Consider the following 144,179-nt stretch of genomic DNA (forward strand, 5'->3'; position numbering starts at 1 on the left):
AGCCAAAATTAGCGACTCTATTTTCTGTGCTGTATGATGGTGTATCTGCATGTGTCACGTTTTGTGTAACCATTTGGTCATTCTCTGAATCTTGAAAAGGTTTGCCAATTGGATGTGCACTGTTGGCCACTACACCGGAATCAAATAAATACATTGTTCACTTTCGTTAGAAACATTTGTCTGTTCACTGTGTAGATTTTGCAAATCAGGTGTGTCAAACTGGGCGGCGTTCATTGTAACGGACGTGCCGCGTCATCACTTGTCGTTAAATTTACAGTGGACACAACTGAATTTGTGTGAGATTTCTCCGTTGATTTAGACTTTGGAAGTCATGTCTGTTAGGGTTTGTTGGATGCGTAGTCTTGTTTTACGGTCGAGATTGCTTTCTTCGAGCATATTAAAAAGAGATCGTCGGTCCTCTGAGTCGTAGGCTTTCCTGAAGTCGACGACTGTACGGTTGTTTGGGAGATTTCCTATGACTCGTATTTCCAGTGTGGATTTCAGGCTGGAAATTTGTTCCATGCCAAAACTGTGTGGTCTGCATCATGCTTGGTATTCACAAATTAAGGGTTCGACTTGTTACTGTGCGCGTTGTAAGAGGAACGCGAAGGTGATTTTATAAGGGACAGAAAGGAGGGAACTTCCTCTGATGTTAATCACATCAGACTTGTCTCCTTTTTGCGGAGGGGGTGGACCAGTGCACATTACCAGGCGTCTGAGAGTTTTTCACTTCGTGAGATTTCTTGAATGATCCGTGCGATTATCTGTAGTGATCGTGGACCCAGATTTTTCAGTAGTTCCGCGATGATTCTAGGCACTACAGTCTGGAGCCGCTACGGTCGCAGGTTCGAATCCTGCCTCGGGCATGAGTGTGTGTGATGTCTTTAGGTTACTTAGGTTTAAGTAGTTCTAAGTCCTAGGGGACTGATGACCTCAGATGTTAAGTCCCATAGTGCTCAGAGCCATTTGAACCATTTTGCGATGATTCTGTCTCATCCTGACGACTTTCCGTTCTTGATTTTTTTGACGTGTTGCTGGATTTTTTCTTGTGTCGGTCGATCGGCATCGAGTTTTGTGTATCTTGGGGACGTGTGTGGGAATCTTTCGGGTGGTTCGGGGCAGTTAAGGAGACCGGAGAAGTGATATGCCAATACTGCACAGTTTTTTTTTTTCGTTGATGAGGGTGAGTTTCCCATTTTGTTTCTTGAAGATCAAATTTTATGGCGAGTAACCTTTAATTATGTTTGCTAAAGTTCTGTAGAAATTTCTACTGTTGTTTCTGAAGTAGTCCTCAGATGATTTCGGCTGTTCGGCGATATAGTTGCGTTTAGTTTTTCTGATGGTTCTGTTTGTCTGTTTGCGGATGTCGAGGAAGTGTTTTAAGGTTCCTGTCGATTTGTTGTTGTAGTATATTTGGAAGGCGAGTTGGCGATTGATGGTGGCTTGATCTCAGTTGGAATCCCACCATGGGTGTTTTGCCCTTTTTTAAGTGGGATTAATTCTTTGGCGTTTCTGATAATTTTATTAGAGAAGTCAGTCCATTTGTTCGTCGGTTCTTTTTCCCATTCTTCTGTGATGTTAGGTTCTTGAATTTTCAATCTGTCGAATTTTTGGATGCAGAGATTTTTGAGGTGAACTCTCTTCAGAGAGAATTTGACATTAACTCGTTTGAGGTAGTGGTCTGATTGCACCTCGTCGGACTTGGATATCGTGGTTGATTCTGTAGTGGGCGTAGGAGATGGCAGCGCGGTCGATCTGGTATTGACCACGATGCTGGATAGGGGATCGCCATGTTTTCTGTTTTTCTGGTTTTTTTCCTTAAGTGGAAAGATATCATTTTGAGGCTGAATTGTTGGCAAATGTCAGTCTGATCTGTGGCTTAGGTGTTAATGTTTTGGTGTGCTGAATTATTACAGATGATTTTTCTATAGATTTTTTCTATCCAAAATTGAGCGTTGAAGTCATCAATCAAAATTTTCGCGCCATCTTGGTGAACTTTGCTCATGGTTTTTTCGAATGTGTCCCACAATTTTTCGACGTTTTGGGGTTTTCATTACTTTCGATTTTGGTGGGGACATGTCCATTAATGATCTATATTTTTTATTGGCGCTCTGAATGCGCATAGTCATAAGTTGATTGTTGATGGGTGCGATTTGTTTGACAGAGATCAAGATGCATCTGTGTACTAAAAAAGCCGTGCCGATGACAGATGCGCCTTTCGCTACCTTTCGTTGTATTCTGCTCTTGAAGATGCGATAGTTGCCGTTATGAAAGGATGAGAATTTTTTGTCCGTCGGCCGGCCGGAGTGGCCGTGCGGTTCTGGGCGCTACAGTCTGGAGCCGAGCGACCGCTACGGTCACAGCTTCGAATCCTGCCTCGGGCATGGATATGTGTGATGTCCTTAGGTTAGTTAGGTTTAATTAGTTCTAAGTTCTAGGCGACTGATGACCTCAAAAGTTAAGTCGCATAGTGCTCAGAGCCATTTGAAACATTTTTTTTTGTCGGTCGATTTCTTATGCGAGATTATGTAGTTTTCCTGTTTGGATCAATGTATTGAAATTTGCTGCTCCAATGCATGTTTTCTGCTTGTAGGCAAGTTTACCAGAGATCCCCGATATTCGCTGCTGTGCTAGTCTGTACTCACCAGATCCGAAAATCCGGTTGCCATCTGTCGATGATCGGGTTGTGTACCACCTGGGGTAAAGTTGAGTTTACTTGCACAATTCATGTTTACTTGTGTTTCATTGGTTTGGCCCGGATGAAACCAAGACGGGATAGGACTAGAGACTGTTGAAGCCTTTGGATCCAAATATTTCAGCCGAGCTCATTGAGCAAACAGACGCTGACCAGAGTAACGGAGATTTTCATGCAGACATGTCTGGCTTTTGGGTTCAACAGGTTGAAGATTGTGTTAGTGTTTGGTCCACACCAAGTATTTGTTTTCCTCGGTACCACCCACATCTGGAAGTCTTTCCCCTCTTCGCCACATGGGGAGGCGCCCGCGCCATATGGGGAGGCGCCCAATGGAAGATCTAACAGCCTCATACAGGAGTTTTATTATCATTATCAATATTACTTTTATTATATCATCAGCAAATACGATATGGTGTATCTTCCCACCATTGAAATAGGAGTTGTAAGAGGTCCATGACAAAGGAATTTATTGCTATCGGACTCGAGCAGATGTAATTTCGATGGATTGCTCATGCGCTTCCTGCGATATATAAGCTACAAGTGAATCTCAGACCAGAGAGCAGTGTTCGCTGCAGTAAGAGCAGTAGCAGTAGTAGTAAGTAGTAGCTAGCAGTCGCAATAAAAAATGTGACTCATATATAACCTTCCAATAATTAACTGACTGTGAATCTAAACTGGTAAATTTGGACGTCAGCACAGCTGCGTCATGGGCCTGAAAGATCATACTGAATAAACTGAAAATTCTTACCTCAATAAGGTCGCCGTATAACATGTATTTATCTGTTCCTATAAGAAATTTTTCTGGCACAGCCCAGTGTAATGCTGGCCGATAGATTTGCCATATATAAAAAGAAACAACTGATTTTTCTTTATAATAATCGGAATGACCATGGATTGGAGAAATTGATAAATTCTTTAAATTGAGATGAATGATAGTCAAAAGTTAATTTTTATAAGGAAGATTATTATTAAAAGATTTTTAAAACATTTACATGGGACTTGATATAACAATAATACATATGCGCGAGGCTGCTTTTACCTTATACTACATTGCTCAGGCACCGTCATCGCTCACCATGACAGGCCCAGCCAACTCGATATACCAGACTGCTAGCTACTACTTACTCCTACTGCCACACTGCTCTTACTGCAGTCAACATTGCTCTCTGATCTGAGATTCTCTTACACCTTACATATCGGAGGCAGCGCGGGAGCAATCCATCGAAATTACATCTGCTCGAGTGCGCTAGCAATAAATTCGTTAGTCATGGTCCTCTTACATAACCCTCCACAGGGGGGCAAAAATTTGGCAGCGTTGGTGAGTCAATTGGACTTGCCATGAGCAACAAATTTTTCTATAAGCTACTTAGTTTACTAAGTATACAGTCACAGAGTATATACATATATATAATATTATTAGTAAGTGAAGAACATATTAAGAAATGAAATAGAGTGCACACGCACTGTAGAAGTCTTTAACATTATTACATGAACTGATCACATTAAGAGATGAAATACGGTGCACATGTACTGTATAAATCTTTAGCATATTTAGGAGAACTGATTATATTAAGAAATGAAATGAAATGCACACGCAATGTATAAGTGTTTAGCATTTTCTTACAAGAACTGAATACATTAAGAAATGAAATAAAGTGCACACGCACTGTAAAAGTCTTTAGCATTTTACAAGAATAAGGAAAGGAATGGGAAGGATAGCATCATGGTTGTAGCACAGTGGGTTGCACGTAGCTGCACTGAAAGTCCATATCTTTCTACAGAAGCACAACACCAAGTGAGACAAACTGAAGTTCACTTTCCTGAAGTATTTATCATTGTAGCCAAGACACTGAAATGTTGTATTAATATTGTATGTTATCATTGTGGTAGTAAATTAGGTACCCCAAACAGTAGGACCATAATGACATCTCGTTCAAGGTGGTGGACAGCTTGATATGTCAACACCACATTCTTGTAGAATCCATACTCTTACATCAACGTATAATTAGTGCAAAAACCAAATATAGTGCTCCATTATCATGAGGATGGACAGGACATACGGATATTGCAGTAATTGCTGGTAATTAGGTCAGAAGGTGAAATATATTAAGTCTTATGCTAGTCATCATTCAGAATTACACTAGTGTATCGACCGATTTGAATAATTATTGGCACTCATAGGCTAATTACGAGACATTTATGTAGTATGTATGGAGTATTACAGAACATTATTCATAAGTCATCTCATTACAGTAATTGTTGGCATTCATTGGCCAGTTACTAAACATTTATGTAGTATGTATGGAGTATTACAGAACATTATTCATAAGTTATCTCATTACAGTAATCATTGGCTCTCATTGGCCAGTAACAAGGCATTTATTGTGGATTATTCATAAGTAATCATTCAAAAAAGGAGTTATTGCGTGTAGCAACAAGCTGCTGGTGTTTATATATGATATCATGCAAGTGACATAAGACATATTTAAAATGTAACTAGTATTAAAATGGAACTAGTATTCAAGGTGTTTAGTCCAATAATACATAGACATAATGGAATCAATACATCAGAAAAATTTGCATTATTTTTAGGACTGGAAATATATCTTAAACTGGTAGCATTATTTGGTTGTATAGTGGTAATAGCTGGGACTGGTAATAAAAAATTTGTTTTGTGCTAGCAGTGCATTGCATTTGCATCGATAGTCAATTTCTGGGGCATGGAAATATTTGATTTTAACTTATTGCTGGAAATAAGGATTATTAACGTCGTGAGCCAGCTGTAGCAAGGTTAAGAAACAAGTAGAGCATATGTGATCACATTTATAAATGATAGACACAACTGGGTAAAAAAAAATGCAAGTACTAGAACAGGTTTAATAACTAACTGTTTATAGCATATAAATATCATGAAAAGCTTTTGCTGCAAAAAATATAAAGTGGATTATTGAGCTGAAAGAAAAAATGGATATTATGCTGAAAAGTAGTAAACTTCAAATTAACAGGTAATGAAACGTCTACTTAATATGTATGTACTCTAGCTGCCTTTCCAAAACATCAGTCATTATACTACGTGACATAAGACATACAGTCAAAAGGCACAGCAGTAAATACTTAAATAACTACATAGCATCTCTTATCTAACAGAAAATATATAAACTTCACCATTATCGTCATCTGCAAAGAAAAACTTCATTATTCATATTACCATAACTTCATCAATATCATTATCTGCAAATACAAACTTCATTATTCATAATACCATATTCTTCATATAACTATTCATCAGCATTTATTAATATCTGCAGAAAATAGACACTTCAGTATTCATTACTCACATTACCAATTACTTCATACAACTATTCATTATCATTCATTATTTCATATAAGATAGAGTTTCTTACTTCTAGCATATTTCATCACTAAAACTAACATGTGTAGTTCTGTATGACAGCCTGCATTAAAATCGCCACGTATTCTGAAAGAAAAATAATTAGTTAAGAATGCTATTTTACAATGTGTATAGTATATCCTTGTTAAATGCTTGTTAATTCTGATCCAGTTACTCCTCATGACAACGTATTGCATTTTCTTTCGTTCATTCTGGTGGTAAAATTTCCATATCATAGTAAACCACAGTGGTTGTACAATTCATTTCTTTTACATGGTATTGCTTACTGAAAATGATGAATAAGGATTAAAATCTTGCATTTAAATCATATACCCATAAAATAAAAACTTGTTTCTAGTAATATAACTAAGCATACAGCATAGCATGACAGAAAATTTATTATGTCAAAAACATAGACAGTTTTCAAGTTCGAAAATGTACATACAATATCATAATGTAGTAGCAAAAATAAGTAGAACAGTCAAGATACTCGGAAATCATAAGGCAAAAATGTTAAAGTCAACTGGTGTTTGTTATATCTTAAAGATTTCATGGTGCATACAGACAAAGTTATACTTTCGATAGGAAAACAATCATATTACATAAAAATGAATAATGTGCACGGTCTGATATATAACGACAAGAAAAGCGACCAGCTAACCTTACCTTGCCAGGGACTTGCCAAGAAAATAAATATAATCATCATAAGTAAGTGGTCATTTAAATATCTAGAAATGGCATTCCTGTGTAATAAATCATAAAGTATGTTCATTCAATAAAGGGTTTAATATTGGAAATATGGTGATTGCCCTTGCTTTTTCTGGTTCTCAAAGTTTCGACGTGTACTACGTTGGGGTGAGGAATGTTGCGAATTCTATATGGACCAGCGTATAGAAGCTTAAATTTACTGCGTCTACTCTTTCCTCTGTTGGATAAATTGTGTGTGCGTACTAATATCTTCTGTCCTATGTGAAATTCACGGCGTGTACAAACCTGTTTTTGCTGTCTTCTCCACCGTTCTGCGTCACGTCTGATGTTGCTGAGCGCAATGTCAATTATTTCATGGTGGCGTAGTCGATGAGATGTAGGAAAAGATACTAATTGTTTAATTTTGTTAGGTGGTTCAACATTTTTCAATATAACAGTTGGAGATAGCATAGTAGATTCATTTGGTATGGAGTTAATTACATCCTGGCATGAGAGTAAGTGCGTGTCCCAATCAATACGTCTTTTATGGCAGTATATACTACATAGCTTACCAATTTCTTTCATCAGTCGTTCCGAAGGGTTCGAAGAAGCGTGATACCTGGATATATAGATGGGAAAAATGTTTCTAGCTCGTAACATGCGTGTCCATATTAGTCATCGAAATTGTGGTCCATTGTCGGAAATAACTTTCAGTACATGCCCTACATGAATTAAAAAATGTTTTACAAATGCATTCGAAATAGATCTAGCAGTAGCTTTGCGTAACGGAGTGAAGGGAACAAATTTCGAAGTGAGTTCAACAGCGACAAATATATAACCTGCAGCTTGTTGTAAAAGAATAGTGCGTAATTGAGTACGTTCGTCGTCTGTATTTGCGTTGCTCTGTTTTACTTTAACAGAAATCATTTGCATAACGCCACAGTCAGTTTCTTCTGGTGTATTGTAGTTGCGTATGTACGTATCTGTGAACAATGTGGGATGTCAGGTAGTGTTACGCCATGTAGAAATGACCTCTGTTCGATTAATTGCTTGTTCTTCTGCAGATAAGTGTGCTGAAATTCTAATGTCAATTGTACTTTTTCATCCTTTAACATTAAGTAGGAATTCTGAAAGTCAATAATTGCGTCGTGATGTACCAAAAAATTCGTACCTAAAATAACGTATGTTGTCAATAAGGGAACAATCCTAAATTTGAGTGGAACGTATGACCTGCAATACAAAATGATAAGTGTGTCTGTAATTTTACATCTACTCCTTTACCAGACACTGCTCCTTTTACTTTAGTTTTTCCTAATGGTAACGTAGGATAAGAGTTCTCTTTGTTACATTCGTTGAAAGCTTCTTCATTTATAATAATAAATGAAAAGCACCAGTTTGCTTTTGTTCTACAATATTATTTTTATTGCTAACCGGTTTTCGGCTTACAAGGCCATCTTCAGGCATTTACTGAGTATTATCACCAAAGAAGTTAAATGTTAGCAGACAACATTGGAAGAGAAGTAACACATCTAGAGTGAAGTAGAAACATACAGTGAGTAACATCTTTGCAATAAAATAGTAAAAACGGAACAGTACATAAATAACAATGGAGTTGACAGGAAAATCTTTAGCACAAAATAATTATAATTGACATAGGTGATCCAGAATCGATTACTGCTGAAAATGTGGATGATCCACTCTTTACTTCAATAACAAGGTGGGAAATGGTTTTTCGTATAACTGGTTTTTCATGTAAAAGTATGTCTCGGATGTCGTCAAAAGTAATAACATTTTCGTGAACAAGATTCTGTGTGTCAAAAGTATTGCTTTCGTTGCTGAAAGATGCAACCTGTACCGTATCTAGTCAAATTCTTTTTGACGTGCTGTTATTTGCAGGAAGATGCTGTGGCTATTGCACTGTTCTGTTATTTCCTCCTGACGTATTTTATTGAGGATGATACCAACTGTCTGGTTCATTCACAATAATCTGTTGTTGTGGATGACTCTCCTGCTGGTAAGACCGATTGTTAAATGTACGCTGAAAATTGTGCTCATTACTTTTACGTCTGTCATGATAGTCATTGCTATACGGCGCATTGCGATAGGAGTTGAAATGATGTGTTTTCTGCACGTAGTGATTTCCTTGATGCTGTGCGTTACTATTTGGTGGGGTCGACACTATGCGTGTAGGCGCCGAAACATTGAAGCTTGGTTGACCTTGCACATTATATTTATGGTTAGGTATATCAACTGGCTTGTTTTGTTACTGCTGTGGTGAAAACCCTCTATTGTTACCAAAATGTGTTTGCGATTGCTGAAAATTTTGTACATACTCATGATTAAAATTTTGTCTGTTATTAATTTCTTGTCATTTCGGGAGTGTCTAACGAAAACTGTCACTTTCGGTAAAACTTGTAATATCAGGTTTTCTTTACTCATTCTTAATCATAGATAGATCGATAGTTGAAGAGTTGTTTTGATAGATATAAAGGATAGTAAAAGAGTAGGCAGCAGTGCAGAAAACTAAAGAAGAAATAGCACTACTACGGCTCGGTGGCCTGTGCACGCTACGACACATATTCATCGAAGAGTAATGAATCCCCTGAGGTCACTTAAGCGCTGAAAATAAATTTTACTTTCTGCATTACAGGCAATGCCGGTGAAAACTCAAGAGTAAATCGTTGTATCCAATACAAAGGGTGTATTTGTGTTCTGCCACTTTTAAATACCTTAAATTTTCTAACTGATAGAAAGTGCTTATAATCAAAATTATCGCCTCTGAATGTCTGAGCAGATTCATGATTGCATGAGAATCAATTTGTCTGTGACTGTTCGGAATCTAAGTTTTAAAGGCTGAAACATTTTTCATTTCTGTCACTTCTTGCTATAAATATGACAATGTTTTACGCAATGTATTGTTAGACGAACCTCTCTCACTGATTGTCTGCTGTAAATTTTGAAATTCGGGTGTTTGATTGAACGAAACTGATAACGTATCGTCTGATTCAGTGTCATTGTTATTTTCCATAACCTCAATACGACTGGCCGATTCATCAAATTTTTCAATCAGTGCTTTTCCCTGATCGTTATTTTTAGTTTCACAAACATTAATTTGTTTTTGGAGTTTACGTGTGGTTTTGTTCAATTTCTTAACGTCTGCTTTAATGGCATCGGTATCCTGTATTAATTCCAATTGTTCAAATCTGCTGGTTACTGTCTGAAAGTCTATTGTGTGTGTCTGTTTTTGTTTTAAGATCAGAGATTTCATCACGCAATTCGGTGTTCAACTGTTTGATTTCGTCTGATACTGTAGCAATGTTGTTGTCTACGTATGTTTTTGCTTTCGTAAACAACTTACGCTTATCCTCCTGTCTCGGTGCAGTAATAGTTTCCATGACTTGTTTCTTTACTTTGTTCTGATACTGTATGAATTTGCGGTAACGCGTTTCACTGTTTTGTAGGTTGTCATTAAAACGTTCGTCAATTTGGCTGTTTTCTTGTTCAAATTTCTTGTCGACTTTCGCATCCAGTGTGCGTGAAAGCTCTGCTGACATTAATTTAAACTCGTCGCGTAACTGTGCATCGTTTTCAGAACATTATTTAGTGACTGCACTAATTTCATCTCTAAGTAATTTCGTTGTGGCTGCTTGTGTATTACTTAATTCATGTGCAACACGTCTAATTTCTTCACTACTGTTCCTAGCACAAGACTTAATTTCCACACGTAACTGTTCTTTAGTATCATGACATTGCACGGCAACGGCTGTAATCTGTTCACTAAGTTGTTTGTTCTGTTCATTAAGGTTGCCGTGTTTTTCATTCAACTGTTTGAGATTTCCATTAAGTTGTTTATAAATGTTGTCTTGTTTTTAGTTAAGTTGTATGAAACTGTTGTCTTGTTTTTCATTAAGTTGTTTGTTCGATTCATTAACTTGTTTGTTCGATTCATTAAGTGGTTTGAAATTGTTGTCGTATTTTTCGTTGAGTTGTAGTAATAATTGAATAATTTGACCCAAGCCAAAATTAGCGACTCTATTTTCTGTGCTGTATGATGGTGTATCTGCATGTGTCACGTATTGTGTAACCATTTGGTCATTCTCTGAATCTTGAAAAGGTTTGCCAATTGGATGTGCACTGTTGGCCACTACACCGGAATCAAATAAATACATTGTTCACTTTCGTTAGAAACACTTGTCTGTTCACTGTGTAGATTTTGCAAATCAGGTGTGTCAAACTGGGCGGCGTTCATTGTAACGGACGTGCCGCGTCATCACTTGTCGTTAAATTTACAGTGGACACAACTGAATTTTTTTGCTCATCATTTAGATTAGAATCATTACTGGTGGTCGGTACGCACTGATTATCTGTAATTAGAGGAATATCATTATGAAACTGAGAGACGTTACTATTATCTGTCAAATTATTGAAGTTCTCTTTTTCACTCACTGCGCATCGCGATGTACTGTTAGCAGTTTTTCGCGGCATTTTCACAAGTGAAAGTAGGCACAAAATTAAACAAAGACAAAGCAAAATTGAACAAATACAATAACAACAAAGAGTAATAAATTGCCGATGATCTGTGAAAGAAAAGTAAGAAATTAGTAAATGTGTTGCTCGAGATGCAAACTACTTTTAACATTTGGTAGATAGGAGCAGATGTATAACTGACTACTTCTCAGAAATTCACAAAAATACTATCCTGGCCGGTTGTCAACAAGTGTAACCTCCCAACAGATAAAAATATATTAATAGCATTCACGTTTAGTGTAACCTACCAACAGATAAATAATAAAATGTGACTAACCTCCTAATTAAAAAATCTGATTCATATACAACCTTTCAATAATTGACTGTGAATTTAAACTGGTAAATTTTGGACGTCAGCAGTGCGGCGTCATGGCCCTGAAAGATCATACTGAATAAATTGAAAATTCTTACCTCAATGAAGTCGCCGGATAACGCGTATATACCTGTTCCTATAAGAAATTTTTCTGGCACAGCCCAGTTCAATGGTGGCCGATAGATTTGTCATGTATAAAAAGAAACAACTGATTTTTCTTTACAATAATCGGGATGACCATGGATTGGAGAAATTGGTAAATTCTTTAAATTGAGATGAAGGATCGTCAAAAGATAATTTTTATAAGGAAGATTATTATTAAGAGATTTTTTAAAACATTTACATGGGACTTGATATAACAATAATACATATGCGCGAGGCTGCTTTTACCTTATACTACATCGCTCAGGCGCCGCCATCGCTCCCCACGACAGGCCCAGCCAACTCGATATACCAGACTGCTAGCTACTACTTACTCCTACTGCCACACTGCTCTTACTGCAGTCAACATTGCTCTCTGGTCTGAGATTCTCTTATACCTTACATATCGGAGGCAGCGCGTGAGCAATCCATTGAAATTATATCAGCTCGAGTGCGCTGGCAATACATTACTTAGTCGTGGACGTCTTACAATGCTTATTGTTCGATTCAAATTTTGCATCACATAAATATAGGGTATAATTACGTTACATTGCTGCTAGTAGACATATTCCTCACCTTAGACAGTTGCTACCTGTCACTCCATCAAAGCCGGCCGGAGTTGCCGTGCGGTTCTAGGCGCTATAGTCTGGAGCCGGGCTGCCGCTACGTTCGCAGGTTCCAATCCTGCCTCGGGCATGGATGTGTGTGATGTCCTTAGGTTAGTTAGGTTTAATTAATTCTAAGTTCTAGGTGACTGATGGCCTCAGAAGTTAAGTCGCATACTACTCAGAGCCATTTCAACCATTTGAACTACTCCATCAAAGGAATTTGTGTGTGCAGCACTGTTGCTATGCAGGCGTTGAAATTATCCGATTTCTGTAATTTCAGTTCGATTCCAGATCGTTGTAATCGGATTCAGTCAGTCAGCCTTAATGTGTATTTCGGACTACGACTCTCATCATATGATAGACTCAGTAAACCACATTTTTTAATCGGAATGTTGAAAATAGATCACTTATCTATGACAGGGCCTGAGTTCTTAAACACTATAGAAAATACTAATAGAATGTGCTTATTACAAAAACGCTTTAAACATATGAAGTAACGAGATAACAATTTATTTACAGCACCACAATCTCATCCATCAGAGCAGAGCAGAGCAAGATTGTTTCAGAGCGAAGAGAGGATAAAGCTGTTGCCATTTGTTCCACGATCAGCGGACCTTAATCAGATAGAGAATATGTAGTCAGAGGTAACGATGTCATTGCCATATGGACCTACAAACGCAAGCCACCTTTGGACGAATATGGAAAACGTATGGTGGGAAGTTAACCATCACGCTATACTATCGAGGACCATATTCGGAATCAATGCCCCGACGTTTTCGAGAAATCATCCGTTAAGATGGTGGTTGGGTTGGTTACTAAAATTATACTCATCCATAAAACCTATGTGGAAAAAAACATCTGACAATCGGTAAAGCTTTGATTTGTCACAGCTCTTTAGCATACAAGTCCAATTACATTCTATCTCCTCGTCACAATTCATGCAACACAAGGTAACTGAAAAATCTCATCCACTCGATGCCAACTGAGGAATTGATTGGCGCATGTGTTGTTCAACAGGTGGCAGTCGACACTCTCAGTGGAACCAGTAATTGTGTGTGTGTGTGTGTGTGTGTGTTTTCGTGTTCACCCACAATCTGAATCAATACTATTAACATTAGAAAGACAAGCAACAATAAATACTGCATAAAGTATAATTGTAAAATATTTTAATGCAATGGCTAGTTGCTACAAATTGAATTTTTACCCAACTCACATCCTGCATATTCCCTTAAGTAAGGAAAAATGTATTAACTCTATAATATCGTTAAAAGAGACGCTGCACTCTGGTTGTCGTGTCTCACGACAAGTGCAGCGATTAGCAGTGCCCAGTGCCGCCGCGATTTGTTTATGTTGGCTGAGCGTGAACACTGCAACAGACGCTTCGCCATATCATCATCATCATCATCATCATCATCATCATCATCGTTTAAGACTGATTATGCCTTTCAGCGTTCAGTCTGGAGCATAGCCCCCCTTATACAGTTCCTCCATGATCCCCTATTCAGTGCTTACATTGGTGCCTCTTCTGATGTTAAACCTAATACTTCAAAATCATTCTTAACCGAATCCAGGTACCTTCTCCTCGGTCTGCCCCGACTCCTCCTACCCTCTACTGCTGAATCCATGAGTCTCTTGGGTAACCTTGCTTCTCCCATGCGTGTAACATGACCCCACCATCTAAGCCTGTTCGCCCTGACTGCTACATCTATTGAGTTCATTCCCAGTTTTTCTTTGATTTCCTCATTGTGGACACACTCCTGCCATTGTTCCCATCTACTAGTACCTGCAATCATCCTAGCTACTTTCATATCCGTAACCTCAACCTTGTTGATAAGGTAACCTGAATCCACCCAGCTTTCACTCCCATACAACAAAGTTGGTCGAAACATTCAACGGTGCACAGATAACTTAGTCTTGGTACTGACTTCCTTCTTGCAGAAGAGAGTAGATCGTAACTGAGCGCTCACTGCATTAGCTTTGCTACACCTCGCTTCCAGTTCTTTCACTAAGTTGCCATCCTGTGAGAATATGCATCCTAAGTACTTGAAACCGTCCACCTGTTCTAACTTTGTTCCTCCTATTTGGCGCTCAATCCGTTTATATTTCTTTCCCACTGACATTACTTTCGTTTTGGAGATGCTAATCTTCATACCATAGTCCTTACATTTCTGATCTAGCTCTGAAATATTGCTTTGCAAACTTTCAATCGAATCTGCCATCACAACTAAGTCATCCGCATATGCAAGACTGCTTTTTTGTGTTCACATATCTTAATCTCACCCAGCCAGTCTATTGTTTTCAACATATGATCCATAAATAATATGAACAACAGTGGAGACAGGTTGCAGCCTTGTCTTACCCCTGAAACTACTTTGAACCATGAACTCAATTTAACGTCAACTCTAACTGCTGCCTGACTATCCATGTAAAGACCTTTAATTGCTTGCAAAAGTTTGCCTCCTATTCCATAATCTTGTAGAACAGACAATAACTTCCTCCTAGGGACCCGGTCATATGCCTTTTCTAGATCTATAAAGCTTCGCCATACACATAAAGAAATCACTGCAGTGAGCGGACATTACTGCCTGGATGTTCTTATAGTAACCAATGTGAGACTCTACTCACAGGTGCCATGGAGCAATTGAAATGGGTATCATGTCATTAGTCATCAGAAAATTAACCAGTGATTAAATGTCCACTCTATTGGATTCCCAAGAAAATAGGAACGTTCACACAAAATAACGAGAGGTGATATCTAATGGTTCAAATGGCTCTGAGCACTAATGGACTGAACATCTGAGGTCATCAGTCCCCTAGAACTACTTAAACCTAACTAACCCAAGGACATCACACACATCCATGCCCGAGGCAGGATTCGAACCTGCGAACGTAGCGGTTGCGCGGTTCCAGAATGAAGCGCGTAGAACTGCTCGAAGTGATAACAAAATTTATCCAACACTGCAGAGCTTTCATGCACGCAGTAGTAGCACACATGGAAATGTTATGTTTTGGAAGCGTATACCTCAATTCCTCCTCTCATATCAACGCCCTTGTTTTAAGATGAAGTGAGAAAATAAACAGTTTACGGTTCTGAAACACAATATGAAACCAGATTTTTATCGTAGGCCCATCGGAAACTAAAAAAGAAGGGAGCTCTCATTTCTTCTGTCCAACAGTCTGTTTCCTTCCATGCATTACTACCGCTCGCAGATTCTTATTTTAGCTCTTGCGGGCATCACGTTCTTCAGCAGAATGTGCTAATTACGTGTGACGGTAGGTCACATAAATATTGACATTTTTATCGCAGTTAACGTATTTTAGGAGTATAATTAGTATGAAAGATACAGTTAATGTTCTTGAAACAACTGATATGCAGCGATAATTTAAGAGTAGCATCTTTATTTAAAACATGTCTATGAAAATAAAAAACGATCGTAAAGAGACGCGATTTTACGGCCGAGGAGGAAGGACGTACTTTAAGGTACTCACACTGTTTTGTTTCGCGACACGGATAGCAGGCACTGAGCGGCTACACATATTTTATGTAAGTTATTCGGTATTCTGCTAAAATAAACTAATTATTGTTATCACAAAATTCATTTCTTTGTAATAATTGTCACCTCAAATGGTCGCAGTGGCTAATTATTTTTAATAAGCATTTTTGTTGTAATTTTCGCTGCGGGAAGCTCATCTTCCGATGCAGCCTCTGGTCGGCCATTACGAGACGAAGTATTAATTTATTTTTCAAAGTGTTAACAGTAACTGTAAATGCGAGAGATTTCGTTGTAAGAACCTTTCTAAATTGCCACAAATATTTAATTTACGTTGAAGTTCATTTTTTAAATTATACAGATTCCATGAGTTCAGTAAGTTTTATCTCTCGAGCCTTACTTTTCTATCAACAAAATTACATTCAATTCAGTTAACGGCAACTATATTTTAGTCATCACGTTCAAAATCTAAAGTTGGTACATGCATAACAGCGGCCCTTCAAGAACCCGTTTCATATTTACTTATGCACGTAACTAAAAGTGATAAGAAAATATAATATCCCTGAGAGATAGAATCATGCTCTAATAAAAGAAAAATTCATCCTGATAAGTTACATATATATATAATTTTTATATATATAACGTAACAAATGGCAACGTAACATACAGTATGGCAAAAATGCAACAAAGACGAGTCCCGTTGAGCAGTGAAAGTCTTTTTGCACGTGGCTGTAATCAGCAATGACTGCCAACTGCCACAACGCTTTACAGAATTCAGGCGGCAGACAACACCACTGTAAGTGCACTTCAGACTTCATTCAGTAATTCGTCAGGATACGTCAAATTATCGTCGCTTTCCAAGTCATATTCAATCCCAAATGACGTGTTATTAAGGTAGTTGAGTGTTCTAGCAATTACACTTCGATAATTCCCGCATGAGTATTCCGATAGCCAGGAGAACCTGTCAGTGTGAAATCATCCGAAACTATAATAATGTCAAACTGCAAGACCTCGAGACAATAGTTGGACTCTTCCGTTCGCTGGGTAACATCTTACTGTTATTTAGGATTCTCTCTGTCCTAAACGTAATGCCAATGCAACTTCACATTCATGAGGCGCTTTCCGCTATTCTTGACAAACATCAGCAACTTGTCACTGCGAGTAACACCTGTTTGATGATAATGGTACGATGTGAAACCTGAGTTTTTCCTGGCGTATACAATTTTCAAACAACTTACGGGCATTCAGCCAGGTAATATTTTCAGCGACCACCGATATTTCGGAGGGAGTACACTCCGCCATTTTCAAGGCAAACTGCAACGGACAAGCGATGTGCAGGCAAACTTAAAATCTCGGTTCTCGGACTGATGCAGGAAAGATAACGCACGGTGAAGGCTAGTGCCACCAAAGATGACCAAAGTCAGAGTCTATAGTGAGGCTACGAACTAGCAGGTGAGGTAACATTGACTCTATCCCTCTGTTTTCTGACAAGCGAGAGCGCAGGACTAGAAACAGAGTTTAAACAAAAACATCCACCCCGGTTTACAAGGTTGCTCGCTAATTTAATCTCAAATGCCTCCTTAATAACACTGTCCCAACAGCTGTACGTGCCTGCCAATATTTAGGTGTTGTTATATAGCATGGGTTGACCAGTATCAAAGCAATGTACAGCAATATCACATCTAATTGGCCGCTAATGTAGATTCAGATGCCCTGTCTTAGCGTTGTCAGGAGCCGTCGGTTTTATTGGCCACCTTAAGTGAACGACTCGGACTTATCCTTTGTGGCTGCCGGCCGGCGGTGAGTTTTTATGTCTAAGACTGTACGTATGTTTACTTGAGACTTAATGAATGGCTTATATAGGAACATCAGAAAAGTAATTTTCTAATGCTCTACGATCGGTAGTCACTTAACGACGATGTGAAAAATGAAAATAAGGGCAAATATTGCTTTTCTGTCTCTGTCAAGCCAACTCCAAGGAATTAGCTCTTCGATCGCATTTTCATTAACGGTATTGAACCAACGAACACGTACCATACGGGCTACGAAGCGATGAAAATGTTAGTAGACGTGTAGTCTGGGTTGTGAAGGAGAAGGGTTCGCTATGTATAAAGCGATTGTTAAAATTAAATCTGATTAAATTCGAGTGTATTGTGGAATAACATTTATGTGTAACTACTATCTCTATTATGGTGGTACATTTGCGCTCAGAATACGTCAGACTAGAACAAGTACATGTTGTTTTAGTAGATTTTCCAAAATAAAATTAACTGGAGCGAAGTTTTTTGCCGTTTATCTTTGTGTATGATGCATAGACAGTTTCCTTGAAGGATAAGTATAATGTGTGAAAACAGCTTTAGAAAGGCAGTGAGGCCACTCCTAATGGTGAGTCAAATATGCGGCCTTGCTCCCATGACCAGCGACGACCACAGTTTTCTAACTCGCAGTTTCAACGAGCATTACAACAAAATCATCAGTCAAGGCATTACTTCTTTCTGGCTTTTCGTCGTTGTCGCAATTGGTCTCTGTTACATCGCCAGCCCATGGAACACTGAACAATTCTCTGATGTAGGGCTGCTAAATCGAGTGACGTACATACTGGTATCTTCGTTCACCTGGTTAGAAGGGGTTTTCATACTCAGTACATGCTTGTCGACTCGTAAACGGAATATACAGGAAACGACTGATCTGTTGGAACTTGTGGACGCTTTGATTGCTCAACGCGAAAATTCATATGGTAGTACAATATACGTCAAAACGCGAGTAATGACTAAAGTGCTACTATGTGCTCTGGTAGTCCTCGTGTGCTGTCCAGTCGCTTGCACTGTTGGCGACTTCCTCGACGCTTACCCAGGATCAGACGCTGTCTTTCTCATACTAGCTTTCTGCAATTTCTGGCACGTGCAGTTCATCGGTCTGTTACTGACGTTACGTCACCGCCTTGGCATTGTAAACGGGCAGCTGCTGAGGAGCGTGCGTCCGCCAGTGTCCAGCGAGGCGGACCTGGAGCACGTGGTGCCGTGGGCTGGACTCCCGGGGGCCCCTGTGGCGCTGGAGGGTGAGCTGCGGCGGTTGCAGCGCGCCCGGCTGGCTCTTCACCGCTGCGCCCGACTCTGCGGGCGTCACTTCGGCCCTGCGCTGCTGGTGAACGTGCTGGGTGCCTTCGCGACCCTGGTCAACCTTTCGTTTTCCATAGCGCTGACATCGCGCCACAGTGAAGCTCCCGTATCACTTATATATGTCATAAGACTGGCACTATCCTTGTGGATATTCGTCATCCTGGCGCGACTGCTGACGTTCTGCTGGGCCTGCTCGTCGACTGCAGAGCGAGCCCTGCATTCAGAGCTGCTGTTGGCCAGAGTTCAGGCTTTACTGCCCCCGTGGGAGACGGTGCATGCCCTACGTCTGCCTATGGATGCCTTGCAGTTCTCCGCCTGTGGCTGCTTCAATATAAGTATGCCCCTCTTTGGCTCATTTGTGGGTGGTGCTGTAGCATACTTCGTGCTACTTCTACAATTTTCTGAATACACTTTCGATTAGGTTTCTGTGTATAGAGTTTTAAGGGAACCTGAGTCAGAATTTTTCTTTGCGTGTTGGTTGACATTTTTCACACTTATCTTACAATTATATTATCTAAGTAAGTCTGCAGGCTTTCGTGGCGGTTGAAATTTCTAAGAATGCATCAGACTTCAATAGAGAGGACGGCTACAGGCTTCCGGCATCGTGGCTCCCCGCCATCAAGGAAATAAATACGCGGCCGCGGTGTGGTAGCGTTATAAACAACGTGCTGCAAGTCACCTCGGCGGACAATAATATTTTGGGTAAACATTCCCCCTCTCTTGCTCTGTCCGTTTCGAATCTAGCCACTGATGACGACCAACCAATAGCGGTAGCAGGCATTTCAAACTATAACCCTTCTCCAGCATAGTGTGGAATAGTGCCTTTCTATCCAATGACGATGACCGCCAATGGTATCCACAGGAGATACGCTACCAACGCCCCTTCTTCTGTATTAGAAGATTAACCAATACTATCACTTCTCCAGCACGAACGCCAGAAAATTTCTCCTTTATAAGTGGACGCGACACTCGTCTCTCACAGTGTTCTAGCAGTAGTGGACACCAAAAGGTTCTGAGGAAGGTCCCAGCAGAGGGGTCGAAACGTCGAACATTTTAGAAGAAACATGACGCGGCCTAATAACCCAGAAGGTTTTAACTATATTATCTATGTTACATCACCTGCGTAGATTTCATATGCCTGAAGCTTTATGCTCTTACGTTTTAGTAACTTGTGTACTAAATGCTGATAGAAAATATTATGTATTTGAATTCAGTGAAGCAAAAGGCGGAGACATTTGAAGGAGAATAAGAGTGGGGAAATGGTGTTGTTTTACCGACAGTGTGTGTGAATTTCTTGTGAAAGATTATTTGCAAGTATATGAAATGAATTAACATATTCTGAATGCGTGGAGCAGAGGTTATAAGGTACATATTCAGGTGGCAGTTGTGATACCTCCGCTGGGGGCCACATATACCGGCTCACGGCGACAGTCACCCAGGAAGAAGTCGCAACCGCTGCTGCGACCGCCGAAACGTCGACATTGGAGCTATTCTGCAAACACGCAGGGATTAGCCAGATGGGAGCCTTCGCCTCTTTCAAGAATGAACATATTGCGAAGAGCGTGCGGAGGATCAGAAGAGTGCTGACAATTGATGGATCCCTGCAGTCACTAAAATGTAGTGTCACGAATGCGCACATGAAGGCATATGAGTTCTTCTGAGTTGCAGCACCCGTTTTTACTTTCCTTAAAATGCAAGAACTTGTCGAAAATTCCAACTCCACATTGGGCAGGAGAGTATACAAAGCACCAAAAATTCGCACAGTGAGGAGTGTGAAACTAAAGCATTGCGAAAGAACTCAGCCAGTTTAAAAAGATGTTTTCTGGACAGCAAGTACGTTATTTATAAATTACTATTGCTAGCAAATTCTGAGTCGAGGCACAAACATGGAACTCTCCAAGTCTCACAGAGAGAGAGCCATTCCAAAGAAGTGTTGTGGCAGTTTTCGCAGCAGCTTATGGATGTAGAAGCAAATAGTATATCACTTTGCGACCAACGCTGGGCACAGCCTTGACAGTGAAATCGTGAGAAAGACGCCAACTCCTGAGTCACACAAAAACCCACGAAAGACAGAGAATTTCCACCGAGCACTGGGAGGCTGTGGTCATGAAGAGGCTATCAGAAAACGGGGACATTGCAAATTTAGTCCGCCAATGATACCTTCGAGAGGGGGAATATTTCGAGGAATCGTTGAGCTTAGAAAAGAATTGGTGATACAGCGTCGATGTAAGAGGAATTGGGGATACTTCCATCCATCGCCAGCATCCATTTCCCGACACCCTGATGACGCAGCTTCGGCTACGGCGATACACGTCGACCTGTCAACGCGGACGCTGCTCCGAACCCTCGCTGCACAGCCGCAGAACACCAGGCAGAGCGGACGACTCACACCGCGCAGCTCCGAGGCGACGCGCCGTGCCGACGCAGTGCCTGCAGCCAACGACACTACACTACGAATGATCGCGAATAATGGTGAGATGACACATTCCCCCCTCCTTCTCTTTAATAACTGAATCGTGTCCAAGCCCGGTCAAATCTGGCCCTGAGATTTGTAACTTCTTGTGGGACAAGTACAGTGATAAATGCTAATCTATCATGTTTTAAACATCTAAACAGTTACATACGTTTTCAATCCGTTAAGCTAATGATCGATTGCTTTTCGGTTTCACTTAATTATTGATGAAACTTAATTGCTGGCTCCCAATATGAGACAATATACACTACTGGCCATTACAATTGCTACACCAAGAAGAAATGCAGATGATAAACGGGTATTCTTCGACAAATATATTATACTACAACTGGCATGTGATTACATTTTCACGCAGTTTGGGTGCATAGATCCTGAGGAATCAGTACCCAGAACAACCACCGCTGGCCCTAATAACGGCCTTGATACGCCTTGGCATTGAGTCAAACAGAGCTTGGATAGCGTGTACAGATACAGCTGCCCATGCAGCTTCAACACGATACCACAGTTCATCAAGAGTAGTGACTGGCGTATTGTGACGAGCCAGTTGCTCGGCCACCATTGACCAGACGTTTTCAATTGGTGAGAGATCTGGAGAATGTGCTGGCCAGGGCAGCAGTCGAACATTTTCTGTATCCAGAAAGGCCAGTACAGGACCTGCAATATGCGGTCGTGCATTATCCTGCTGAAATGTAGGGTTTCGCAGGTATAGAATGAAGGGTAGAGCCACGGGTCGTAACACATCTGAAACGTAACTTACATTCTTCAAAGTGCCGTCAATGCGAACAAGAAGTGACCGAGACGTGTAATCAATGGCACCCCAACCATCACGCCGGGTGATATACCAGTATGGCGATGACGAATACACGCTTCCAATGTGCGTTCACCGCGATGTCGCCAAACACGGATGCGACCGTAATGATGCTATAAACAGGATTCATCCCAAAAAATGATGTTTTGCCATTCGTGCACGCAAGATTGGTCGTTGAGTACACCATCGCAGGCGCTCCTGTCTGTGATGCAGCGTCAAGGGTAACCGCAGCCATGGTCACCGAGCTGATAGTCCATGCTGCTGCAAACGACGTCGAACTGTTCGTGCAGATGGTTGTTGTCTTGCAAACGACCCCATCTGTTGCCTCAGGGATCGAGACGTGGCTGCACGATCCGTTACAGCCATGCGAATAAGATTCCTGTCATCCCGTCTGCTATTGATGCGAGGCCGTTGGGATCCAGCACGGCGTTCCGTGTTACCCTCGTGAACCCACCGATTCCATATTCTGCTAACTGTCGTTGGATCTCGACCAACGCGAGCAGCAATGTCGCGATACGATAAACCGCAATCGCGATAGGCTACAATCCGACCTTTCTCAAAGTCGGAAACGTGATGGTAGGCATTCCTCCTCCTCACAACAACGTTTCACCAGGCAACGCCGGTCGGCTGCTGTTTGTGTATGTGAAATCGGTTGGAAACCTTCCTAATGTCAGCACGTTGTAGGTGTCGCCACCGGCGCCAACCTTGTGTGAATGCTCTGAAAAGCTTATCATTTGCATATCAGAGCAATTTCTTCCTGTCGGTTAAATTTCGCGTCTGTAGCACGTCATCTTCGTGGTGTAGCAATTTTAGTGGCCAGTAGTGTAGTTAGTAATCTGCCTGTCATTTTATGAAAAAGATCAAAGAACTTTTTTTGATTCACAACATTTTTGCGCCAAGTGTCGGACGATCTCGTTATTGATCTACACGTCATTTCATGTCAAAGAAAATAATTCCTTCTTCTGTACATATTATATAGTTCAAAATTCCACAGACAACCTGAAGGACATCTCGTGCTCAGTGGAAGTGGTAATGGGGGTACTTAAAAATATTCCTGGCTGCACGAGATATTTGTATCTGAGGACATCAAAATATAATCATCTGTATAAAATGTACGAGAAGAGAGCGGAAACTGCCACGGATTTCGCAATAATATTGAAAAGGGTACTTATTGAATTGATTTTACGGGAATTATGGACATAATATTAAATACGTTTAGTACAGCTACTATGGGCGTTTCCTCATGTAGGCAGTGTTGCACGAGGGAGAATAACAAACAGTGGCTTTTGGAAGGTGACGGGGTCTGCCTCTACATCCATACCAACCACTATAAAGTGCGTACTTTCGTATAAACTAATTAATTATGAATGCTTTCTTCCTACTCGGTTAGGGTTTGTAGCTATGGAATAGGGGAAGTATTATTGCTTAATACCCTTCTGTGGGCACTATAATTTGTATAATCTTTGTGATCCCTATCAATGCGATACGCAGCACATGCAGCACACTGCTAGATTCTGCACTTAAAGCTGATTCTTGAAGCTCTGTAAGCAGGCTTTCACTCTTCGGTTTATTTCTCTCTCTCTACAAGCGTCTGCCAACTCAGTTATTGCAGCACCCCAGTAACTTATATTCTAGGAATGACCTAAGAGATTTTCGTTAGCACTCTCCCTGATAGACCCAGTACCCAAAGAAAAAAACCGAATCTTTCTACCTCCTTCATTTACTACGGAGCCTATATGGTAGTCTGAGTGACCAACTCCAGTTCTGACTAATTGGTACTGAGTAAAAGGATACGAAGTTTGCCTTCATTGAGCTACAGTTCAACAAACGATCGCATTTCAGCGAAAATAAATAAAACAAGGTGCCATTCGTCGTATTTTGAAAACTTCTGTTTGACTTAAAATTTCATTTAAATCCCGTCAGAACATGGCATCTCGGGTTTCCTATAACTGGCTGAGCGGTTCTAGGCGCTTCAGTCCGGAACCACGCAGCTGCTACGGCAGCAGGTTCGAATCATGCCTCGGGCATGGATGTGTGTGATGTCCTTAGGTTGGTTCTAACTGATGACCTCAGATGTTAAGCCCCTTAGTGCTTAGAGCCATTTGAGACATTTGAGCTTCCTATAAGTACGGGTTTATTAAAAAGCTGTGAATTTTCCATCATCTCAGCCAACCAAAGTTACTACCACAGCTTTACAAATTCAAAACGAAGCATTGCCATACTGGACGTATTTCAAGTTCACATACGGAACCTATTTATTTTGTTGCATTCGCATGAAGTTATGAGAATATTTGCCAAAGGGGCCCTGCAAACGATTCCGGGCCGGGTATGAGATTTTCTTCGCTCGGGAATTGGGTGCTTGTGATGTCCTCATCATTTCATCCCATCTTCATGGACGCGCTAATTGTCAAAGTGGCGTAAGTGGAAACATAAGTGGAAAGACTTTCCCCCAGCGGCCGAACAAGGTCTCCTCGCCAATGATACCACACAAAAATTTCATTTTAAGGTCTCTGCTGTTGATCAAATAAGCTGACAAATTTCGTTTATTAGTTGAGAAGTTGTTGGTGAGTTTGTCGTGTTCGAGAAAAATTGGGACTGACGACCAGTTTCTCGAAGAACTTCGACTGTTTATATATGTGTTTGTTCAACAAAATCCAGTTGGTTATAAGACTTCTGAATGTCAGACTATACGCACGTAAATTTCCGTCGCGCATTTTGAAGGAAAACGAGTTTGTGTTTTTCATTTCGTTATATCGAGAGTCCACACAGTTGTGGGAATTTCTCAAAATTGTTGATAATCATTGAGCAACAGGAATAGTTTTTCAGATAAATGTACTCCCTTTTACAGTATAAGAGCGAAGTAACTCTAATGAGTATTTAACCTTAGCACCACTAAGTTCGGATCTGTCACAGGAATGTCTAAGGAATGGCCAGAATTGCCCTCACCTTCTTTTCACTTTTTAACATTTTTTTATTTGTTTGTTCATTTTGTTTTGATTATTTAATGAACTACGAATTTGTTTACTAGGTTCCAACACACTTTTCATTGTTAGCAGGAACACTATAACATATAGAAATACAATAAGTAAACTAATGAATATGAGAAATATTATTTTATTTTTATCATGAAACTAATACTTTCATAGACATCAGACTTATACTAAGAAATCATAAAAGGACGTACAATAGCAAACTACAAATAAGAAAACAGAAAATCAAAGTCAGAAATTACAATTGAGTTTTTCCTTCCTACCCACTTTTACTTTACATTTCACAACCTTTACATATGACTGTTTTTGCAGAATGACTGGAACACACGTACTTGGAACACCTGCAACAAACTGTATATACTTTTGTCATCTTCTCTTCCTTCTTTTTAGAGTTTTTACTCTTCACACAGATGTGAAATCTTCCTCTTCAATACTATTCAACAGATTGAACAGTTGCAGTAATGCTGGGCAGCGTTTTCCGTAGAACACTTTCCATTGCGGAGATGACAGGCTTTTGTAAACCCGTGATATTCTTTGCTCTCTCTTCCACAGATCACCTAACGAGATGTTGACCTAATTCGAGCAGATACAGCCTTCTTACATAATGCTACTTCTTACTCCAATTTGGGTTGTTTATCATGAAAATTGTTCCAGCATTGAGACAGGCAATACCTATCAAGGTGAAAAAGAGAGATAATGGCCACCTTCTCGCCTCTTGTTTTACTGAATGATGTCACGTCATTTGATCAGTGCTATGTCCCCTTTGGTTTCATTGTAATAGACATTGATGTTAGTTTTTTTTCTCTGCAGACTCATCCACCTTGTTATCATTGTGTTGTGTGGAAAGAACTAGGAAATTCTTGGCTTCAGTTTAGAAATGTATGGAACCAAGGTAACTGGTGCGTTGCCTCTTTTCGGATTTGTGAATAACAACTTTGAGGAATGTAGCTCTCGATCCTGCGTCTTCTTTAGCTGTTTTGGTATGTGTTTTCTATTACTCTTCAATGTTCCCACCAAAGTTAACTTGTCATCATCGTAAATCTCCTCGGCTAGATCTATGGACGTATAATAACAATCTGTTGTTATATTTCTTCCACTTCCTGCCAGCGGATTCACTAGGCGTCTAATAACTGCCTTCGCACTCCGTTCCTAGATAGATAATTCATCGTCGTTAGGTCTCCAAATGGTTTGTAGTATTTCACCAACATTTCGTCAGTTTTGTCAAAAAGTTCATGAAGGTGGCGAAACATATCCTGTTGTCGTCTTTCGGTTCTTGTTTCTCTATCATCAAATATAATGAAGTTCAGATGTTCTCCACATCGAATACGACTAATTGTAGCTATGTAGATATTCTTTCCCAGTACTTTAGCCGGTCGAAGTGGCCGAGCGATTCTAGGTGCTTCAGTCTAAAACCGCGTGACCGCTACGGTCGCAGGTTCGAATCCTGCCTCGGGCATGGATGTGTGTGTCGTCCTTAGGTTAGTTAGGTTTAAGTAGTTCTAAGTTCTAGGGGACTGATGATCTCAGATGTGAAGTCCCATAGTGCTCAGAGCCATTTGAACCAGTACATTACCCCACAATTTCTCAAGAGGCAGTCTAGTGTCATTATTTGTGCCCATGAGTATCCAAATACCAATGAAGGCGAACATTTCTTCTATGGTTGTAAGATTTAAGTTCTTATTACGAGATTCTTGGTTTGTATAGTCCACGATAATCTTCATTATTTCGGGAGTTATAAACGTTTTGAAAAATTCCGACACACTAGAGGTCAGGTCTTCATTAGTCAAACCTTCACGAAAATTCACTATATCTTGTACTGATCTGCGTACTTGACTTGGAGGCACAGTAATATATTTCCTACCGGTTTTTGCTGCAACAATCACCAAAACGGCCTTGCTGTGCTGGTACTGCGAACGGCTGAAAGCAAGGGGAAACTACGGCCGTAATTTTTCCCGAGGGCATGCAGCTTTACTGTATGATTAAATGATGATGGCGTCCTCTTGGGTAAAATATTCCGGAGGTAAAATAGTCCCCCATTCGGATCTCCGGGCGGGGACTACTCAAGAGGATGTCGTTATCAGGAGAAAGAAAACTGGCGTTCTACGGATCGGAGCGTGGAATGTCAGATCCCTTAATCGGGCAGGTAGGTTAGAAAATTTAAAAAGGGAAATGGATAGGTTAAAGTTAGATATAGTGGGAATTAGTGAAGTTCGGTGGCAGGAGGAACAAGACTTCTGGTCAGGTGACTACAGGGTTATAAACACAAAGTCAAATAGGGGTAATGCAGGAGTAGGTTTAATAATGAGTAGGAAAATAGGAATGCGGGTAAGCTACTACAAACAGCATGGTGAACGCATTATTGTGGCCAAGATAGATACGAAGCCCACACCTACTACAGTAGTACAAGTTTATATGCCAACTAGCTCTGCAGATGAAGAAGAAATTGAAGAAATGTATGATGAAATAAAAGAAATTATTCAGATAGTGAAGGGAGACGAAAATTTAATAGTCATGGGTGACTGGAATTCGAGTGTAGGAAAAGGGAGAGAAGGAAACGTAGTAGGTGAATATGGATTGGGGGGAAGGAATGAAAGAGGAAGCCGCCTTGTAGAATTTTGCACAGAGCATAACTTAATCATAGCCAACACTTGGTTCAAGAATCATAAAAGAAGGTTGTATACCTGGAAGAATCCTGGAGATACTAAAAGGTATCAGATAGATTATATAATGGTAAGACAGAGATTTAGGAACCAGGTTTTAAATTGTAAGACATTTCCAGGGGCAGATGTGGACTCTGACCACAATCTATTGGTTATGACCTGTAGATTAAAACTGAAGAAACTGCAAAAAGGTGGGAATTTAAGTAGATGGGACCTGGATAAACTGAAAGAACCAGAGGTCATACAGACTTTCAGGGAGAGCATAAGGGAACAATTGACAGGAATGGGGGAAAGAAATACAGTAGAAGAAGAATGGGTAGCTTTGAGGGATGAAGTAGTGAAGGCAGCAGAGGATCAAGTAGGTAAAAAGACGAAGGCTAGTAGAAATCCTTGGGTAACAGAAGAAATATTGAATTTAATTGATGAAAGGAGAAAATATAAAAATGCAATAAATGAAGCAGGCAAAAAGGAATACAAACGTCTCAAAAATGAGAACGACAGGAAGTGAAAAATGGCTAGGCAGGGATGGCTAGAGGACAAATGTAAGGATGTAGAGGCTTATCTCACTAGGGGTAAGATAGATACTGCCTACAGGAAAATTAAAGAGACCTTTGGAGATAAGAGAACCACTTGTATGAATATCAAGAGCTCAGATGGAAACCCAGTCCTAAACAAAGAAGGCAAAGCAGAAAGGTGGAAGGAGTATATAGAGGGTCTATACAAGGGCGATGTACTTGAGCACAATATTATGGAAATGGAAGAGGATGTAGATGAAGACGAAATGGGAGATACGATACTGCGTGAAGAGTTTGACAGAGCACTGAAAGACCTGAGCCGAAACAAGGCCCCCGGAGTAGACAACATTCCATTAGAACTACTGACGGCCTTGGGAGAGCCAGTCCTGACAAAACTCTACCATCTGGTGAACAAGATGTATGAGACAGGTGAAATACCCTCAGACTTCAAGAAGAATATAATAATTCCAATCCCAAAGAAAGCAGGTGTTGACAGATGTGAAAATTACCGAACAATCAGTTTAATAAGCCACAGCTGCAAAACACTAACACGTATTCTTTACAGACGAATGGAAAAACTAGTAGAAGCCGACCTCGGGGAAGATCAGTTTGGATTCCGTAGAAATACTGGAACACGTGAGGCAATACTGACCTTACGACTTATCTTAGAAGAAAGATTAAGAAAAGGCAAACCTACGTTTCTAGCATTTGTAGACTTAGAGAAAGCTTTTGACAATGTTGACTGGAATACTCTCTTTCAAATTCTAAAGGTGGCAGGGGTAAAATATAGGGAGCGAAAGGCTATTTACAATTTGTACAGAAACCAGATGGCAGTTATAAGAGTTGAGGGGCATGAAAGGGAAGCAGTGGTTGGGAAGGGAGTAAGACAGGGTTGTAGCCTCTCCCCGATGTTATTCAATCTGTATATTGAGCAAGCAGTAAAGGAAACAAAAGAAAAATTCGGAGTAGGTATTAAAATCCATGGAGAAGAAATAAAAACTTTGAGATTCGCTGATGACATTGTAATTCTGTCAGAGACAGCAAAGGACTTGGAAGAGCAGTTGAATGGAATGGATAGTGTCTTGAAAGGAAGATATAAGATGAACATCAACAAAAGCAAAACGAGGATAATGGAATGTAGTCGAATTAAGTCGGGTGATGCTGAGGGAATTAGATTAGGAAATGAGACACTTAAAGTAGTAAAGGAGTTTTGCTATTTGGGGAGCAAAATAACTGATGATGGTCGAAGTAGAGAGGATATAAAATGTAGACTGGCAATGGCAAGGAAAGCGTTTCTGAAGAAGAGAAATTTGTTAACATCGAGTATGGATTTAAGTGTCAGGAAGTCATTTCTGAAAGTATTTGTATGGAGTGTAGCCATGTATGGAAGTGAAACATGGACGGTAAACAGTTTGGACAAGAAGAGAATAGAAGCTTTCGAAATGTGGTGCTACAGAAGAATGCTGAAGATTAGATGGGTAGATCACATAACTAATGAGGAAGTATTGAATAGGATTGGGGAGAAGAGAAGTTTGTGGCACAACTTGACCAGAAGAAGGGATCGGCTGGTAGGACATGTTCTGAGGCATCAAGGGATCACCAATTTAGTATTGGAGGGCAGCGTGGAGGGTAAAAATCGTAGGGGGAGACCAAGAGATGAATACACTAAGCAGATTCAGAAGGAAGTAGGTTGCAGTAGGTACTGGGAGATGAAGAAGCTTGCACAGGATAGAGTAGCATGGAGAGCTGCATCAAACCAGTCTCAGGACTGAAGACCACAACAAACAACAACAATCATGCTGGAAACAGCTGCATGCTGTTCATCAGGGAATGAACTCCGTGAACTTGACTCATTTGCAATTTTTTGTGTCACTATCATATGTCACAACTGTATCATCTTCTTCTGGATCACTTTCATCACCTTCACTTAGTTCATTTATTATATGTGACACCTCTTCATCTGTGAAGAACCTCTGATACTTACGAAATATTTTATTAGAACTGCGAGTAATGTACAGCTGCTCGAACAACAAAGGAGGTTTATTTCAAAACAACAATGGCAACACAATACAGCGGTACCAACAGTCATAAACTGCATTTCATTCTGCCATATTCAGAAACTTCTTAATATGAAAAGTTGTCTCGCCGATGTCTAACCGGGAGCAAAAACTGTCCACACTCAAATTAAATATAATAGACAGATTTAAATAATTCATAAAAAATTATAAAACCATGACAGCACATACTCTAGATATATCTCAGCAACTACCTGAATTGTTGCTTCTTCACTCCAACAAATAGATATATTACACAAATGAAACAAATACTGAGAGGAATTTTTACCCCCTCCCCCCTTTGTGATTCTAGGATTAAAAATTGTACGTTCTCAGAAAGTTACTGTAATCATTTCATTTAGAGTTTAATATTTCCTTCGGCACATTTTCATATATCTATTCCCAGGACTAGCATCTTATTTTATTTTCCTTTGCACATAATTTTGAAGTCAGTGTAAGAAATTCATTGTCTCTTGGGTAGTCATTAGAACGCATGTCAAAGCAAGCAGTAACTACACGACATTACAACTGCTCCAAACATGATGTTAGGATTCGTAAACTAGATTCGTAAGTCTGCATTGTTGTTTCAAAAACTCGTGGAACGCAGAGAGTGAACCTGACAAACAAGTTTGATCGCTTACAGAACGTCGCAGCTAGCAGTTGGTTCACAATTAAGTGTAGTAACAAGCAGTTAGCTCATTATTGGGAGGACAGTAACAGAGAAAAAAAACCTCTAATAAACCAAAAAACACTTTGCAAGAAAATGTTGCTTGTATAACAACTTTTCTGGTAGTAAAAGTACTCTCCTGGTATGATCTGTCAGAGTAACTGAAACAACTGGTTGAATGTTTGTGAGTTGATGATCTAAACATTTGGTCCCACTGGGGGCGTTTGGCAGCAAGCAGTTGTCAAAATGAAGAGTGAGTCGAATGTCACTGGGACAGGTCCGGATATTGCTAACATACTGCCCAGCGACGTATCGAAATAAGTGTCCAAGGAATAGAAAAGCAACTGGAATCACTTAACAGAGGAAAGTCCACTGGATCTGACGGGATACCAATTCGATTCTACACAGAGTACGCGAAAGAACTTGCCCCCCTTCTAACAGCCGTGTACCGCAAGTCTCTAGAGGAACGGAAGGTTCCAAATGATTGGAAAACAGCACAGGTAGTCCCAGTCTTCAACAAGGGTCGTCGAGCAGATGCGCAAAACTATAGACCTATATCTCTGACGTCGATCTGTTGTAGGATTTTAGAACATGTTTTTTGCTCGAGTATCATGTCGTTTTTTGAAACCCAGAATCTACTATGTAGGAATCAACATGGATTCCGGAAACAGCGATCGTGTGAGACCCAACTCGCTTTATTTGTTCATGAGACCCAGAAAATATCAGATACAGGCTCCCAGGTAGATTATATTTTTCTTGACTTCCGGAAGGCGTTCGATACAGTTCCGCACTGTCGCCTGATAAACAAAGTAAGAGCCTACGGAATATCAGACCAGCTGTGTGACTGGATTGAAGAGTTTTTAGCAAACAGAACACAGCATGTTGTTATCAATGGAGAGACGTCTACAGACGTTAAAGTAACCTCTGGCGTGCCACAGGGGAGTGTTATGGGACCATTGCTTTTCACAATATATATAAATGACCTAGTCGTTAGTGTCGGAAGTTCCATGCGGCTTTTCGCGGATGATGCTGTAGTATACAGAGAAGTTGCAGCATTAGAAAATTGTAGCGAAGTGCAGCAAGATCTGCAGCGGATAGGCACTTGGTGCAGGGAGTGGCAACTGACCCTTAACATAGACAAATGTAATGTATTGCGAATACATAGAAAGAAGGATCCTTTATTGTATGATTATATGATAGCGGAACAAACACTGGTAGCAGTTACTTCTGTAAAATATCTGGGAGTATGCGTGCGGAACGATATGAAGTGGAATGATCATATAAAATTAATTGTTGGTAAGGCGGGTACCAGGCTGAGATTCATTGGGAGAGTCCTTAGAAAATGTAGTCCATCAACAAAGGAGGTGGCTTACAAAACACTCGTTCGACCTATACTTGAGTATTGCTCATCAGTGTGGGATCCATACCAGATCGGGTTGATGGAGGAGATAGAGAAGATCCAAAGACGAGCGGCGCGTTTTGTCACAGGGTTACTTGGTAACCGTGATAGCGTTACGGAGATGTTTAACAAACTCAAGTGGCAGACTCTGCAAGAGAGGCGCTCTGCATCGCGGTGTAGTTTGCTCGCCAGGTTTCGAGAGGGTGCGTTTCTGGATGAGGTATCGAATATATTGCTTCCGCCTACTTATACCTCCCGAGCAGATCACGAATGTAAAATTAGAGAGATTAGAGCGCGCACGGAGGCTTTCAGACAGTCGTTCTTCCCGCGAACCATACGCGACTGGAACAGGAAAGGGAGGTAATGACAGTGGCACGTAAAGTGCCCTCCGCCACACACCGTTGGGTGGCTTGCGGAGTATAAATGTAGATGTAAATGTAGATGTAGATGTAGACGCCCGAGAACACGTGGAAGGTTTATCCTTTTCAGGTACTACATCATTTTCTTTGTTACTCACTAGGACAGACATGATAAATGACGAATGTTTTTTGCAGTAAAGTCTTTTCTATAGCTAGGTTTAGGGATACAACCAACTGATTTCGTCGAAATAAATATTCTCGTACGTATTTGAAAGTTTTTTACGTAACTGCTACATTACTTAAGTCTCCTATACACTAAAGGGTCAAAGAAACTGGTATAGGCATGCGTATTCAAATACAGAGGTATATAAACATGCAGAATACGGCACCGCGGTCGGAAACGCCTACATAAGACAACAAGTGTCTGGCGCAGTTGTCAGATCGGTTACTGCTGCTACAATGGCAGGTTATGAAGATTTAAGTGAGTTTGAACGTGGTATTATAGTCTGCCCACGAGCGATGGGACACAGCATCTCCGTGGTAGCGATGAAGTGGGCACTTACCCGTGAATATCAGAAATCCGGTAAAACATCAAATCTCCGACATCGCTGCGGCCGGGAAAAGATCCTGCAAGAACAGGATCAACGTCGAGAATCTTTAAACGTGACAGAAGTGCAAACCTTCCACAAATTGCTGCAGATAACAATGCTAGGCCATCAACAACCGTCAGCGTACGAACCACTCAACGCAATATCACCGATATGGGATTTGGAAGCCGAAGGCCCACTCTTGTACCCTTGATGACTGTAAAAAACAAAGCTTTTCACCTCGCCTGGGCCCGTTAACAACGACATTGGACTGTTGATGACCGGTCTGGTGGGACAAGCCTCGTTTTAAATTGTATCGAGCGGATGGATGTGTATAGGGAAAGGAGAAAATCTTATGAAGCCACGGACCCTGCAAGTCAGCAGGGGACTGTTCAAGCTCGTGGAGGCTTTGTAATGGTGCGGGGCGTGATTAGTTGGATTGGTATGGGACCCCTGATACGCCTAGATACGACTCGATAGGTGACACATACGTAAGCGTCTTGTCTGATCACCTGCGTCGATTCATGTCAATTGTGCAGTCCTACTTATTTGGGCAATTCTCGAGGGACAACGCGACACCCCACACGTCCAGAATTGCTACAGAGTGGCTCCAGGAAGATTCTTCTGAGTTTAAGCACTTCCGCTGACCACCAGACTCCTCAGACGTGAACGGTATTGAGCATATCTGGTATGCCTTGCAAAGTGCTATTCAGAAGAGATCTCCACCCATTCGTACTCTTATGGATTTATGAATAATCCTGCAGGATTCATGGCGTCAACTGCCTACTTCAGACGTTAGTCGAGTCCATGCCACGTATTCGTTCGGCATTTCCGCGTGCTCGCGGTGACCCTACACGATATTAGGCAGGTGTACCAGTTTCTTTGGCTGTTCAGTGTATAACATATTAAGACACCTATTGTTTTTGAGTTTGATGCTTGTTTGGGAAATTAGTCAATGTCATAACAAGAGCGTACAATGCAGATTGCAGATGTAGTTTTTATTCTACACATGAAGAAGTTAAAATAATTAAAAGTGAAATATAGTAATAAATAAAATAAAACCTCGAGAAACCTATTTTGGTTGCAAAACAACTATTGGTATACTTATATGGTTTCCTTTTTTATAGCAGTGATGGACAAATGCATTGAATATACCTGGAAACTTGACATAAATGTGTTTTCACAAGACGGTAACCTACCGTCAATATTCCTGTGTCAGTTTGATCATGCGTAGAAGGTTGAAAATGGGAGATTTTTCCCAATTATTTGCAAAAATGTGCAGGGGAAAGGTAAAAAACAGTAGACATTGTATCAGAATACGGAATCGGTGGGTTCTGGAGGGTAATAGGGAACGCCGTGCTGGATCCCAAAGGCCTCGTATCTAGCAGTCGAGATGACAGGCATCTTATCTGCATGGCTGTAACGGATCGTGCAGCCACGTCTCGACCCCTGAGTCAATAGATGGGGAAGTTTGCAAGACAACAACCATCTGCACGAACAGTTCGACGACGTTTGCAGCAGCATGGACTGTCAGCTCGGTGACCATGGCTGCGGTTACCCTTGACGCTGCATCACAGACAGGAGCTCCTGCGATGGTGTACTCAACGACGAACCTGGGTGCACGAATGGCAAAACGTTTTTCGTATGAATCCAGGTTCTGTTTACAGCATCATGATAGTCGCATCCGTGTTTGGCGACATCACGGTGAACACAAATTGGGAGAGTGTATTCGTCACCGCCATACTGGCGTATCACCCGGCGCGATGGTATGGGGTGCCATTGGTTACACGTCTCGGTCACGTCTTGTTCGCATTGACGGTACTTTGAACAGTGGACGTTACATATCAGATGTGTAACGACCCGTGGCTCTACCCTTCATTCGATCCCTGCGAAACCCTACATTTCAGCAGGATAATGCACGGCCGCATGTCGCAGGTCCTGTACGGGCATTTATGGATACAAAAAATGTTCGACTGCTGTCCTGGCTCGCCCATTTTCCAGATCTCTCGCCAATTGAAAACGTCTGGTCAGTGGTAGCCGAATAACTGGCTCGTCACAATACGCCAGTCACTACTCGTGATGAGCTATGGTATCGTGTTGAAACTGCATGGGCATCTGTACCTGTACACGCCATCCACGCTCTGTTTGACTAAATGCCCAGGCGAATCAAGGCCATTATTACGGCCAGAAGTGGTTGTTGTGGGTAATGATTTCTTAGGATCTATGCACCCAAATTGCGTGAAAATGTAATCACATGTCAGTTCTAGTATAATATATTTGTCCAATGAATATCCGTTTATCATCTGCATTTCTTCTTGGTGTAGCAGTTTTAATGGCCAGTAGTGTATAAACAGAGTGATTCCGTGATGATGTTACAGTCGCTGGACGACGAATCCGGACTTTGGTTCTTATTCAAAAATTTATACACTCCATCCCGTCTGAACGCTCCAGAAGGTTGTACGGATATTTTTCGAACACAATATATTCGGTATCAGTGAGCTAACTTACGGATGGAGAGTAATAATTATCTTCTTCTTCATACCTTATTCTCAACTGTTACAAGTGCAGTTCTTGCGTGTAGTGCTAACAGTGCGAGGCCGAAAGGGTGTCGTCTGTACACAGCTGCTGAGGGAGAGTGCGGTCGCCGCCGCGCAAGACGGCGCAGCTGGGGGAGGCGGTGGTCTCCGGTGGGCAGTGGGGGTGGCGGAGGGTGAGCTGCGGCGGCTGCAGCGGGCCAGGCTATCGATGCACCGCGTCGTCCGCCTCTGCGGGCAGCACTTTGGGCTCGCACTGTTGCTGTCGGCATATACGTGACCTCCGTGAAGCTGGTGGTTGTAGCAGGCAGCCTGCTGGCCGTGTGCTGGGCTGTTCCTCCGCGGCGGACCGTGCTGCCACAGCGGGAAGACCGATGAACGGAATTCTGGCTGTACCACAGCTATCCTTGGCGTCAGGTGTTCTCCACCTGTCAATGGGGGAGCGCGTGTTTTCTGCCGCCATCGGATCGCCACATTGTGTATCGTGATTCGTCACTCCACACATCGTTTTCCCACTGTTCAGTCGTCCAATGATTAAACTTCTTACACCAAGCGAAGCATCGTTTGGCATTTACCGGCGTGATGCGTGGCTTATGAGCAGCCGCTCGGCCATGAAATCCAAGTTTTCTTGCCTCCCGCCTAACTGTCGTAGTCCGGTGTTGCCGAGCGATTCTAGGCTTTTCAGTCTGGAGTCCGCAGCTCGTGGTCGTGCGGTAGCGTTCTCGCTTCCCGCGCCCGGGTTCCCGGGTTCGATTCCCGGCGGGGTCAGGGATTTTCTCTGCCTCGTGATGACTGGGTGTTGTGTGATGTCCTTAGGGTAGTTAGGTTTAAGTAGTTCTAAGTTCTAGGGGACTGATGACCATAGATGTTAAGTCCCATAGTGCTCAGAGCCATTTTCAGTCTGGAACCGCGCGACCGCTACGGTCGCAGGTTCGAATCCTGCCTCGGGCATGGCTGTGTGTGATGTCCTTAGGTTAGTTAGGTTTAAGTGGTTCTAAGTTCTCGGGGCATGATGACCTCAGATGTTAAGTCCCATAGTGCTCAGAGCCATTAGAATCATTTGGACTGTCGTTGTACTTGCAGTGGATCGTAATGAAATTTGGAATTCCTGTGTGTTGGTCTGGATAGATGTCTGCCTATTACGACCCTCTTCAACAGTCAGGAGACGAAGTCGACCTGTGCGCTTTTGTGCTGTACGTGTCCCTTCACGTTTCCACTTCACTATCACATCGGAAACAGTGGTTCCAGGGATGTTTAGTAGTGTGGTAATCTCGCGTACAGACATATGACGTAAGTGACGCTAAATTACCTAACCAAGTTCGAAATCTGTGAGTTCCGCGGAGCGCTCATTCTGCTCTCTCACGATATCTAATAACTACGGCGGTCGCTAATATGGAGTACCTGGCAGTAGGTGGTAGCACAATCCACCTAATATGAAAAACGTATGTTTTTGGCGGTGTCCGGATACTTTTGATCACATAGTGTGCGATAGATGACAGGAACAACGATCGTGAGATGTACAATCGATCACTCTAACAGGTAAGGAATGATAACAATGTTCCACATCGGGTTTCGAAGGGAAACTGTGTTTTGTTTCGGACGTGACCTATTCCAAAAGTGAATGTACAGACTTAAGGTCAACTATTACGATACAAATGAAGCATACAGACAATGAACACGATGTTACGGTATACTTACTAAGGGAAAACGACCAGCGTACTAAGGAAGTCGTCGATCCAATTCTTACTGATGACGTACGCGAAGCTAATGTTGACATCTTATTGGATTCTGGCTCGGAGGCGAGAGCACTTGCAGAGGAGTTATTTCAAGAGCCTAATGAAAAAGTAAATATTCCGATTTTTTCGGTAAATGGACTCAGAAATTTAACCACGAGTGCGAATGGAAGCAAATCAATCAGAGATCAATTTCGGTTGAATTCGTGAATTTTGAGAGAAGAATTTGAACTGCCAGTTTTTGCGGTCTCATTTTTGAGCCTTTGAGTCACTCTTCGGTACCGAATGGATAACAGAACGGTGTGAGCCATTATATTTTGTAAAAGGATTAGCTTGCGCGAAGAATACGGAAGAAGAAATGGAGATTTGCTTTCACGGAATTTTAGATGAAGGTTCTGTGTGCACTGCGACACAAATTTTCGATGCGGTAGTGTGAAAGATGAAGCGGGAGTAGCGACTCTGCAGTTTCGAGAGGATGATAAAGCATGAAGTCGCGGGATGACATAAATAGCTCTGTTACAAGTATTCAAGTCAATATTAGAATTTTTACAATGGCGGGGGGCAGTTTCCTCGAGAATGCCTCATGTTATGGACGGGATCGCGCCAGCTCGGCACCACGGCTATACTACTGTCTGGAACGTTGAAAAATATGCATTTCATTCTCATTCACTATGTACGCCTTTCATATTTTATTCTTTTTGCAATTCTATCATCGTTTTACAATTGCAGTGGGATGCCTATATGGCTAGACAATTTTCTGTGGCAATGTTACGGTGCTAATTGAGACAGGAAGGGCACGGGATATTTTTCCTTATTTTATGAACCCAATTTAGCAGTCTCGCTGGGGTGGCCATGATGGCTTCCATTTTCCTGCGCTGATCGTTGCTGTAGGGAACATGGGCGACCAGTCTGAATGATATTTAGTGGCCAAAAGTTCTCCCCCGTCCTTAGTCTCACAAGTCGTGGTACCAACACTGAAGCTTAACTTTCATACCCTTTAAACGCTGCAAGCAGCCTCCCTGACGAAACGCTGACCGACTTCTGACGAATCACGAACCATTTTCAGTTGTCCGGGCGGCTAGCTATACGAGCATCGTGTTTCGCAACAATCCCGTGGGTTCTGACTGGCCAAATTCGGAGTGGCCAATTCTCACGACCCAGCGCTCCCAGCTGTCCTTTGAAGACGAGGAAACTCAGTCAGTTGTGTCCTGTTCCTGCTCGCTGGTAGAGCCTGAGGCCACGATGCTGATTTCCGTAAGCGTGGATGTACTCAGTGAATGCCAGCTTAGTTTGTTATAATGCACTTAGAGCTCTCTCACTAATGATTCCCTAGTGTTCTATTTTTCTTTCCGTTTCTCATTAATTTTACTTCCTAAATTCGATAATTGGTGAGTAATGTTGAACTTTGCGCCTGACTTTTATCCTTTACGAGCGCGAGGTCAGCTATGGTTCACATCAGGGTAAAGATTCTTGTCTTCAACGTTGCAGTAGTGCCTTCAGCATCTCTCCTTTAGTCTTTTTCTTGTTATACGCATTTGGATCTAAGTTTCTAGACTGTAACTTCGCGAAATGGGTTCATGGTCCTTTGTGCTAGAACACGCGACCAAGTAACAAGCGTTTGATCTTGCGTATTGTTAATTAAATAGCAACTTCGTACCCTTGCAGTGATTTTATTTTCTTCACTTAAACGGGTGTCGCTATGACGTATATTCACATAAGTTACTTGATTTTCGGTGGGGCGGCTACTTTGACACATTCTTATTCTCCTATTTACCCCATACTCTGTTTAGTCTACGGTAGTGGCGAGTGCATGTTGATAGTTCCACGCTCTTATAAAAATGAGAGTGCATCTATTTAGTCACAACAATCGGAACCCTTATTCCATTTCCCGCCTTTCCTCTTGTTCTTCGTTATTGTGGATAGGGCAGACTGCTGAATCAATCTTTCCTTCGTCCCCCAAAATTACGTTCGGTAGTATATGAATGAGCAGAAATAGCGACCTTACCTTCTTCGTATTTATGAGAGTTCTCGTTTACCCCCTTTATGTAATAAAGATGTCATAGTAGTTTCTATCTGCATTCATCAATTCAATGAAATTCCCCTCACACATAAGAGCACCTCGCAACCCCCATTTACACCTTATGATCAGCAAATTAACTAATAAATTAGTGCTTTGCTTAGTCGGTTTCCTTAAGGTCGTGCGGATCTCGTGCTTTTCTTTGTTTGGACAGAGTTTGTTCTCACAGATCCGTTGCGACCACTGCACTTACGGAACTGGTGGTAACTAAAAGAAATTCTTCCCTTCCGTATAAGGGAAAAGCCATGGCTCACTGTGAGTCATGAACAAAATTCCACGCAATGTGGCGAAAGTTGGTTGCCTTATCCTGAACGAGTGACAGAGAGTTTGAATTAAATAACTATTCCCTATTCATTAAATTTATTGGTTGCGGAATCTTTCACAATTCCTATAGGAGAGTGCTTCAATCAAACAAGGCACCGCTATTAGCCCTCTAGGTCGGATAATATGTTTCTTCGTTTCTAAAGTTGTTTCGGCTACTGCCATGATCAGATAAAAACAGCGGTCAGGGGCGGTATCAACGAAACATCTGCCAAACTTGGTGTTGTCTACTGAATGACACGCTGCATAGGAGTAGGTTTATTAGTACTCGCGCTGTACGTTACTTTGCACGTTCGTATTTTTGACCTGTTCCATAATCAATGAACACTACTTGCCATTAAAATTGCTACACGAAGAAGAAATGCAGATAATAAACGGGTAATCATTGGACAAATATATTATACTAGAACTGACATGAGATTACATTTTCACGCACTTTGGGTGCATAGATCCTGAGGAATCAGAACCCAAAACAACCACATCTGGCCGTAATAACGGCCTTGATACGCCTTGGTATTGAGTCAAACAGAGCTTGGATGGCGAGTACAGGCACAGATGCCCATGCTGCTTCAACACGATACCACAGTTCATGAAGAGTAGTGACTGGCGTATTGTGACGAGCCAGTTGCTGGCCACCATTGACCAGACGTTTTTAATTGGTGAGAGATCTGGAGAATGTGCTGGCCAGGGCAGCAGTCGAACATTTTCTGTATCCACAAAAGTCCGTACAGGACTTGCAACACGCAGTCATGCATTATCCTGCTGAAATGTAGGGCTTCGCAAGGATCGAATGAAGGGTAGAGCCACGGGTCGTAACACATCTGAAATGTAACGTCCACTGTTCAAAGTGTCGTCAATGCGAACAAGAGGTGACCGAGACGTGTAACGAATGGCAGCCCATACCATCACGCCGGTTGATGCGCCAGTAAGGCGATGACGAATACACACTTCCATTGTGCGTTCACCGCGATGTCGCCAAACATGGATGCGACCATCATGATGCTGTAAACAGAACCTGGATTCATCCGAAAAAATGACGTTTAGCCATTCGTGCAACCAGGTTCGTCGTTGAGTACACCATCGCAGGCGCTTCTGTCTGTGGTGCAGTGTCAAGGGTAACCGCAGCCATGGTCTCCGAACTGATAGTCCATGCTGCTGCAAACGTCGTCGAACTGTTCGTGTAGGTGGTTGTTGTCTTGCAAACGTCCCCATCTGTTGACTCGGGTATCGAGACGTGGCTGCACGATCCGTTACAGCCATGCTGACAAGGTGCCTGTGATCTCGACTGCTAGTGATACGAGGCCGTTGGGATCCAGCACGGCGTTTCGTATTACCCTCCTGAACCAACCCATTCCATATTCTGCTAACAGTCATCGGATCTCGACCATCGCGAGCAGCAATGTCGCGATACGATAAACCGCAATCGCGATAGGCTACAATCCGACCTTTATAAAAGTCGGAAACCTGATGGTACGCAGTTCTCCTCCTTACACGAGGCATCACAACAACGTTTGACCAGGCAAAGACGGTCAACTGCTGTTTGTGTATGACAAATCGTTTGGAATCTTTCCTCATGTCAGCACGTTGAAGGTGTCGCCAACGGCGCCAACCTTGTGTGAATGCCCTGAAAAGCTAATCATTTGCATATCACAGCATCTTCTTTCTGTCGGCTAAATTTCGCGTCTGTAGCACGTCATCTTCGTGGTGTAGCAATTTTAATGCCAAGTAGTGTAATAATAACCACGATGTCTAACAACACTAATCGAGTAATACAGACCGAACACATTAACTTTATTATCTTTTCTTCCGAATCTTTCAAGGTCAAATTAAAGCTGCATGAGATTACAATTACACAAACATAACTGGTCCATTTGATCTCAAATTACGTGTTCACTATATGATTACCGAGGTAGATTAGTTACATTCAGCATCGGAGTGCACCAGACGTGACAGAGCTACTGGTTATCGCATCACAGACCCTCACTGGTGACTACTCCGAAGCATTTTCCGCCTGTCCGTACGGAGCGCATGTTCCTCATACTTCGCCATCTGCGTCCTTATCCGTTATAATTACCTAATTCATTAGCTATCTTCCGCCAGCGAATTTTTAACAAATAAAATTGCAATTATGAAGAAGGAGATGAGGGAAGACTCCAGCATGGCATGAGTCAAGTTTAATTATCATGCCAGCAGAATGGTCCTTTTGACACAGAATTGAAGAAATGCTTGCTCAGAAATAACCGTCTTCCAAAACTGGCACCGAAGCTTCATAGCTCTGATATTTTCTTTCACGTCGTATGTATCTCCAAGGATTGCTATCCACTGGCTAGCCTCCTTCACAAGTCATGTTTTTTGAACTTTGCACTCTTACATGCGTCAATTTATGTCCACAGCGTCCATTACTGTTCTGTCGTACTGAATATTAGTTACATGCTGGTTGTTTGCTGTTGGCATTCATAAATTATTTGTAAAGCGGTTATGACGCCTACAGGAGTGTTAACTGAAGCATGTCTGACAGATATGGCAGAATGAAAACGGTGGTACCAGAAACGAAAAAAACTAAGTCAATTGATGTAGATGGGGTTCGAATAGAAAAAAGAAAAACCATTGGGAGTTCACCTTAAATGTCGTCGCAAAACACCAAAGCTGTTTAGTAAGTCTGCAGTTCGCTACTGTGTGTCTCCAATTAATTAGCAACGCTATAGCTGCTGACATGGAGTGGCATGCAAACGTAAAATTTTTTAGGACTGCCTCGACACAATCGAAACCATTAACGCAATTTATGTGCGACATTTCATTGAGGTAAAGATCGGTATGAGCAATCTACCTTAGTGGTCGCGAACTAAGTTCCTTAATACAGTGTCACGATAAATTGATCGGAAGGCCATCTAGTTATCGCGTCCTCCGCAATACCGAGCGTCTTCAGTGTACTGCATACCAGGTTTCACTCTGCCTGCAGCCATCAGAGTTGCTTCACACTAGTGAGAACAGCGGGAGCAGAAAACTTGCTGCCTCACACTATACTATTGTTTTGCTTTAAAATCGGATATGTGTAAACAAGGTGATTAATATCTTGCATGGTTAGCTGTACATAATATCTACCAAAATCTCTTCACTAACGGCCATATCTCAGTCATACGCGTTTTGTAATGGAGTCTTACAGTTTCAAAACAGCCATAAGACCGTTGTACATGGTGAGCCACATCTGTGGTCTGAATCCCGTAATGAGCTCCAACAGGAACAACGTATTTAAACGTGGGCTCAGACGACCTCTCAGTGAAGCTATAACTGCAGTGTGGTTAGCTGTCATCACGGGTGTTGGCTCTTACTGCAGCTACACCCACTCGTGCACATATTTATTTCCAGGTTTTCTGAGAGCGGCACAGTTTCCGTTAGTGGTCATGACTCTGTTGATGTGGTTGGAACCCACAGCACTGCTAATCACGTGCCTTATTACGAGGAAGCAGTTTATATGTGAACTTACTGATCTGTTAGACAAGGTGGATATTTTACTTCCACGTCAATGTGGTAAAATTAGTTTTCAAACCTTCAAGAAGACAAGAATAATGTCCATTTTTCTGCTTTCTACCGTTATAATAAAATTGCTTTTTGTGGCTACAGCCAATGCCATTCAGCTAACTGGAGGACGGAGAGCAATACTTATCCACTTCCTTTTACCATATTCTTATCTGTGGCAAGTGCAGTTCCTCAGTATTGTGCTAACAGTGCGAGACCGGATGGGTGCCGTCTGTACACAGCTGGTGAGGAGTGTGCGGCCGCCACTGTGCAGTGAGGCGGAGCTGGAGGAGGCGGCGTCCTCCGGAGGGCGGCTGTGGGTGGCGGAGGGTGAGCTGCGGCGGCTGCAGCGCGCCAGGCTGTCCCTCCACCGCGTCGCCCGACTCTGCGGACAGCACTTTGGACTCGCGCTGCTGCTGTCTGTGCTCAAGAGCTTGGTTCGCATGGTGCTAAAGACCTACTTTCTCGTGCTGCTTCTGAGGTGGTACAAGTTTGTCCAGAAGGAGTCGCTTGTCGTCGTATATGTGACATGCGTGGATCTGGTGTTTACAGCAGGCAGCCTTCTCGCCATGTGCTGGGCTTGCTCCTCTGCGTCTGGCCGTGCTGCCACAGCAGGCAGGCTGATGGATTTGATTCTGGCTATACGACCTCCTTCCTCGGCGCCAGGTGTTCTCCAACTGTCAATGGGGAAGCTTGCTTTTTCTGCTGCCGGATTCTTCGACATAGATCTGCACTTGTTTGTTGCCGTGATTGGCACTGTCGTAACTTACATTGTGATTCTTGCACAGTTTTTTGTATAATGTTGGTAGAAGCTTGTATGTAGAAGCTCAACGGTAACACAGACGTAGAAATTATATAACTTATCTCTTTGTAGCAGACGCTGTTCAGTATCTTAACGCACTACTTTTCTTTAGGCATAATGCCACAGTGCTACTGACAGGTGAGGCCAATTGAACTGAAATATTTCAGCACTAATGTACTCATTCACTCGAAGAATGAAACTAATTCTTAATCACATATTACAAGTTACACGTCAAACACTACTTGCTTGTTTGCAAACCGTATCGCTCCGACGACAAAATTTCCAGTTGATTAGTTTCATCAACAGGAATATCTTATTAGGGTGTGCGAAGTGACTGCTAGTTGGACCTATGAGGTCCACTTTCACTTCATGCAGTTTACAGTGTACACTACAGGTTCACTGCTATTACGACTGTTCATCTCCATATTACTAGTCTTAGGTCAGATCTCAAATAGTATCTTTTGAATGCTCCTTGAACAGTGATCTTAATCTTGAATGTGGTTAGTTCAAGGAGTGGCAACTAAGATATTAACCCTAGTCTCAGTATTCTCAGAACTTCTACACAGTGACTTGGAGTGCGAATCATTAATTTTAGCCATATCATTTCAGGTTTTATTGAATCCATACTAATTATGTCATTTCACACGTCCGTTGACAAACAAGAAGTTTGGAACACAGTGACCGGAAACTTGAAATGTTGGATTTGAGTACATCACCGTAAATAGAACCGAGAAACTTAGCTTTACAAGTGCCACAGGTTTCCTATTTTGAACTGCAGAGTTTTAACACATATTCAGGTGTCCTACTGGTTCGTGGCTGTCAGGTTGTGATGTATACTTTTACTCTCTCTTCGTAGGAGCATATAGTTATGGATGAAATTGGTAGTGTAATCTTACTCTCTCCTTCCAAACACCTGGTTATCAACTAAATATTTATTAAATTATACGTATATCATGTGGGTCACTTTATACGTTTACAGTTTACATTTAGTCTTATAGGTATTTTTTTCTAAGTGTTTTGTCTAAAAGCTGTAACTGAAAGTTGGACTATGCTTCTATTACTTTAAGACAATTGATGCTGTATACATCTACCACTTTGCAGTTATTTAAATAGCTCTCTGGCTTGCTTTAGCGAAGGCTGATATTTACTTGATTGTGACTCTTGGTATGCAGCATTGAACTGAAATTTTCATTGCGCTCCCCTGTTCAAAAACGTACACACACTGCTACTCTTTATTTCTTTCAGCCATCGGACGCTGGTATGAAGGTCACAGTTACAGTCAGAGGTGAATCGAGTAGAGGGAGAGCAGTTTAAAATAGACATTCATAAAACGATGCATTAACTTTGTGGGACTCAGTAACTTAGTCATGATTGTTTGCAGAGAGGATTTTTCATTTTATGCGTCAGTTCAATATTGTCAGATGCGTTCTTCGTTCTTTGGAGCAATAATAATCTTACGTGTAAGATTCATGCTAAGAGAAAGTAACTTCAAATTCATTTCAGTTTCATACATGGGCAATCACCAATGTAATTTCCAGTGTCATACTGAGAAAACGTAGTCTCGGAAACACGAAAGGGTTGCCTGTTGTGGCGTTCATGTCTCTACAGTCAAAAATGTACAAAATCAAGTTCCGCCCTTAGGCGGGCAGATGCGCTAACACACTGATGCATCAAGTTAATTTTCAGTCTCGTCATGTCGATTAGAGGCACGACGGAACTATTTACGTGTGTGAGAGAGACAGGATGTGTGCGTGACTGGTCCATGATTTGTAGATGTATATTGCATACCGTGTGTGTGTGCGACTTAGCTGCACTCTTTCTCTGTGTGTATTTACTTTTCATGAGTAGATTCTCTCGTCCTATTTTAGAGAGATGTGGCAGCACTACACACACATGTAAATGTGCTGATGCTAATTGCAGGATGCTTATGTTTGCAATTGGTATGTAGGCAATAAAATTTGAACATCATTTGTTAAAATGCTTCGAAAATACTCAATCCTTAAGATATTCTGTAGTCGACATACGTATGTCGTACTTTGTAGTAGAAGTAGAGGCATGTACTTTAAGATATAAAGTCATTTGTTTTCGTCCTAAAAAGCTTTTATTATTCAGGAACATACATTTTATATAACTTGCTAGCAACCATAAACACTTTAGCTACTATTGAGTACAATTTGAGAAAAGGCTAGAAGATTTACTGTGAGGAAACATAACGAACAAGTGGATAATGGAAGACATAACTCTCCAGATAAAAAGAATGCATACAGTTCTGCGGGGCGTTGGAGTTAGCTTTAGGTGTTCATGACGAACGGGAAGAATCAAAACTCGGGAGTTTTTCGTGGCCCTGTATATGTAGAAAGCACTGCTGACGTATCAATGAAGGGACAATTAGAGACGGTAAGTGTGTTTGAAGGTACATCAAAAACAGTTCAAAATGAATTTCAGGATTGTATACAGAGAAATAATAACTGCAAGAAATTTTAAGTGTGCATTACTTCTCTGTAATATCGGATAAAACAACATATACTTGTAGTATTCAACAATTAATGCTGTGTATGGATACGAATTTCATGGCGCTATGTGGAGAAATTTTGGGTCTTCTTTAAGCCTGACGCACAGGATGCTGAGATGTTATTTAAAATAATAAATTCTGGATTACAAAAGCATGCGGACACAAAGAAGGAGAAGGTGATCGCACACTGCCGTCACGGTGATGCTGTTGGGAACAACTGTGTTCAGGTAAGGATTAGGCAAGTATATACTAGGGCTTATTATATCCACTGCTGTGCTCAACAATTTGATCTGGTTCTGCAAAATGCTCCATCTATGGACAAATTTGCTAGAATATTTAACTCTAATATCCCATGCTTTCTATCCTTCTCCTATGGATCGTCACACAAAAGTAGTGTGTTAGATAGAGTTGTACACGCTAGACAACCATGAATAGCAGCTACAAGGTGGGGCTTAACATTCGGACAGTAAATACAATTAAAGAGAACAGGGAAAGTCTGGTAGAGTGTGTACGAAAGTTTACCCTCTCTCATCGTGCAAATGACGAAACCAGACGAGAAAGTTGCAGCCGCCTCTCCAGTTTATTTTATTTTATTTTTTTCATAATTTCATGCCACATGCAGACAGTTATTCAGGATACTACAACAGAATCTCGAAGCAACAACTACTAGAAAATATTCACGGGAGTTTGAAGATCTAGTTAAACTAATAAGATATACTTTCACTGGAAAACCAATTCAGAGGAAATAAAAACATAAAACAAAGTAGGCAATGGGAAGGAAATTTGTGACACCATAATAAGACATGTGAATGAAAGATTTTCATTCATTAATCAACCCGTTGCATCAAAATTATTACATGTGAGCTCTTTTCCTGTAGTGTCGATAAATCTTCCTGACAGAGAAGTTGACATTATTGTTTAAACTTATCCATTATCGTCCGCTACAATTAAAGAAGAGTGGGCAGGTCCATACCTACAACACTGCTCCTATTATTATCCGTTATTAATACTTTGAGCGGCTCAGAAAAGAGTTCAGAGTACAGATACAAAAACTTTGATCATTTACCCATTAACTCATCAGAATTATCGTTCAGCTGATATGTGGATCATGACTGTCACTAACGAACTTTGTAGGACAAAGGTGCCAATTTCACTGTAGGTATTTTAATTAACTTCAGATTTCTTTCTTGTTTTATTTATCATGTTTCATTTGAAGTCAATTACGCTGGGTAGGAGCAACTTCTTCACTTGCAATACTCAGAAGAGACGGGTACCCAAAAGTGGCGGCTGCTGCGTACGAGTGTAAGAGCGTGGGAAACCCTAACTTGTGACACATTGCGGGTTTAGTCCTTATTATCCTTTGAATGATGTTAAAAGCAATCTGAAATATCCGGCACATAAATCTATAGCGCTACGTTAGATTGCAGGTTCTCTGGACACCATGCAATTTGGCATCAGAATCGCGAGCACATCTTCAGTTTTTCACGTTTGAAGCAGCTTTTGATCACGCGCAACTGGCATGACGGAATAGCCTTATGAGTCAAATCCACACAGATTTGATAAACAACATTAACGGTTCACGACTTTCACAGTTAGCCTTTACCACTGAACTACAAGTTTACGTCAGTGCCAATGGTTTGTTGCACACTGCGCCACACGGTTATGTCCGTTCGCTTTGCGTTAATCCCGCTAGATGGTATCACACTCCTCACATTTACCAATTCACTCACTATATAATAAAATTAGGTCGGACATCAGTATATGTTACGGCTATACTGATAGAGATCCCCCTGCGGGTTTGGGGGTTAGCATAGGCCTGCGGTATTCCTGCCTGTCGTAAGAGGCGACTAAAAGGAGTCTCAACTGTTTCGGCTATTAATGTGACGGTCCTCATTGGGGTTTGACCTCCATTTTTCCAAATTCTACCGAAGTACGAGCCTTTTGGGGAAGTACGCCTTATGTGGTGCACCATCAGCCCTCTGTGCCCTAAGACCTTGGCACTTTTTATCGTCCTTGCGTCGTAACTGCACCCTGCATCCCTCTTTTTGGGCATACACACCTGATGGTTTGTGTCAGTTACACCATTAGTGCGTCACCATCTGCACCCACAATACCTCTGGGCTCCCCATGGCACCCAAAATCCAGCACAGTAGCCAGCCCGTTGTGGTGGGGTCGTCATGTACCCTCTAGGTTGTGGGCCCCTGACAACACAGGGATCGTACTGTCGATGCCTGAGCTGACACCTCCCCACGTAAGCCAAGGAGTAGATGCTCGTCTCTCTGGGGCATCAGGATTCCCGGCATCGGCCATCCTGCCAGGTGGCCTTTGCTGTGGCTGGGTGGCCCCCGTGGGGAGAGCCCCTGGTCGGAGTGGAAGGCATCGGGGCGGATGCCCCGCGATGAAGCGGGTGAAGTTTCAATCCGGTGGCCGCACGACCACCAACGTCTCTAAGCGCGGTAAGACAGAATTTAATGCTGTGACATATAACCCCAAATCGTTCCCTTCACTAGCCACGCCATGGGAGGAATGTAGGGCTGCGGACAGACAGGAGCCGTCTTCACCGCAATACCTTGTGTGCAGCAGAACTGATGGGGATTCGTTTTTGGGGACTAAGCCTCTCTTCTTTGTTCACCATATTGAAGATAGGTTTGGGGAAGTGGCATCTCTTTCCAAAATGAGGAGTGGGGCTATTTTGATACAAGCAGATTCATCTGCACAGTCACGGACGTTAGTCGCCTGTGAGAAGCTCGGTGACATCCCCGTTCACGTCACTCCCCATAAGTCCTTAAATTTCATCCAGGGGATTATCTTTCATAAAGATCCTCTGCTACAGTCTGATGACGAGCTACGGCAGAACCTGACACGACGAAGTGTGCACTTTCTCCGTCGTGTCTTTAGAGGGCCCAAGGATAATAGGGTCACTACCGGTGCCTTCATCCTGGCCTTAGAGGGTGACTGTTTGCCTGAGAACGTCAAGGTCATGATCTACCGGTGCGATGTCAAGCCCTATGTCCAGCCACCTATGCGATGCTTCCAGTGCTGGAAGTTCGGACAAATATCCTCCAGATGCACTGCCAGCCCCACGTGTCGTGATTGTGGACGCCCTTCACATCCTAATGCTCCATGTGTTCCGCCTCCCACCTGTGTTAACTGTGGGGAGCATCATTCTCCCTGCTCGCCAGACTGTGCAGTCTACCAAAGAGAGCGGAAGATACTGGACCGTTTAACCTACCAAGAGGCAAGGAAGAAGCTAGAACGACTCAACCCCACATCTATGTTGAGGAGTTATGCGGCTGCAACTCTGCCGCCACCAGTTCCTGCAAAGACTCCCTTCTCAGTTGGCCCACAGAACGGTCCAGTTACGCCTGCCCCACTGCTAGTAGGGGACACACTCTCTTCCGCTGCTCCCAAAACACCCGGTTTGGGAGCAGTGGACCCCGACCAACTGGGGACATCCATCCCCACCTCTCAGCCGGAGAGGCAACAGCCTCCTCCGGCTCCTCAGCTGGAGAAGCAACAGCCTCCTCCGGCTGCTCAGCCGGAGATGCAACAACCTCCTCTGGCCACACTTGTTCGGAAGGGATCCCTTGGGGGAGTCCCTTCCAAGGACTTCCCCAGTGTCTCACAAGACTCTAGACAGTGGCTGAACAAGCCACCAGCTGCTGGTCGAAGGGCATCGCGCTCTTCGTCTGTTCGTGATAATGCGTCAGGAAAGCCCTCCCAGCATGCAAACCCTCCTCTGAAAGACAAGAGAGAGAATAGGGAGCTATCTAAGAAGGATAAGGATCCAGTGGTTCCCGCACCACCGCTTCCTGTCAGCTCAGCCTCTGAGGATGAGGTCGAGCTCTTTGTGTCGCCGTCTCCTCAGAAACGATGGATGTAGCGACGTCCGGCACTCAGTCGATGGCAGCAGGTGACCCTGCAAAGTAATGTGCCTTTTCAGTGCCTGAATGCCCCTACAGGACACGCTTTGTACGATCCTCCAGTGGAATTGTGGCGGTTATTTTAGCCATCTACCTGAGTTACGTCAGCTTCTAAGCATGACACCTGCTTTATGCATTGCCCTCCAGGAAACCTGGTTCGCGGCAATGCGGACCCCGCTCCTTCGTGGATACAGGGGTTATTACTGCAACCGTAGCACTTACAATTGTGTGTCAGGTGGATCCTGCGTGTAAGTCCTTACCTCTGTATATAGTGCTCCTGTGCCCCTTCAAACATAATTGGAAGCTGTGGCTGTCCGCATAAGGACTACCCAGGACATAATTGTATGCAGTGTCTATCTCTCTCCAGGTGCTACAGTCTCCCTGACCGAATTGTCTGCATTTGTCACACTCCTTCCCACGCTTTTTCTTCTCCTGGGGGATTTTAACGCCTACATTCCCCTGTGGGGTGGAACGATGATTACTGGCCGAGGCAGAGATGTCGAGAATCTCCTCTCCCAACTCGACCTCGGCCTGTTAAACACTGGCGCCGCCACACATTTCAGTGTGGTGCATGGCACGTTCTCGGCCATAGATCTGTCGTTGTGCAGCCCAGGGCTTGTACCATCGGTCCACTGGAGAGTCCATGACGACTTGTGTGGTAGTGACCATTTTCCAATCTTCCTTTCACTGCCCCAGCGTCGCTCCCATGAACGCTAGCCTAGATGGGCATTTAGCAAGGCAAACTGGGAAACGTCCTCCTTTGCTGCCACTGTTGACTCTCTCCCCCACGGTACCATCGATGTGGCGGTTGAGACACTGACTGCAGCGATTGTTTCCGCTGTGGAACGTACCATTCCTCGTTCGTTAGGGTGCCCCCGGCGAAAGTCAGTGCCTTGGTGGTCTCCGGAGGCCGCTGAAGCTATTAAAGAACGTCGGCGGGCTCTTCAGCGACATAAACGGCACCCGTCTTTGGAGAACTTCATTTTCTTCAAACGTCTCCGTGCTCAGGAACAGCGGCTCATCAAAAGACGGAAACATGAGTGCTGGGAGAGGTACGTTTCCACCATTGGTTCCCGTACTTCACCCTCCCAGGTGTGGATGAAGATTCGGCGCATCTTTGGATTGCAGCACTCTACAGGTGTCGCAGGGCTTACCATCAACGGGGCGGTATCCACCGTTGCCGATGCAATCGCCGAGCATTTCGCACAGCGCTATGTTCGGGCCTCTGCGTCGGGGAATTACCCGCCTGCGTTTCGCGCGCTAAAACGCAGGGAGGAATGCCAACGGCTTTCTTTTGCTTCTCGCCACCCTGAGGCGTATAACACCCCCTTTAGTTTGTGGGAACTCAAAACCACCCCGGCACAGTGCCCCGATACAGCCTCTGGGCCAGATGGCATGCACAATCAGATGCTCAAACACCTGTCCCCGGACGGTCAGCGGTGTGTTCTTGCCATCTTCAACCGCATTTGGGGCGAAGGTGTCTTTCCGTCTCAGTGGCGAGAGAGTACCACATTCCGGTGCTGAAGCCTGGTAAGGACCCGCTTAATGTGGATAGCTATCGGTCCATCAGCTTGACAAATCCTCTGAGCAAGCTACTGGATCGTATGGTGAGTCGACGGCTGTGTTGGCTGCTCGAGCCTCAGGGTCTTCTGGCTCCATGCCAGAGCAGCTTCCGTCAGGGCCGTTCCACCACCGATACTTTGGTCTTCCTTGAGTCTGCAATCCGCACTGCTTTTTCCAGGCGCCAACACCTCGCCTCTGTCTTTTTCGACCTCTCCAGAGCATATGACACGACGTGGCGGCACCATATTCTCGCCACGTTGCACGGGTGGGGTCTCCGGGGCTCTCTTCCCATTTTTATTCAGAATTTTAATCTGTTCGGACATTCCGCGTTTTAATTGGCACATCCCATAGTTCACTTCATATCCAGGATAACGGCGTGCCACAGGGCTCTGTATTGAGCGTGCCACAGGGCTCTCTATTGAGCATGCCCCTTTTCCTTGTGGCCATTAATGGCCTTGCAGCAGCAGTAGATTCGTCTGTCTCACCCAAGTTATATGCTGACGATTTCTGCATCTTTTTCAGCTCCTCCACCATTAGTGTCGCGGAACGTAGGTTGCAGGGAGCCATACGCAAGGCGCAAGCGTGGGCCCTAGCCCATGGGTTTCAATTTTCTCCTGCGAAGACTTGTGTTACGCACTCTTGTCGGCGTCGGACTGTCCATCTCGACCGTGAGCTCTATGTTCAGGATGCCATGCTCAGGGTTGTTGACACTTACCGTTTTCTGGGTTTGCTGTTCGATGCCGGGCTTACTTGGCTTCCACATATTCGTCAGCTCAAGCGTCAGTGCTGGCAGCATCTGAATGCCCTTCGCTGCCTCAGCAACAAAACTTGGGGTGCAGATCGTAATACGCTGCTGCAGCTCTACAAAGTCCTTGTGCTGTCCCTGCTGGATTATGGGAGTGTGGTGTATGGCTCAGCGTCGCCCTCAGCATTGCAACTGCTGGACGCCGTTCACCACTGTGGAGTTCGACAGGCGACAGGAGCATTCCGCACCAGCCCTGTTAATAGCCTAATTGCTGAGGCTGGGATTCCTCCACTTCGCATTCGGCGTCAACAACTGTTAGCCAACTATGCTGCCCACGTCCGTTGTTCGCCCCGTCACCCTAACTACCGTCTCCTTTTCGCTGATGCGGCAGTCCAGATCCCACACCGGAGGCCGCGATCAGGCCATACAATTGGGATCCGTGTTTGGCCACTCCTTAGTGAACTCGAGTCTTTGCCTCTTCCATCTGCTTTTCAGGTCCACCCCCATACACCACCTTGGTGTATTCGTTGGCCGCAGCTTCGGCTGCACCTCCCACAATGGCAGAAGAATTCAGTTCCTCCTGTAGTCTTGCGCTGCCAATTTCTTGCTCTCCTCGACGCACCCCCTGACTCGGAGGCTATCTACACAGATGGCTCGATGGTTGATGGCCGTGTGGGGTACGCTTATGCTCATGCGGACTATGTAGACCAGCGCTCCTTGCCGGAAGGCTGCAGTGTTTCCACCGCAGAGCTAACAGCCATTTTTCGTGCCCTTGAGCGTATTCGTACCAGCACTGGAGAGTCTTTTGTCATTTGCAGTAATTCTCTCAGTAGTATACATGCTCTTGGCCAGTGCTACCCACGCCATCCCATTGTTGGTACCATCCAGGAGTCCGTTCATGCTCTTGAACAGCGTGGACGTTCAGTGGTGTTCATATGGACCCCGGGACACGTTGGGATAGCGGGAAACGAACTCATCGACAAGTTAGCCAAAGAAGCTACCCGCAGACTGACGTTGGAGATCGGCCTCCCGGCAACTGATCTCCGATCGGTGTTGCGCCGTAGGGTCTTTGGGATGTGGGCAGACGAATGGCGCACTCTGTCTGTACCTAACAAGCTGCGGCGAGTAAAGGAGACCACGACTGTGTGGGGTTCCTCCATGCAGGTTTGGTCACTCTTGGCTGACGCATGGTCATTGTTGCGTCGAGAGGACCCCCCTCATTGTGGCTGTGGTGCAACTATGACGGTGGCCCATATGTTGTTGGAATGTCCTCTTTTAACCGCTCTCAGGCGAGGTTTTAATCTCCAGGGTGATTTATCATCTCTTCTAGGTGACCATGTCTCTATGGCAGATCGAGTTTTAAGTTTTATTCGCGCAACCGGCTTTTATAGGTCCATTTAATTTTATTACATGACCTTCTTTTGAGCTGTATCTTTTAATTAGTTTTGTGTTGTAATTCGACTCCACCCTAATCTTTTAGGCTGGAGATTTTAACGTGTTGCAGAGTGGCTGGCTCATCCTATTATTTTCGTGATCAGCCAGCCACGATCCTCTGCTGTACAGTTTTAATTCTTTCTGCCTTTCTTCTCTATGTTTTTTTTTTTGTTGCTGTGCTCCGTTTTCCATGTTGCTTTATTATTGACCATTGGGATTTTCTTCCCCTGGAATTTTTCTCTTGTGCTTCGAATGACTCATGGATGGTTTCACTGTGCTCTGTGTGTTTATGAAACAAGGTACCGATGACCTATGCAGTTTGGTCACATTAATCTTCAAACCAACCAACCAACTGATAGAGAAACCTATTTTGTATCTTTCTGAATAAGTTAGAGTGTACTAAGTTTTGGGAGTTTATCAAAGAGTAATCCTTTTGTATTCCTAACAGGCGAGTGCATCAGTTTAGTGGGTTTCTCTTACCTGTATTCAAGTGATCATTAGGGCGGGCATTACAATTTGAATTTATTCATTTCCACAAACGGCAGTTTGTATCTGAAGGTGGCTGTTTACCGTACGGGTCACTGCGCGCAGAAATCAGTAAACCGGGTTTCATGTGGAGTGTCAACATGAACTCTGCTGAGTATATTTTAAGCGCTAACAGAAAATTAAATTACAAGGACAGGTTAGCTACAAAGGAAATTCGGCTTCCCAGTCCAGATCTGTTGATTGAGAAAGTCTAATAAACGTGACTTAATAAAGAAGTATCCAGTAAGCATAAGTGGTTGTGTGGGGGCAACGTAGGAAATTCACTGTATCCCTTGTGTGATTCTCAGCCGGGAAATGAGTTCGAGGATTTATTTAAATGTTTAGGATTCTGTACTTTTGTCCGAAAAAATGAAAAAGCACGAAAACCTTCACTTATGCAAAAGTGACGACACTGAAGTCTCAATGCTTGCTGAAGTGAATACCAGTTCGACACTTGACAGCGTATACAGAGAGTCTGTGAGAAAGCGTAACAAGAAAGTGCGTAGTGAAGGACATTAATCTCCAAACTAATAAACTGCATAAAATTATGCAGTGATTTGGAGTCAGCTCTACGTAGTCACAACGAAAGGGAACACCAGAGAGCACGTCTCAAAAAATTTTTATATTTCTGGTATGTTTCTATGGGACCAAACTGCGGAGGTCATCGGTCCCTAGACTTACACACTACTTCATCGAACATAAACTAATTTATGCTAAGGACAGCACACACATACCCATGCCCCAGGGAGGACTCGAACCTCCGACGGGCGAAGACGCGCAAACCATGGCAAGGTCCCATACACCACGCGGCTACACTGCGCTGCAACGCCTCAATGAAGGGACATATAGAAGCTGCAACTGTGTTTAAAGTTACATCCAAAGCTGTTCAAAGTGGACTTCTGGATTGTATGCAGAGAAATAATAACGAAGGAAATTTTAAGTGTGCATTATTTGGCTGTAACGTTGGAGGAAACAATACACGCGCCTACCACGGAATATATCTAAATATGAATGTCATGACTTTGTGTGGAGAGATTTGGGGCCTTCTTTAACGCTGACGTACAGGTTGCTGAGATATTATTTAGGGCAACAAATTCTGATTTGCAAAAGAGTGCGGGCACAAAGTAGGAAGAGGTAACCGCACAATGCTGCCACGGTGCTGCTTTTTCTGCGGAGGCATAGACTGTGTTCAATAAGCATTAGGCAGATATATCCTAGGGTTTATTATATCCACTGCTCTACTCAATAATTTGGTGTGGTCGTGCCAACGGCTGCGTCTATAAACAAATCTGCCAGAAAAATTTTTTCTAATCTCCCTTGCTTTTCGGCCTTTTCCTCCATATCGTCACACAGAACCAGTGGGCTAGACAGAGTTGTGCAAACTAGGACTTCCAAGAATAGTAGCTACAAGATAGGTGTTTAACATTCGGGTAGTGACCACAATTAAAGAGAACAAGGAAGGCCTGACCGAGTGTTTAAAAGAAATTACACTCTCTGATCGTGCAGATGACGAAACCAGACGAGAAATTTGTGGCCGCTTCTACGATTTAAAAGACCCTGAGTTCATATCCTTCTTTTTCATCGTATTGTGACACATTCACACATATTATTAAGGATATCACAACATAACCTTGAAGCAACAAACAGCTATACAGTATCTGCCGGAGTTGGAAGATATAATTAGTGTGAATCACCTTGTTGTTGTGGTTGGCAGGAGAGCCAACACCGTGTTACTAGAGGAAGCCGAAAGGCACGCGTTTTAGCTCACGCAGGCTGGCGTGAGGTCTGGAACAGGACAAGGAATTTAGAATTTAGAAAAAAACGGACGTAGCTGGTGGAATACTTAACTTTAATCCATAAATGTTGAACGTCGCTCTTGACGGTACATTATGCACAGTATCAATAGTAACTGGTATTGGCGCCTTGCTAGGTCGTAGCAAATGTCGTAGCTGAAGGCTATGCTAACTATCGTCTCGGCAAATAAGAGCGTATTTTGTCAGTGAACCATCGCTAGCAAAGTCGGTTGTACAACTGGGGCGAGTGCTAGGAAGTCTCTCTAGACCTGTCGTGTGGCGGCGCTCGGTCTGCAATCACTGATAGTGGCGACACGCGGGTCCGACGTATACTAACGGACGGCGACCGATTTAAAGGCTACCACCTAGCAAGTGTGGTGTCTGGTGGTGACACCACACTTGTGAAATCAAAATTATAAAGACGTGAGCTTATTTTCCCTACTGTCGACAAATTTACCTGGGAGAGAAGTTGACATTACAGTAGATACTTATCCATGGTCTTTGAAGACACAACTGAGAACCGAGCTAGAAGCAGTCTGCACAAGATAACACTTTCGACACAGCTTCTGCTGTATAGGAACTCGGCTCTAGATACATTTCCGCAGTTAAGTGAGCTAATAAGAATTATTATAACCATGCGTTTTACAATAGTTGAATGTGAACGCCGTTTCTCAACAATGAATATTGAAGCTATCCTCGAAACACTATTAAGGAGAACGGGCTTTCAGCATTGGCAATACCTGCAGTCGAGAAAAATTTTTTGGATGATATTAAAACTTCAACCGTAGCTTGATCTAGATGTCTGCGCGATTGAAAAACAGAAAAATGGCTTTCCTTTATAAACAGACAGCGTCAATCATATAGCGAAATAATTTTCTCTCTTTAATGCGTAACTACAGTGCAGTGTAACATTCATTGATATTCACTATTGTGTGTACTACATCGAAGGACAGGTCATTTCATAGCAAATAATTATGCCGTTTGCCTGGTTCAGAAAATGAGACTTGCGGAGTGATGCTAATATTTGACTGACGATATGAACAGTGGCGAAAGGTTACTCATTAGTAAATTGTACTTCAAAATTTCACAAATGCATTCTTCCTTTCATAAGAAAAGTTAGGCATATAATTATTATTATTATACTTTGCAGTTGTTTCAGTTGCATAAAATTGTTCATAATGATAACTATACAACAGATGCTATTTCACGCTTTCAATTTTATTTGAATCTAAGAATTTGTGAACGCCCAAAATGTACACTCACAAGCCGCCACTGGTATTCAATTTAATTTACTATAATGCGAGATTGAAGACGTATCTTCTCTGTACACGGCACTGGAAGCCTTAACAGTAGTGGTGTGCAGCGGTTCTGAACAACAGTGCTGTGAGTGAAACAGCAAGGACATCTGAGAGACTACCGTGCCCTAGAATGAGACAGCTAACAGCACTTACCTCTCCTGAATATCCTACATCGCTTAAAAAAACTGTGTGTATACGTTGTTCTGTATGGCTACGACCTGAAAACCAATAAACTGAAAAAGAAGAATTAACGCCAGACTTTTTCAGCATAAACTAAACCTAAATCACGTTTAACACACGAAGAAGGAATATTGCTTAACCAGAGATGATTCGAAATAGCGGCTTAATATTTTCTTGGCATGTCAAGGGGATTAAATAACACCAATTACGTTTAGATTCGTGAAAAACTTTCGTTTGCTTAAAATGGAGCTCAAATTACCCACACAAATTTCATTCATTGTTTCATAGTGAGAACACTGAGCGACATCCAACAAGCATTATGCATAATTACAAACCTCTTCTAAACTTCGTCTCGCTCACGTGATTAACATTAAATAATAAACATATTAACTAATTTCTAAAGTAATCAGACATCAGAAGTTGTTTTACGCATGGGAGATAGATTCTTTAAAGGATCGAGTGTTCACTGGTAAATACCATTTGCATTTTTTGTACAGTTAGACACGTTGTAAGTGCGAACCACTTGCCACAACATTACTTACTTATTGTGTGAGGCCATAGACTTGACTGTAGAACTTTTATTGTAACGTAAAATGAATCCATTCATTGTAAATGTGACTGATGTTAAATTTTTTGTCTCGCTTAGGTTTTAAATAAATTAGATAAAGGTCACCACAAAAGCATCCGCTACGATTCCTGCTGTAACTACTGTAATGTGTGTAAAATTCTTGACTGTCAGTGCTCTACGTTTCAGCTAGTGATAGTGCATTCAGTATGAAATAACTCCAGCAATAACTCAGCATATGATTCTTGTTGCCATTTGGGGAAGCTTAACCATGACAGCGTTGCAAAAATTTACAAATATTTTATTGAGAAATTATTTTTTCTTTATTAATAAATTAGTTGTATCTCTGTATATGATTCCTAGTGATGTCAGCCAATACCTTATATCGCTGACTTTTGTCCACATCCCTGAATTTGTTTTAGAAGTTAGTCTGTCTTTTGTCATTTCTCTTCTCGGTTGCGATGGTCTAATGAGCGGTACAAGTTCTTCTGGCTGCTCCTTTGTTTACTCATACTGAAGGAAGAAAGTACATGGACTGTCGATTGAGGACCTGAGCTCTAAATATATTTCTATGTTCTAAAAACTCAACACCCAGTCATTACAAATTAGCGTAAGGAAGGCTATGCGTGAAGCGTTCATTGAATTCGAAAGTAAAATTCTATGTACCGACTTGACAGAAAATGCTAGGAAGTTCTTGTCTTACGTTAAATCAGTATCTGACTCGAAACAGCGTATCCAGACACTCCGGGATGATGGCATTGAAACAGAGGATGACACGCGTAAAGCTGAAATACTAAACACCTTTTTCCAAAGCTGTTTCATAGAGGAAGACGGCACTGCAGTTCCTTCTCTAAATCCTCGCACAAACGTAAAAATGGCTGACATCGAAATAAGTGTCCAAGGAATAGAAAAGCAACTGGAATCACTCAACAGAGGAAAGTCCACTGGACCAGACGGGATACCAATTCGATTCTACACAGAGTACGCGAAAGAACTTGCCCCCCTTCTAACAGCCGTGTACCGCAAGTCTCTAGAGGAACGGAAGGTTCCAAATGATTGGAAAAGAGCACAAGTAGTCCCAGTCTTCAAGAAGGGTCGTCGAGCAAATGCGCAAAACTGTAGACCTATATCTCTGACGTCGATCTGTTGTAGAATTTTAGAACATGTTTTTTTGCTCGCGTATCATGTCGTTTTTGGAAACCCAGAATCTACTCTGTAGGAATCAACATGGATTCCAGAAACAGCGATCGTGTGAGTCCCAAATCGCTTTATTTGTTCATGAGACTCAGAAAGGCTCCCAAGAAGATGCTATTTTCTTTGACTTCCGGAAGACGCTCGATACAGTTCCGCACTGTCGCCTGATAAACAAAGTAAGAGCCTACGGAATATCAGACCAGCTGTGTGGCTGGATTGAAGAGTTTTTAGCAAACAGAACACAGCATGTTGTTATCAATCGAGAGACGTCTACAGACATTAAAGTAACCTCTGGCGTGCCACAGGGGAGTGTTATGGGACCATTGATTTTCGCAATATACACTCCTGGAAATTGAAATAAGAAGACCGTGAATTCATTGTCCCAGGAAGGGGAAATTTTATTGACACATTCCTGGGGTCAGATACATCACATGATCACACTGACAGAACCACAGGCACATAGACACAGGCAACAGAGCATGCACAATGTCGGCACTAGTACAGTGTATATCCACCTTTCGCAGCAATGCAGGCTGCTATTCTCCCATGGAGACGATCGTAGAGATGCTGGATGTAGTCCTGTGGAACGGCTTGCCATGCCATTTCCACCTGGCGCCTCAGTTGGACCAGCGTTCGTGCTGGACGTGCAGACCGCGTGAGACGACGCTTCATCCAGTCCCAAACATGCTCAATGAGGGACAGATCCGGAGATCTTGCTGGCCAGGGTAGTTGACTTACACCTTCTAGAGCACGTTGGGTGGCACGGGATACATGCGGACGTGCATTGTCCTGTTGGAACAGCAAGTTCCCTTGCCGGTCTAGGAATGGTAGAACGATGGGTTCGATGACGGTTTGGACGTACCGTGCACTATTCAGTGTCCCCTCGACGATCACCAGTGGTGTACGGCCAGAGTCGGAGATCGCTCCCCACACCATGATGCCGGGTGTTGGCCCTGTGTGCCTCGATCGTATGCAGTCCTGATAGTGGCGCTCACCTGCACGGCGCTAAACACGCATACGACCATCATTGGCACCAAGGCAGAAGCGACTCTCATCGCTGAAGACGACACGTCTCCATTCGTCCCTCCATTCACGCCTGTCGCGACACCACTGGAGGCGGGCTGCACGATGTTGGGGCGTGATCGGAAGACGGCCTAACGGTGTGCGGGACCGTAGGCCAGCTTCATGGAGACGGTTGCGAATGGTCCTCGCCGATACCCCTAATTTGCCGGGAAGTGGCGGTGCGGTCCCCTACGGCACTGCGTAGGATCCTACGGTCTTGGCGTGCATCCGTGCGTTGCTGCGGTCCGGTCCCAGGTCGACGGGCACGTGCACCTTCCGCCGACCACTGGCGACAACATCGATGTACTGTGGAGACCTCACGTCCCACGTGTTGAGCAATTCGGCGGTACGTCCACCCGGCCTCCCGCATGCCCACTTTACGCCCTCGCTCAAAGTCCGTCAACTGCACATACGATTCACGTCCACTCTGTCGCGGCATGCTACCAGTGTTAAAGACTGCGATGGAGCTCCGTATGCCACGGAAAACTGGCTGACACTGACAGCGGCGGGGCACAAATGCTGCGCAGCTAGCGCCATTCGACGGCCAACACCGCTGTGCTGTGCGTGTGATCATTGCTTGTACAGCCCTCTCGCAGTGTCCGGAGCAAGTATGGTGGGTCTGACACACCGGTGTCAATGTGTTCTTTTTTCCATTTCCAGGGGTGTATTTCATGTTAATACGTCAAACACTACTATATCAGTTGTTTAATAAATCTTAAAACTAGACATGGATCAATTCATTAACGATTTTCACATTTGCTTAACATTTATAACTGCCTAAGCTCACTTATTTTTGCCGAGTATGTCACTATTTCCTACCATTTCCTGTTTACCAAGAATTTAATGAATATGTTATTTTACTACTCAGATTTAATTTCTTAATATCCACTTTAAAAATATGAAGGCTTGCTTAACATCATTTAGATTCTCTACAGTTGTATATGCCAATGAAGTTTATAGCTAATGTGAATGAGTTAGGACTTAATTCTGAATAGTTAATACAATTTGCTCAGCAACATTACGATGTAGGTATGCTCTTCAAGGCACGAGTCTAAGTTAACTTACTTTTTCAGCAATATTGCAGTGTTGGTATGGTCTTTAAGTGCACATTCTCTATAGTTAACATGCTTTGCTTATTGATATTATAACGTTGGCATGCTCTTCAAGCACAGATTCTGAATAGGTAACATGTTTGGTTTATTGATATCATAATTCTGAAATGCTCTTCAAGATCTAGACAGGGATAATGAAGAATAATTGCGTACAGTGACCCACAATGCATTACCATTCTTTAACCTGAATACTTGATTGTTTCTTTTATAATTAAGTTTTACTCATTTATTTTAGAAATTTTTTCTGGTTTACAACATATTAGGGTATCATGATCTGGAATGTCCTACGATGGTCTCGTTGAGAGCACATTCGAAAAATTCTTAACTTGTTTAGGAAGAGGTGATGATAGGTGCCTTTTGTTGGCTCTTTCATTTCCTTATCAACCTGCATTAAATAGCTACAATATATTTACTTTTCCATTATCTCTGAGATATTAACTTAAGATACATGTGGAAACTCTTTGCTTAACCACTGTTTTAGAATCTACACTTTGGTGAGACAGTTAGATATCAGCCAGAAGAATGGTAAGATCATGCCGACTTATATTCAGTGATATTCAGTGTTGATAACGCTCTACAAGTTCTGGTTAGTCAGTTCGCCATTTTCAATCGTCCTGCACGCCAATGTACTTCAACGTATTCATATGCTGTGAAGTAACCTTGAAGAGTTTGTGAATTATCTAGTATTTAGGGACTGTTTACTACATCATATTCGACTTCACTGTGTTACATGTCCAATTCCTCCATGTTAAAGGTGCAAAAAAATACAAGGTTTGTTTCGTAAGGATCATATTGGATGACATTTCTACTGATAGAAGTTTGGTTTTGCAAAGAGTGATGCAGGGAGAATTCTAAATGTGAGACACTAATATGTGTCCATACATAAGGTGAATAATAAATTTATTATCAAGCACATACCTTGCATAGTGATTAACCAGAAAGATTATTCTTTTTATCCACGCTTTACTGAAGTGTGACACACCTACATGCCACCCCATTGTTTTCATGCTCTTAGTTCAAGTGAGTATTACGTTTATGCTCAGTAAGCCATGGTTGAAAGCTAACAAGAGGATGAAGTATATTCTCTTCGCTGCTAGCTACTCTTTCACGAATTGGGGAAAGTAAAAAAAAAAAAAAAAAGGAAAAGAAACTTATGCTGTTGTTCCGCTGGTCGTGTGTGATACCATCAATCACGGGAATTACTACCATTTCAGATGTAGGAGATTTTGGAGCATTGGAGCAGTATTAAATGAATTTTCAGCCACTGCAGTCACCCTTAACATATGAATACATGTTTCGGAGAACTGCTTCATAGCATGGATTAGTGCTATAAATGAGAAGCCAACACATATTTGAACATCTTGTTTTGAAACCTACTCACGTACGTATTATGTGTTCTTTTGAGGTGTGCAGGCAATCAACCACTCTTTTCGCCAAATTGTATGGAGCTAAATGCTACATGGCCACTTTAGAATGGTTTATTCAAGATAGAGTGAGAGAATTTTTCATGGCCATTATATATTTCATTCTGTATATCACCAGAAAGTCAGAGTGTGCTCATAATTAGGTATCAGACTGTGTGCAGTTTTTTCAAGCACATTCAAGCTCACTTTTCAAATCTTTTGACAATGTTGTCTGGACTACTATCCCTAAAATTTTGAGGGTAGCAGGGATATGACACAGAATATTATTTGAAACTTCTACAGAAACCATAATGCAGTTTAAAACGCGAAGGATATGAAAGGGAATTAATGGATCAGAAGAAAGTGGAGACAGAATTGTAGCTTATCCCTGAAGTTGTGTGTACAATGAGCAAGCGGTAAAAGGAACCAAGGCAGAATTTGGAAAGGGAATTAAAGTTCGAGGAGATGGAATTAAGACTTTGATATTTGCCAATAACTTTGCAGTTTTCTTAGAGTCAACACACGACTTGGAAGATAGCTGAATAGAATAGATAGTGTCCTGAAAATAGATTATAAGAGGAACATAGGCAAAAGTAAAACAAGGGCACTGGAATGTAATTGTATGAAATCAGGCAATGCTGACGATATTACTTTAGAAAAGAGATACTAAAGGTAGTAGATACGTTTTTCTACTTGGGCAGTAAAGTAACTGGTGGTCACCAAAGTGATAAGGGTAAGAGGGCAGTCTGGCAATAGTAGGGAAAGCACCTCAGAAAAAGGATTTGTTAATACCTACCATGAATATAAGCATTAGGGTGTCTTTTTCGAAGGTATCTATAGACGTAAAACGTGGAGGTTAAGCTTTTCAAGCAGAAGATTAGATTGGATTGGATTAGATTAGATTAGATTAGTACTTGTTCCACAGATCATGAATACGACATTTCGTAATTATGTGGAACGTGTCATGTAAGTTAAATAGAAGCTTTTGAAATGTGGTGCTACAGTAAATGAGAAGACAAATGAAAAGATATTCGATAGAACTGTGGAGAAAAGAAATGTAATGCACAACTTGACTAAAAGAATGGATCCGTTGATAGGACATATCCTCAAGCGTGAAGAAACAGTCTGTTTGATTAATGAGGGAAGTGGGGAGATAAGAATTTTAAATGCAAACCAAGATAGGAATATAGTAAGTAGGTTGAAACTGAGTGTGGGTTAAAGTAGCTAAACAAGTTAAATTACGCTGGAGAACTGCGTCGGACTAGTCTGCAGACTGAGAATAGCTACAGCAAAAACTGTTTCTGTGCTGCTTCGTACTGCATTTACTTAGTAATTTATCCTCATACTTTTCAGTTTCTTTCGAGATTATATGAACATCTCTCTGATAGATATTGATAAAATGCGTCACGCAAGAAAAGAGAAAGATGGAAGGAATGTATAAGTTGTCCATATAATGAAAACGAACTTGTCAGCAATGTCATAGAAAGAAGTGTAAGTAAGAGAAGATGAATTGAGGTATAATATACTACAAGAAACATTTGAGTGAGCACGGAAAAACCTAAATGGAAAAAGGGCCCCTAGGGTAGACGATATTCCGTCAGAATTATTGAGAACCGTTGGAGAACAAGGGATGACAAAACAGTTGACTTTCTGTGAAAGATACCTCGACACAAAATCAGCTGACATCAAGAAAAAAGTATAAGTTTCAATTCTAAGAAATGATCTAGCCAGAAAAATTTTGCGTGTAAGAGCTTCGTAGTCGCAGATATCTGAAAAGACTTCTTGTCTTCCATTATCTGCCCTGGTTTTCCACAGATATCAATAAATACCTTCAACCAGACAACTTACGAGGCATGGTGGGAATAGATTGAATAAAAATCTCTTTCTCATGAAACAATCTGTCACTGCAAACCATATGTAAAGCCGTACGTTAATTCATGAGATGAGAAATTTTGATATTTCTGTTTAACATATTTCATAGATGCCTATGATTTATGTGCATTACCTTAACACGAACTCTTACGTTAATGTTGGCTGTAAAATATGTCTCACACAGGATTACACGCAATTCGAAATGTTACTGGCTTTAACCTCTCAACGCCCCATTACTGTCTCATTACTGGTTTTCGCGAAATTACCTTTCGATCGTTTTCCCATCATCCAAATTGAAATAATAATGATGTGCCCCGTCTGGCAACTAGGTCGTAGCTCAGTCTTGAGAGTTGCTCGGTTAGACGAGTGTAGCTCGTTGAATAATGAGCAGTACTAACAGTTTTGTTTCTCAAATGAGTGGTCATAGCCTCGAAAGCGCAGTGAGGCCCCTGTCTCTTATATTTCAAATCTTCGGTATGATTCCCATCGCCAGTGACAACAAAAATTCTGCATCTTGTGTCTTCAGAGTCTCATTAAAGAGATTCACCAGCTCTATCATATGTTTGATGTGGCTTATCTGTATCAGTGCCACTGGTCTTTACAGCGGTTACTTAGTAATGCATCTAATCGTAACAAATTCGCAGGTCCTTGTGACAGTGCGTTTTGTAATTGTGTTTTTTCTTTTACTGTCTGTGTTTGAGTCAGCTACAATTCTATGCAGATCTTTGTCTACTGGACACCAAATCTTTGGTAGCATGATGGAACTGTTGCAACAGATAGATTCACTCCTCGCCATGCGAGACCACACTTACAGAACGGAAATATATCGCAAAATGCACCATAGAGCAATTTTACTCTTCATTACAGTCCTTGTCTGTGTTGTCACGCCAATTTGCTTACTAGCAACCTATTTCTTCATACGTTGGCCACTAACTGCCATCTTTCTATGCCTACAAGTCTTCGTCACGATCAGGCGGGTCCAGTTCTTCGCCATTGTGCTGATACTTCGGCACAGGATGGGCGTCGTCTGTGAGCAGATGCTGAGGAGCACCCGACCGCCGGCGAGCAGCGAGGCTGAGCTGGAGGAGCTGGCGATGCGTGCAGGAAAGACGGGGGCGGCGGTGGCGGCGGAGGCGGATGTGTGGCGGCTGCAGCGCGCCAGGATGGCCCTCCACCGCTGCGCCCGCCTCTGCGGCCTCCACTTCGGACCCACACTGCTGCTGGCCCTCTTGGATGATTTCGTGGTCATGACCTGCACTGCCTATTGGCTTATGGTCGCAGCTTCACAAACAGACAGAAGTGTGGAAATACTCGTCAACGTGTTCGCACTTACTAGCGCCCTGTGTCGCCAGCTGGCGGTGTGCTGGGTGTGTTCCTCTGCGGCTGAGCGCGCCGACAGAGCTGGTCTGCTGCTGTCCAGGCTGCAGCTACTACTGCGTCCCGGGCCAGCAATGGACGTTCTGCGACTTCCGGTGGACAGACTGCGGGTTTCCGCCATGGGGTTCTGTGACATCGATCTACAGATTTTCAGAACCACTGTAAGTGCGGCAGTCACTTACCTCGTAATACTCGTACAATTTGACAAATAGATAACTTCGTATGATCTTTGCTAGCGTGTCTCTCCTTCTATCAGTGCAATGTACGGAAGGTGTTAGTGGTTGAAACATCGGCTTCAAACATAAAATTAATGTCATATTATCTATTAGTTGCTTACTAAGTATAGCATATTCTTCATTTACTTTAATGGTGTCTATTATGCAGAGAATCACGAGAATTCTAAACAATGCCCAATAAATGGATTCCTAAACATTTTGTAGCAAATAGTAATTATTTTCCTTCTACCTACAGTGTGGATAATAGATGGAGCTCTTAATTTGGTGCCGGCCAGTGTGGCCGTGCGGTTCTAGGCGCTTCAGTCTGGAACCGCGTGACCGCTATGGTCGCAGGTTCGAATCCTGCTTCGGGCATGGATGTGTGTGATGTCTTTAGGTTAGTTAGGTTTAAGTAGTTCTAAGTTCTAGGGGACTGATGACCACAGATGTTAAGTCCCATAGTGCTCAGAGCCATTTGAACCATCTTAATTTGGTGCCTTCGAGACACGTGAGGTAAATACAAGAATGTATTCTCCTGTTACTGGTCCATACCATGAGGATGTAATAGAGCGCAAAGATGATGATGATTAGTGTCTTCTGAACAGATGTACCGTCAAGAGCGACGTTCATCATTAATGGATTAAAATTTAGTATCAAACTAATTACGTCCGCTTTCTGAATTCTCATTCCTTGTCATGTTCCAGACATCACGTCAGTATAGTTCTTCCCTCCTCACGCCAGCCTGCGTGAGCTAAAACGCGTGCATTTCGGCCTCCTCTAGTAACACGGTGTTGGCTCTTCTGCCAACACAACACCGTAGATGTTTTAGCGAGAGATTCCACAAGAAACGATCACTTTAGGTGTTTCTCTTTTAGGCTCAGCAATGTCATGAGGATTCTGTAGTCCCCATACGCGCAAGATATGTCACTTTACTTTACCGCTAACATGAAATGTTGCTTCATCACTTAAAATTAACCATAATAAAAAGTGTCGCCTTCCATGTCCTCAAGCAGAACAATGTTGAACTCAGTCAAGCCACTTTTTCACCAACCTGAAGAGTTTGCGCTAATTGTAATCTAAACATATTTTATGGACCAGACGATGTTTTAACATTTGTCATTGTGTCTAAGAGTCACTGCCAGCTCTCTCTTTGCGTGGCGAGTAGACTTTCGTAGATTCCGCTCAAACGTTTGCCGGATTCGTTCATAATGTCGTCAGAAGTGCTAGGTCTACCTGGACTCTTGCCTTTGCACTAGCGTCGTGTCTCCCGAAAATGGCGATGCTAACGACGAATGTTTTCGGGTGCAGGCAGATCAATGCGAAAAGGTCGACGAAAAGCATACTGGACTGAAATGACAGTCTCGCTCGTTGCAAACTTCAGCACACGAAGCGCCTTCTGTTGAGAGGACGCCATCTTACTTCTGATCGAGTATAAACTTAGGAAAGACGCTTCGGCTGACATATAACGGCGTTTTATGAAATTATAGGCAACGTCCATTCAAATAACACCCATATCCTCGCCTGTGCGCCACATGTTTCGTAATTATTATCATCCTAAATCAGGTTACTCTTTCTGAAACACCCCGCCTTGTATAGGACACGTGCTGTTTATGCATGAGCTTCAGCCTGGCGGGAGATAAATGTGAACAGTGATTTTGCGACACTGGCAGATATTATCTATGTAAGACAGTATTTGATGTTACCTTGTTTCCTCTGGTCATCTCTTCTAAGGAAAAATACGCTGCATTTACAAATTTATTGGTTGACTGAAAAACTTCACCACAAATTGTAGTACACGACTAATACATACCTGGAGGAAAAGGAAGTGATATCAGAGGAAGTGGCACACTGACACCACTAAACAAGAAACGTTGTCTAAACGACCATTAAGAAGTTTGTAACACTGTAGTTCCGTGAAAGAGGAGAAAATAGTCACAATCACTGAGGAGCTGTTGCCGCCTGGAAATACACAACTGTTATGTGCAGTTGCACAGTTCGACCTAAAGCCCCACTGTAACATACCAGAGCCGACGTAAGTAGTTGTTCATCACCCATAAACCAGAGCTGATAACGAAGTCTAAAAGTAAAAAAAAAAAAAAAAAAAAGTTCAATTTGCTTCCCACTCATCTAATTTATCGTGTGTTATACACCACAGATAATTACTATAAGTCAATTAAAGAGTTGTTTTTATACCTAGTGACCGAAGTTTTTATTTAGCCCCAAAGAAAGATTTTCTGTTAAAGGAAACTTACGAAACATATTTATGTTATCTTACAGTCCAACAGTGCATGAGTACTGAAAGCTTTTATTAGTTACGGTCTCTATATTTCCTTTTTAATAGTACTTATCAACAATATCACATATTACGCAGCAGATGTAAAGAGAAGAAATACAATGTCTCACAGAAACTTATCATCACATCTGTATTGCATTCCGAGACATACATGAAACATTAAACACATTAAACCAGTTGCTGCGTCAATACAACATGTAACATCATTTTACTAAAGTATTACTATATTAGGAAACTACACTATACAATAACACATTACACAGGAACCGATGTTCTTATGACTGTCCATAAAGTAATAAGACTGAAAACATACTTTAAATTGATCCTCCATCTGAGTCAAACTGAGAGGGTCATGTTTATAAACATGTTAAACACAGACTGGAGCTGCAGAAAACAATGTTCGCTGGTGTCTTGTTCTATGTTCATCCAACTTGGGGCCAAGACCTGACCATAGTTCTATCTTTATACCAAAGCAAAATAGCAATTTGAGGAAATCAAAACTGGTGTGTAGTATTTATCGAAATGCATAGAGAATTTGTATGTAGCAGTGTAAAACACACACGGTTCCTTCTCAGACAACGCCAATTTGTTGAAAGTAGGGTAATCGAGGAGCTACTATGCTAACATACTCGCGTATATTGTGACCTTACAATCGTAATCAAAGATTTGTCGGCCATTAATGAGAAACGGCCATTCGCTATGTAACTCAGAGCTGGCATATTGTTACCATACACTGCAATCTAACAGCGCATCTTAGCAGAACAGAAACACATACACACTAAATTTTCCAGTCACTGCCCAATGTTTTACCGCCAATTAAGACAAAACCATCAGTAGGTATATCAAATTCGGCTATCTTGTTCTCTGTCCCCCATAAGGCGACCTCTTAAGTTTGATATTTGTATTCCACTTGGTGGAAACCACAATGGACTCTCAAATTAAGTGTCAGAACGTTATTTCCTCGTGTATTGTCTCTTTAGGAGTACAGAACACACAAGGCATGGTTATTGGCAATACTCAACGAACCTACCGGTTGAGGTACACATAACGATGGCTGACTTATACCGCCATGCTGTTAAAAACTAATGTTCAATATTTAGTTTCATCGAACTGTTACGTAGGTTTCACTGTGTGACAGTCATTACCAAGTGTACCTTAATCTGTAAGTTAGATCAGCAGTGACAACAGCGCCGACAGTTTAAACTTGGAAATAACACTGTGAAACCTAATTTAAGCGTTCAGTGTGACTCCCTCCAAGTGGTGTACCAATACTGAACTGTAGTCGTAGGCAAATGCGCCTAATCTATAGGACACAATAATAGTGCCAACAAACAAACCCTGTTTGTTTTTTAGTACTTCACAATAACGGTACAGACGTTTTACAAATGTAAATAATGCTGTCATACATAAAAGTGAGGTTTCAATTATGAGTTTCACCAAATGTGATACGGATATCGACCTAAATCGTCGTCAAGTATAGCTTAACCGGTCAACTACAGCTGTAGTGCCAAAAAGAAAGCAACTTATTTATTGCAGTGCTGTAGATTAAATCTTTACATATTTTGATTAATAATACAGAGAATTTTCATTTTGTGAGTAGTCTTCACGGGTTTGCCGCCGGATCCGGCTGCAAACCCGTGAAGACTATTTACAACACATCCTCTGGGAAAGCTTGAAGAGTCACAATTTTCATTTTCTTTAAAGAGCTATTTTATTTTGAGGCAAAAATCAAATTTCTATCAGAGAAGGAAGTTTCTGCTGTATGCAGCCTTGTCCATTATCGTCTCTGAAGGAGGTAAACACAGCTGCTGCCATTTTATGTAAGGTTTTATGAAGCTAACATGTCTTATTTGGTGTCTATGTTAAATATACTTGCGTACTAGAAAAATATACTGCCTAAGTGGTACACTACATTAAATATCCCTCCAAACCATATTATTTTTGGTATGCTTTATTGTGCTAAGGTGTCGAATAATGTAACCTCACAGGATTGACATGCTATCAATCTTGGTATTATTTAGTAATTTATTGTGACAGAGAAAAGAGATTCAGTGCCCGAACTTTATTAGAAACTCTTTGTAACACAGTGCCAATCGGTAAATATCACAGTCTTTCTCGTAAGTTCTTTGATGTGGCACAATTGGACCATAATGTAAGATCAAAGATAATAATGGACTGTATTGGCTAATCGATGAAGACAGTTCTTTATATTTTTGGTATAGAATATGACGCATTGCCTTGTTCCTCCCTAAAATTGTGCTTGGTCAGCTGACGAAAGTTCGTTTTTATTCTGCCAGTAACTTTTGAACTGCGCCTAAGACGAAATGTAAAATATTACCGCCTTACCTGCTTACGATATTATTTTAGCCACATGTGTTTTGTGCTGTTATAGAACAATAATATAGGCAATTGAACCGTAGAAATGACACTGCGACAATCTGAGTCTCCATTATGCCTTACACTAAGTAGGGTGGAAATATCAAACTCTGGTCGTGGCCAAGTGGGATACAGAGAACTACATAGCCGTCTCTTGAGGTACATACTGTTTGGCAGTTTCATTTTAAAGGCCTTTAAAAAACTGCACTAAGGTTGGCTATTTCGGTTTAATAACTGGTAATATCCCAGATTGTAGTTAAAGCTGTATGTGTTCTGTGAGTTCAGCAAAGTTTCAGACAAGTCGAGAATTGACAGAGCTATGTGTATGATGTATACATGCAGACCGAAGTGACGAATGAAAATTTACGAACGTCGGGATTCGAAACCAGGTCTCCCGTTCACTTGTCATATACTCTACCACTACGCCACTTTGGCACGGTGGCTTTGCACAGCTGCATGAGGTACTCTAGAACATCTCCCTCCTCAGTCCAAATTCCCACCCACGCCCCAGCCGGCTTGTCATTCCCCAGAAACTCGAACAGCATTGCAGAAGCTCACCAAGTGTATTTGTGTAGCAGCTCAGTATCAAACGAAGCAGGGGATTCTGCCTAAAACCCTGGAATTTGTGCTTTAATCAAGTGAAACTATAAGGTTGAGGATCTCTTTTCAAGTTTCAAACGTCGATGATGTACTTATGCAGACTGTAGCGTAAATACGCCATGAATGTTTGAGAATGAAAAGATCTCTGGAACCACTCTGTTTCATTTGAGTAAAGCTGTATGTTTGTGTGTTTCTGTTGACAGAACTGTGTCAGGTTACTCTGAAACCTGACAAGATTATAGTACTGAAGTATGTACTATCAGGCTATTTCTTTTTAACAGCCAGAAAAGTATTACGTTATGATTGGGAGATTAGAATATGTGTGTGTTGTCTTAGAAGCTCTCTGTTGGCCATTTTCAGAAAAGGGAGTTGGCTTAGGACAAGGGAGGGGCATGATAGCATCATCTCGCATCAGCCACCGCCTCCACAGCCCTACCCTCACCTCTACCTGTCACTAATGGACATCTGGCGTGAATACTTGGTCCAGCTTTGCTACTACTGTCCATTAAATTACTTACATGTCAGCCTATGGTAACTCCTCACAGCCTTCTATCTCTGACGGCCGCCAGGAGCCGTCTGTCTTCCACAGCCACTTGTAGCCACGCCTCCAGCCCCGACTTTGGCCCTTTAAACGCCTCCAACCTATTAACATAATCTGTGTCGCACTTGTGCCTTGTGTCCCTTCCTGATATGTCTAGGACTATTCCTCCCCCACTCATTAATGACAGATAGTCTTGTGCCTCCTGGCAGAAGTTTCGTCCATCTGTGTCCCTAGGCACGACTAGCCTCTCACTAATGGGCTAATTGCTGCTACAAAAATCCTACTCCACTGCAGGCTTCTCTGGAACAGGTAGTAAAGTTATTATCTTTAGAGGTGCCGTAACGTCACAAACAACGCCTGGGACTTTTCCGACGGACAATGTAATGTAATAAAACAAAAATTTGTATTATTTTGTGACTATTAGTGTAATGTAATAAAATAAAATATGACATATAAAAAAGAAACTCACATTAACGCACTGGCTCAGCATAAAAGAGAAATAACTGATGTAGTAATATTATTAACAGTGTAATATATTGTTTACTTCGGCTCGACGTGTATAAGCACTCAGTAACTAGGTCAGTTCTCAGGGTAATTACGTAATCGTCGATAATTAATTGTCCTTTTCTTATTTCCCAACACTATGGATATTATTCCAGGTTCGTGAGAAATCGTGTGCTTATTGCACCAGAGAATATTTGCCAAGTCTGTTCCATGAACACTACTGTAATACGTAACATATCGTGGTTTCGTCTCGACTCCCCAACATGAGATAACAAGAGTAGCATCTAGAAATGAAATCCTGTAATGGAACTGGAATCCTGTGACCAGACCTTTTCTGCCTGGGATGTTATCTCTTTATATAAAGAACATCTGTAAGTAAAATTGTTAAATTATTAGTAGCTACCTCCGGTCTCGTGGGATCTGAAATAAAGTTAATTGTCCTAACCGAAGGCATGTCTCGTAGATGAGCTAAAAGAAAAATGTTAGAGATTTTTTTAAGATGGCGCCTAACAATGAAAATTCTCTGTTAAGTCCCATATCTACTTAAGGCAATACAGGTATCAGATTGACAATAGATTGACCACAGGCACAAAATTATTTTGACAAAATAACCATTATATTTTTGGGGTTTTAAATACAACTTACATTATCAGCTGGTAAAGCAAGATACGCTTAAAACAAGAACGTCCTCTTAGGTCCGAATCCAAGCAGATAAAATAAGCGAATGACATAGGAAATATAGTTTATGCATAGAAGCGCAAGAGTTCATGGAATAACACGTCCATTGTAGTACTATCTCTTCTCCTTTGACTACTTGTCGATTATTTATAAAATTTATCATAAAATTTAGTTTACAAATTTTTAAACCCAAGTCCACCTAGGAGAAACAGTACAACAATATGTGCACTTAGGGAACTGCATGCCTTACTTTTTGTTTCCTTCTGTAGATTATTACGCCTCTTAGTAGTACCAAGGACACAGATGTTGTATGTGTTTCTCTTCCTATAGATAGAATATTTTAATGACTACAATGTTTTTATTTATTAGATTATATTGCACATAATAGACTTAAGTAATGTTTGTTGTTTTAGACGTGAAACTCGCAGTTTGAACAAATGTGTAGCACAAAAAAAACCTCCATGTTTCTTTTTGGACAAACAAAAATTTAGTTCCAAGCATAACAACTCCCTATCTACTTTGAGATATATGTAAGATGTATCTACCAAAATTTCCTTCAGTAGGACCCACATGTGTAGAAGTCGTGTTCATGTAATGTCTCTGGGTGGATAGCTATTAGTGTGTTTGATGTTTGCTAGATTGACATCAGAATGACAGGGTCGCTGGTCTGAGGCTACAAGTGGTGGGTGACACAGATGGACATCTGAAGGTGTAAGCTTATCACTGTACGGTGGGCGATGCAGGAAAGCACAGCTGACTGTACAGTCTTCGCATGAACGACCGCATCACAACGGGATTTGTTATTGTAGTTGTCTCTCTTTGTCATAAATATATCGAGACGGTTTGGCCACTGTGTCAGCATGTGATTGGTGCTGATAATCATTCATCATTTCCTAATCTCCAATGATAATTATGTGCCAGACCAGAGTTCAGTGGACTTGTCCCACTCTGAATATATATTATGCGGTAAGTTTGCATTATGCGAGAATGTGCTTTTATTTGAGCGCTTACAGCTATAACCCGGTTTCAGTTGTACTTTACGACCAATTTTCTTACTTTCCCATGTTCATTTCTATGTTTCCTCGTTAACGTCGGCAGGTCGGTAAAACCAAATCTTTCTCCTTTGCCATTTTGCTCGCTATGTTTTCCTGAATGTTATGACCACATATTGATGCAGCTACGTCTATACAAATGGTAAGTATACACCATTTTCCTCTGTTCATTCAGTTCAGTCATGACGTACTTTGGAACTCAACTGACTTCAGAAAGTGCACTTCCACATTTGTCAAAATGTTTAAAATCTTTCTTCTGATGTTCATGGGCAAATCCTTTATCTTGGTTGGTGACTTTATTGTGTCTTAATTACTTATTAGTGTACTCAAACGTTTACATCAACTGTAAATAAGCTAGTACAATCGAAAAAGTGATTGTGCTTAAGGAAATAAGTATTTCTCATAAATGTTAGTAGACATTTGCCACGGGACATATCTTCCCAGATTTCGCAAATAACTCATATAGTCTGAATTGCAATATTTGTACCGTGCATTACAGTTTAAACCACTTTCGTTGAAAAACCGGTTAGAGATAAAGTCTGCTCCATTCAGTATCAATAAATTAAAGAATAATAGTATTATTATTATGTAATAAATGACTTGGAATGTAATTTATTTAGAAACATATCTGTAATATGATTTTTTAAATTTATATTTTTCCTGTTAGTCTGTCCAAAATGCTTGTTAAAGTTCTTAACACAAAAATATAATAATTTCTTTTTCACGAACGTAAAAACATCTAAAATATACCTGTATTATATAATGAATTAAGCAAAGTAGTACAGTAGTCTGTCATGATAAATAAAAATATTTCACACCGCTTGTAATTAGACACACACACATACACACACACACACACACACACACACACACACACAGCCGGCCTTGTGACCGAGCGGTTCTAGGCGCTTTAGTCTGGAACTGCGCTGCTGCTACGGTCGCAGGTTCAAATCCTGCGTCGGGCATGGATGTGTGTGATGTCCTTAGGTTAGTTAGGCTTAAGTAGTTCTAAGTTCTAGGGGACTGATGACCTCAGACGTTAAGTCCCATAGTGCTGAGAGCCATTTTTTGAATACACACACACACACACACACACACACACACATACACACACACACACACACGCACGCATGTCCACACACCAGTAGCTTTGTAATATACTTTATCACTAACTTTCAATTCCCTTAGCCCAACTTTCTATGTTGCATTGTACTTATAGAATCGCTGTGACACCTTTTATACCGTTTCAGTTTCGATATGGGTGATTATTTTGGGCATTTTCACACCCATTTTATAATATGAATCGTTCCTCGTGTCAAGTTTAAGAATTTCATTCTTTTCATTTTGATGAGACCTGGTAGCTGTTTGCTACGGTCGCAGGTTCGAATCCTGCCTCGGGCATGGGTGTGTGTGATGTCCTTAGGTTAGTTAGGTTTGAGTAGTTCTAAGTTCTAGGGGACTTATGACCTAAGATGTTGAGTCCCATAGTGCTCAGAGCCATTTGAACCATTTTTGGTAGCTGTTGATGAAATTTTCTGCCAGCTCCTACATCGTCACAGAATTGCTGCAGTGTCTTGATAGTTATATTATTTACATCGTTCACGTCCCGTACAGTGTGTCTGTCAGTTCTCTGTACCCATTAAGTAGCCACTAAGAGACACCATTTTTTCCATGATAATGACCTATGATTATAAAATGTTGTAGCGATCTTAATAAATGGAAATCCGATTGTACAATATCGGGTCAGTATGGTGAATAAGGCAAAACTTCTAATCTCAATTCATTAATTTTTTCCAGGGTTCGTCTTGCGCGGTATGGTATTGCATTATCGTGTTGCAGAATAATGTCTTTTCTGCTGACAATCGCTGGGCACTTTCGAATTACAGATTGATTTAGTCGAAAAAAGAGGTTTACAGTAAAGGTCTGCATTCACGGTTTGTCCAGGTTTCAGCACTTCAAAATGAATGATCCCGTAAATACTCCACCAACACACAAAAGCGGCTTTGGTGTGTAAACCTTGCCTAGATGTACTTCGTGGCGATTCATTCAGAGAGAGCCACTACCTTTGCGAAATTCAAAAATGGGATGATGACGGATATGTATCTCTTCTGATATTTGGCAGGCCATTTTACCATAAACTGCAAAAAAAAAAAAAAAATAAAGATTTAGTTGTTATGAGTCAACAAGTTACTCTAACCTGGAAATGTTTTGGCACAGGTTTGAATTACTCATTGAGGTGATACATGACAAAAAATTATCGGCATGCGCAGAAATGACATTACTTTCCGATCATCTGAGATCCAGTGTGAACGAAAACGTATGTGTGTTTCTCATTAAAAACAAAATGCTTTTTCCTCTCACTGAGATTTGATGTGACCATCTGGACAAAGTGGTCTCTGATTGCTAGCGTGGTGCTTGGTTTCACTGCATATACGAACAGAGGCAGTGATAACAACGCAAGTTCCACATCCGGCTCTTCGAGAGGCAGTCCATCCCTCTCCGTCACCAGCGGAAAGCAGAACTACTTAGTTGCTCTTGGAGTACGGAAATCTCTATATTTTTCATCCTTTGTTAGTACATATTCTTAAATCGAACGTACCACTAGGCTAATCTAGGACAGCTCTGTCTGATAGGTATACGCAGTTTCAGTTTAAAAAAATCGCTTTGTTTATAATGATAAGACTAATCAAAGTTGTCTGTTGACGCTAAGCATTGCATAAGATATGCGATGACCAGTATGCCTCAAACTCACACTGTCCATCCATAAATATTGCCGGAATAAATAGCTGAAACAAATATCTTATTTCCAAAGCAAGAAATTTGCCAGAAATTACATGCCGCAGGAAGCAGCAAGCAACTAACAAGTGACAGAACACTCAGAAACAACAAATTACAACTAAAACTAGCCAGCCTTCAAATATACACGTAAAACATACACAATAAAGTGCCTTCCCGCTCCCCCCCCTCCCCCTCACACACGCACACACACACACACACACACACACACACACACACACATTTGCTATAATATCACATATGAACTTTTTAAATTGGTAATGCTGTTCGAAACAAACTGAGAACATGATGCAAAGGTATGCAGTTTACTGTTGTTGGAGAAAAATAGTGTCCCATGCAGAACAGCAAGCATATATGTGAACAACGCTTTGTAAGTACTGAGTAAGTGTGTGCCATGTGTCGGTCTGTTTTTAGCTAAGAGCCACAATGGATCAACATGCAGTCTAAGTTCAAAGTACAGTATTTACCGCAAATGTGTGTTTCGAGCCACTCAAGATGCGGCAACGACTTAAGGTGAAATCCACCTGGAAAAACGATTGTTGCTTTTATTCAGTTACTCACAGATAAACAATACATGTTACTTTGTTGTGATCTTCATTCTGAAAATTGGTCTAAGGTAGCTCTTCATGCTCTTCTGTATTTTAAATGCCTCCACACCTCTGTGAAATTGCTGCACCCTACATAATTTCAACCTGCTTGCTTGGGAGATCCCTTTGCCTTCCTATACAGTCAATACACCTGCTCACATTCCACTTACATATTTCTCTCCATTACCAAATTAATTATTCCTTGATGCCTCAGGCCACTAGCTACTAGGCATTCTTATAGTATTACTACTAAGTAAGGATAAACTGATCAACAATGTTAGAGTTAATAGCTGATATTTTGCTTTAGAAATTTTTGTAAATCTTTAAATTATATACAGTATTTGATTAAATAACAACCGCCCACAGATAATTTAATAGCTATTATACGCGTTTGAAAGATTTAAAAAATATTCGATTAATTTTTTTTATTTTAGAAAATGGGATATTTTACATGTAAAGTTGAAAATGAATAATATTCATAATTCATAAAACCTTCTGTTATAGCCTATCATAGTTCCTGAAGGTAAATAACCTTCGTTTTATATTGAATATCAGTCACAGATTTCATTTGCTTGGTTTATTTTGATTTTATAGTGTCGCATAAGTTTTTGTATCCATAAAGACATCTCTTCTTCAAAAGTTTCAAATCAAAATAATATAACACTCTACGATTAAAGTCATTAAAATGTTCCATGATATACTTCCACAGTCTTTCATATCCTAAAGATGTTCTTTCTGTCACCTTGTACACTAGCAACTATAGTTTTGTAGTTACAAGTGGCACCACTTCTAAACTCATGTATTATTTAATTGAATTTCAGTTGCGTTAATAAATATGTACTATGAACTTATATATTTATGGCAAATTTAGACAATTACTCAAGCCTTTTACATGTGCCAATAACTGGAACATTTTTCGATGTTCAGCCAATCAACATATGACGTGATGAAATAAAAGTAGATAGTGCCAACAGTGCCGGACAAGGTAAAACTAGTTATCTTGGAGAGATTAATGTTCACTCTTTTTCACATGACTCGTCAAACTACCCGAACGACAATATTTAGAACTGGACTGTTAACTGATTGGCCAAAGTGTGGAAAGCAGATCTTCTCATTTCCATAACGGTGCCAAAATATTTGCATATTTTCATTTATAAGGCAGTGGTAACAAAACTGGTGTCTTGTACGCGAGCTGCCTTGTGCATAAAAATATTTTCAAAAATGCTTGGTTATCACAAAAATGTTATTGTTAAATGAAGTCTCAGGGTAATGCATTTATTTTGACTTGCCATTAAATACAGCATCGTATCTTCCACTGAATGTAGAAGTTAGTTGTAGTGATTATTTGCATCTGAGTGCATCATAGTAACAGAACTGAATATTCAAAAATGCTTAGGTAGCGGTTACATTTAACCTACTGGGCGCTGAAATTAATCAAGTAAGTTTATATTTGTGTACACACATGAAGATGCGCCATATACGTATATTCAGTAAGAAAATTACTCATTGCATAAAAAATTTATACCTTGTATCTATTACTTTGCACTTATTTTAGAACCTTAATACACTTAAATAAACCTCAATCTTCTTCAAAAGGAAAGCTGACTATAAAAAGTGAGCTACTTTGCTTATAACTGTACTTACAATGGAGAGAGCTGTCTCACTACCACTAAGCAGGATAAGGAAGCTGTTATGACAGATCCAAAGAAGTGTAGGCTGATGTCAAAAAAACCGAAAACAGAGAAATTCAATGTTTGCAGAGGGAGTTCAAAGACATCTACAGCAGCTGATGTTCGTAACAGCAGTCTCATCTTCGCCAACCTGTGTCCAGTGGTAACAGCTGTCTCCACTGCAGAAGAGCATGCCCAGCATGCGATCAGAATGTGTCCGACACATAATACCAGAAAAAGAGACAGTGGGGTCAGTAGTGCTAATTTAGCATCTGGCGGAATCCAAAACCCTCCAGCCACTACTGTTATGGCGTTCAACAAACAGACTATGACGACAGCGCTGTGAATGACAGCGAGCAGCAGCGCGGGTCCAAAGTGCTGCGAGCAGAGGCGGCCAATCCTGTGCAGCACAAATCTTCGCAAGGCGACCCCAATTGGCGCGGACACAGCAGGTGGTGTTGCTCGAGTCAACCTCTCGTCCAGGTCTGCCTCCGAGACGACCAGTGGCTGGATTCCCCTCAACATCAGCTCGTAGACAGCGCCCAGCCGGTCTCTTATAGTCAGCACTGCCCCCAGGAACTGCACATGACACAGCAGGGAGTAGGCCGTCAGGCATAAGTAAATCATATCCCTGAAGTGACCCATCTTAACTCCAGCTGAAATGTACACTGCAGTCCCCAGACTAAATATTATGGACAAGCACAACAAAATAATAGCCACAAACCTCGTTCTTCTGCCAACATTTGTCATATACACATAATCATGATGAGTTAACAAAGTATCAACCTTCTCCAAGTGATTGATAATATCTATAAGCTACTGCTTTCCCGTTGTCTTGGAAGAAAACAACATAGTCGCTGGTTCTAACCAACTGAGTCACATAACTGCCGTATGTAAATTGTAGATTCCTGGTAGATGTTCTTTTTTGATATAATCATGCCCTTCCCCATTAAAGCAGAGTGCTCCTGCTGCAACGACCATTGCGAGCCACAATATGGATATTAGGAAGTGGATGATCTGCCTCAGCTGTATATTGCAGAGGAACGTGGCAGTTACTGAACAACTTACTGGAGCCAGGCCACAAATCTGGCTCACGACATACAGAGGTCTGATGGCGCTTCTGAAGCTACGATCATTATAATGTGACTGTCTGACATACTCTTTGGAGAAAAAATTATCTTCGTGAGACAGTTACGTACTGAAGCAGTTCTGCAGGAAGGCAGAGGGTCCTAATTAACAGCTGGCCCTCTACGTCGAAACGCAGCGATTTTTTTACCAAACATCTACTGAGAAAAAACTAATAACATTTCATATTGGCACTCTGATCACGTGCCCGTAAATCACAAACGTAAGCCTGTAGATATTAAACACTGTCTTTACAACAATGTGAGTTACAGAACAACAACAGTTATAGTAGACTGTGTGCAAGGCCCACATTTACTACAATGAGGACGGCGTCTGCATTCTTCAGTGTGAAACGTCCCCTTAGAACATTTGTACACGACTGTGCTTAAACTGACACACAATATTATTTAGCGCAACGCAATCTGACTTTCAAAAATTCCCTACAAAAGAATGGCCCTGACTAACTTTAAACTATACCTTTCACAAATAACTTACCTCACAAAAATCTTCATTACTCGAACTACTGCAATACAGCGAGCGCCACTACTGCCAGCTAAATAAAAGATTCAAACTACGGAAGGCACTAACAACTAATAGGGATAGTTGGCAAATGAAAGATATTAATAGAGAACAAACAATGTATTTACCTTAATAGTCATAATATATATAGCAGTTCATGACAAATTACAAAACTCCGCCATTTCTCTCCCCACATCCACCACTGCTGGCGGCTCACCTCCCACTGCGCAACGCTACGCGCTGTTCACGTCCAGCTGCCGCTGCCTAACACTACAATGGCAGACAACAATGCAAACTAGCCACAGTAACTTGTAAGCATCCATTTCACTGTACACGTTTCTGTCGGTCATAGTATGTGGACAATATGTGAGAAGTAGGGACTGTTAGTGTTTGCACGTGTGTTAATAATTCAGCAAGGGACTGGATAACAGCATTGCTGGTTTTAAGGACAATTCCAAAAACTTTGTGAGTGCACAAGTGGTGGTTATGGACTTGCTATATTAACTGCAAGACTCTTCAATGGTGATTGTGCACCCGCACAGTCACAACAGATGGCTGCTGGCCATCTCTACAAGGACTGCAGTGGATCTGCATCTTTGATGACTCACCAATACCATTATTTCTACAAGGACTACAGTGGGTCTACACCTTTGCTGACTCACCAATACCATTATTTCTACAAGGACTGCAGTGGGTCTGCACCTCTGGTGGCCCACCAATACCACAATCTCTACCAGGACTACAGTGGGTCTACTCTGTGATGACCTACCTACCAATATTCATCAACTTCGACTGACTCTGCTGTGGGTTTCCTCCATTGTGGCCCATTACCTGTCAGCATGTCAAGAGTCAGCACTGTCTTTCCGTTGGAAGGACACCACTACTTCTTCAAGACTGCATGGAAATCCACTACTTCTGTGTGCAATTTTTTTTACTAATGAGACTTTGTAAAAAAAAAAAAACTGTAATTACTATTATGATGAATGATCAGGACTGTCTTTATGGACTGTGAGAAAATTTTAGCTTTTGACCAACATTGTATCAATAAGTGTGTGAATTGGATATCGTTGTTAGTGTAATTATAAAAAAATTTATCAAATCATTATTGGCCACTGGCCAACAAAATTTGTAAAATTTTTTGTGGGGAGCATGGGGGCTATGTAAGTAGGCTGTTTATGTTTTCTTATTGACAATGTTACGTAGCGTTCTGTATGAAAATCACTGGCTGTGCTGTGTGCAGCCTGTGTGCTAGTTTGCATTGTTGTCTGCCATTGTAGTGTTGGGCAGCGGCAGCTGGATGTTAACAGCGCATAGCGTTGGGCAGTTGTAGGTGAGCCGCCAGCAGTGGTGGATGTGGGGAGAGAGATGGCGGAGTTTTGTAATTTGTCATGAACTGCTATATATATTATGACTATTAAGGTAAATACATTGTTTGTTCTCTACTAATATCTTTCATTTGCTAACTATCCCTATCAGTAGTTAGTGCCTTCCGTAGTTCGAATCTTTTATTTAGCTGGCAGTAGTGGCGCTCGCTGTATTGCAGTAGTTCGAGTAATGAGGATTTTTGTGAGGTAAGTGATCAGTGAAAGGTATAGTTTAATGTTACTCAGGGCCATTCTTTTGTAGGGATTTTTGATAGTCAGATTGCGTTGCGCTAAAATTATTGTGTGTCAGTTTAAGCACAGTCTTGTATAATTGTTCAAAGGGGACGTTTCAAGTGCTTAATCATTTTAATGGAGAAACGATCTCTCGTCACTTTAGGAAATTAAGCTTCACTCGTTATCGAATGTGCTTGTCACTCCTAGTTCTGCCCACATTTTAGTTTCTCAGAAAGCTAAAGTAACGCTAAATGTCTCTCTATTCTTCTAAACATGTATCTTACTTTCAACGTTTGTTTGACAAGGAAGAATCGATTTTAATCGAAACAGGCATACACCTGTATATATATACCCCATTGTGTCAGAGAAGAGCAGACGTCTTTCAAACTCCATGTTATCTTTATCTGCCAAGAAACCTAGGTTAATAACACATAGAAAAAATTCGAAAACCCAAAGTATGTTTATCAAACGGCATTGTTTATATAGCAGTGTGGTAAGTATCATATGTGAAAAATTGATGCTACACTAATCAACGACTTAGCTACAAATATAAAAACTACTGTTAGGAAAGGGTAGCGTGCAAAAGGGATAAGTTTCTGCATTTCAGACCTGTCATCCTTATTTTTTGTTTCGTTCTGGTCCTAAAGGTGTGTCAGTTTACTGACATGGCAAGATATTAATCTGTTTTAATCATTAATGAAACAATATGTTAGGACTCTCTGCTGGAAATTGCTGTGTTCTACAAAATATCACTCAGTACCACCTTCTTTGCAGTAACTGAGTATTCTGTAGCTCTGGAGTTACTACACTGAATTAAGACATAAAAATAATTTAAATGTTTATTTGGCGCTACAGTAGTGAAGCCATATTCACAGTACATGTAATTTTTCTTTAAAAAAGATATTACATTACCAATTTTAACGAAAAATGTCCTCATTTTCAAATGTAAAACATTTAAAACCGGTAATGTAACCCTTTTTTCAAGAAAAATGTTATGTATTGTGACTACGGCTTCACTACTGTAGCGTTAAACAATTATTTAGCTTACATTATAGTCACATTCCTCTACGACAATTATTTGGGATATAGGAACATAAAAGTAATATTCCCTCACGAGAAATATGCATCAATGCAAGGGGACGTGCTACTGGGTATTAGAGGTACCGGTGTGTACATCAAAATAAGTTTTGCATCACCCCAGTTCCCAGAACTCCTGAAGATAGACGTTGACTGTGGATATTGTATCACAGACACAGTCCCATTGACTGTTCAGAGATGTCACTAAACCCACTCAAAGATATAAACAACCATGCATGAGCAGTGCCTATTAGACGGAGTCCGACAGCTGATCAGTTCCAGTCATTCCACTTGGAAGGAGGTACATGGCTCATGTTGTCTGTAGTTCAACCAGGTCTAGACGGTCAATACCGCTGCTCGATCGTGACCACACTGTTACTCTGAGACAGGAAGGGCTCTCTAGAGCCCAGGCCTCTGGGAGGAAACCAAATAGATGTTGCTCGGACATGGAGGAGATACAGAGAGACAGGAAGTGTCGATGATAATCATCGCTCAGGCCGCCGAATGGCTACTACAGCAGTCGATGACCGCTATCTACGTGTTATGACAAGGAGGAACCTTGACAACAGCGCCACCACATTGAAAATGCTTTTCGTGCAGCCACAGGACGTCGTGTTACGACTGAAACTAGGCTGCATGATGCGCAAATTCACTCCTGACGTCAATGGCGAGGTCCATCTTTCAAACCACGACACCTTGCAGCGCGGTACAGATGGGCCCAACAACATGCCGAATGGACCACTCAGGATTGGCATCACGATCCTTTCACCAATGAGTGTCGCATGTGCCTTCTACCAGACAATCATCGGAGACGTGTTTGGAGGCAAGCCAGTCAGGCTGAACGGCTTAGACACGCTGACCAGCGAGTGCAGCAAGGTGAAGGTCCCCTGCTGTTTTGGGGTGGTATTATGTAGCGCCGACGCACGCCGCTGGTGGCCATGGAAGCGGCCGTAACAGTTGTATGATACGTGAATGCCATCCTCCGACCGATAGTGCAACCCTATGGGCAACATATTGGCGAGGCATTCGACTCCATGGACGGCAATTCGCACCCACATTGTGAACATCTTGTGAATGACTTGCTTCAGGATATCGAAACTGCTCGACTAGAGTGGCCAGCATGTTCACCACACATGAACCCTGTCGAAGATTCCTGGGACAGATTGGAAAGGAATGTTCATGGACGACGTGACCCACCAACCATTCTGAGGGATCTACGCCAAATCGCAATTGAGGAATGGGACAATCTGGACCAACAGTGCATTGATGAACTTGTGGATAGTGTTCCACGACGCATGCAGGCGTGTATCAACGCAAGAGGACGTGCTACTAAGTATTAGAGGTACCGGTGTGTACAGCAATCTGGACCACCACCTCAAAAGGTCTCGCTGTATGGTGGAAAATGTGCAGTGTGTGTTTCTCATGAGCAATAAAAAGGGCGGAAATGATGTTAATGTTCACCTCTATTACAATTTTCTGTACAGGTTCCGGAACTCTCGTAAACGAGGTGACGCAAAACTTTTTTTGATATGTGTTGAAGAAAATTTTCGAGTTCAAAAGGCAGTCACAGAAAAGACACACAAAAATAATGACCTGACAACCATTAGCATCTAAAAGAACATTATCACTTATACCAGTTGCTAAAAGCATTCATTATCACCCAGCATAGAGCCTCAATGAAATAGGCTTAACAAAGTAAAAATTTGAGCACACAGAAGTTGTAACATGTGATCTCCTCTCACACAGACACACACACCCAGACACACACACACACACACACACGAAAGCTAAAATATATTTGGTGTCTGTGAAGAGCAGTCTACTAGAAGTGTACACTTATGTGTAGAACAACGTTTTGAATGAAGTAAGACACAGAAAACGTGAGTAATAAAAGTAATTTAATATTGTTTATTATTAGTAATTTAAAATGCGAGAACTGTTTACGATATTGGCAAACAGATTTGTAAGAACAACTACATCCCTACGCTGAAAACTGAAGTTGTTTTAAAATGAAACGAAACCCTTACGGCCAAAATAAGACTTTTATAACAACCCAAAAGACTGTAAATAACCTACATCACCTAAATTACTTTGTAAATAATATAAAAGACACCTGTGTCTAGTAGTCTCCAAGTGATAACTGATGACTGATGATGGTCGAAGTATAGTGGATATAAAATGTAGAGAGGCTGTTGTGTCTAGACAAGACAGCCTAGACACAATGAGAGGGAGCCGAAAGGCACGCGCTTAAACTCACGCATGCTGGCGTGAGGTCTGAAACAGGATACGTAATGAATGGTATAAATAAAAGTACGTAGCTTCTGGAATACTTAACTTTAATCCACATTTGTAGAACACCGCTCTTGATGATACATTAATAGAATCTCAATATCAATTGAATACGGCGCCTTGCTAGGTCGTAGCAAAAGTAGCTGAAGGCTATGCTAACTATGGTCTCGGCAAATGAGAGCGTAGTTGTCAGTGAACCGTTCCTTGCAAAGTCGGCTGTACAACTGGGGCGAGTGCTAGTACGTCTCTCTAGACCTGCCGTGTGGCGGCGCTCGGTCTGCAATTACTGACAGTGGCGACACGCGGGTCCGTCGTATACTAGCGGACCGCGGCCGATTTAAAAGCTACCACCTAGCAAGTGTGGTGTCTGGCGGTGACACCACAGAGGCAATGGCAAGCGTTTGTGAAGAAGAGAAATTTGTTAACATCGAGTATAGATTTAAGTGTCAGGAAGTCGTTTCTGAAAGTATTTGTATGGGTGTAGCCATGTATGGAAGTGAAACGTTGATGATAAATAGTTTGGACAAGAAGAGAATAGAAGCTTTCGAAATGTGGTGCTACAGAAGAATGCTGGGTTGATCACATAACTTATAAGGTATTCAATAGAATTGGAGAGAAGAGAAATTCGTTGCACATCTTGACTAGAAGAAGGGATCGGTTGGTAGGGCGTATTCTAAGGCATCATGGGATCACCACTTTAGTATTGGAGGGCAGTGTGGAGGGTAAAAATCGTAGAGAGAGACCAAGAAATGAATACACTAAACAGATTCAGAAGGATGTAGGTTGCAATAGGTACTGGGGGATGAAGAAGCTTGCACAGGATAGAGTAACATGGAGAGCTGCATCAAACCAGTCTCTGGACTGAAGCCCGCCACCACCACCACAACAACAACAACAAGTAGACTTCACCCATTTTTCACCGTGCAGCGTGAATGATTATCACAGCCAATGTCATTCTGATGTTCTGTGCTCCTACAAGTCATAGAATTGCCCTTTGAGTTAATCATGTTTTGAGTTTGCAAGTGTTGCAAGCAGCTTGCACCCACTGCTGCCGAACCTTGGTCGACTCACACGCACCACCCAAACAATTAGGAGATAAAATACGCAACTGATCACCTAGGACGTGGTGCAGGACTTAGATCTGCTACCCCACTCCGTCGGTCCAACCCCGCGCTCTCGCTCTGCGGTCTGCACCCAGACTCGATGCTTGAACCCAGCGTCACCTCTCCCCCTTCTGCCAAAAGTATATCTCAGCCTGCAAGGTTCAGCTCAGGGACTTGTGTTGCTGGCACCTCTTCTGTCGCCCGCAGTGTCAATTCATTGTGGGCATCTGGCAATGGGCGACTATGTGTCAGATGCCCGTGCACTGCAGAAAATGCCCCTAACCCCACGACACTAGGACTTGCACAATAAAACACATGGACCCGCAGATGCGCGCTGTGTGGGAAAAACCACACGGCAGGGTACCAAGGCTCCGTCCTGTTAACCCGTTTTGTACAGTGTGAAAACTGCAGACACTCCCACAGCCCCCCTGGTGCACACTGGACAGTACGCAGACCACACAGCCTTTTACACTCGTAATGCGAATAAGTACCTAGTAATTTGTAGGCTACAAAGGGTTTTGAATAACACAGAAACCTGGGACTGTCGCTGGCACATCACCATAAACCCTGGAATGACACAGGCTATGCTGATCACCTGAAGGCTTGGGACCCCATCAACGTGCTGCCCTTCATCTGCGCCTACGTGGATCCCGACTCCCCTGGCGCAGATCCGCCAAGTACCTCAACGTAAGCTTGGACTCGAGACAAAATTGGAAACCCCACATAGACGAGGTCCACAGGAAGGTCTGCGCCAGAATGTCCATCCTATACCCAGTTCTCAACACAACCAGCACCCTTCCCTGATCTGTAGGAGTAAATGTCTATCAGGCACTTATACTCCCAGTAATGGAGGACGCGTGCCCTCTCTGGGGATATGCGGCGAAGCAGCATCTGTACAAACTCCAGAGGCTGCAGAACAGCGCCCTCAAGAGGGCACTGCATCTACCCATGGGGTTCCCTATCGACGATCTGCACGCCACTGCCGAAATCCCCCTATTCAAAGAAAGATTCCAATACCTGCAAGGGGTTTCTACGAGAGTTCTTCCAGGTCTGGAAATAACCTCATCCACTCCCTAGGTCGGTATGACATGTCCCGTGATAAGCACAAACGCCCTATGACGATCTTCGACGACTAGGTCGAAGAGAAAAATTCCAAAATCTCCAAGTCTAAATACCAATCCTTAATCCTTAAAATACCCAACATCTCGTCAACCTCAGGCAAGTACTCACGTACTAGACACCATCAGAACACCACCAAAACACACAGACAGTCAAAACTATCCAAGAAAATCACACACACAACATACATTGTGGAGTAAAAGCCAACAGGCTATAAACTCCTCCATACACTTCCCCGAGGAGGCGAAAGTAAAAGGTGAGAGAGAGCAGGCAGATAATTCCATCAGAACCATCTGATGATGTCGGAAAGGTTATTCGCCGAAATATCGTGGGACTTCAACGATCGCATCCAGATGGACAACTGAGAGCCTTGGAAAAGAGCCCTGGAAAGAACACATACGCCGGGAAAGCCTCCGATCACATATCAACAACCTCTACAGGGAGCATATGTACCACCTGGTGAAGAAACTAGACAAGCTTCGGAACCAGAAAGGACATCTGCTGAGTTTACTCGCTTTTTTACTAAGGTGTAGGGACAAGAAGACCATTCCTATGTTTGCCAAAATGGTGCACCATGTATGCACGCCCGCGGCAAACCGGATCATGAAACGAGCCAGCCTGGCGTTGGTCAGGGAGAGGAGTGACTACAATCGGCAACAACTTGACAAGAATGCCAAAGAACTGTTGCACGTTCACCTATAATTAGCCTCCACACTTCAAGACCCTTCCTGGGAATGGGTGGATGGCGTCACATGGGCCCAGGCTGACCTGACGCACCTGTAATCCACAGACAAACAGACTGACAAGTTATCAGTGCTACCAGGCAAAAAACATGAAGAGACGGAGCCGATGAAACGAACCGTGATTAACCTTAATGGAAAGCCATGGGATGACGCTGCCATTTCCATACTCGAAAAGGGACTCAACTTTGCACCGACGCCAGCTCTCATCCCCTCCACTCTCTGCAGTGGAACAGGCGGTCCGGGGCTTATCCGAGGACGAGGCTGAAGAAGTGAGGAGAGAAACATGTCGGATTCTCTTCAAGGCGAAACCGAATACCAGCATCATCTCACGGGGAGAAAGAGTGGCGCTTCGGGCCCTCAGGGAAGACAAAGAGACCATCGTCCTGCCTGCCAACAAAGAAAACACCACAGTCGTTCTGAACAGACAGGACTATGAACAGAAGATGCACCAACTACTTGACGACCCGGTATACTGGAAGATCAAGACGGATCCGACCAACAGGATACAATTAAGCACTGCCACCCCACTGAAAAATGGCGCAGTCGAGAAGAAGGATATCAAGAGACTTCGACAGCGCTCCGCAGTAGCTCCGAGAATATACGGCCTCCCTAACACACATAAGGAAGGGATGCGCTCCATTGTCAGCAACATAGGGGCGCACACGTACCCTCTCGCACAACACCTGGCAGGCCTGCTCAGACCGTATGTGGGAAAGTGGGAACATCATATTCGGAACTCAACGGACTTCATTCGTCGTCTTAAAGAGCTGGCCCTACGAGAAACCGACATCATGGTCAGCTTTGATGTCGTGTCACTCTTCACAACGGTCCCGCTAGAAGATTCGATCCACCTTATCAGTGAGAAATTTGGTTCCGAGTTGACACAACTTTTCCGGCACGTACTTACAACCAGCTACTTCGTCTTCAACGGCCAATAATATGAACAGACCGATGGTTTGGCTATGGGGAGCCCTCTCTCACCAGTGGTAGCCCACTTATTTATGGAGAGTTTCGAAGAGGAGTGGCTACAAGCGGCCGAACGGAAACCTGTGTGTTTTTCCGATACGTGGACGACACGTTTATCATCTGGTCCCATGGACCCGATCATATGCAGACATTTTGAGAACATCTAAATTCCGTCCACGACAACATACGGTTCACCATAGAAATCGAGAAGGAAGACAAATTGCCCTTTCTTGATGTACTTGTAAAGCAGAGATGTAATGGCACACTGCTTCATAGCGTGTACCGCAAGCCTAGGCATACGAATTTATATTACATGCCTCGAGTTCCCACCATCCTGCACAACTCAACGGGATGCTCAGCACACTAGCTCATAGGGCATACTCGATATCAGATGAACAAGATCTGCACAAAGAACTTAAACACCTAAGAAATGTGTTCCGCAAGAACGGGAACAGCAACCGACAGATCCAAACAGCCTTCAGACGACGCAACCATGTGGTTGCGGCAAATCCTGCATCGGTCAAAAGATCCGAACAGTCGACGACCGCTGCGAAGAACGCGAAAGCTACATGCACCTAGGCCATCCCAACAAATCGGCACTGGCAGAACACTGATTGGAAACTGGACACAACGCGAAATATTCAGACCAGTATTCTGGCCCCCACCAGCTTCTACTGGGACAGCATCTTCAAGGAGGCCATTGAAATTCGCATAACGGACAATCTCAAAACCGAGACACAGGTTTTCAACTGAGCAAGGCATGGAAACCCTTACTTAGTTCCATCACGGAGTGTCACCTCAAGCGAACAAAAAAATAGTTGAAATGGCTCTGAGCACTATGCGACTTAACTTCTGAGGTCATCAGTCGCCTAGAACTTAGAACTAATTAAACCTAACTAACCTAAGGACATCACACACATCCATGCCTGCGGCACGATTCGAATCTGCGATCGTAGCGGTCGCTCGGCTCCAGACTGTAGCGCCTAGAACCGCACGGCCACTCCGGCCGGCTCAAGTGAACACAAGATCTTTCCACGACGGCCGCCGGGGACACTCCGTGGGATTTTGCATCTTCCACCACCCGGTGCGACGCCGGGGACGGGGCGGACCTGGGTCGGCGACCGCAAACAGTTTGTCGGCGGCTGGAATCGGAGCGTCGGCGCTCGCAGTCGGAATATCAGCGGCGGCAATCGGACCGTCAGCGCAGGGAATCGAAGCCGGACTGAAGGACATAAATAACACCGACAACGAGCAGCCAGCGGAAATATTCTTTAATAACACAGCTCCAGAAGTTAGACTTTTATGTCAGAACATTAGTAGAGTCATAACCCGTAGCATGGTAGTTTCGACGCGCAAAATTCCATGACTGCCTACGTATTAGACCACTGGAATATGTGGTGGCAGTGTTGTTTTCGATTACGATCTTCGGCAGTACACACCATGTGACTTAATTATGTCACGCCAAGTTGTCCACGCATCTGATAGATCCTGGAATTCTTTGTCCGAGATCGTCCTTGACGCTAGCGAGCAGTACCCGTTTGGTAGGTGGTGGGTGGAACACAATCTTCACTTAGCATTTCTGAACAATTCGTCCTATCTTTTCGTATAATGCACCATCAAATGGAATAAACGCAATGTCCACATCCTCCAGACGTTCCTCTCTTGTTTCTACCGGTTGTTCAGATATTGTCGGACGTACTGCTCTCCGAATTTGCCCATTCTGTGTGGCCGTTCTCCCAGAATACCGTTCTCATTTTCGGAGATGGTAGGAGCCATCTATACCAATGTCTGGAATACATAACTTTCTCTGCTAGGTGGTAGCAGCTGTCTGCATATAAGTACAGGCTGGTTGTTATGGTTCACGCTGCGGTCTAAGATGCCGCCCATTATTCTTTGTACCTGGACATATAAAAAGTGTAGTACTCCATGCACTTCGACTTCCTTGGTGAAACTGATATTCTTATGAGTGGAACTGACATGTATGAGGAAATTATTCGGCTTGTCACCTCCATGTTGCCATACGACGAAAATATTGCTGATATACCGGAAAAAACAGATTTGCATTGGCTGATTCCAGAGCCTCCCCCTGAAAATGTTCCATATATGTTAGCATCTACTGCTGAAAGTGGACCCCCACCCCAATTCTTCCGTCTGCTCGCAGTAATTGCCGCCGAAAAGAAAATATGTCGACGTCAAGACGCGCCTAAGACGGTTGGTCGTCTCTGTGCCACATTTATGGACAGTAAGATCCAAAGAGTCTTATAGAGGAGCTCTGGTGAAAAAAGAGACAACGCTGAAGCTCACAGGGATGTCAGAATCTTTAAAACCTTGAAGTGGTTAAGGCGCAAAACAAAGCCACTGGGCCGGCCGGAGTGGCCGTGCGGTTCTGGGCGCTACTGTCTGGAGCCGAGCGACCGCTACGGTCGCAGGTTCGAATCCTGCCTCGGGCATGGATGTGTGTGATGTCCTTAGGTTAGTTAGGTTTAATTAGTTCTAAGTTCTAGGCGACTGATGACCTCAGAAGGTAAGTCGCATAGGGCTCAGAGCCATTTTTTGAAAGCCACTGGGTTCCGAATATGATGTGGACAATTTCCTGTATAAGGGCTAAACAAATCCTTGAGATATTTAGCCAGTGAGTATGTCAGTTCACCAGTGTTGCTAACGATGGGGAGTTTGTGAATCTTCAGAAGTCCACAGTCTTGTTGGAACTAGTGCTCTCTGCCGTAGCCTCTTAACAACTTTGTCCGGCACACCGGATTCTCTGACAGGGTCCATAGTGTAGAAGAGCCATAGTGTTCCTCTGCTCTCTCTTGGTAGAATCAGTGTCGACCTTCTGATATGCTCTGTCTTTTAGCGGGTCTCGCTTTTTCTCCATGAGAGCCTTTATCGGCTCGAAAGACCACGATATCAGAATCTTTTCTTAGCTCTCGTATGGCCACTCTTTCCCTATTAGAATGTTCGGTTTTGTAGGTTCTGTTCACGTGAGAGTACGAGAGGTTTCCCGACGTACTCCTGGAGCTGCTTTATGTGGAAGTCGTGAAACAGGCAGTCGCAGTGCGCTGATAATCCCCCTGACATGTGTAGACGTAGGAATAAGAGCAAAATTTATTCATTTCTTAAGAAGTGAAACAGAGTCCTCATCGAGTTGCTTGGCAGTGAGGTAAATGATAGTTTTGCAGGAAGCGTGAAACGGTAGTCTCTTTGATTGACATTCGCGGTCTAATTTTGACGTCAGGTGACCCTCCTTTGTGTGAGATACGCTTGGTACAGGAGACACCACCAGCCCATGCGCATGTCCAGGAATTGAACCGGTTGCCGCGCGGGATTAACCGAGCGGTCTAGAAGGCTGCAGTCATGCACTGTGCGGCTGGTCCCGGTGGTGGTTCAAGTCCGCCCTTGGGCAGTCTTTAGGGTAATTTGGGTTTAGTAGTGTGTAAGCTTAGGGACTGATGACCTTAGCAGTCAAGTACCATAAGATTTTACACACATTCGAACATTTGAATTGAACTGGTTAGCCAGCTGAAGATGTAATCTGAATAGTCGTTTTGTTAATTGGGTACAGGCGCCAGCGAGGATAGTGCTCACTCTTACACAGCATTGCTAGGTTGACACACTTTTTGATTCTACGTGATGCCACTAAGTCGATGTGTTGCGTTACCCTGGTGAAGTTGTGCACCACAGGCTCCTCATAGCATCTCATAAAGAGTGCAACGACACTAAGCAATCAGCTCCACCACTGGCACACATTGTTCAGTCCTTTCGTGCTATGGTACATCTTGTCTGTGTACTGATATGTTACGGTAGTGTAGCAGTACCGGGACATGCCCAGGTTCAAGGTCACAGGTATATAATGCCAGTAACAACCCATGTCAGGGTCACTGAGATTCAGAGCGAGTATGAGCCCAAATACAAGGCCACTTCTGGCACTGTGTAGCAGCTGCACTTGTCATTTCCAGGGCCACCCTTATCCCGTGGATCCTGGGGAATTGCGTTATGTAGCTTGTGACATTGGTGCCACTACGACCGCGAAAGCTGCCTGCTATTCACTGGGCAATTGTGAATGAAGGTCACTGAACCACAATTGTCCAACGAGTACAAAGGCTACCCTGACGTGTGGTGAACTTATCAAACCATTGTGAGAGTCCTGGATCACATATTAAAGGTCACACCTCTATTGGCCAGGAAGAAGCAGTCACTCATTCCATTTTACCGTTCCTTAACAAAAATCTTATCAGTTGAGCTCTGTATGCCACAGTGAAAGGAACATGTTTCTTTGGGATCAGAGTGTACTTCAAAAATGGCTCTGAGCACTATGGGACTTAACATCTATGGTCATCAGTCACCTAGAACTTAGAACTACTTAAACCTAACTAACCTAAGGACATCACACAACACCCAGGCATCACGAGGCAGAGAAAATCCCTGACCCCGCCGGGAATCGAACCCGGGAAGCGAGAACGCTACCTTACGACCACGAGCTGGGGACAGAGTGTACTTATTTTTATAAAAAATAATTTAATGCAAATCTCTGCTCTCCTCATTTATTACTACATCCTCCTCAGTCTTACTCTGGACTCGGCAGTGAGGGCAAGCAACAGGGGTATCCTGCTTAGAAAACGTCAGTAAATATTACCATGGTTACTTAGGGAGGTACTTGGGTATTACAATGTGTGACTAAAATACTATTTAAAATGATGACATGACATTTGATATAAGCACTGCCCTCACCGACTGCTGTTTGCTATAAACTGACCGTTTTCTTTTTCAGAATACTCACACCTTGGTTCTAAAATATCAGTACAAAACATGATTTTAAACGTTTAACCATTACTCCAGCACAATACTTCAACAAAATAACTAAGTATCATGGTATGATTATTACCAAATGCTCAAATCTCGAATAAGGCAATTCAACTGTGCAACAATAATATGTACCCTCTATTAATAATGTGTAACACCACTGTAAGACTGTCCTCAGCTGACTTATACAAAAAAATATTCCACATATACATAATATCGCTAAATGTACACTGTAAACAATTACAGTCACGATTGGAGAGAAATCCTTCTTTTATTTAAAATCATGAGGCGGAGGAGACTACTGCCTGACTGCCCAGCACCAGGCAGCCACCTCTCCCAGTGGAGAGAAAGATGCTACTCTATGATCAGAGGATGCTAAAGACTTATCCTACTTAAAAATAATTAAGAGTTTCCAGCACTGATGTTTTACACTACCAATGGAAGCATCAAGTACCATAAAATAGCTAGGAGTAAGCATCTGGAGCGAGCTCAAGTGTATTATGGGTTTGAACTCATTTGAAGAAATAGCAAGGAACATCCTGAATCAGCCAAAAAAGAGGTGGGCTATTAAATGTCTGTTAGAACAATCTTTTCACGAGTATTTACACGTCGCTCTGAGATTCTTCGTTCAATCAATATATAGTAACAGCTACATTAAAATACAGTAGAATAGCCACTACCCCCAGCATGGCAGTAACCTTCCCAATTAGATCCTCTTTATACGACATTCCGTATACATATTATAACTTTATAACCTAAGCATTTTATTTTTTATATTAGTACAATACCTTACAGCGGGACGGAAAGTACATTTATTCAAATGGTTCAAATGGCTCTGAGCACTATGGGACTTGACATCTGAGGTCATCAGTTCCCTAGAACTTAGAACTACTTAAACCTAACTAACCTAAGGACATCAGACACATCCATGCACGAGGCAGGATTCGAACCTGCGACCGTAGCGGTCGCGCGGTTCCAAACTGAAGCGCCTAGAAACTCTCGACCACACTGGACGCGTACATTTATTGATTTGAGGTCTATATCGCATAACAATATTACAAACATAGGAGAAACAAATGTAGAGATTAGCTGAGAAATCTAGCGTTGCCTGAGTGTTTATTTATGACTGCGCCCAAGAATTTTTATGAGTGGAACTCATTTTTAACTTACGAAGCTTCCTTGCATTCAATGATTGAAAAAGAATTAATGGAGCATGAAAGAAAAGCTTGTTTGATTCACTGACATGGAAGAGAGTCACATGTAGCTCGCTGATCAAAAAGCTGCTGACACTAAAATCCATGTCTACAACACGCAGTGTCTGGCGTTGTGCTTTGTTTATGGTCAAGGCGTAACATACGCTGAATGGGATTAGTTCATATTTCACTCTATGGGTGAAGGGTTCTGAGGGGCGAGATAATGAATGATCCTCTCAGTCAGACTTAGATCACGCCTCATTTTAGGAAGAAGTTTCTAAAGAGAGAATTAATGCTTGAGTTTCTTTATTCGAACAAGTCTCATTCAGTGCAGTCAGAAAAACTCTATGACTTTCTGGACATTATTATTCGTAAACAAAATGAAATCAAAATGTTACGAGTAGGCAGACAAATCGTATAGTAAACCTAATAGCCGGCCAGAGTAGCCGCGCGGTTTTAGGCGCTACAGTCTGGAACCGCGAGACCGCTACGGTCGCAGGTTCGAATCCTGCCTCGGGCAAGAATGTGTGGGATGCCCTTAGGTTATATAGGTTTAAGTAGTTCTATGTTCTAGGGGACCGATGACCTCAGAAGTTAAGTCTCATAGTGCTCAGAGCCATTTGAATCATTTTTAAACCTAATAAATTCATTTTTATTACCAAAGAATATGAAACTATGGAATGAAACAAAGCAATGTCATTAACTTTTTAATAAACAAATCAAAATCAGTAATCTGCATCGTCTAGCCAACAAATTCGCTATTAGTCTGTATTTGTGAAGATAAAATTCTGGCGCTTAATTCTGTCAGTGACGTAAACTTCCTAAAATACATCTGTCATTGTGTTAAAGAAAAGTAACGGTTCCAGTTACTGGTTCTCTGGTGTCTACGAGACTAACAGCGTTATCTACTGGTTGTTAGTGCTCTACACTGTGGTGATTAAACATCCAAACTACTAAGCTGAGCAGACGATTTTAGATCAAACCTTCCAGTTGCCGTTTGGCGGCCTCTGGCAGGGATACATGGTGTGTCGGGTGCCAACCTATGAATTACTCGAAGGAATAGACACACGTAGTGTTGTGTGTGGTGAATGACGCCACATCTCGCCCCCCCCCCCCCCCAAAAAAAAAAACTCATTACCAATGTTGTGCGCGCCGGCCGCTGGTGGCCGAGCGGTTCTAGGCACTTCAGTCCGGAGCCGCGCGATCGCTACGGCCGCAGTTTCGAATCCTGCCTCGGGCATGGGTGTGTGTGATGTCCTTAGGTTAGTTAGGTTTAAGTAGTTCTAAGTTCTAGCGGACTGATGACCTCAGATGTTAAGTCCCATAGTGCTCAGAGCCATTTTTGAACCAATGTTGTGCGTACTGGCGTCGCTAGTAACGACAGAGGGGAGAGGGGAAAATGTGGACGTAAGTCTCACTGAGGAGGCAGGAGCTGGAACCACGGCCGATGGTAAGCTCGTGCCCGCAGCCCAAACTCCACCTTGCGAATGACAGGGAATTCCAGCCGAGAAACTGGCCACAGGGTGCACACTCGCACCCTGGCGCAGAGTTTCTTTGGGAACTGGCGATCACGCAATGGTAATTGGTAGCTCCTCACAGGTGTGCAGAAAAGTGGCAGCTCATAGAGGGCCAGCCTTTCATAACAGAAACTGACTGTGGTGACTTCGGCAGCGCTGCTTTCATGCACGTGGGTTCCCTGTCTGGTGCCAGCAGCTTGAGACCCAAGTGAGGTAAAGGCAACTGGGTCTGCAAGATCACATAATACTCCATCTTTGAAACGAGAAATCTATGGCCAGATCACAGACTCGACAGCTGTGGAGCTAATGATGATGCCCCCTGTGCATGTCAGAGGAAGCCTGTACAAGTGTAAATGATGTAGGAAGCAGCCCAACACCTGAGTGTTCCGCCAAAGACTCCCTAAAAAGTCATGATCATTTATGTTTCTAATTGTGCTGCGAAGGAAGGGGCGTCTGTTGTGATGTATGTAGAAGATGTAGCAGTGTTCTGTGTCAATGTCCATTCAGCAGCTCCACAGGAGACTTGAAGTGATGTGGCTGGGAACGGTATCAGGATAGGAAATTCACCAGTGCTTGCTCCCATGTAAGGGGGAAATGGAACTTGTCCATTCCCTGGGTAAATATTCTCACAAAGTACTCTGCATCGACCTTAGCTTTTGGATGGACCACTCGTCACATGTTGAGTGCATCGGTGTTACAAAATTACTCGAAGTCCACCAACATAAGCTGTAGTCCATTGAAACTAATCTCTGGGATACGTTCAATATAGGAAACTGATTTTACCGACAGTACGACGCAGGCGATGTGCTGATGAGGACTGCTGCTGGTGGTCGGCTCCGCTGCATGGAGATAGTTTCTGCCTTGGAGACCGAGTAAAGCGTGAGTGCGAAAAAGCTCCAAAAGTTTGTTCGGGTGGCCAAACAAGTGAAACTGTTAGTGAAGATGTTCTGCAGAAAGGGCGAAAAGAACGTGACCAACTCCTGCGGCCAGCACGCATCAGCTCTCAAATTCTCTCCCGGACAGCGCCTAGGGAGAGACTGCTCCATCGTTCCAGATCTCATCCATTCATGGCCAGTTAACAAAGCCATTTTTTATATAACCTTACTCCAAAATGTAAAATTTTCAGGGACGAAGGAAAACATTCTCTTAGTGAGTATATGAAATGGAACAGGATAGGCCTTACAGTGTTTAAAGAACGGAATGAAAACGGTATTTTGTTATTACTGCTGTTGCTGGCTTTTCCATTCTGTTTCAAGGAAGTATAACCAAAATCTTGGAATAAGATCCTCTTCTCTAAGAAGTTGTTGTTTCGTTTTAGTGGCGTTTTAAGTTGTTTCCTTCGTAGTAATAAATTTTCATAATATTTTAAATCTAATCAAACTAAATACAAAATGGTTTTATTGATCATCATCTGCTACAGCAGCAAAGTTACATACAGGCCATTTCATCAAATCATTACATAAATACCTGCATTCATGAAAAATATATTCGAATACACGTTGAAAATACACGTTGACGGTGTTGATTTTGTTCCTTTTAACAGTCTCTGGTCCAGTGTAACCCTTTTCAATATTTAAAACAACATACACTTCCGGAAATAAAATGTCGAATTATGCTTCTGCAATCCTCCCATGTATTCATGGGTCACAATACCTGGCTGTAACTTACTATGTTCAAAATTCATAAGAAAACATCGTTGAAATCTGACTTCCTGGTGTTCTGGAACATAGCGTTCTGACTCGTTCTAAAATAGCCCTTACCTATAGAGTAGGCCACCACATAGAGAAGTTGTAGATATCTTCAATTTCTGTTAGTTAGCTTACAATATTTGGAGGCACTTGCAATCATTTCACTATATTATTTCTCAGTGCACTCTCCATAAGGTCTTTTGGTTACCTCTTTCACCATGGAACATATCTTGTCACATGTTTTATACGAATATCCACCAATAGGAAAAAACTGTTGCACTTTATAAAAATCTTTAGTGTTCATCAAAGATGCACATATTAGAATCTTAGAGCGATTCTTATTTTGCCCAATGCAAACGTCGAAAAAAAATCGTAGTTCCTTGACATATTGTGGTACATATTTGTTTACATAACAATCAATTCGGAAGGAGCACAATTTGCTCCTCTCTTCGCAATCTCTTCACAATACACATTCATTACAGACTCATTACTGTGTTCGTGTTATACAAAGAATTTAGCAGTATCTTTCGACAAATAACCTGAACCACGAAAGTGGAAACGTAGCGCACAGTGTATTAGGTATTCGACAGATTACACGTGAAAATATCCCTTCAAAAATGACGTCGCTGTAACGAAGTCTCAAAAACAAATTTACGATGTCTGTAATAAAAGTCTTTTCATGCTGAAAGGTGAATCTATGTGTACAGAACCTGGTACCTTTCTTAACTCATTTTGCCAAAATTTGTAGTAAGGCCCATTAAAAAATAACTGTTTCACTTATGGGGTTACAGCAAGGTCGTCTAGATTCCTACTGCCATATTCGGCCAACCTAGGTGCCAGTAGCGTTCGTTCTCGCCGATTCCTGACTGTGGCTGCAAACGTGTGCTGAAGTAACGGTCGTGTACTGTATCACAGCCTCCACCAGGATTTTGCACGGGAAGCTTTCCAATGACAGGCACCAACGGAGTACGACATTTGGAGTGCTACATGTGCTGCCATTCTGTCGGCTATCCTGTGGACTTCGGAGACCGTTTCTCGGAAACGTCCCAAACAACAGCACTGCCGTGGCGCCGAGCTTGTTCGTAACTGCCGAAAACATGAGGCTTATGAAAGAAAACTGCCGCCACTTATTATAAAAATAGCGAGCGTTCGTCGCTCTGGCCCCTGATACACGACATCAAACGAGAAAGCAGCCAGCCTCTGTACACAGTTCCCAGTGATTGAATGTTCCATCCACCTTCTGATCGTTCGCAGGTACTGTCAGCAGCTGGCCTTCTCTCAGACCAAACGTTCCTGCTCGTCTACAATGTGAAATGAACAGAATTCTGATATTCATCTCCGGAAAGGATCGCAAGATCGTCAGCAAAGGTGGGGCATGTGACTTTGATGTTATGTTGTTGTCTTCCTACCCTGATGGGTCTCCAGATGTTTCTGTTTCTCATTTATTTTTCCCATTCTTTGATGACTTTATGTAGGACGATGTTGAAGAGTAATGCGGAGAGGCCGTCGCCCTGCTGAACGCCAGTCTTGATGGAGAAGGGGTGTGAGATTTCTCCGTTGATTTAGACTTTGGAAGTCATGTCTGTTAGGGTTTGTTGGATGCGTAGTCTTGTTTTACGGTCGAGATTGCTTTCTTCGAGCATATTAAAAAGAGATCGTCGGTCCTCTGAGTCGTAGGCTTTCCTGAAGTCGACGACTGTACGGTTGTTTGGGAGATTTCCTATGACTCGTATTTCCAGTGTGGATTTCAGGTTGGAAATTTGTTCCATGCCAAATCTGTGTGGTCTGCATCATGCTTGGTATTTACAAATTAAGGGTTCGACTTGTTACTGTGCGCGTTGTAAGAGGAACGCGAAGGTGATTTTATAAGGGACAGAAAGGAGGGAATTTCCTCTGATGTTAATCACATCAGACTTGTCTCCTTTTTGCGGAGTGGGTGGACCAGTGCACATTACCAGGCGTCTGAGAGTTTCTCACTTCGTGAGATTTCTTGAATGATCCGTGCGATTATCTGTAGTGATCGTGGACCCAAATTTTTCAGTAGTTCCGCGATGATTCTAGGCACTACAGTCTGGAGCCGCTACGGTCGCAGGTTCGAATCCTGCCTCGGGCATGAGTGTGTGTGATGTCTTTAGGTTACTTAGGTTTAAGTAGTTCTAAGTCCTAGGGGACTGATGACCTCAGATGTTAAGTCCCATAGTGCTCAGAGCCATTTGAACCATTTTGCGATGATTCTGTCTCATCCTGACGACTTTCCGTTCTTGATTTTTTTGACGTGTTGCTGGATTTTTTCTTGTGTCGGTCGATCGGCATCGAGTTTTGTGTATCTTGGGGACGTGTGTGGGAATCTTTCGGGTGGTTCGGGGCAGTTAAGGAGACCGGAGATGTGATATGCCAATACTGCACAGTTTTTTTTTTTTTTCGTTGATGAGGGCGAGTTTCCCATTTTGTTTCTTGAAGATCAAATTTTATGGTGAGTAACCTTTAATTATGTTTGCTAAAGTTCTGTAGAAATTTCTACTGTTGTTTCTGAAGTAGTCCTCAGATGATTTCGGCTGTTCGGCGATATAGTTGCGTTTAGTTTTTCTGATGGTTCTGTTTGTCTGTTTGCGGATGTCGAGGAAGTGTTTTAAGGTTCCTGTCGATTTGTTGTTGTAGTATTTTTGGAAGGCGAGTTGGCGATTGATGGTGGCTTGATCTCAGTTGGAATCCCACCATGGGTGTTTTGCCCTTTTTTAAGTGGGATTAATTCTTTGGCGTTTCTGATAATTTTATTAGAGAAGTCAGTCCATTTGTTCGTCGGTTCTTTTTCCCATTCTTCTGTGATGTTAGGTTCTTGAATTTTCAATGTGTCGAATTTTTGGATGCAGAGATTTTTGAGGTGAACTCTCTTCAGAGAGAATTTGACATTAACTCGTTTGAGGTAGTGGTCTGATTGCACCTCGTCGGACTTGGATATCGTGGTTGATTCTGTAGTGGGCGTAGGAGATGGCAGCGCGGTCGATCTGGTATTGACCACGATGCTGGATAGGGGATCGCCATGTTTTCTGTTTTTCTGGTTTTTTTTCCTTAAGTGGAAAGATATCATTTTGAGGCTGAATTGTTGGCAAATGTCAGTCTGATCTGTGGCTTAGGTGTTAGTGTTTTGGTGTGCTGAATTATTACAGATGATTTTTCTATAGGTTTTTTCTATCCAAAATTGAGCGTTGAAGTCATCAATCAAAATTTTCGCGCCATCTTGGTGAACTTTGCTCATGGTTTTTTCGAATGTGTCCCACAATTTTTCGACGTTTTGGGGTTTTCATTACTTTCGATTTTGGTGGGGACATGTCCATTAATGATCTATATTTTTTATTGGCGCTCTGTGTGCGCATAGTCATAAGTTGATTGTTGATGGGTGTAATTTGTTTGACAGAGATCAAGATGCATCTGTGTACTAGAAAAGCCGTGCCGATGACAGATGCGCCTTTCGCTACCTTTCGTTGGGTTCTGCTCTTGAAGATGCGATAGTTGCCGTTATGAAAGGATGAGAATTTTTTGTCCGTCGGCCGGCCGGAGTGGCCGTGCCGTTCTGGGCGCTACAGTCTGGAGCCGAGCGACCGCTACGGTCACAGCTTCGAATCCTGCCTCAGGCATGGATATGTGTGATGTCCTTAGGTTAGTTAGGTTTAATTAGTTCTAAGTTCTAGGCGACTGATGACCTCAAAAGTTAAGTCGCATAGTGCTCAGAGCCATTTGAACCATTTTTTTTTGTCGGTCGATTTCTTATGCGAGATTATGTAGTTTTCCTGTTTGGATCAATGTATTGAAATTTGCTGCTCCAATGCATGTTTTCTGCTTGTAGGCAAGTTTACCAGAGATCCCCGATATTCGCTGCTGTGCTAGTCTGTACTCACCAGATCCGAAAATCCGGTTGCCATCTGTCGATGATCGGGTTGTGTACCACCTGGGGTAAAGTTGAGTTTACTTGCACAGTTCATGTTTACTTGTGTTTCATTGGTTTGGCCCGGATGAAACCAAGACGGGAGAGGACTAGAGGCTGTTGAAGACTTTGGATCCAAATTTTTCAGCCGAGCTCATTGAGCAAACAGACGCTGACCAGAGTAACGGAGCTTTTCATGCACACATGTCTGGCTTTTGGGTTCAACAGGTTGAAGATTGTGTTAGTATTTGGTCCACACCAAGTATTTGTTTTCCTCGGTACCACCCACATCTGGAAGTCTTTCCCCTATTCGCCACATGGGGAGGCGCCCGCGCCATATGGGGAGGCGCCCAGTGGAAGATCTAACAGCCTCATACAGGAGTTTTATTATCATTATCAATATTACTTTTATTATATCATCAGCAAATACGATATGGTGTATCTTCCCACCATTGAAATAGGAGTTGTAAGAGGTCCATGACAAAGGAATTTATTGCTATCGGACTCGAGCAGATGTAATTTCGATGGATTGCTCATGCGCTTCCTGCGATATATAAGCTACAAGTGAATCTCAGACCAGAGAGCAGTGTTCGCTGCAGTAAGAGCAGTAGCAGTAGTAGTAAGTAGTAGCTAGCAGTCGCAATAAAAAATGTGACTCATATATAACCTTCCAATAATTAACTGACTGTGAATCTAAACTGGTAAATTTGGACGTCAGCACTGCTGCGTCATGGGCCTGAAAGATCATACTGAATAAACTGAAAATTCTTACCTCAATAAGGTCGCCGTATAACATGTATTTATCTGTTCCTATAAGAAATTTTTCTGGCACAGCCCAGTGTAATGCTGGCCGATAGATTTGACATATATAAAAAGAAACAACTTATTTTTCTTTATAATAATCGGGATGACCATGGATTGGAGAAATTGATAAATTCTTTAAATTGAGATGAATGATAGTCAAAAGTTAATTTTTATAAGGAAGATTATTATTAAAAGATTTTTAAAACATTTACATGGGACTTGATATAACAATAATACATATGCGCGAGGCTGCTTTTACCTTATACTACATTGCTCAGGCACCGTCATCGCTCACCATGACAGGCCCAGCCAACTCGATATACCAGACTGCTAGCTACTACTTACTCCTACTGCCACACTGCTCTTACTGCAGTCAACATTGCTCTCTGATCTGAGATTCTTTTACACCTTACATATCGGAGGCAGCGCGGGAGCAATCCATCGAAATTACATCTGCTCGAGTGCGCTAGCAATAAATTCGTTAGTCATGGTCCTCTTACATAACCCTCCACAGGGGGGCAAAAATTTGGCAGCGTTGGTGAGTCAATTGGACTTGCCATGAGCAACAAATTTTTCTATAAGCTACTTAGTTTACTAAGTATACAGTCACAGAGTATATACATATATATAATAATATTAGTAAGTGCAGAACATATTAAGAAATGAAATAGAGTGCACACGCACTTTAGAAGTCTTTAACATTATTACATGAACTGATCACATTAAGAGATGAAATACGGTGCACATGTACTGTATAAAACTTTAGAATATTTAGGAGAACTGATTATATTAAGAAATGAAATGAAATGCACACGAAATGTATAAGTCTTTAGCATTTTCTTACAAGAACTGAATACATTAAGAAATGAAATAAAGTGCACACGCACTGTAAAAGTCTTTAGCATTTTACAAGAATAAGGAAAGGAATGGGAAGGATAGCATCATGGTTGTAGCACATTGGGTTGCACGTAGCTGCACTGAAAGTCCATATCTTTCTACAGAAGCACAACACCAAGTGAGACAAACTGAAGTTCTCTTTCCTGAAGTATTTATCATTGTAGCCAAGACACTGAAATGTTGTATTAATATTGTATGTTATCATTGTGGTAGTAAATTAGGTACCCCAAACAGTAGGACCATAATGACATCTCGTTCAAGGTGGTGGACAGCTTGATATGTCAACACCACATTCTTGTAGAATCCATACTCTTACATCAACGTAGAATTAGTGCAAAAACCAAATACAGTGCTCCATTATCATGAGGATGGACAGGACATACGTATATTGCAGTAATTGCTGGTAATTAGGTCAGAAGGTGAAAGGTATTAAGTCTTATGCTAGTCATCATTCAGAATTACACTAGTGTATCGACCGATTTGAATAATTATTGGCACTCATAGGCTAATTACGAGACATTTATGTAGTATGTATGGAGTATTACAGAACATTATTCATAAGTCATCTCATTACAGTAATTGTTGGCATTCATTGGCCAGTTACTAAACATTTATGTAGTATGTATGGAGTATTAAAGAACATTATTCATAAGTTATCTCATTACAGTAATCATTGGCTCTCATTGGCCAGTAACAAGGCATTTATTGTGGATTATTCATAAGTAATCATTCAAAAAAGGAGTTATTACGTGTAGCAACAAGCTGCTGGTGTTTATATATGATATCATGCAAGTGACATAAGACATATTTAAAATGTAACTAGTATTAAAATGGAACTAGTATTCAAGGTGTTTAGTCCAATAATACATAGACATAATGGAATCAATACATCAGAAAAATTTGCATTATATTTAGGACTGGAAATATATCTTAAACTGGTAGCATTATTTGGTTGTATAGTGGTAATAGCTGGGACTGGTAATAAAAAAATTGTTTTGTGCTAGCAGTGCATTGCATTTGCATCGATAGTCAATTTCTGGGGCATGGAAATATTTGATTTTAACTTATTGCTGGAAATAAGGATTATTAACGTCGTGAGCCAGCTGTAGCAAGGTTAAGAAACAAGTAGAGCATATGTGATCACATTTATAAATGATAGACACAACTGGGTAAAAAAAAATGCAAGTACTAGAACAGGTTTAATAACTAACTGATTATAGCATATAAATATCATGAAAAGCTTCTGCTGCAAAAAATATAAAGTGGATTATTGAGCTGAAAGAAAAAATGGATATTATGCTGAAAAGTAGTAAACTTCAAATTAACAGGTAATGAAACGTCTACTTAATATGTATGTACTTTAGCTGCCTTTCCAAAACATCAGTCATTATACTATGTGACATAAGACATACTGTCAAAAGGCACAGCAACAAATACTTAAATAACTACATAGCATCTCTTATCTAACAGAAAATATATAAACTTCACCATTATCGTCATCTGCAAAGAAAAACTTCATTATTCATATTACCATAACTTCATCAATTTCATTATCTGCAAATACAAACTTCATTATTCATAATACCATTTTCTTCATATAACTATTCATCAGCATTTATTAATATCTGCAGAAAATAGACACTTCATTATTCATTACTCACATTACCAATTACTTCATACAACTATTCATTATCTTGGTGGTGGTGGTTAGTGTTTAACGTCCCGTCGACAACGAGGTCATTAGAGACGGAGCGCAAGCTCGGGTTAGGGAAGGATTGGGAAGGAAATCGGCCGTGCCCTTTCAAAGGAACCATCCCGGCATTTGCCTGAAACGAGTTAGGGAAATCACAGAAAACCTAAATCAGGATGGCCGGAGACGGGATTGAACCGTCGTCCTCCCGAATTATTCATTATCATTCATTATTTTATATAAGATAGAGTTTCTTACTTCTAGCATATTTCATCACTAAAACTAACATGTGTAGTTCTGTATGACAGCCTGCATTAATCGCCACGTATTCTGAAAGAAAAATAATTAGTTAAGAATGCTATTTTACAATGTGTATAGTATATTCTTGTTAAATGCTTGTTAATTCTGATCCAGTTACTCTTCATGACAACGTATTGCATTTTCTTTCGTTCATTCTGGTGGTAAAATTTCCATATCATAGTAAACCACAGTGGTTGTACAATTCATTACTTTTACATGGTATTGCTTACTGAAAATGATGAATAAGGATTAAAATCTTGCATTTAAATCATATACCCATAAAATAAAAACTTGTTTCTAGTAATATAACTAAGCATACAGCATAGCATGACAGAAAATTTATTATGTCAAAAACATAGACAGTTTTCAAGTTCGAAAATGTACATACAATATCATAATGTAGTAGCAAAAAAATGTAGAACAGTCAAGATACTCGGAAATCATAAGGCAAAAATGTTAAAGTCAACTGGTGTTTGTTATATCTTAAAGATTTCATGGTGCATACAGACAAAGTTAAACTTTCGATAGGAAAACAATCATATTACATAAAAATGAATAATGTGCACGGTCTGATATATAACGACAAGAAAAGCGACCAGCTAACCTTACCTTGCCAGGGACTTGCCAAGAAAATAAATATAATCATCATAAGTAAGTGGTCATTTAAATATCTAGAAATGGCATTTCTGTGTAATAAATCATAAAGTATGTTCATTCAATAAAGGGTTTAATATTGGAAATATGGTGATTGCCCTTGCTTTTTCTGGTTCTCAAAGTTTCGACGTGTACTACGTTGGGGTGAGGAATGTTGCGAATTCTATATGGACCAGCGTATAGAAGCTTAAATTTACTGCGTCTACTCTTTCCTCTGTTGGATAAATTGTGTGTGCGTACTAATATCTTCTGTCCTATGTGAAATTCACGGCGTGTACAAACCTGTTTTTGCTGTCTTCTCCACCGTTCTGCGTCACGTCTGATGTTGCTGAGCGCAATGTCAATTATTTCATGGTGGCGTAGTCGATGAGATGTAGGAAAAGATACTAATTGTTTAATTTTGTTAGGTGGTTCAACATTTTTCAATATATCAGTCGGAGATAGCATAGTAGATTCATTTGGTATGGAGTTAATTACATCCTGGCATGAGAGTATGTGCGTGTCCCAATCAATACGTCGTTTATGGCAGTATATACTACATAGTTTACCAATTTCTTTCATCAGTCGTTCCGAAGGGTTCGAAGAAGCGTGATACCTGGATATATAGATGGGAAAAATGTTTCTAGCTCGTAACATGCGTGTCCATATTAGTCATCGAAATTGTGGTCCATTGTCGGAAATAACTTTCAGTACATGCCCTACATGAAATAAAAAATGATTTACAAATGCATTCGAAATAGATCTAGCAGTAGCTTTGCGTAACGGAGTGAAGGGAACAAATTTCGAAGTGAGTTCAACAGCGACAAAGATATAACCTGCAGCTTGTTGTAAAAGAATAGTGCGTAATTGAGTACGTTCGTCGTCTGTATTTGCGTTGCTCTGTTTTACTTTATCAGAAATCATTTGCATAACGCCACAGTCAGTTTCGTCTGGTGTATTGTAGTTGTGTACGTACGTATCTGTGAACAATGTGGGATGTCAGGTAGTGTTACGCCATGTAGAAATGACCTCTGTTCGATTAATTGCTTGTTCTTCTGCAGATAAGTGTGCTGAAATTCTAATGTCAATTGTACTTTTTCATCCTTTAACATTAAGTAGGAATTCTGAAAGTCAATAATTGCGTCGTGATGTACCAAAAAATTCGTACCTAAAATAACGTATGTTGTCAATAAGGGAACAATCCTAAATTTGAGTGGAACGTATGACCTGCAATACAAAATGATAAGTGTGTCTGTAATTTTACATCTACTCCTTTACCAGACACTGCTCCTTTTACTTTAGTTTTTCCTAATGGTAACGTAGGATAAGAGTTCTCTTTGTTACATTCGTTGAAAGTTTCTTCATTTATAATAATAAATGAAAAGCACCAGTTTGCTATTGTTCTACAATATTATTTTTATTGCTAACCGGTTTTCGGCTTACAAGGCCATCTTCAGGCCTTTACTGAGTATTATCACCAAAGAAGTTAAATGTTAGCAGACAACATTGGAAGAGAAGTAACACATCTAGAGTGAAGTAGAAACATACAGTGAGTAACATCTTTGCAATAAAATAGTAAAAACGGAACAGTACATAAATAACAATGGAGTTGACAGGAAAATCTTTAGCACAAAATAATTATAATTGACATAGGTGATCCAGAATCGATTACTGCTGAAAATGTGGATGATCCACTCTTTACTTCAGTAACAAGGTGGGAAATGGTTTTTCGTATAACTGGTTTTTCATGTAAAAGTATGTCTCGGATGTCGTCAAAAGTAATAACATTTTCGTGAACAAGATTCTGTGTGTCAAAAGTATTGCTTTCGTTGCTGAAAGATGCAACCTGTACCGTATCTAGTCAAATTCTTTTTGACGTGCTGTTATTTGCAGGAAGATGCTGTGGCATTTCGACTATTTGTACTGTTCTGTTATTTCCTCCTGACGTATTTTATTGAGGATGATACCAACTGTCTGGTTCATTCACAATAATCTGTTGTTGTGGATGACTCTCCTGCTGGTAAGACCGATTGTTAAATGTACGCTGAAAATTGTGCTCATTACTTTTACGTCTGTCATGATAGTCATTGCTATACGGCGCATTGCGATAGGAGTTGAAATGATGTGTTTTCTGCACGTAGTGATTTCCTTGATGCTGTGAGTTACTATTTGGTGGGGTCGACGCTATGCGTGTAGGCGCCGAAACATTGAAGCTTGGTTGACCTTGCACATTATATTTATGGTTAGGTATATCAACTGGCTGGTTTTGTTACTGCTGTGGTGAAAACCCTCTATTGTTACCAAAATGTGTTTGCGATTGCTGAAAATTTTGTACATACTCATGATTAAAATTTTGTCTGTTATTAATTTCTTGTCATTTCGGGAGTGTCTAACGAAAACTGTCACTTTCGGTAAAACTTGTAATATCAGGTTTTCTTTACTCATTCTTAATCATAGATAGATCGATAGTTGAAGAGTTGTTTTGATAGATATAAAGGATAGTAAAAGAGTAGGCAGCAGTGCAGAAAACTAAAGAAGAAATAGCACTACTACGGCTCGGTGCCCTGTGCACGCTATGGCACATATTCATCGAAGAGTAATGAATCCCCTGAGGTCACTTAAGCGCTGAAAATAAATTTTACTTTCTGCATTACAGGCAATGCCGGTGAAAACTCAAGAGTAAATCGTTGTATCCAATACAAAGGGTGTATTTGTGTTCTGCCACTTTTAAATACCTTAAATTTTCTAACTGATAGAAAGTGCTTATAATCAAAATTATCGCCTCTGAATGTCTGAGCAGATCCATGATTGCATGAGAATCAATTTGTCGGTGACTGTTCGGAATCTAAGTTTTAAAGGCTGAAACATTTTTCATTTCTGTCACTTCTTGCTATAAATATGACAATGTTTTACGCAATGTATTGTTAGACGAACCTATCTCACTGATTGTCTGCTGTAAATTTTAAAATTCGGGTGTTTGATTGAACGAAACTGATATCGTATCGTCTGATTCAGTGTCATTGTTATTTTCCATAACCTCAATACGACTGGCCGATTCATCAAATTTTTCAATCAGTGCTTTTCCCTGATCGTTATTTTTAGTTTCACAAACATTAATTTGTTTTTGGAGTTTACGTGTGGTTTTGTTCAATTTCTTAACGTCTGCTTTAATGGCATCGGTATCCTGTATTAATTCCAATTGTTCAAATCTGCTGGTTACTGTCTGAAAGTCTACTGTGTGTGTCTGTTTTTGTTTTAAGATCAGAGATTTCATCACGCAATTCGGTGTTCAACTGTTTGATTTCGTCTGATACTGTTGCAATGTTGTTGTCTACGTATGTTTTTGCTTTCGTAAACAACTTACGCTTATCCTCCTGTCTCGGTGCAGTAATAGTTTCCATGACTTGTTTCTTTACTTTGTTCTGATACTGTATGAATTTGCGGTAACGCGTTTCGCTGTTTTGTAGGCTGTCATTAAAACGTTCGTCAATTTGGCTGTTTTCTTGTTCAAATTTCTTGTCGACTTTCGCATCCAGTGTGCGTGAAAGCTCTGCTGACATTAATTTAAACTCGTCGCGTAACTGTGCATCGTTTTCAGAACATTGTTTAGTGACTGCACTAATTTCATCTCTAAGTAATTTCGTTGTGGCTGCTTGTATATTACTTAATTCATGTGCAACACGTCTAATTTCTTCACTACTGTTCCTAGCACAAGACTTAATTTCCTCACGTAACTGTTCTTTAGTATCATGACATTGCACGGCAACGGCTGTAATCTGTTCACTAAGTTGTTTGTTCTGTTCATTAAGGTTGCCGTGTTGTTCATTCAACTGTTTGAGATTTCCATTAAGTTGTTTATAAATGTTGTCTTGTTTTTCGTTAAGTTGTATGAAATTGTTGTCTTGTTTTTCATTAAGTTGTTTGTTCGATTCATTAACTTGTTTGTTCGATTCATTAAGTGGTTTGAAATTGTTGTCGTATTTTTCGTTGCGTTGTAGTAATAATTGAATAATTTGATCCAAGCCAAAATTAGCGACTCTATTTTCTGTGCTGTGTGATGGTGTATCTGCATGTGTCACGTTTTGTGTAACCATTTGGTCATTCTCTGAATCTTGAAAAGGTTTGCCAATTGGATGTGCACTGTTGGCCACTACACCGGAATCTAATAAATACATTGTTCACTTTCGTTAGAAACATTTGTCTGTTCACTGTGTAGATTTTGCAAATCAGGTGTGTCAAACTGGGCAGCGTTCATTGTAACGGACGTGCCGCGTCATCACTTGTCGTTAAATTTACAGTGGACACAACTGAAATTTTTTGCTCATCATTTAGATTAGAATCATTACTGGTGGTCGGTACGCACTGATTATCTGTAATTAGAGGAATATCATTATGAAACTGAGAGACGTTACTATTATCTGTCAAATTATTGAAGTTCTCTTTTTCACTCACTGCGCATCGCGATGTACTGTTAGCAGTTTTTCGCGGCATTTTCACAAGTGAAAGTAGGCACAAAATCAAACAAAGACAATGTAAAATTGAACAAATACAATAACAACTAAGAGTAATAAATTGCCGATGATCTGTGAAAGAAAAGTAAGAAATTAGTAAATGTGTTGCTCGAGATGCAAACTACTTTTAACATTTGGTAAATAGGAGCAGATGTATAACTGACTACTTCTCAGAAATTCACAAAAATACTATCCTGGCCGGTTGTCAACAAGTGTAACCTCCCAACAGATAAAAATATATTAATAGCATTCACGTTTAGTGTAACCTACCAACAGATAAATAATAAAATGTGACTAACCTCCTAATTAAAAAATCTGATTCATATACAACCTTTCAATAATTGACTGTGAATTTAAACTGGTAAATTTTGGACGTCAGCAGTGCGGCGTCATGGCCCTGAAAGATCATACTGAATAAATTGAAAATTCTTACCTCAATGAAGTCGCCGGATAACGCGTATATACCTGTTCCTATAAGAAATTTTTCTGGCACAGCCCAGTTCAATGGTGACCGATAGATTTGTCATGTATAAAAAGAAACAACTGATTTTTCTTTACAATAATCGGGATGACCATGGATTGGAGAAATTGGTAAATTCTTTAAATTGAGATGAAGGATCGTCAAAAGATAATTTTTATAAGGAAGATTATTATTAAGAGATTTTTTAAAACATTTACATGGGACTTGATATAACAATAATACATATGCGCGAGGCTGCTTTTACCTTATACTACATCGCTCAGGCGCCGCCATCGCTCCCCACGACAGGCCCAGCCAACTCGATATACCAGACTGCTAGCTACTACTTACTCCTACTGCCACACTGCTCTTACTGCAGTCAACATTGCTCTCTGGTCTGAGATTCTCTTATACCTTACATATCGGAGGCAGCGCGTGAGCAATCCATTGAAATTATATCAGCTCGAGTGCGCTGGCAATACATTACTTAGTCGTGGACGTCTTACAATGCTTATTGTTCGATTCAAATTTTGCATCACATAAATATAGGGTATAATTACGTTACATTGCTGCTAGTAGACATATTCCTCAACTTAGACAGTTGCTACCTGTCACTCCATCAAAGCCGGCCCGAGTTGCCGTGCGGTTCTAGGCGCTATAGTCTGGAGCCGGGCTGCCGCTACGTTCGCAGGTTCCAATCCTGCCTCGGGCATGGATGTGTGTGATGTCCTTAGGTTAGTTAGGTTTAATTAATTCTAAGTTCTAGGCGACTGATGGCCTCAGAAGTTAAGTCGCATACTACTCAGAGCCATTTCAACCATTTGAACTACTCCATCAAAGAAATTTGTGTGTGCAGCACTGTTGCTATGCAGGCGTTCAAATTATCCGATTTCTGTAATTTCAGTTCGATTCCAGATCGTTCTAATCGGATTCAGTCAGTCAGCCTTAATGTGTATTTCGGACTACGACTCTCATCATATGATAGACTCAGTAAACCACATTTTTTAATCGGAATGTTGAAAATAGATCACTTATCTATGACAGGGCCTGAGTTCTTAAACACTATAGAAAATACTAATAGAATGTACTTATTACAAAAACACTTTAAACATATGAAGTAACGAGATAACAATTTATTTACAGCACCACAACCTCATCCATCAGAGCAGAGCAGTGCAAGATTGTTTCAGGGCGAAGAGAGGATAAAGCTGTTGCCATTTGTTCCACGATGAGCGGACCTTAATCAGATAGAGAATATGTAGTCAGAGGTAACGATGTCATTGCCATATGGACCTACAAATGCAAGCCACCTTTGGACGAATATGGAAAACGTATGGTGGGAAGTTAACCATCACGCTATACTATCGAGGACCATATTCGGAATCAATGCCCCGACGTTTTCGAGAAATCATCCGTTAAGATGGTGGTTGGGTTGGTTACTAAAATTATACTCATCCATAAAACCTATGTGGAAAAAAACATCTGACAATCGGTAAAGCTTTGATTTGTCACAGCTCTTTAGCATACAAGTCCAATTACATTCTATCTCTTCGTCACAATTCATGCAACACAAGGTAACTGAAAAATCTCATCCACTCGATGCCAACTGAGGAATTGATTGGCGCATGTGTTGTTCAACAGGTGGCAGTCGACACTCTCACTGGAACCAGTAATTGTGTGTGTGTGTGTGTGTTTTCGTGTTCACCCACAACCTGAATCAATACTGTTAACATTAGAAAGACAAGCAACAATAAATACTGCATAAAGTATAATTGTAAAATACACTCCTGGAAATTGAAATAAGAACACCGTGAATTCATTGTCCCAGGAAGGGGAAACTTTATTGACACGTTCCTGGGGTCAGATACATCACATGATCACACTGACAGAACCACAGGCACATAGAAACAGGCAACAGAGCATGCACAATGTCGGCACTAGTACAGTGTATATCCACCTTTCGCAGCAATGCAGGCTGCTATTCTCCCATGGAGACGATCGTAGAGATGCTGGATGTAGTCCTGTGGAACGGCTTGCCAGGCCATTTCCACCTGGCGCCTCAGTTGGACCAGCGTTCGTGCTGGACGTGCAGACCGCCTGATACGACGCTTCATCAAGTCCCAAACATGCTCAATGGGGGACAGATCCGGAGATCTTGCTGGCCAGGGTAGTTGACTTACACCTTCTAGAGCACGTTGGGTGGCACGGGATACATGCGGACGTGCATTGTCCTGTTGGAACAGCAAGTTCCCTTGCCGGTCTAGGAATGGTAGAACGATGGGTTCGATGACGGTTTGGATGTACCGTGCACTATTCAGTGTTCCCTCGACGATCACCAGTGGTGTACGGCCTGTGTAGGAGATCGCTCCCCACATCATGATGCCGGGTGTTGGCCCTGTGTGCCTCGGTCGTATGCAGTCCTGATTGTGGCGCTCACCTGCACGGCGCCAAACACGCATACGACCATCATTGGCACCAAGGCAGAAGTGACTCTCATCGCTGAAGACGACACGTCTCCATTCATCCCTCCATTCACGCCTGTCGCGACACCACTGGAGGCGGGCTGCACGATGTTGGGGCGTGAGCGGAAGACGGCCTAACGGTGTGCGGGACCGTAGCCCAGCTTCATGGAGACGGTTGCGAATGGTCCTCGCCGATACCCCAGGAGCAACAGTGTCCCTAATTTGCTGGGAAGTGGCGGTGCGGTCCCCTACGGCACTGCGTAGGATCCTACGGTCTTGGCGTGCATCCGTGCGTCGCTGCGGTCCGGTACCAGGTCGACGGGCACGTGCACCTTCCGCCGACCACTGGCGACAACATCGATGTACTGTGGAGACCTCACGCCCCACGTGTTGAGCGATTCGGCGGTACGTCCACCCGGCCTCCCGCATGCCCACTATACGCCCTCGATCAAAGTCCGTCAACTGCACATACGGTTCACGTCCACGCTGTCGTGGCATGCTACCAGTGTTAAAGACTGCGATGGAGCTCCGTATGCCACGGCAAACTGGCTGACACTGACGGCGGCGGTGCACAAATGCTGCGCAGCTAGCGCCATTCGACGGCCAACACCGCAGTTCCAGGTGTGTCCGCTGTGCCGTGCGTGTGATCATTGCTTGTACAGCCCTCTCGCAGTGTCCGAAGCAACTATGGTGGGTCTGCCACACCGGTGTCAATGTGTTCTTTTTTCCATTTCCAGGAGTGTATTTTAATGCAATGGCTAGTTGCTACAAACTGAATTTTTACCCAACTCACATCCTGCATATTCCCTTAAGTAAGGAAAAATGTATTAACTCTATAATATCGTTAAAAGAGACACTGCACTCTGGTTGTCGTGTCTCACGACAAGTGCAGCGATTAGCAGTGCCCAGTGCCGCCGCGATTTGTTTATGTTGGCTGAGCGTGAACACTGCAACAGACGCTTCGCCATATCATCATCATCATCATCATCATCATCATCATCGTCATCGTTTAAGACTGATTATGCCTTTCAGCGTTCAGTCTGGAGCATAGCCCCCCTTATACAGTTCCTCCATGATCCCCTATTCAGTGCTTACATTGGTGCCTCTTCTGATGTTAAACCTATTACTTCAAAATCATTCTTAACCGAATCCAGGTACCTTCTCCTCGATCTGCCCCGACTCCTTCTACCCTCTACTGTTGAATCCATGAGTCTCTTGGGTAACCTTGCTTCTCCCATGCGTGTAACATGACCCCACCATCTAAGCCTGTTCGCCCTGACTGCTACATCTATTGAGTTCATTCCCAGTTTTTCTTTGGTTTCCTCATTGTGGACACCCTCCTGCCATTGTTCCCATCTACTAGTACCTGCAATCATCCTAGCTACTTTCATATCCGTAACCTCAACCTTGTTGATAAGGTAACCTGAATCCACCCAGCTTTCACTCCCATACAACAAAGTTGGTCGAAACATTCAACGGTGCACAGATAACTTAGTCTTGGTACTGATTTCCTTCTTGCAGAAGAGAGTAGATCGTAACTGAGCGCTCACTGCATTAGCTTTGCTACACCTCGCTTCCAGTTCTTTCACTATGTTGCCATCCTGTGAGAATATGCATCCTAAGTACTTGAAACCGTCCACCTGTTCTAACTTTGTTCCTCCTATTTGGCACTCAATCCGTTTATATTTCTTTTCCACTGACATTACTTTCGTTTTGGAGATGCTAATCTTCATACCATAGTCCTTACATTTCTGATCTAGCTCTGAAATATTACTTTGCAAACTTTCAATCGAATCTGCCATCACAACTAAGTCATCCGCATATGCAAGACTGCTTTTTAGTGTTCACATATCTTAATCTCACCCAGCCAGTCTATTGTTTTCAACATATGATCCATAAATAATATGAACAACAGTGGAGACAGGTTGCAGCCTTGTCTTACCCCTGAAACTACTTTGAACCATGAACTCAATTTACCGTCAACTCTAACTGCTGCCTGACTATCCATGTAAAGACCTTTAATTGCTTGCAAAAGTTTGCCTCCTATTCCATAATCTTGTAGAACAGACAATAACTTCTTCCTAGGGACCCGGTCATATGCCTTTTCTAGATCTATAAAGCTTCGCCATACACATAAAGAAATCACTGCAGTGAGCGGACATTACTGCCTGGATGTTCTTATAGTAACCAATGTGAGACTCTACTCACAGGTGCCATGGAGCAATTGAAATGGGTATCATGTCATTAGTCATCAGAAAATTAACCAGTGATTAAATGTCCACTCTATTGGATTGCCAAGAAAATAGGAACGTTCACACAAAATAACGAGAGGTGATATCTAATGGTTCAAATGGCTCTGAGCACTAATGGACTGAACATCTGAGGTCATCAGTCCCCTAGAACTACTTAAACCTAACTAACCCAAGGACATCACACACATCCATGCCCGAGGCAGGATTCGAACCTGCGAACGTAGCAGTCGCGTGGTTCCATACTGAAGCGCCTAGAACCGCTCGAGGTGATATCAAAATTTATCCAACACTGCAGAGCTTTCATGCACGCAGTAGTAGCACACATGGAAATGTTATGTTTTGGAAGCGTATACCTCAATTCCTCCTCTCATATCAACGCCCTTGTTTGAAGATGAAGTGAGAAAATAAACAGTTTACGGTTCTGAAACACAATATGAAACCAGATTTTTATCGTAGGCCCATCGGAAACTAAAAAAGAAGGGAGCTCTCATTTCTTCTGTCCAACAGTCTGTTTCCTTCCATGCATTACTACCGCTCGCAGATTCTTATTTTAGCTCTTGCGGGCATCACGTTCTTCAGGAGAATGTGCTAATTACGTGTGACGGTAGGTCACATAAATATTGACATTTCTATCGTAGTTAACGTATTTTAGGAATATAATTAGTATGAAAGATACAGTTAATGTTTTTGAAACAACTGATATGCAGCGATAATTTAAGAGTAGCATCTTTATTTAAAACATGTCTATGAAAATAAAAAACGATCGTAAAGAGACGCGATTGTACGGCCGAGGAGGAAGGACGTACTTTACAGTACTCACACTGTTTTGTTTCGCGACACGGATGGCAGGCACTGAGCGGCTACACATATTTTATGTAAGTTATTCGGTATTCTGCTAAAATAAACTAATTATTGTTATCACAAAATTCATTTCTTTGTAATAATTGTCACCTCAAATGGTCGCAGTGGCTAATTATTTTTAATAAGTATTTTTGTTGTAATTTTCGCTGCGGGAAGCTCATCTTCCGATGCAGCCTCTGGTCGGCCATTACGAGACGAAGTATTAGTTTATTTTTCAAAGTGTTAACAGTAACTGTAAATGCGAGAGATTTCGTTGTAAGAACCTTTCTAAATTGCCACAAATATTTAATTTACGCTGAAGTTCATTTTTTAAATTATACAGATTCCATGAGTTCAGTAAGTTTTATCTCGGCCGCTCCACGGTAACAATCGAAATTCTCTCGAGCCTTACTTTTCTATCAACAAAATTACATTCAATTCAGTTAACGGCAACTATATTTTAGTCATCACGTTCAAAATCTAAAGTTGGTACATGCATAACAGCGGCCCTTCAAGAACCCGTTTCATATTTACTTATGCACGTAACTAAAAGTGATAAGAAAAGATAATATCCCTGAGAGATAGAATCATGCTCTAATAAAAGAAAAATTCATCCTGATAAGTTACATATATATATAATTTTTATATATATAACGTAACAAATGGCAACGTAACATACAGTATGGCAAAAATGCAACAAAGACGAGTCCCGTTGAGCAGTGAAAATCTTTTTGCACATGGCTGTAATCAGCAATGACTGCCAACTGCCACAACGCTTTACAGAATTCAGGCGGCAGACAACACCACTGTAAGTGCACTTCAGACTTCATTCAGTAATTCGTCAGGATACGTCAAATTATCGTCGCTTTCCAAGTCATATTCAATCCCAAATGACGTGTTATTAAGGTAGTTGAGTGTTCTAGCAATTACACTTCGATAATTCCCGCATGAGTATTCCGATAGCCAGGAGAACCTGTCAGTGTGAAATCATCCGAAACTATAATAATGTCAAACTGCAAGACCTCGAGACAATAGTTGGACTCTTCCGTTCGCTGGTCAACATCTTACTGTTATTTAGGATTCTCTCTGTCCTAAACGTAATGCCAATGCAACTTCACATTCATGAGGCGCTTTCCGCTATTCTTGACAAACATCAGCAACTTGTCACTGCGAGTAACACCTGTTTGATGATAATGGTACGATGTGAAACCTGAGTTTTTCCTGGCGTATACAATTTTCAAACAACTTACGGGCATTCAGCCAGGTAATATTTTCAGCGACCACCGATATTTCGGAGGGAGTACACTCCGCCATTTTCAAGGCAAACTGCAACGGACAAGCGATGTGCAGGCAAACTTAAAATCTCGGTTCTCGGACTGATGCAGGAAAGATAACACACGGTGAAGGCTAGTGCCACCAAAGATGACCAAAGTCAGAGTCTATAGTGAGGCTACGAACTAGCAGGTGAGGTAACATTGACTCTATCCCTCTGTTTTCTGACAAGCGAGAGCGCAGGACTAGAAACAGAGTTTAAACAAAAACATCCACCCCGGTTTACAAGGTTGCTCGCTAATTTAATCTCAAATGCCTCCTTAATAACACTGTCCCAACAGCTGTACGTGCCTGCCAATATTTAGGTGTTGTTATATAGCATGGGTTGACCAGTATCAAAGCAATGTACAGCAATATCACATCTAATTGGCCGCTAATGTAGATTCAGATGCCCTGTCTTAGCGTTGTCAGGAGCCGTCGGTTTTATTGGCCACCTTAAGTGAACGACTCGGACTTATCCTTTGTGGCTGCCGGGCGGCGGTGAGTTTTTATGTCTAAGACTGTACGTATGTTTACTTGAGACTTAATGAATGGCTTATATAGGAACAACAGAAAAGTAATTTTCTAATGCTCTACGATCGGTAGTCACTTAACGACGATGTGAAAAATGAAAATAAGGGCAAATATTGCTTTTCTGTCTCTGTCAAGCCAACTCCAAGGAATTAGCTCTTCGATCGCATTTTCATTAACGGTATTGAACCAACGAACACGTACCATACGGGCTACGAAGCGATGAAAATGTTAGTAGACGTGTAGTCTGGGTTGTGAAGGAGAAGGGTTCGCTATGTATAAAGCGATTGTTAAAATTAAATCTGATTAAATTCGAGTGTATTGTGGAATAACATTTATGTGTAACTACTATCTCTATTATGGTGGTACATTTTCGCTCAGATAACGTCAGACTAGAACAAGTATATGTTGTTTTATTAGATTTTCCAAAATAAAATTAACTGGAGCGAAGTTTTTTGCCGTTTATCTTTGTGTATGATGCATAGACAGTTTCCTTGAAGGATAAGTATAATGTGTGAAAACAGCTTTAGAAAGGCAGTGAGGCCACTCCTAATGGTGAGTCAAATATGCGGCCTTGCTCCCATGACCAGCGACGACCACAGTTTTCTAACTCGCAGTTTCAACGAGCATTACAACAAAATCATCAGTCAAGGCATTACTTCATTCTGGCTTTTCGCCGTTGTCGCAATCGGTCTCTGTTACATCGCCAGCCCATGGAACACTGAACAATTCTCTGATGTAGGGCTGCTAAATCGAGTGACGTACATACTGGTATCTTCGTTCACCTGGTTAGAAGGGGTTTTCATACTCAGTACATGCTTGTCGACTCGTAAACGGAATATACAGGAAACGACTGATCTGTTGGAACTTGTGGACGCTTTGATTGCTCAACGCGAAAATTCATATGGTAGTACAATATACGTCAAAACGCGAGTAATGACTAAAGTGCTACTATGTGCTCTTTCTAGTCCTCGTGTGCTGTCCAGTCGCTTGCACTGTTGGCGACTTCCTCGACGCTTACCCAGGATCAGACGCTGTCTTTCTCATACTAGCTTTCTGCAATTTCTGGCACGTGCAGTTCATCGGTCTGTTACTGACGTTACGTCACCGCCTTGGCATTGTAAACGGGCAGCTGCTGAGGAGCGTGCGTCCGCCAGTGTCCAGCGAGGCGGACCTGGAGCACGTGGTGCCGTGGGCTGGACTCCCGGGGGCCCCTGTGGCGCTGGAGGGTGAGCTGCGGCGGTTGCAGCGCGCCCGGCTGGCTCTTCACCGCTGCGCCCGACTCTGCGGGCGTCACTTCGGCCCTGCGCTGCTGATGAACGTGCTGGGTGCCTTCGCGACCCTGGTCAACCTTTCGTTTTCCATAGCGCTGACATCGCGCCACAGGGAAGCTCCCGTATCACTTATATATGTCATAAGACTGGCACTATCCTTGTGGATATTCGCCATCCTGGCGCGACTGCTGACGTTCTGCTGGGCCTGCTCGTCGACTGCAGAGCGAGCCCTGCATTCAGACCAGCTGATGGCCAGAGTTCAGGCGTTACTGCCCCCGTGGGAGACGGTGGACGCCCTACGGCTGCCTATGGATGCCCTGCAGTTCTCCGCCTGTGGCTTCTTCAATATAAATATGCCCCTCTTTGGCTCATTTGTGGGTGGTGCTGTAGCATACTTCGTGATACTTCTACAATTTCCTGAATACGCTTTCGATTAGGTTTCTGCGTATAGAGTTTTAAGGGGACCTGAGTCAGAAATTTTCTTTGCGTGTTGGTTCACATTTTTCACACTTATCTTACAATTATATTATCTATGTAAGTCTGCAGGCTTTCGTGGCGGTTGAAATTTCTAAGAATGCATCAAATTTCAATAGAGAGGACGGCTGTAGGCTTCCGGCGTCGTGGCTCCCCGCCATCAAGGAAATAAATACGCGGCCGCGGTGTGGTAGCGGTATAAACAACGTGCTGCAAGTTACCTCGGCGGACAATTATATTTTGGGTAAACATTCCCCCTCTCTTGCTCTGTCCGTTTCGAATCTAGCCACTGATGACGACCAACCAATAGCGGTAGCAGGCATTTCAAACTATAACCCTTTTCCAGAATAGTGTGGAACAGTGCCTTTCTATCCAATGACGATGACCGCCAATGGTATCCACAGTAGATACGCTACCAACGCCTATGACTATGGACCACCAATGGTAGCCATATGAATTTTAACCAATACTATCACTTCTCCAGCACGAACGCCAGAAAATTCCTCCTTTATAAGTGGACGCGACACTCGTCTCTCACAGTGTTCTAGCAGTAGTGGACACCAAAACGTTCTGAGGAAGATCCCAGCAGAGGGGTCGAAACGTCGAACATTTTAGAAGAAACATGACGCGGCCTAATAACCCAGAAGATTTTAACTATATTATCTATGTTACATCACCTACGTAGATTTCATATGCCTGAAGTTTTATGCTCGTACGTTTTAGTAATTTGTGTACTATGTGCTGAGAGAAAATATTATGTATCTGAATTCGGTGAAGCAAAAGGAGGAGACAGTTGAAGGAGAATAAGAGTGGGGCTATGGTGTTGTTTTACCGACAGTGTGTGTGAATTTCTTGTGAAAGATTATTTGCAAGTATATGAAATGAATTAACATATTCTGAATGCGTGGAGCAGAGGTTATAAGGTACATATTCAGGTGGCAGTTGTGATACCTCCGCTGGGGGCCACATATACCGGCTCACGGCGACAGTTACCCAGGAAGAAGTCGCAACCGCTGCGGCGACCGCCGAAACGTCGACATTGGAGCTATTCTGCAAACACGCAGGGATTAGCCAGATGGGAGCCTTCGCCTCTTTCAAAAACGAACATATTGCGAAGAGCGTGCGGAGGTTCAGAAGAGTGCTGACAATTGATGGATCCCTGCAGTCACTAAAATGTAGTCTCACGAATGCACACATGAAGGCATATGAGTTCTTCTGAGTTGCAGCACCCGTTTTTACTTTCCTTAAAATGCAAGAACTTGTCGAAAATTCCAACTCCACATTGGGAAGGAGAGTATACAAAGCACCAAAAATTCGCACAGTGAAGAGTGTGAAACTAAAGCACTGCGAAAGAACTCAGCCAGTTTAAAAAGATGTTTTATGGACAGCAAGTACGTTATTTATAAATTACTATTGCTATCAAATTCTGAGTCAAGGCACAAACATGGAACTCTCCAAGTCTCACAGAGAGAGAGCCATTCCAAAGAAGTGTTGTGTGGCAGTTTTCGCAGCAGCTTATAGATGTAGAAGCAAATAGTAGATCACTGTGCGACCAACGCTGGGCACAGCCTTGACAGTGAAATCGTGAGAAAGATGCCAACTCCTGAGTCACACAAAAACCCACGAAAGACAGAGAATTTCCACCGAGAACTGGGAGGCTGTGGTCATGAAAAGGCTATCAGAAAACGGGGACATTGCAAATTTAGTCCGCCAATGATACCTTCGAGAGGGGGAATATTTCGAGGAATCGTTGAGCTTAGAAAAGAATTGGTGATACAGCGTCGATGTAAGAGGACGTGGGGATACTTCCATCCGTCGCCAGCATCCATTTCCCGACACCCTGATGACGCAGCTTCAGCTACGGCGATACACGTCGACCTGTCAACGCGGACGCTGCTCCGAACCCTCGCTGCACAGCCGCAGAACACCAGGGAGAGCGGACGACTCACACCGCGCAGCTCCGAGGCGACGCGCCGTGCCGACGCAGTGCCTGCAGCCAACGACACTAGACTACGAATGATCGCGAATAATGGTGAGATGACCCATTCCCCCCTCCTTCTCTTTAATAACTGAATCGTGTCCAAACCCGGTCAAATCTGGCCCTGAGATTTGTAACTTCTTGTGGGACAAGGACAGTGATAAATGCTAATCTATCATGTTTTAAACATCTAAACAGTTACATACGTTTTCAATCCGTTATGCTAACGATCGATTGCTTTTCGATTTCACTTAATTATTGATGAAACTTAATTACTGGCTCCCAATATGAGACAATATACACTACTGGCCATTACAATTGCTACACCAAGAAGAAATGCAGATGATAAACGGGTATTCTTCGACAAATATATTATACTACAACTGGCATGTGATTACATTGTCACGCAATTTGGGTGCATAGATCCTGAGGAATCAGTACCCAGAGCAACCACCTCTGGCCCTAATAACGGCCTTGATACGCCTCGGCATTGAGTCAAACAGAGCTTGGATAGCGTGTACAGATACAGCTGCCCATGCAGCTTCAACACGATACCACAGTTCATCAAGAGTAGTGACTGGCGTATTGTGACGAGCCAGAAGCTCGGCCACCATTGACCAGACGTTTTCAATTGGTGAGACATCTGGAGAATGTGCTGGCCAGGGCAGCAGTCGAACATTTTCTCTATCCAGAAAGGCCCGTACAGGACCTGCAATATGCGGTCGTGCATTGTCCTGCTGAAATGTAGGGTTTCGCGGGGATCGAATGAAGGGTAGAGCCATGGGTCGTAACACATCTGAAACGTAACTTACATTCTTCAAAGTGCCGTTAATGCGAACAAGAAGTGACCGAGACGTGTAATCAATCGCCGGGTGATATACCAGTATGGCGATGACGAATACACGCTTCCAGTGTGCGTTCACCGCGATGTCGCCAAACACGGATGCGACCGTAATGATGCTATAAACAGGATTCATCCCAAAAAATGATGTTTTGCCATTCGTGCACGCAAGGTTTGTCGTTGAGTACACCATCGCAGGCGCTCCTGTCTGTGATGCAGCGTCAAGGGTAACCGCAGCCATGGTCTCCGAGCTGATAGTCCATGCTGCTGCAAACGACGTCGAACTGTTTTTGCAGATGGTTGTTGTCTTGCAAACGACCCCATCTGTTGCCTCAGGGATCGAGACGTGTCTGCACGATCCGTTACAGCCATGCGGATAAGATGCCTGTCATCCCGTCTGCTAGTGATACGAGGCTGCACGAGATTTTTGTATCTGAGGACATCTCGTTATTGATCTACACGTCATTTCATGTCAAAGAAAATAATTCCTTCTTCTGTACATATTATATAGTTCAAAATTCCACAGACAACCTGAAGGACATCTCGTGCTCAGAGGAAGTGGTAATGGGGGTACTTAATAATATTCCTGGCTGCACGAGATTTTTGTATCTGAGGACATCAAAATTTAATCATCTGTATAAAATGTACGAGAAGAGAGCGGAGACTGCCACGGATTTCGCAATAATATTGAAAAGGGTACTTATTGAATTGATTTTACGGGAATTATGGACATAATATTAAATACGTTTAGTACAGCTACTATGGGCGTTTCCTCATGTAGGCAGTGTTGCACGAGGTAGAATAACAAACAGTGGCGTTTGGAAGGTGACTGTGTCTGCCTCTCCATCCATACCAAGCACTATAAAGTGCGTACTTTCGTATAAACTAATTAATTTCGAATGCTTTCTTCCTACTCGGTTAGGGTTTGTAGCTATGGAATAGGGGAAGAATTATTGCTTAAAACTCTTCTGTGGGCTATATAACTTGTATAATCTTTGTGATCCCTATGAATGCGATACGCAGCAGATGCAGCACACTGCTAGATTCTGCACTTAAAGCTGATTCTTGAAGCTCTGTAAGCAGGCTTTCACTCTTCGGTTTATTTCACTCTCTCTCTACAAGCGTCTGCCAACTCAGTTATTGCAGCACCCCAGTAACGTTCTCCCGGGGGCCAAACAAACTTGTGACTTATATTCAAGGAATGACCTAAGAGATTTTCGTTAGCAATCTCCCTAATAGACCCAGTACCCAAAGAAAAAAACCGAATCTTTCTACCTCCTTCATTTACTACTGAGCCTAAATGGTAGTCTGAGTGACCAACTCCAGTTCTGACTAATTGGTACTGAGTAAAAGGATACGAAGTTTAACATTGCCTTCATTGAGCTACAGTTCCACAAACGATCGCATTTCAGCGAAAATAAATAAAACAAGGTGCCATTCGTCGTGTTTTCAAAACTTCTGTTTGACATAAAATTTCATTTAAATCCCATCACAACATGGCATCTCGGGTTTCCTATAAGTAGCTGAGCATTTATTACATTCTATTAGGCCATCTCTTTCTCCCTGTCACTGTCGATCTCTCCCTTCAACCTCACTGTGTCCCTATCCCATTGCCCCTCCCTTTTTCCAACAGCTACTCTCGTCTCTCTCTCTCTCTCTCTCTCTCTCTCTCTCTCTCTCTATCTGCCTCTCTGCCCCCAATCCTCTGTTCATCTGCTGCTGCCCCATCTCTCTGACCATTTGCTTCTCTCCCTCTATTGAAACACTGCTATCCCCTCTGTCTCCATTCCTCTGTTCTCTAGCTCCGCCTACCCTCTGTCTTCTCCTCAACCAATCTAAGTCAACACCCTCCTGTCCCTCTCTCTGTTCATTTCCTCCTCCATTTCTTTGCCCATCTCCTCCTGTTTCCTTTTGCTGTCCATCTCCCTCTCTGTCAGGCCTGCTCCTTCTCCCACAGTCTCCATCCAACTCCTGCTTCTTCCTTTCTCTGTCCACCACCCCATTACCCTCTCTCTGTCCATCTCATCTTCCCTTCCTCTGTCTATTTCCACTCACCTTCTCACTGACCATCGCCTCCTCTCCCATATCTGTGATCATCCTCCACCTTCCCCCTCTCTTTCTAGCCACCTCTTCCACCCCCTTTTCTTTGAGCGTTATCACCACCACCCCAAATGAGTATTTCTGAATTTTGTCCCCAGATTATTCCTATCCCAATAGTGAGTTTGGCTGATTCAATTCAGGGGCTTAGCAGCAACTTTTTACCCGCAGCTTTGCCTGCATACCTACATGACACATATTTAACATATTTAATACATACGGGGTGACCACAAAATCAATTAACACTTGAAAATTCAATATTTCGTGTAATAACACACGTAGGGATGTAGTAGTTGTTACATATGTTTGAAAGGACATGAGGTTTTATTGAAACCAAAAAAGCGCGCAACATGACCAACAGATGGCATTTCATATGATGCAAAAGAAGTTCAGTAAGTCGGCTATCACTCATCAACAATACCTGTAGTCAAGGAACAATACTGTGAGCAGCAGTGTACAGCATATAATCAAGTACGGTGAGAAACTGCCGAGGGTGGTTGTCTTCTAGCATTCCCAACAAGGCTGGACGATCGCTATAGACTTGCGGCTTCAGGCAATTCCACAATCAATAATCACACGGATTGAGGTTTGGGGAACTGGGAGACCCAGCACGACAGAAGTTGCGGCTCAGCAAGCGATCTCCATCAAACGACGTGAGCAAGAGCTCTGTCATATGTGTATCAATAAGGGATGTCCCAACCTGCATAAAATTCGTACGTGATTGTGTCTGGTCGCCCTTTACGGGGACGATCGTCTTCACATTTTGATCATTTTCTTCGCAGCGACGTTTCTCATGGGACCTTAACAGTTTGAAAACCTTCTTATGGCGATAGAATCGTAAAGCTGTAGTAGCGTATACTCCATTCTGATAGTAAAGCTTCACTAACAGTGCCTCTTCTGGTAAAGTCAACATGGCGCAATTGCTGGCACATCTGACCCCCTGTCTCAATACAGCTCATTTTATACACACATCTCTTGCGGCGTCAGTGACATGTTACTCCCGAGCGCCATACGTTGGCCGGAATTTGCACTCGCATTCGGTTTCAGTAAAACCCCATATTATTTTAGGCACATGTGACAAGTTTCACCTCTCTTCCTACATTATTCCATACGTTTCTGCACTTTCCATACGTTTCTGCACTTTCAAATTAAAGGACTTTCTGTTCACTCCTTATTTTTACACATATTTCGAACATATTTAACATATTTCATTACATATTTAACCATATATTTCACTCACATCGCTAGCGAACCTTACCCTGCAGCTTCGTTTGAATGCATCTCAATATTTATGGCGTGACTTCTTCAGAACAGTATGTCGGAAAACGACATAATTTTCCAGGTACGTCCGGTGGTACTTGTGGACGCTGTATGTGAAACGTGTTGCGAATCGAGTCAATAGTAAAGCAGTAACAAACCAATTTGTCAGCATGAGGCGGCAATTTTTGAGTCATCTCAGTGTTTATGACTTCATATCTCCTGAACTATGTGTTGTAAATATTATGCACTTATATTTAGTGGTACATGCTAATACTGTCTGCCAAATGAGCTGGCCATAGAGTTGTTGGTCAAGAAACAATAAATTAAAAGCTCATGCCAGGTGAAGTAGTTTTACTGCATAAATAACAAAAAAGTAGTACGCGATAAACTTTTTTCCTTTCATCAGTTTTTGGTGGACGAATGAGCGAGAAAACGTCTCGAAAAGTTTTAAAAGTATGCTTCTTTTACAACCCCAACCCATTCCCACAGCTTTGAGAGACAGGAGGTTCTTAAGCACACAGTGATTCTTTATAGACTGAAATGGATAGTTGTAAGAAGTTTGAAAGAAACTGATACACTGGTTTACAAGGAGATGTGTACGCGCACATATACATATATACAGTTTTATAATACACTCTAAGGCAAGAAAATGGACTCACCAGGTACCACGAAGGAATTATTCGAAAGGGAGGGAAATCGGTAGATGTGATGCACATGTACAGAAAAACAAATGATTGCTATTTCACAAGTCCTCCTGAGGGATATAGTGCCAAATTTTGTTCAACTAACGCTTTAAATTGTCAAAATCGTGACACGGTTGGACGGCCTTGAACGTAATGCTCCAGACGTTCTCATTTGAGGAGAGATCCGACGGTCTTGCTGGGCAAGGTAGCGTCTGGCAAGCACTAAGACAAGAAGTAGATACCCTCACTTTGTGCAAGTGGGCATTATCTTGTTAACATGTAACCACAGGATAACTTGTCGTGAAGAGCGATAAAACAGGGCGTAGAAAGTCGTCAACGTACTGCTGCGCTGTAATAATACCACGCATGACAACCGAAGAGGTCCTGCAATGAAAACAAATGACATCCTAGACCAACACTCCTGGTTGTCGGGTCATATGGAGCGCGACAGTAAGTCTGGTATCCCACTACTGTGTGGGGCTTCTCCAGGGACGTCTTCGGCCTGGAATCTCAATGACTGGAGCGTAATTGTCTTCCGTAATGGATTTCTTCTGTGAAACCTTTTATGGCACAGTAGGTCAACTTGAAGAACGGATCACATGAGCTGTGCTGAACCCATTAACTAGCGACGACTTGTCTGGAGACTCCCTGGACAGGGTTAGGATGCCAACCTGATTGTCGCCTATGATATGGTCCGACAATATGGAATAATGGTCTGAGGTGCCACTATGTTCATAGTAAGACGCGTTTGGTTGTCATTCGCGACATGCTTTTAGTAATACGGTACGTCGACGATAATCTACACCCTGTTTTGTTGCCCATCTGGCAAGCTATACAGGGGCTTATATTTCAGTAAAATAATCCCCACACCCTCATGGCGAGAGCTTCTATTGCAACTATTCATGCTTGATAAACCCTATTTTAGCCGTCAAGGTTGCTAGATCTTTCCCCAACAAAGAACGTTTACAACGTTATGAGCATGGCCCTGAAACCACCTTGGGATTTTGACGATCTACCGCGTCATTTGGACAATTTAAAGCGATATCCCTCAGGAGGACATCCAACAAACGTATCAGTGAATGGGAAGCTGAATAACTGCTTGCAGAAGGGCCACAGGCAGACCAATGCATTATTGACTTGCTTCATTTGTGAAGCTCTTTCTGTTGTATAAATCAACAATTTTTTCTAAAATTGGAATCATTTGGTTATTTGTATATGTATGTGACATCGATTGACGTACTATTCGGATAATGCCTTCTTGTTTTTTTTTTTGTTTTTTTTTGTCTGGCTTCTCTTTTTCCGGTTTCTCAAGAGATATGCTGCTGCTGCCTACGAACCTGGTTTGGTATTTCTGGGGTCAGTTAGGTTGTCTGTTATAGCAACGGACTGTTGTATAACTCTGGACTGAGTGAATTCTAGAATGTTTAACCTGTGTTTAGAGTTACCTCAATCTGTCTGCGACAGGAACTGAATATCCAACTACCGCAGCCCGACAATCAGTGGTAGCCTAACACTTTCTCCCAGATTGACATGAAATTAATTACTGTGAGTTGTGTCTACATGAGCCTCTTCATCATTTTGTTTAACATTTATTCTTGGCGCAAACAGCAAAAAAGAAGGAAAAAAGAAGAAGAGAAACTGAGCAGCTGTGTGTGTCTATAGTGGACGAAAAGTATATTACCTTTAATGCACCCAACATCTTACTAAGAATTTCGGAGGTTATCGGAGTCCCACGTGCCTATTCAATACATCTAAGTGCAGTATGTCAGAGTATACATCCTTTCCTCATCTCATCTGATGAATGAAAATCATGAATGAGAGTGTACACGGTAAATTTCAGTGTGTAGATCTGTGGCAGTAAAGGTAGTCTACTATGTGGCAGAATAGCCAACCCTATAAGTCACGTATCAGGAAGCAAAGAGTTTTCTGTTCGCCTTGGGCAAAGCTCTTGTACAGTTTGGCAACACACAGTAGGGAGCTCTCTGGGAACTTCCGGAAGAATGGAACGCGTCGGATACAAAAGAATTCTCTTGGCAGTGTACCAGGAGACGCGAGACGAGCAACTTCGACTAAGTGTAAGTGTGTCTATTCTTACTTGATTCATTATCTTATTTTTGTAGATTTCAGCTACAGTCAAAATTACTGTCTTGCTCTCATCGCTTATCGCTCGTTTAGCGGTATACGGAATTTTTCTTGCTAATTTAGGAACATTATGAGCAGTTGCAGTTAGCCATGCACGGAAGCCATTGTTCTGTTCTACCTCTGTTCAGACATGTGGACTCGTGATGTATCTTCTCAGTTCAACCTGATTTAGTTCGTTGTTATTCTCACGAGAATAGTATAATTGGACAGATTTCTGAACATTAGCTAGTTTAGATTTCAGTTCGTTATCTAGCTTCTACGTGTCTTTGTCGTCTCAGCACGTGTTAAGCACGGTCTGAGAGCCTAAAGTACACACATCGTGACTCATAGTAACACAACTTCTTCAATTTGCTTAGCTAATGTGAATTTTAGCACTCACATTATCCAGAGTTTCTGTATGTGACAACCACATGTTCTCGGATTGTGAGAGTCGTTAAACGTCACTGTTATTGATTCTCCAGGTAAAACTTCTAAATTAGTTTCAGAACCTCTTCTATGGTGCAACTATGCATACTGGTGTTTTTATTTACTCTTATGTCTCTCCTGAATTTGTATTACATATGTATATGTGCGTGAACGTCGCCATTGAAAAATTCCTCCGCCGATCCCATGGTCAATAATTAATGACAAATTGTGGTGGGGTCTCAAAGATGCAGTTGTAAATGTGACTTTGTAGCTCAGCCAAGAGTGTTGTGAGGAACCGCAACCATCACTCATTTATTAGTTGCTTAGGTTATTATTTCGTTCAGCTCTCCTTGAGTAAACGTGGTATTTTTACAAGAATGCATTCTTAAGTATTCCCATGCAAACGTCCATTTTACGTCCTGCTGCAATTCATTGTGCAACAGACAATTACGGCGAAGTTATTTGTTTACTATTTATTCAACTATCTTAATTGTGCAAATCAATCACTGACAGATATCCTACAACTGTTGCACTGACGCTCTGGCGCTGTCGCCAATTTATGCAGCTGCGTCATTAATGAATGTATCGAGATTCAAGTAAGGGACCCCACCAACTTGCCGTGATTATTAGTGGCTGATAGACCGATCTCTGATTAAGAAGAGGAATGATATAAGCTGCTATCATGACCAGGAATCTGCAGCCCACATCTCCACCACAAACTGAGCATGAATGCAGCCAGTCGTATGGCTGGCAAGAGCAGGCATGCACTGCATGCCCGCCACGCATACGACTGAGAGTCACTCAAAGAAAAGAAAATAGAGTATAGGTAATAAACATAAATATTCCTGATGACTACTTCCCAAATTTAAGAAGATCAAGTAAGAAAATGGGTCGAGATTTAGTAAAGAAATTTTCAGGAAAACTCATCGAATATGTCTGGATGAATGATGTTCGAGTTTTAATCGATAAATTAACATTAATTCGTGGAAAAGACTCAGCTGGAAATAAAAATTATCACAATGAAGATGTTGGAATAACACAGATGTTAACAAACGAATTTATTCACTTTTTATTAATAATTCCAAAGGAATTTCATTTTTGATAATTTTTTGAATAATCTTGACAACCGATTTTGGAAAAGTGAAAAACTTCAAAGAAGTTTAGTAGATTGGGCTTTAGATAATTTACCAACGCCAGAGATGAATCAACAATGATATAAATACTGTTAACGTTCCATTAAGCTTTAAGAAAGACTTACACATGGGAATTCAGGAACTATTCCATTAGATGAAGCTTGTAAAAAACGTGATATTGCCTATAGAGATAATAAGGTCATAGAAAGAAGACACAAAGCAGATAAAGAACTACAATTACATGTGAAGAAAGAATACATGTAATTGATGCTTCATGAGGAGAAAAACAATCTGCAATTGCAGTTAGAGGAATAATGTATGGTAAACGAAAATTAGTTAAGGGATTATGTGTGAATGATGACAGATAGGTATTCAGAAATTATTAATCCTTATAATTTTTAATGTGCATAAATAAATAACTTTTCAGTTGATTATACTTTGCTTCCAAGTGACAAAACTAAACCAAAATAATTTAAAATAAAATAAAATAATGGACAGTTACCTAGTATTGAACCATTTTTACTGCTGCACAAAAAAAGACAAGCAACAGCTAATGCATTCAAAGACTAGTAGAAATTTAATTTTTACATTATGAATTCCTGTTGTGAAAAAGATTATCAAATATCTAACAAAAAATGAAAAAGGTAAAGGACTAGCACAACATGAAGATGGATTTATTCCATTACTATCAGCTGGATTTCCATATCCAGAAACCATTAGTTCACTTGCTGGTGGTTTTACAACTATCCCAAATGCAGTAATAAACAAGAAAAAGCTGATAAAGAATTGGGAGAACGGAAAAGACATAATGCAGGAACAGGGGAAAAAGGAAAAGGTGTACAAAATTCCAAAAAACAATTGAAAAGTATAATAAACGATTATCAAATTATCACATAGATAAATTTGCTAAACAATTGAAAATTAAATATTTTCATGGCGTTTTTATGATTGATGAACTACACAATGAACCAAAAAATTTAGGATTTAGCATAGTTAACTTAGGTACTCGTGATCACTTTGGTACCCACTGGATTTTTTATTATAAGAATAAAGATATAAAATTTGTTTTTGATTCATTTACTGGTAATATCCCATAGCAACTAAACAATTATTTGCGAAAAGGACCTCTACTACAATACTGAGAGAATAGGAAACTTCAATGAAGTAATTTGTGGCGTTTGTGTTTATTTGTTTTGAAACTCTTATGCATGAATTAATAGTTTAATGATATTTTGAATTTAATAACTGGGCATATTTGGAAATAAAACACAGCCTAAAGGCCACACAATTAATAGTCAGATAAATGTAGAAAACATAAGAAATCAATTAGAAGCAAAAATTAATCCAAAAACAGAACCTTTAATTAACCAATTTCATAAAGAATTACATAACATTGTTAAAGCAACTAAATGGTATATTGAGTTTAGAGGCAGAAAAATAGTAGATATAAAATATCTGATGCTGTTGCTAAACAATACCTAGAAAAATAATATCTAACAAAACCTGAATATGCAAGTATTCTAACACAATCTGGTAAATATATGTAACAAAACCTGAATATTGAAGTATTCTAACACAGTTTGATAATTAAATCACTAAAACACATATTAATGTAAGAGTCACACAGATCCATCATAATAATAATTAAAAAAAGATCAAATGTGATTTCTGTGGTCTAAAGAATCTGCTTATATCCTCTAGATAAAATTTCAGAAAGAGTAAAAAAATATAAATGTTGGAATAGATCTCGACTGCAAAATTGAAAATATTGAGTTTCCTGTATTGATTGAGAATATTCCAAAAATTTGAAACAATATTAATGTATCTATTGATGTCTATTTGTTTGATAAAAAATATCAAGTGTTCCCATTAAAAATTATGAAAGTTAAGAAAGAGAAACATTTGAATCTCCTTTACTTCAAGGAAGAAGTTTATTCACACTATCATTGTATAAAAAAATTATCTAAGCTTGTTTCAGGTCTAATTAATAAACATGAAGAAGTAAAATTTATTTGTGATTTCTATTTCTTCTGTTTCACTAGTAAAGAAGATTTAAAAAACCACATATCAAGCTTTTTAGTTAACAAACCATTAACAGTAGAAAATCCAGAGAAAGATTCCTATAAAAGTTATAAAAATTATCAATATATATAGAAAGTTTAATTTATTATGTATGTTGATTATGAATGTTAACTTTTGAAAATGGAAAAGTGTCAACCGAATCCAGAAAATACATATACAATGAAATGTCAAAAATTGGATCAAGCAGATTATTTTATTATATTAAATATATAAATGGAGATTGTAAAGGTCCTGTTGCTTATAGAAGGCCAAATTGTAATAAGAAATATATGAAATATTGCAGAAATTGTAAGTATTATTTTGAAGTTAAAGAAATGAAATCATTAAGTCCTGAAGAACAATCAAGATATGCAAGATCGAAAACATGTACATTGTGTCACTGTCATTATACACCAAAAACATAAAAAGTTTCATCATCATGATCATATGACTGGAAAATATATAATCCATTATGTAATAAATGTAATTTACATTTCAAATATCCGAGATTTGTACCAATTAATACACACAATTAACCAGGATATGATTTGAATCTGCTTGTGAAAGAAATTAGTTATGATGAAAAAGGAATAGATTGAATATAAAACAACAAATACAGATAAATTACTTTTGCTGACATAAGAGAAAATTTGAAAATGAGATTTATTGTCACATTTAAATTTATGGCTTCTTCTCCTGACAGACTTTCATCAAATCTGAAGAGAGCTGAAATGATAACCATTAAAAAAATTTTCCTGGAGAGTTATTCGAATTAGTACCCAGAAAAAGTGTATATCCATAGGAGTACATGGATTCTTGGAAAAAAGTTGAATGGGCACAGTTACCAGCAATGGTAGAATTTTACGGTAAACTGAATGACTTTGAAATAACTGATGAAAATTATAAACATGTAATACTAATTTGAGAAAAACCTAATATTAAAAAATCTCGATTCAAATATTAAAATTATCTCCAGCTTTTGGTCTCATGGTATCATTCTTGCTTTCTGATCACAGGGTCCCGGTTTCGATTCCTGGTGGGATCACAAATTTTCACCTGTCCCTAGGTGAGTAGGTGTTAGGGGGCATGTATGGCCGTTGGCAGTAGGTGTTAGGAGCTTGCCTAGTATGGCAGTGTTGGTCTCCCGCATCATTGCCCTATGCTCTGTCAAGAAGCATGCGACTTCATTTCCAATCCATATCTTAAGACTGATGTATTCTTAATGTCTGATGTACTTGAAAATTTTTCAAGAACTTGTTAAAAGTATATGATTTGGATCCATCTTGTTATTTTAGTAACTGAGGATTATCTTGGGATGCAATGTTGAAATCGACTAAAGAGCCAATTGATTTATTATATTACTATAATATGATTTTAATGGTCAAAAAAGGAATAAGACGTACATTATCACAGCATTGTAGAAGGTACATCAATGCAAACAATAAGTATATGAAAGATAACATATTATATACACAATTTAGATGGAAATAATTTACATTACTATGCAATAAGGCAATATTTACTACACAGTGGATTTGAATTGGAAGAAGCAAATAATTTTGACCATACAAAAGTGAGTGAAATATCTGAGACACCAAAATCTGGATATATTTATAAAGTAGACTTAATATATACAAAAAAATTAGATCAGGTACATAAAGATTTACATTGCCTCCTAAAAACAAAATTGTGGTCGGATACAGTCCTAAGACTGCTTCAGCTCTCACTGGAACTAAAGAAAAGAAGTTGTTGACTACTCTCAATGATAAAAATATATGTAGTTTATTAAAGAAATCTTAAACAGCATCTGCCTCTAGGAATGAAATTAAAAAAGTACATACAGTTTTAAAATTTAAACAACTGGATAGGTTGAACGACTATATAGATTTAAATTGAGAAATAAGAACTAAAGCCAAAAATGATTTTGAAAAATATTTCTACAAACGTGTGAATAATTCAGTCTTTGTCAAGACAATGGAAAATATAAGAAACAGAGTGAATATGAAATTGGTAGCAGATGGAGAAAAATTTGATTAACTAATAGCAAGGCCAATCATCAAAGCAAGTACTATATTTAACGAAAATCTTTCTGCTAGCCATATGAATTAAGACAAAAACCACATTCAATAAAACCATCAGTGTTAGGATGAGTATACTTGATTAATTAAAAGAACTGATGCATGATTTTTCCCCATAGAATAATGAATCTAAAGTAAGTAGAAAGCATTGAGCATTGAGCTGTGTTGTCGAGATATGGACAGTTATATCTGTAACATACAAACTCAAGATTTTTATGAAGATATGAAATCGATGTGTGATAAATTTATTACCAGTGATTAACCTGAAAATAATATTTATGGTATTCCAATAGTTAGGAATAAAGTTGAAGGAAAAATGAAAGATAAATGCATTGGAAAAATAATGGAAGAATTTTGTGGTTTGAGAGCAAAAATGTATGCTTATATAGTCAGTGGCAAAACAGAGAAAAAATCTTAAGTTGTTTGGAAACAGGTTAGAAAATTATAACAATGGTTTGTTTTACAATAGAGAACAATAAAGGAAAAGTAATATGATTGAAAGGAAAAACAGGAACTATACACAGTTGAATAAACAAGACAGTGTTGTGCCTTCATTATGGTAAAAGATATGTGTTGGAAAATAAAGTAGACACATAGCATATCAATATTAGAGCATACAAAGGAATCTAATAAAAGTTTTGCTACATAAATGGAGACTCTAGTCATGAAGCTCAACGAAGGAAGTTTCTTGAAAGAGATCAAAACAACTAATGGAGTTAGAGATCATGGCGAAAAAACTTCTATCGAGCTTAATAATGAGTTTAAGATTATTTTGCCACATACATATTCTAAATTAATGTCTGACTGGTATTTTCAGTTAATTGAAAACAAACAAATGAAAATGAAATATAAAAGAATGAAGGAACTTAAAAACAGAAATAATGAATTTCGTGATCTGGAGTTCGCTCTGGGGAAATTATTTTAAATTTTTTTCCTATTAAATTTTATAATCTTCAACTAGACAATCCCAAACAGCTAAAGCAGTATGGTGACATTCTAGAGAAAAATAATATTAACTAATTTAATAAAGATAAATATCTAAAACATTGATATTGTTTGATTAGTAAATAATTTAAAAAATATTACCCCAAAATCACAGTGACTGTGGTAGAACTCTAATTTAGCATTCCCTCAAAAAATTTTACAATCGCCAGTTGATAAAAATCTTATGGCTGCTTGAGAAGGAAGAAATTAGGGAAATCCTAGGTAAAGAATAGACTTCTTACACTGATCATAATTCATTTTTTTAAACATTCATCTTTTATAAAAAATATTAAACTTGGTTTCTTACATTCACCTGTTGTATGAACAAAACGAATTATTTAAAAATTGGTGAACTTCAATCAAAAAATATTCATATTTAATAATTTTTCAGTAATATAATACATCATAGAGTTTTTATGAAATTATGTGAGTGAGACCTGTAAATTGAATTATGGCAGCTGGAAAGTGTAGGTTCTAGGTAATTTCTAGTGAGCTAGTTCAGGAGTTATGAGTAAACTAGTGAGCTAGAACTGAGCTAGAGCCTACGCTTCCTAACTACTAGCGCTCAGCCGGGCTGTACATTTGCCACACCGCCACTCCACACTGTCTTAGCGTGAGGAGGGGTAAACCGCGAACACACTGCATTTAAATGGCGATTAAATCATACAGCAAACGACTTCATTTTATATCTCACATTTCTCAGTATCGTACATCACAAACAAAAAGATTTTCAATGCCACTTAATTATTTTTGGCGGAAGACTTTTAGCATATCGATAAATGCAGATAATTTCTCAGAGTTTCACATTGTGGTTTCTATATAATCGTGAGTTATTTACTTCGATAATTGGAAAGAGATCTTTCACACATATGTTGGTAAAATACTGTAGTAGTAACACATTTGCACGTTCAATATGAGGATGCAGACACCCTACCTGAGGAAAACAATGTACACATCCTGAATAGTTTTTACATTAAAAGAATTGCCTTCAAGACAGAAATTACATTGCGTATCAATTAGTTACTTCTGGATATGACCAGGTACCCTTTCAACTGAAATGGCTCGAAATCAGATGTGGGATGACAAATTCCTCAAAACCTTTAGAAAACTGTCCTTCCTATTCTTTTAAGGCCACGAAGAATTATTCAAACCTCACACAATTTATAACGTCGCTGAACTTAGAGAGGTGTACTATGTCGTTTTTGTGAGGATTCTTTCCCTCTACAATGCACTGCAATGCGATTTTCTTTTTAAATAAATCCCCATGAAATCAAGTACAGGTTATTTTTCACGTTGCAATGTCTTACTGTGGACATTGTGCAGTCACGTCCACTTAAAATGCAAGGTCGGCAATCCTTTCCGGATGTTATAGTTTTCGTTCGTAACACTCATTTTTCCTTCATATATTCCATAAAAACGGTTTTAAACCGAAAAATGTTCCAGCCATGCCCTGTGACTTGAGCAACGTACTTTTTAGTACCGTATAAAGTCTCCATACTCTTTGTTCAGTTTCGTCGAAAACTCTTGCAACCGACAGTGCAATAACGAGTGCGATTTCAAAAACATTACTATTCATACCACCTGCCTACAAATTTATCACAGAGTGCTTCTTGATGTGCACAAACATGAAACCTGTCTGTCGATCCTTGTAATTCCTTGTTTTTTCATTGTCAACTAACTCTTTCAGTACTTTCTTCGTGTCGTTGTAATGTTTCGCAAAAATTTTTGGAGAAATCGCCGATTATGGGACCGCATAATAGATACTAAGAATTCTCATCCCTCTCATCTGTAATTTCCATTCAGTTTTTAATGCTTATGACAATAGATGGTTTGACTGTCTCTTTTAGTGCAAGCGATCCCACGACCTGTGAATGTCCCTCATGCAACGAACAAATAGCTTTGAGTAAACGGGTCGGCCGCGGTGGTCTAGCGGTTCTAGGCGTTCAGTCCGGAACCGCGCGACTGCTACGGTCGCAGGTTCGAATCCTGCCTCGGGCATGCATGTGTGTGATGTCCTTAGGTTAGTTAGGTTTAAGTAGTTCTAAGTTCTAGGGGACTGATGACCACAGATGTTAAGTCCCATAGTGCTCAGAGCCATTTGAACCATTTGAGTAAACGATGCTGACTCCATGAATTTGCCGAACTGAAGAGAGTTATGCTGACCGAAAAATGACACATCTTGATGGTAAAAGAAATGTCGTTTAGTAGTGGGTACTTCCGAGAATAACCGAACAAAGCCGAGGCACGCCGATTTTTGGCTCACAAGAAGCACGCACATCTAGGCCACGTGCAGTTTGGCACGCTGTGACTATCCATGGTGTACATAGTATTACCTGTATCAGCCACTGCTCATTGTGAAAATGGCTCTGAGCACTATGGTCATCAGTCCCCTAGAACTTAGAACTACTTAAACCTAACTAACCTAAGGACATCACACAACACCGAGTCATCACGAGGCAGAGAAAATCCCTGACCCCGCCGGGAATCGAACCCGGGAACCCGGGCGCGGGAAGCGAGAAGGCTACCGCAGTAACACGAGCTGCGGACTGCTCATTGTGAACTGGACTGGACTTGTTTCAGAGGCGTTGGAACGAAAATTATATATAAATTTAAAACATAATTGTAAAATGTAATCTGAAATGCTTAAGTCATTCACAGATTTGGAAGCAGCTGTAGGATCAGTGGACCGAGAGTTCTAAAGAGATGAGGTATGTTATGGCCATCAGCTTTCACAGCTTGCAGCCAGTTGCCTGTTAAATCCCACTAGTGGAGCCATAAAGGTGCTCAGTTAGCAGGGCAGGAGTTTACACCCCGGCACTGTGGCCTCCTCATTGGTTACATGATGTACCCATCCAGTATTCAGCTTCCTTCTGTAGCACCACATTCCAAAAGATCCTACTCTTTTCTTATCTGAACTGTTAATTGTTCCTGTTTCACATTCACACAAGGCAACATTCCAGAAAAACACCTACATAAAAAGACTTTTTAACTCTTAAATTGATATTAGACGTTAACAAATTTCTCATTTTCAGAAACGTTTTTCTTGTCATCACCAGTTTACATTTTATATCATATATACTTAGTTCGTCACCCTAAACAGCAAAACTTAACTACTATTTTCAGTGTCTTATTTCCTAACCTAATTCCTCCCCTGTTATTTGATTTAATTTATCCACATTCTATTATCTCTTTTTCCTTTTGTTAATATTCATCTCATATCCTCCTTTCAAATGGTTCAAATGGCTCTGAGCACTATGGGACTTAACATCTGTGGTCATCAGTCCACTAGAACTTAGTACTAATTAAACCAAACTAACCTAAAGACATCACACACATGCATGCCCAAGGCAGGATTCGAACCTGCGACCGTAGCAGTCGCGCGGTTCCGGACTGAAGCGCCTGGAACCGCTTGGACACAACGGCCGGCTCCTCCTTTCAATACACTGTCCATTCCGTTCAACTGCTCTTAAAAGTCCTTTGCAGTCTGTCACAGAATTACAACGTCATTGTTAAATCTCAAAGTTTTTGTTTGTTATCCCTGAACTTTAATTACTTCTCTACATTTTTCTTTAGTTTCTTTTACTGTTTGCTCAATGTACAGATTGAATAACAGTGAGGATAGGCTACAACACTATCTCACTAACTTCTCCTTCCCTTTCACGCCCGACGACGCTTACAACTGCCGTCTGATTTCTGTACAAGTTGCATATATCCTTCCGCTTCCTATCTTTCACCCGTGCAACCTTCAAAGTTTCAAAGAGGGTAACCCAATCACTTAGTCTCCAATAAACCTTTCTCAGTACAGGTCAGTTGCTCTGTTCAAGTGGCTTCTACATTCTCTGTGAAAAATTTAGGTATCTGGTTTTTCTTGTATTGTGAAAGAAATTTATTTTTTTGGTTATAGCCAGTACTCGACACACATACACGATATGGACAGAATGAAAGCTACATTTCATCTGTGCTTCTGGGTGCTATACTGAAATAGGTTGATTTCTCGCTATACGACAAGAAGCATTTCCGTAATCGGGTGTACAATCGACATATTCCGCATATGACAGTAACCCATCTCATGAGCAAAAGAGGCAATTCCTATGTTTGAAAAATTAGTACTGAAATAAGTCTACGGTTTATGAAACGTGAAACGCCAATGAGCAGTCTCTTTTAGATCTGCAATGCTATCAGCAGAAAATACCACAGGTCCATTTTAAAAAGAGGAGGTAATGCCCATGCCTTTTTAATTAATGTAGCTATGAAAAAGAAATTTGTCGAGTATTGTATACTGTCTCGCAGTTAATCCAGGTGTAAACAGTATTACCGTACATTACACGGTTCGGAAAATATTTCAGGTGAACGGATTAGCTGACTCACTCTTTGTACCAAAAAAGACGTGTACTCCAGAACTCGGTTCCCCAGTATGTAGAATCCCGGATCGCCTCAAAAGCCAGGCATCGCTGGCAAGCAACGCGGGCGTCACCTCTCACATACCTGGTTTGTTCCAGAGCTGACGAATACAACGCGGAGAACGCATGAACGAGGCGAGCTGCCGCTGAACCCTCATCTCGAAGTCGTCCGCAAAAATTTCGTAGTGCAAAGTGATGGCTCCTGTGTATGTGGGTTCATTGGTTTCTTCGTCCACGGTCTGTGAAATGTTAACCAAAATGCCTGGGTATTCCCCATCGTCGCAGGCGCTAAGCTCTAACATGTCCGCAGTGTACGGACCCTGCCAAGCAGAAAAAAACACACACATTACAAGAGCGCTTCACTGGAGCACCAAGGAAACGTCTCAAAACAATAGCAGTGCTACTGAGACTGAATAGGAAAATTGAAAAGTTTTCCTCAAACTGGCTATACGAAAATTCAGCAATTAAAATTCATAAGTGAAATTCTTACATAGCGTAAAAATCGATTACTTTTAGAACATACATCCAAACTTGAATAACCATTGGATTATTTGAGAGTTTATCAGTTAGTGCACTCCTGCACTCCATAACTGCAGAAAGATTGCTTCAATTCATGAGCCAAAGAAATATGCAATGCTGAATTTACGGATTAGATCAGTAATGTTCATAACAGACCAATGCAAATCCTTGTAATCTCAGCAGTCATTTCGTCAGTCAAATATTCAACAAACTACGGTACCGAACGACGTATTCAAATTGTGCTCGGCAGAAATTGTTGCTATTAAAATTCCGAGAGCCCAGAATGAATCTATCATTATAAGGAATGAGGTATTGCCCATGAAATGCAGGGTACTGAGTTTGAGTTCCTGGTCCGGCACATAGTTTTCACCTCCCAGGATGTTTGAAAGCAGCACTTACTAGGTCCACAGAGAGACATTCAGTGCTCAAACAATCGCAGAGCTGTGAGACACCCGTTCCCCACGATACCGTTTCCTTCAGGAGTGCCACACGATGTCCGAGTGTAGTTTGTAAACTAAGGGAGATGTAGGCCTACTAGGAGAAGTGAAGCCATGAGGGAAAATTATGGATCCCGAAAGCAAATGTTTTGGGAAAAGACTCCAAATGCATCACACAGTTTTGATATGCCAAGAAGTTCTCTCACCATAATGATCATGACGGTAAAACTACATAAATTTGGTTTCATGTACAGAGTTACCGATAATAGTTAGTATCGATCCGCTCTATTAGTTTCTGGAACATCTGAACTCATTCCAGTCAAATACGAGTATTAAGCTGATCCTGGCACTGGAAAAGTACGGCCAGTTGCCTTTGCTGGATGTACCGGGTGATCAAAAAGTCAGTACAAATTTGAAAACTGAATAGATCACAGAATAATGTAGATAGAGAGGTACAAATTGACACACATGCTTGGAATGACATGGGCTTTTATTAGAACCAAAAAAGTACTAAATTTCAAAAAATGTCCGACAGATGGCGCTTCATCTGATCAGAATAGCAATAATTAGCATAACAAAGTAAGACAAAGCAAAGATGATGTTCTTTACAGAAAATGCTCAATATGCCCACCATCATTCCTCAAAAATAGCTGTAGTCGACGAATAATGTTGTGAACAGAACTGTAAAGCATGTCCAGAGTTATGGCGAGGCATTGGCGTCGGATA

Source organism: Schistocerca cancellata, chromosome 1 (genome assembly GCF_023864275.1).
Source record: "Schistocerca cancellata isolate TAMUIC-IGC-003103 chromosome 1, iqSchCanc2.1, whole genome shotgun sequence".
Taxonomy (NCBI): domain Eukaryota; kingdom Metazoa; phylum Arthropoda; class Insecta; order Orthoptera; family Acrididae; genus Schistocerca; species Schistocerca cancellata.